Below are 132,550 nucleotides of genomic sequence, written 5' to 3'. Positions count from 1 at the left end.
AGCAATGTTTCATTATTCACAAAACCAGCCGGTTAGATCGTAACTATCAGGGTACCGACTCCAGTTAAGGCCGCTTTACGGGTACTAGTATTTAGACCCATCTCTTAGAAAAACATCGGCGTCCAAAAACGGTCAGTTAGACCTCGAACGGGTGGTTTTTATTAAAAACTGGCCGGTTTCTGCTAACCTGACCGGTTAACTAGTATAACGGGCGTTTTATTGCAAAAAAAATGGTAATTTTAAAAATAACGGGCATTATTTGAAAAAGGACCATTATATTTAACCGGAACATATGAATCCACCTTTTACAACAATTTAGATTCGATTTTCCGTCATTTTTCTTCGTATTTTTCGATGCTTTATTGTTGTATACCATAAAATGTATGTAAACCAACTTCGATGCCGCATGGATCTTCATGAAAATTGGGGGCATTGAATCATTATTGAAGTATTAATATTTTCCCTATTTCAATTTGTCCAAAAAGATGAATATTGGAGGTTGATTTCTGCTCGAAATGCAGCTACTTGAAGAACTGTGTTCGATCCAAAAAAATGACTTCTGATCGATCTATTGATTGTTTTTTATTGAACTGAGCTATGTATTTTGATCATCGAGGCTTCTTCTATTAAATACAGTAGGTATGTTTATATATTATCGATTATTTTTTTTTATATGTATTTTTTTCTGCATTGTTTTCATGAAAATTTCATGAACTTAAATCTTCGCCATTTTTTGAAGATCAATCTCAATAGTGAATGGATCTTCATGAAGTTTGGGGCATTTGAATCATAATCGAAGTATCTATCATATCCCTATTTCAATTTGTTCAGAAAAAGGAAGATTGGGGGTTAATTTTGACTTGAAAATTTCGGTGTTCTTGATCGTTTTGGCTCAATTTTTTTAAAACTTTCAATAAAATTATGTTTTTTTATAAAAAGGAAAAATGTTTTTTTGTGATGAATATGAGAAAAAATATATATATTCTTTCTTTTCAATGTTATATTTTTTTCTAAAAAAAATAATATAAGTGTATGATAGAGTGCATGATAATGTTGCTCGATCTTTTAGTTATCTTTATTAAGTGCATAATGTAGTTGTCTTTGTAATAATGGAAGAGAATAGTGTATCCTTTATCATACGAATTGAGTTTCTTTTTATTTTGGGTTAATTCTAGTGTTCTTGATGATTTTGGATCGATTTTAGGTCTTCTTAATAAAGTTTTATTTTTCAATAAAATTATGTCTTTGTTATAAAAATGTGTTTTTTTGTGATGATTATGACAAAAAATATCTATATTCGTTTTTTTAATGTTATATATTTTTCTAACAAAAGAGTAAAATAAGTGCATGATATAGTTCATGATAATGTTGCTTAATCTTTAGCTTGATTTTTTTTGTTTGATCTTTTTAATTATTTTTATTAAATACATGATGTAGTTGTATTTGTAATAAGGAAAAAGTTTATATATGGTTTCAACCTTATACTGTTGAAGTAAGGTGCACATAAAAAATCCTACAGTGGTGAGTGCTCCAGCATAAGAGAACCCTCCAACTCATCATCTCGACCTTGAGGTAAATGGAAATGAAGAAAAAAAGAATTCCAACTCCAAGAAATAATGCATCTTTTAACAAGTTATCTGGACTGTCGATTTTCAAGATTTTGAAGTGTTCATTGATCTGCTCGATCTGTACCATTTTTCAAATTTTAAATTTTATAAATGAGGATAAAAAGAGATTTTGAAGCCATTATAAGGTTTTTGAAATGGAAAAGACATCTCTAAGTAAATTTTTATAGGGGTGCCTTACTTGCACAGTATAAGGAGGAAACCTTATACAAACCTCACCCTTTGTAATAATGGAGGAAAATAGTGCATCTGTTATCAAACAAATAAATAGAACTTCGTCCCAGTTGAATAGTGCATCTTAGCTTAGCAAGCTTCCTCCCACTTGAATAGTGCATCTTTTATCTTTATCATAAGAATAAATAGAGCATCTTTTATCATACCCAAGCTCCAATCTTAGCCCAGGAAGGTTCCTCCCACTTGAATAAATAAAACTTGTGAGACTAAATAACACCTCTACACAAGAACTTTTTCTAGAACGTTTCTATAATCTCCTGGCTTCTTAGCCTAGCAAACTTCCTCCTACTTGAATAAATGAAACTTGTGATTGAATACCACCTTTACAGATGAACTTTCTCAAGAATGATATCATATTATGCACTATTCAATAAGGGATGTGCAAAAATGATATGATGATATGATGTTGGTTAACATGAGTGGTCATGGCCCATATGAAACGATGATGATGACTAGTTGAATCTAATCTGGCCCTTGTTCTTTCTGCATACATGCATACACTGGTTCTTTCTTCTATTTGAACACTATACAAGCATTTAGTATGTAAGGCTTTATTTAGTTTTTTGGTTATCGAAAATGTAAATAGCACATTGCTTGGGTAAAATATTGAGGCAAATATGTCCCAAATAAATATGTTATTTTACAAAAAAATTAAAATTTAATGGTAAAATAAATATTTTAATGAACTTTTATGTTCAGGAAAATTTACAAGAAAATAATATGATGCGGAGGGGTAGTATGACATAAAAGTGAATGATAAGGGAATAGTTCGACATAATTTTTGTAACAGAGAAATGGGTGGTGGTGTTTATTGCCTAAAAGAGCACCTTGCTTGGGTAAAGGATAGTATCACCGATTGTAAAGATGTGCACCGGCAATAAAATAACAAACGTTAAAATTAATTACTAATGGAAAAGGAAAAAAGTTGCAGAGAGAAAGAGATGTGGAGGAAGTAGGGAGGGGCTATGAAAATCCCATAGATAACGATGAGGACCAAGAGGCAGAGTTCGAGGCGCAAATAAAACGAGCTAGGATTGCCAGCCTCCAAGAGCCGAATTATAGACAAATGGAAATGCAAGAGATGTATGGGAGAAGGGATAGTGCATCCACTATCCGTCAGCCTCAACAACCTATAGTACCAGGTAGGAGAGAGTGCGAGCCTTCATTGCTTAGGTCCACATCGAGTAGATTAAGGCGTAGTTTCTCTAATCACCGATCCTCATATAGTCGACCATCTACTACTCACCAACCAATGACTCGTGAATCCTCTAGACTTGACCCTTACAAGCCACTGGTGGGACCAGATTTTTCTTCGCGCTGACGGAGGGAAAAATCGTCTCTCAAACAATAGCAGAGGGTCGACGCACATTGCACACATGCTCTCCTACGTGCGAATAGGAACCAATAAAGAGATAGATTTTATGACAAGGGTGTGTTTAGGCGCTTACCTCGTCGTTCTGGGGTTCGGGACACACCCGGGCAGTTTTGCCCTCTTAGAACAATTATGAAGCCCTCCGGGTGTCTACCAACATGGTTTGGACACAGACTCTCCTCAGGCTTTTCAACTCGTTGCTTCACTCCCTCGCAATGGAAATTGTAGTATGGACTCGGTTGTACTCCTCTATAGTGGCTTGCTCAAACGAGGGCTGGCTGACGAAAAGAAGGGATGAGAGAGAAAGGTGATAAGGATTCCCCTCTCCACGCGAATGCTCTGCACTCGGGTGATCAAACCAATTGAAGGATTATAACTCTCTTGACTTATTTGCTTAGGAAGACTCCTCTCGAGTGACTGAGGGAGAGAGAATATGCATCTCTCACAACCCAACTCGACTGTATGGAGAGGTAGTTAGAGCGATGATTTGAGGGTTTGACTCTAAGAAGTATTGGGTCAAGTGTATGTCGGATAACATGGTGCTATACAGTAACACAGTCTTGCTGGGTCAATGATAGAGATGCGAGGGGAGAGAGACACGGCCATGCATCCTCCGCTGATACTGGTTACTGCACGGGGCAAGTAACCTGTGAAGAGAGAGAAGAAAGAAAGAAGAGGGAGAGAAGGAATGGAGCCGCACGGCTAGTGAGGCCTAGAGATAGTTTTCTCTCTGAAAAGTTTTCTTTCTCTTTGGTACTAAATCCACGGGTTAGGAGCAAAAGACAGGTAGAAACGAGCTTAATGTCGCTATTTTATTAATGAATGATCCAACTATTTTACAATTGACCTGAGCTTGTTTATATAGAACAGGGGTGGATGCTCTAAACTAAGCTTAAAAACAATTAAAAGAAATTACAATAAAATCCGTAATTTAGGAATAACTACCAAAATGCCCCTTAAACCTTTTGTGCTAATGATGAAACCATCCCTCTCTCTCCATTGCCAGATTGTGGAAGCTTTTTTGGATGCTTGTGACGGTGTTTGAGACGATCGATCATCGTAGTCTTGATGCTTGTTTGATTCTGAAGAGTTTGATGTCTTTTGATCGCCTTGAGGTGGACTTTTTCTTGAGCGGTGGAAGTCTAGCTAGATCGTGAACTTTTGTCCATCGCTGCAATGCAATCTATGGTGTTTCAAATCTTTCTTTCGATTGCAAATTAGAGAGGAGACTTCCACAATTGTTTTGCGCCAATTTTTATCTGTTTTGGTCCTTGCTTGAAGTACTTTTTGATTTCGGGAGATCACCAGAAAAAGGGATTCCAGCCACCAGGCGATTGTATTTTCTTCTTCCTTGGAATTTACAATTTATCTGACCTTAGATTGAATGTAACAGTTGTACCAGTTTGTAGTCCTTCGTGACATGGTCACATCGGACCTGTCTTTTCGATGATCTAATGTATAGTTCTCGAGTTTATTGCTTCACGAAGTTCAAGATACCTTTTTGTTCAAAAACCTATGATTTCCATGGTTTCGAGCTCATATTCTCTCTAGAAAAACTTTGATTCTGGGTCATGTCATGACACGTGGCATATGTAAAAATGACCAGGTGGTTGAGGCCTATTTTGCCCAAATTTGAGCTTGATTCAACTTCAATCGAGCAACGTGTGGGTATTTGCAGGTCATCCTGAGAGGCGAAGATCACAGTCTCCATGATTGGGGATTGATTTTGGTGAAGCTGCCACAGCAATAGTGTACGACTTACCCTTTCGATGTAATTTGGGCCAATAATGTTCTTGGGAAGTCCGATTGAGCCCAAATTTGATCGCTATGGGTTTTTCGACATTATGGATGCAACGACTGTGGTCTAGTATTATTTCAAACCCCTAGCATAGGGCTTTAGTTGTAAGGTCTCTTTGTGACATGATGGCACTTTTTCCCAAATTGCCTAGTGTTAGGCTTATTCTGCAGTGTTCCCTTGGTCTGGCAGTGTCTCGGGCACCAACAGGACTAGGTTGTCACTAGCTCTCTTCTTATTTGTGTACGGGATGTAGGTACATCCAAAATAACGTACCGCAATATCGTAAAAATAAATAAAATTTTCATCAACAGGTATATTAATGGAAAATGAGAAAAAAATGATTAGCATGTTCTGGTATGCTAGTGTGCTGCCATTTAATTCTGTGAGCTTGAACTTTTATCCGTAGACGGTATCTTCTATAACTGAGGCAAGGCTAGGTGTTAGAGGCCCAACTGCAAAGGAGCTTGCAGGGACATGTTTAAAAGCTGTTGTTCATGATGTGGATAAGCATATTACATAGTTCAAGGTCGGTTGGCCAGGTACAAGAGTGACCATCATGACATACGGTTGGAAGGACATGTCCCACATGCATCTTGCCAAATTTTTAATAGGTTTCCCTAGGGGCATTGTTTACCAATATAACATTGACATATCAAGAAAGAAACATACTAGATGACTGATATGCACACACATGGACTAGATTGTAGATGAGGTTGGACCTAAAAATGTAGTCTAAGTAGTGACTGATAATGCTACTCCCTATGCTGCCAATTATATTAATTTGATGCTTAAGAAAATAGTTAAGATGAAGAGGGTTAAAACTTGTATTTTGAATTGAAAGCAGATTACAAGATTGATATACAATCATACATACCTCCTTGTTTTGATGAGGGAGAATTGCATGTGAGAGATTGTCAGGGAGTCCACTATTAGGTTCACCACAGCGTTCCTTACTATACAATCAATATTGAGCAACAAGGTAGGATTGAGGTCAATGATACGCTCTAATGAGTGGTAGACTGATAGGGAAGCAACGAGTCAACATGGAAGGTAGGTTGAAATCATCCTTGTCGATCGGAGGTTCTAGGCTCGATGCAACTATGTTGTTTCTGTAACTGAACCTCTAGTGCAGGTGTTAAGGTCAGTTGACTCTGATGATAAACCCGCAATGGGGTTTCTGTACGATGCAATGAGATGCGTAAGGAAAGTTATATTTCATAATAACATATGGACTGTTAAGATATTGGAGATCGTTGATCGTAGGTGGAGAGACCAATTGCATCGAGATATCCATGTGGGAGGTAATTTATGATTCATCGTCCCAATTCATGATTCATTCTCAACTCCGAGTAAATTTACCGTAATTAATAATATAACAAACTATTGTTCTTTCACTCTAATGCCACCTTAGATGACGCACATATCATGGAGGGTGTGAGAAACTACATCTACTGGATTTAGCCTAATCTTAAAACTCAGATGGAGTGTATGCAATAGGTAAACCTTAAACAGAACGTGTCTGTAATAAAATTTCAATTCAGAATAATGAATTGCATTTTTATGTTGTACTAATTTATTGTACATGCATCTTGTTATTTGTAGCTTATCATGTACATATAAAAACATGGGGAATTTGCATATAACAATGTTAAAAAAGTAGTTGGAAAATTGCACCCAGGTTAGTTTTAAGTTAAAACTTATAATAGTTTAGTACAATATTATTTGTTGGTTTTTTAAATAATTTTATTTTATATTGTTAAGTATTTCTATGTTTTTCTGTGCCAGGACGATGCACGGAATTCGAGCAAAGCAATTGCAAAAGATTGCAGTTAAAGTTTTGAGTTATGCTTCCTCGAGATGTGAGATAAAATGGAGTACATTTCAGTGGATACAAGGTGGAATAGGTCAAAGACTCGGACGCTGCACAACTTGGTGTACATTCATTACAATTTGAAATTGAGAGGGAGACATATTAGGGGGACCCCCACAGACTACATGCCGATCAACCTTGATTACATCTTTTAGAGGGACCCCATCAATGAGTAGGTATCACAAAGTACCCCACTATTAGACCAGGATTTCCTTAGTGGGGCAGTTTCCCATGTAGATGATAATGCATATGTTGCAGCACCCAATGAAGGAGACATGGTAGTGGACACTGATACCGACTATGATGATTATGTACAGGATGAGAATGAGGGGCAGGATGATGCGGAGACAACTGAGACAATGGAAAACGACTGGCAGGGTCTAGTCGTCCAAGAATGTGAAGGGGCGCAACATGATGAGGTGCTTGATGATTAGGAAGATCCAATTAGATTGGCTTGGTAGGAAGTCCAGGCATCGAGGTGTAGCAGCTACTCGACAAGGGAGAGACGAAGCTGTAGCTGGCACCGTAACCTGGGCTACTCATTATGATGACAATATTGAAGCTGCTGAGGGCCATAACATAGAACATGATGAGGATAAAATAGAACAAGGTGAGTGTAATACAGAACAGGGTGAGGGAGACCACGAAAGCTGGACGAGTCTAAGAGACTTTGGCCAAAGGAGTACCACAAGAAATGTTTCTGACTGACAAGGGGGCACAACTATGGCGTTATAGACTCCAACAAGCCTTACTTAGATTTTTTGCCCCATACACCCTAATAACGAAACACAACAGTACCAAGATCGCTCTCGCCACTCTCATTACTACTAGCCATTGTTAGTTGGACTTTGTAACTTCATCCATTGAATGAATGTCAAATTATAAATTGTCTTGCCTATCTCCATTGTATTCAAATATTAATTTATATAAAAAGTTGTTTCAAAATTTTTTTGTAAGATATATGTATGTAATATGATAGTATACACTTAATCAAGTTTTTCTATTTTTTATTTTTTGTTATTTTTTTGGGGGGTTGTGACCAATTTAAAACAAAAACAAAAAAAAATCCTACTTGACCGTTTAGTATGGATAACCGTCTCGATTAGTCCGGTTCCGAATCAAACCGGTCCTAGCTCCATGTCCGGTAAACCGTTCTGGTTCGATTTTGTGAACACTGGCCACCAGGTACTCATTGTCGCTCAAATCAGTAGGACAAATGGGCATGACCACTTTGAGAGGTGGAAGCTTGTCACTTGAATTGTAGTTAGGATTGATGGGTTCCCTTTTAGCCCTTTTAAGATTGAAGAAATGGGGGATCCACATATGGAATGAGAGTTTGAAGCAAAGATTACTTCAAGTATTCCAACAAAGATTTTTTTTAATGCTTGTGGCTTCCGGCCGTAAGCATAAATTTTATCCTCGAATATCACTGTATTCTCGAGGGTGAATTCGTCATAACAAGGACCCAATAGCGGCAAACCGACAACATAATGCAGGTCTAAAAGAGAAATCCCAACTTCTTCATGATCAAATAAATTGGTGTTGGTGAGTGAATACCAAGTTTCTAGATATGCCCAAATGACATTAGAACACCAGTCATAAGGCCAAGCGGAGCATTCATAGGCATTCAATAATCCAGCGTTGGAAAGTTCGTTCTTGAAGCAAGCACACATCTCCTGGGTCTAGTTATATTAACCATGAAGGTGGTGGTTTTCTCCTTCACATTGGATCCCTTGAGAGTCCCACTTGATGTGATCTTTAGGAAGTTTCAGTTCGTTTGCAATCTTCTGTCCCAGGATTGGGAAGACTCTACCGCCTACAAAATTCTTATGGGCGTAATTCAACAAAAGGTTACTTTGCCCGTAGGTGCCTTCAAATGACCACTTAGTAAACTTGGCTTGACCAAGGGGCACAACCGCATAATTCACAGAAAAAGGCTGCTTTAGAAATGGACAGACACAGTTGTCGACCATAGATATATATGAAGATACTAGGGTGAGCCCACTAGCTCACAGGAAAAAATGAGCTCAATGGTCCAGATTGAATATGGGCCGATTTGACGACGAGTAGTGTTTAAATTTTAAATTTTTTTCTATAAATCCAATTCACTTGAAATTTGGAGGATGTGTATTTTACATGAAATAAATTGACAAAAATACCCTTGAACAGTTTCGGGGTATTTTGGTCAATTTTGTTTTCACGAATTATTTTTTTATATTTTTATTAGGTGCGGCTTGATGAGAAAAACATGTCTAAAATTTCAAATAATTTGGATTTGTAAAAATAAATTAAAATTCAAACACTACCATACATCCGTGTTCGTCAGATCGGCCTAGATTCAATCTGAACCGTTGGGCTTATACTATTCCATGAGCTAGTGGGCTCACCCAAGCTTTTTCCATATATATATATATATATATATGTTGGTGACAAGCCAGAGAGATTCCAATGCATTCCACCTGCTTATCCTCTCATTTTGTGAATTCCTCAGGACACATGGTGTATGGAAGAAGAAAAAAAAGACAAATTTGACATTAGTCAGTCTCAACTCATCAATAGATGTCCTAGGTTCAGACCGACGATGGATGCCTGATATGGCTCAAGTCGCATGTCCAACCTTGGATTCACTTCTCATATATTTAGCTCGGGTTTTGATCGACAACTCATGGCTACGGTCGCAGATCCAACCTTAGACTTATTAATATACATCCTAGGTTCCAACCGACACGGATGCCCGATATGGCTCCAGTCGTAGGTCCAATTTTGGATTCACATATAAGATATTTGTCTTAGGTTCAGAGAAACGGTGGACGTCGAAGACATTGCTCAAGTCAAAGATCGGACCTTTGACTCATCAATATACATCCTAGGTTTTGACCTATGACGAATGCCTGATATGGCACAAGTCGTAGGTCTCTTGGATTCACATCTTATATATTCGTCTTAGGTTTTGACAAACGACTCATGCATGTTGAGCCATACCCTTGACTTATCAATATACGTCCTAGGTTTTGACCGACAATGGATGCATGATATAGCTCAAGTCGCAGGTCCAACCTTGGATTCACACATTATATATACGTCTTAGGTTTTGACTGCTTAGGCATGCCCTCAAGTAGAAAGTCCTAACTTTAGACCCGTTATATATTTGTCTCAGGTCCAAACCTATGACAGATGCCCACAATGTGTCAAAACTTGAACTCAGGCCTTACACCCTTCCCATATATATAGGACTAAGTCAAAGATCTAAACCTGACCAATAATTGATAGTCCTTAATATGGATCTATCGTCGACTAGAGACTTAAATCCTCGCATTTGACCAATGTGCCACTTGGGTGGTTTTCGAATTGGCTAATGATGGATAAACATATTACAAATTTGACTGCCAGCACAAATCCAAGAGATGAAGTTGGAAAAAGGGGGCCGGACAAAATTGAAGAAAGTTTTGGTTGACGAGGTGACAAAAACATAACGCATAACTTTCTTGTGCATCTGAAATCCAATCAGTCATGAAGAAATCTCTCTCAAAATCGTGAAAGACTCACAAAATTTTGACAGAATATCCCCATGCCCAAACCGAATTTTCAGATTTACGTGAAGGATTTTCTGACCTCAGTCTGATTGGAGCACCAGTGAAGTTTTGTAAATCCCACAACCCCAAACCATAGACAAGGTTGAGTAAAATCCCGAAAACAGTGGCTATGGCAGAACAAAGCATGTTTTAAAAACTTCAAGTCATGTCCCTATTGTGAGCAAGAGCTCAGAAAGCAGGTTGCGGCCGAGGAATGCAGAAGGAAATGATAATAGAAAAGGGGAACGAAAGGGAAATCTGCCTTTATAAAGGCTTTAACGAGAATCTGAAACCCTATGAAGATAAAAGAAGATTGAAAATTTTGGATGTTGCTAAAAAAAAGAAAAAACGCCTCAAAATCAAGCTCATGGCGCTAAAATGATCATTGAGCATTTACGAGGCCTTATTCGAACTCAAAGAGTCGACAAAAAATAGAAAGGGGCTTCAAGAGATTTACAGAGGGGACGGTCAAGCTCACGGCTGCAAGCGCTAAAATGATCATTGAGCATTTACGAGGCTTTATTCGAACTCAAAGAGTCGACAAAAAATAGAAAGGGGCTTCAAGAGATTTACAGAGGGAACGGCTAGAAAGAATTGTGGTGGTCGGGAAACATAAGAGCTTGAGTTTGAGATTCTTGAGAGTAAGAGAAAAACCTGAAAGACGCCTAAAAAAAAAAAAAAAAGAAGAGCTGGTCAGGTGTTTGTAGAGTACATGGCAGAGGTTGCAGAGGGTTTCCTACTTTCTAGTGCAAAGATGAAGAAGGAAGAAGGGAGAAGGCGGAGACAAATGAGAGGAAAGTCGAGCAAGCCTCGAACCCTGTCTTATTAAGGCAAGGCTAATTAATCATGGCATGCAGGGGGTGGACAAAAATGCCCTTGCATGCAATCTAGAAGACGATTGGGTCCTAAGTAGAGGACTAAATTTCCCTTGTGTGTGATTTAAGAAGAAAAGCTTGCCTTTTCTGGACTTGCAGATTTCATGAGAAGGTGTTGAATTGCGTAGGCATCATCCTCTGAGATACTATCAAACATAGATGCTCAAACGAATGGTTTCTGAAACGTGACCATTAGCCATTACAAGCATTGATTGGATGAAATAAAATATACAATGGCGCATAAGGCAAGTCATTCACATGAAGATAAAATTTCAGGACAGGCGGTGTGGCATCAGTCTCGGATGTTAATAATCTTTTCAATCCTGGTCACCTCCCTATGAACTGAGGACAAAATCCACTTTGCACAGTCGGCCTACCCTTCATCATATCCAAGGCGACATCATAGGCTTCCTCCTCAAAGATGTCGAAAGGACAAGAAGTTCGTCCAATAGCAGTTGGCTGATGAACCTGAGATCTTGAGAGTTAAGGGTTCGAAGGTTGGCCATGACTAATTTCTATGACCATGGCAACCGAAGGATTCGAAGTTGACCCCCTGATAGAATTTCTGTTCTCCATAATGATAAGGTCGTCGATCAACTCATATATCTTGGCTAACAACTAAGGATAACAAAGGATATCAAACCATCTCATGTCGAGACAAACTCTAGGACATATCCTTGAGCTATAATATGCATCTCCGCACAATATTGAAAGAGTTTAGATATAGTATGATACACTTTTGAATCTGTCGCTAGTCAAATATGTGCACCTTGGCTAATGCCTGATCGTTAAATACTATCAAGCCCTCTCAATTTGAGACAAACTCTGGGACATATATAATCACAGATACCACAATATGCTCTCCACATAATATTGGGAGAATTTTGATACGGTATGATACGTCTTCGAATCCGTCGTTTTTCAAAAAGTGTGTGTTTGACAGATGGAACATAAGGAAACCTTAGGTGTGTCCTTGCAAATATATTCAATGAGGCTTCATGTGCCTCTAGTCCAAGAATCATATGGATTGGACATCATTTGGCACACCGGCCATAATTTGTTGGCGGCCAAGATATGACTTGATCTACAACTCCAAATATAATATTCTTCCGAAACTCTCCCAAATTTTTAGGTCATTTGGAGATGGCTTAGTACATCATTCAAATTCATCAACAACTAGATCATTATGCATCGTTTTCCAAATAGATAATCTGGATGACCTCTGGTCACTAAATTTGAGATTGATCTCAATCTATAAAGAGTTTTCTCATGGGACCTAGACGATTGGATTCCTGAATCAATGCCCTATCAGCCATGGAAATGGGGCATCCTATCATTTTCTTGAGAAAGCGGCAAGCTCTACAACAGTAACCATAAAACTATGCAAACGTTTGTCCATAGATGGATGATTTCTCCTAATATATGTTGAGTCTTGAGCCCAAAGTTTGTGGAGATGTGCGTCAGAATCCCCTATACAAAGTGATCATACTCCTAGGGTTTATAATTCCTTATAGTGGAAGCAGTTGCACCCATAGTTCTCAGATTTGCTATCACAATCTGCAGCGGACATGGAATCTCTTCGACGAGCCACATCTCTCTCGTCAGTGATTCATTTGAGGTGTATTTTAAACCATTGTGTTAATCTTTGAATCCTTTGTAATCAAAATTTCATAATGAAAGGATTCGTCATGAAAAAGCAGTAGTGGAAATACTCAGACATGTCGTTGTCATTCTGTGGATAGGGTTACGGCAGATAAGAAATAACCACTTTCCTTGATTTTCTCATGGACTATCACGATGAATCTTGACAGTTGCACACTCAAATTCAAACATTCGGATAATATTAATATCAAACAAGAAAAGAGTTATTATGAAAGCCATTTGTAAGTGCTTTCAAATTCAAACAAGGATATGAGCTTGTCGCTTCAAACCGAATCGTGGGAGATAATCTATATGGTCAATGATTTGGATGTACTTCATGGATTCTCATCCCTATCATTTCAAAAGGTATATTTAAACCCTCTTCTAACTCAGGGAAGGAGAGGACGAAATTGATACGCAGCCATTTTCCCATTTTGTATGTGGTAGAGAGAGAGAGAGAGAAAGAAAGAAGAGAGTGGCTATTCATTGCATCGTCAGTTAAGAGATTGGCCCTGATATTACCATCTTGTGATCTATGGTGTGGAAATCATTGAGAGAGATAGAGAGAGAGAATCTATTGATTTTTTACATAAATGAAGCCTTAGCTCGAGTACGAGCAGATTCATGGATAGTACCTCTGCATATAGTCAGGTATACGGGCCCATATGTCCCTTGGTGTTGATGTTGTCCACTTGTCTATATATTTTTCCTCTTAAAACTGTGAATGTATAAGCTTCAAGGCTGAAATCAAAGGTGTTAGACCTCACATAGTGGGTTGATGTAAACTGTAACAGGAATTGAAAGTTTCATATAAAAACCCTTTTCGTTTCCATTATATGAAACTTAATGGAGAATGTGTCCCCAGTTGCGTAGTCCTCTGATTTATTTATTTGTTATGGGGTCATAATATCTTAAGCATATTACCTACCAAATTTCAGCACGACCAGTAGCCTGAAATTTGACATTCAATTCAATAGAGGTATTGACTCTCTTAGTATCATCCTATGGTAGTGGTTGTGAATTAAGCTGCAAAAGGAGATAGCCGTGAGGGGAATAATTGAATTCAAATCTAAGGAATGGCGCATGAACACCAAGTTCTTCATTCCAAATGCCTTATTGAGTTTCAGTTTAATCTTATGAAGAATACCCATATCATAACTAAAGATTGTCATGTCATCACATATAGTAACAAAACATCTTATTATTTTGACGTTCTAGACACAGATTATAATGGCTCCATCAGAATTCGACATTGATGACTTCACTTCGATATTTCTCAAACCAAGTACAGAGTACTTGTTTGAGTCCACAGGAGGTTCATCAATGTTTAAACACCCTATTTTGAGAATCGTTAACTTCAAGAGGTAACTTCGTATATGCTTCCTCATTAAGAACGTCATTGAGAAAAACATTTTTAACATCTAGTTGATAGAGGGGTTATTGTTGGATGGAGGCCATTGAAATTAATGTCTCACTAGTAATCATAAGGACTATCGGGGCAAATGTTTCTGCCAAGTCAATTCCATATTGTTGGTAATAACATTTTGCCACAAGATGAATCTTGTATCATTCAATGTTGCCATCTTCTTTTGTTTTGATTTTATAGAGCCATTGGCATCCGACCTTTGTGTTTCCTTTTGGCAGTGGTACAAGATCCCAACATGCAAGCAATTAACCTCATCTAACTCATTTTTCTTTGTTAATTTCCAATCATGTGGAAGTTCAACTTCTTGTAAATTAGGGATTTAGGATAAGAATAAGCAAAAGCAATAAAAGCTTTGTGCTGTGGTAAGAAGCTTTCTTAATTAGTAGGATAGGCAGGTGGGACAGAGACACCGGTGTTGTCTCTAAGAGCAAAAGTGGCACAAAGTTTACAGGTGCAGCTTTTGATTAGGATTATCAGCATTAGTTGATTGAGCATCTTCTGATTTTCAAGTTCAAAGCATAATTATAATGTTTAAAAGAGAATGGAACAATAACAAAAAATGAAACCAGAAAAGAAAGGTAAGAGGATGAGCTTTCATCTTTATTTTTAGAATAATGAATATGCTAAAAAAACATATCTGGATATCCAATGTCTTTTGTTCACAGGTTCATAGCATCTATATTCTTTTTGGTGATCACGATAATGCAAAAAACAACATTTTATGGTTTTGGGATAGAACTTGTCTCTCTCTCTCTCTCAATAGAGGGTACCAATACAAAATAAATACAACCAATTCACACAAAAGGGAATAGTGAGGTCGTTGAGTGGACATTTTCTCATAGGGTGACTGTTAAGATAAAACAGAGGATGGCATAATGTTGACGAGATAAATTGTTCTACAAACAACTTCTGCCCAAAAATCTTTGGGGACAATTGTGGATAGAGTAAGTGCTCTTGTGGTTTCTAATATATGGGTTTATGCTCTGCAACATAATTGTGTTCTAGAGTGTAAGGACATGACTATTGGTACTGAATGTTTTTGTTAGAGAAGAAGTTTTTAAGCAACCCACTAATTTATTCCCCTTGTGAGCATAGGGCATTAATTTGGTGAAAAATACAAGGAAAATGGGACTATTTAAAGGTACTTAAAATTGAATAAAAATTCTATAGAGTTTTGAAAGGTACAAGGAAAATGGGTGAGTCTTATTGATGAAGGTGAGTCTACAAGATGAAATACAAGGCAGATGGGACTATTGAAAAGAACTTAAAATTGACTCAAATTTCCATAATGTTTTGTGAGATTATTCATGCAAAAACTCTATATATATCCAATGAGATCATCAATGAAGGTTAAAAAATATCGAGGTTCACCATTTTATATAATAGGTGTAGGTCCCCACACATTAGAATTTACAAGGTCAAGTATATAGGATGAAACAAAACTACTGTGGGAGAAGTGTAAAGAATGAAAATTTTACAAGTTCACAACTTTCAAAATGGTTGTTATCCATAAAAATTTTATTTTCAACGGTACCAAGAACATCACAAGATAATACATGTTGTAACCGAGAAGGATAAAAGTGATTAAGGTGTTGATGCCACAAATATATGTCATCAACAATAGCCAAAACACAGACATAAGAAGTTGGCATATGAAGGTAGTCCAAGTAGTATAGATTTCCATCTTTATGTCCAATCCTAATCAGCTTCCCTAACTACCAAACTATGCATAGCAACTAGATGGAGAAAAAATAACATTACAATTTGATCGAGTAATCTGACCAATAGAGAGTAAATTGATGGCAATTGAGTGAATATCGCAAGCATCATAAACACTAAGTTAACTAGTCAGAAATAAGGGATATAGAGCGAGATTTTTAAACTTTCATAATGGTTCCATCAGCAACATAGATAGTATTAGAAAAAGACTTACATTCAACCAATATGAACTCATTAACTGTCATATGATGAGAGGCTCATGAATCTATCATGAATCTATCAAGAAAGAACTCATTAACTGAGAAGGTTGTTTTGTGTTTAGAGGTCTGGCGAGACTGCGGAAGTATAGACTATAATTGTTCCAGTGTAAGTATTACCACAGACAGAGCAATACTAGTAGCATGATCTGCAACTTGTGTTGGGGTGCAATTGTTCAATGATTGACTTGTTTCAGCAGCATTAGTATGTTTTTCTTCTTATTTGGGCATTGAACTTCATGTGTCTGAGTTCCTTAAAGTAATTGCATGTGAGAGATAACATATTCATTTTTGATGGACATAGGAGAAATTATACGATTGCCATTTAGCCTCATTCTATTATTGAGGACAAGTTATAACAAAGACTACTTCTCCCTCAAAAGTTGAACTAACTCACTTAATTTTAGTTTCTTCTGTAATTAACTCAGAGGGGGCTAGAGTTAGAGTAGAGAGGGAGCTTCTATATAATATGGTATTTCCAACACTTTCAAATTCGAAACAAAATGCTCTAAAAATTCAATAACTTGAAATTCATTTCATGATTTGTATTAGGGCCATCTTTAATCATTGATTCAAAGAGGGCTAGAGCATCCCAGAGCATCTTCATGGATAAATAGAAATCCTGGATAGATTAATCACCTTGCTTGAGAGAGCGAAGTTCCTATACGAACTTATATTTTCATGCCTCATAGGTATGATGATAAATTTCCTCAAGAAAGATCCATGCTTTTTGAGAAGTTTCGAAATTGCTTAGACTGATCCCTATATTACTCTTTGATGACCCCATCAGCCATACTATAATTCTAGCAATATTTATTCCCAACTCCTACGGTTTCGATGTTTCTGTACTAGCATCTTCGACTTACACAGCTTAGGCCTTTAAGATTCGATAAAGAATGACATTGCTCCAATATTTTCTTTTTCCTTTTAAACGCTTTACTTAGTTAAAGTGAGGAACTTCCTCTCGCTACTGTGCCATCAATTACGCATTATGTTATTGTTACTATATGTCTTCGCACTTGGAAAAGTAACATTTCATAGCCTGAAATCAAGCTTACACTCGGTTTTAAGCCCAAGTAGGAGGCTAACTCCGCCAAGTCGGGCCTCCTAATCCAACTAAGTCTTCTAAGAGAAGTACATAAAATTCAAAGATACAGGTCAAACTCACCTCGATTTCCAAATGAAAAGTGTTTTATGCATCATACCCAATGGCGCCCGAATCTCGACTCTGAGTGTAATCTCAATATCCATTGAAGAAAAGTAGTGCATGCGCCTTGACACAAAAAAACAAAAGAGAGAGAGAGAGAGAGAGAGAGAGAGAGAGGGAAGTGATCGACATGGAATGCAACAATACATTATCCAGCAAAATAATTTGAAACTAAGGCCAAAACCCTTAAAACTTTTCATCGACCAACAGCACAGAAATCAGCTACACACGTCCAATTTCTTACCAAAATCATCTTTTAACCCTAACGACACAAAATCCATCGTAGTTGGTTCTCAACTTCCATTGAAGTCTGGATAACATCATTAAATATGAGGCTCTCTTATGTTGAAAATGATGCAAAAATTTAGGACGTGATGCAAAAATTAAGGAAGTGTGAACTGTGTCAAATGTAGTTATGACTTATGGGTATCTCTCTATGTTAGTGGGTGTTAGTGGGTAGTTATTTATGGGGAGTTATCTAATCATGTAGGTTTGTTGGGAGTTATCAAGTCACGTAGGTTTTATGGGTATTATCTAATCACGTAAGTTTGTGGTAGTTTGAGTAGTGGGTAGTTTCAAAAGTGTTATAATGCCTATGGATAGGCACCATGTAATGGGATAATTGTAACCTGTAGATGTAACGTGGATGTAACTTGTATGTAACCTGTGGATGTAACCTGTGAAATGAGATATCAGTGATAAACCTTGAGAGTTTTTTATTCTCTCTCCAAGAAAAGAGTGTTTACTTCTTTGGTAAAAGAAACCAAATGCTGTAAAAGCACTCACGTATCTTTTCAAAAAATACCAATAGTGGTATCAACCCTTATCCAAAAAATTCCAACATGGTGTCAAAGTGTATGTAAAATTCAACATGGTATTAGAGCCAAAGTTATGAAAAATGGATAGGCATTGGAGATTGTCAAAGAAAGAGATAAGGAGATCACAGGTTGCCATAGAGACAGTCGTTGGTGTGGAAATTTAGGACCAGTAGGTCAGAGACAAAACTCAAGGGAAAGGTGATAGAAATTTAAATCTCTTGATTTATTTTCCTGCTATATTCTATATGGCACAACCTAGTTGTCCAAATATTTTTCAGCTATTGATTACAATTATCAAAGGTGGATTTTATGAGCATTGGAAAAATTAAAATGAAAACAATGTTTGGGTCTTGCTAAAAAAAAAAAGAAAAACAGAGGTGATTTTGAAAAATGAAAAAAAAAAAAAAAAAAAAGCAAAAAAAAGTTTGATTAAAATGTTAGGTGAATTGCAATGGAAAAAAAAGGAAAGAAAAAAAAATTTAAATGTGATGAAAATAATTGGAGAGCTATTGATGTCATATTTTTGAAAAAAATTTCCAAAATGAAATTTTAAAAAAAAAAATCTGAGAGGGGGACATGAGTAGTCCTCTTGGGAAATCCATGACTAGTGTAGGCCATGGAAAAATGATTTTTGAAAACGGAAAATAGGATACTACAATCCTAGTTTGTCATGCCATGGAACGGCATAATGAGAAATCCATGTCTAGTGTAGGCATAGGAAAAATGATTTTTTTGAAAAAAGAAACTAAGACATTACAGTCCTAGTTTGTCATGCTATGGAAAGGCATGATGATGCCATGAAAAGGCATGATGATGCCATGGAAAGGCATGATGATACATGAAAAGGCATGATGATGCCATGAAAAGGAATGATGATGCCATGAAAAAGCATGATGATGCCATGAAAAGACATGAGGGTACCTAATAAGAAGGCATAAAAAAGAAATTGTGTTCAAAAAAGTAGGACACCACAGTCCTAATTTTTCATGTCATGAAAAGGCATGATGATGCCATAAGAAGGCATAAAAATGAAATGTGTTTTTGAAAAACAAAAAACAAAAAAGGAGGACATAGTGCAACATAATTGCTGCAATTTGTTTTTGTAGAAAAAACATCAAGAAATATGGAAATTCCTACTCCCAAAGGAAAGTTGAATGACTTTTGTCGAAAGCAAAAAAATAAAAAAAAAAATTTACAAAATTATCAAGGGGGGACTTGACCATAGCCCTATTTTTATCTGTGAGGTAGTAGTCGAAGGAAAAGAATTTTCAAGATCCTATATGGATACAAAAAAAAGAAGCTGAATATAGTGCAACCTATTTTGCCATATCGCATTTGACGAAAATGAAAGAAGTTAAAATTAAAGATGACGAAGAAGAGAAGATGAAGATTGCAAGGGAAGAAGAAATTTGTGAAATGAAGAAGCATATTGAAAGCTTGAAGCCCAGATTTCTACATTAAAGGAGGACAATGTAAACCTTCGTAATTTTATTGAAAATCTTATACACAAAATTTAAAAGAAAAAGAGGAAATTTTACATCAAGGTGGAATGTTGAAAATGATGCAAAAATTTAGGATGTGATGTAAAAATTAAGGACATGTGGTCCGCGTCTAATGTAGTTATATATTATGGGTATCCCCCCATCTATCTTAGTGGGTGTTAGTAGGTAGTTATTTATGGAGAGTTATTCAATCATGTAGGTTTTTGGAGAGTTATCTAATCATGTAGGTTTTGTGGGTAGTTATCTAATAACGTAGGTTTGTGGTAGTTTGAGTGTGGGTAGTTTCAAAACTGTTGTAAACGCCTATATATAGGGACCATGTAATGGGATACTTGTAACATGTAGATGTAATGGCGATGTAACTTGTGCAAAACATGTGAATGTAACCTATGAAATGAGATATTAGTGATAAACCTTGTGAGTTTGTGATTCACTGTCTAAGAAACGAGTGTGTACTCTTTTCTAAAAGAAACTAAATATTGTAGAAGCACCCACGCATCTTGTCAAAAAAATATCAACAGTGGTATCAGCTCGTATACGAAAAATTCCAACATGGTATATAAAATTTCAATATGATATCAGTGCCCATGTTGTGAAAAAGCGATAATCATTGGAGAGCCCATGTTGTCAAAAAGATAGCTGATGGAAATCACTAGTTAGTATAAGAAAGAGAAAAGGAGATCACAGGTTGTCCAAGAGACAATCATTGGTGTGAAAATTTAGGACCAGCAGGTCAGAGACAAAACTCAAGGGAAGGGTGATAGAAATTTAAATCTCTTTATTTAATTTCCTGCTTTATTCCATATGGCACGATCTAGTAGTCCAAATATTTTTCAATTATTGATTACAATTTTCAAAGGTGATTTTTATGAGCATTGAAAATTAAAATGAAAACATTGTTTGGGTCTTGGTAAAAAAAAAAAAAATGATGATTCTGAAATCTAAAAAATTGAAAAAAAAAAAAAAAATTGATTAAAATGTTAGGTGAATTGCAATGAAAAAAAAGGAAAGAAAATAAAATTAAATGTGATGTTCTTGGAAAAAGTAGATGGAGATTTTTAAAAAAAGGGGAAACAAAATTGGAGAGCTATTGATGTCAAATTGTTTGGAAAAGTTTTCAAAAATGAGATTTAAAAAAACATTTCTGAATGGGGGAAATGAGTAGTCTTTATGGGAAATCCATGACTAGTGTAGGCCATGGAAAAATGATTTTTGAAAACGAAAAATAGGATACCGCAGTCCTAGTTTGTCATGCCATAAAAAGACATGATTGCAAATCCATGCGAAGAGTAGTAGGCATAGAAAAAATGCTTTTTCTGAAAAGGAAAAATAGGACATTACTGTCTTAGTTTGTCATGTCGTAGAAAGGTATGATGATGTCATGAAAAAGCATGAGGGTACCTAATGAGAAAGCATAAAAAAGACATTGTGTTTGAAAAAACAGAACACTACAATCCTAGTTTCTCATGTCATGAAAGGCCTTGATGATGCCATGAGAAGGCATAAAAACAAAATGTGTTTTTGAAAAAAAAAAGGAGGACCGCAGTCTTATGCCATGAGAAGGCATAAAAAACATGGTAGAAAAATGTCAAAAAAAACAAGGAGTTAAAAAAAAAACTAATTACTGCAATTTGTTTTTGTAGAAAAGACGTCAAGAAATATCGTAATTGCTACTCCAAAAAGCAAGTTGAATGAATTTTGTCAAAAGCCAAAAAATTAAAAAACCAATTTACAAAATTATCGAGGGCGCACCCGACCATAGCCCTATTTTTATCTATAAGGTAGAAATCGGAGGAAAAGAATTTTCAAGATCCTATATAGATACGAAAAAGAAGCCGAACATAGAGAAACATATTTTGTCATTTTGCAATTGACAAAATGAAAGAAGTTGTTGAAATTAAATATGAGGAAGAAGAAAAGATGAAGATTGCAAGGGAAGAAGAAATTTGTGAAATGAAAAAGCATATTGAAAATCTTGAAGCCCAAATAAATAAGGAAATTAAAAACCATCTTAATTTCATTTAAAATCATGTGCACAAAATTTAAAAGAAAAAGAGGAAATTTTGCATTAACGGGAATGTTGAAAATGATGCAAAAATTTAGGATGTGATGCCAAAATTAAGGACGTGTGGTTCGTGTCTAATGTAGTTATGAGTTATAGGGCTCTATGTTAGTGGGTCAGTGAGTAGTTATTTTATGAGGAGTTATCTAATTACATAGATTTGCAAAAGTTATCTACTTACATAGATTTGCAGGAGTTATCTAATCATGTAGGTTTTATGGGTAGTTATCTAATAACGTAGGTTTGTAGTAGTTTGAGTAGTGGGTAGTTTCAAAACTGTTGTAAATGCCTATATATAGGCACCATGTAATGGAATAATTGTAACATGTAGATGTAACTTGTGCGAAACCTATGGATGTAACCTATGAAATGAGATATCAATGATAAACCTTATGAGCATGTGATTCTCTCTCTAAAAAAAAAGTGTGTACTTCTTTGTTAAAGTAACCAAATACTGTAAAAGCACCCATGAATCTTTTCAAAAGATACCAACAATGGTATCTACCTTCATCCAAAAAATTCCAACATGGTATTAAAGTGTATGTAAAATCTCAAGAGGTTTATCTTTAATGAAATTTGTGAACTCTACCTTCCTTTCTATCCTTTTAGTTGTAGCATTTGTCTTAAGAATACAAGAAATCTTCTTTTTGTCTTTTTTGGAATCCGCTTGGATGCTTTAAAATGAATATTTAGGAAATTGCTTCTGCCAAGGTATGCGGCCCTTAGCCTCCGTGAGTAACTGTACTTAGCTGAGTCATGCACACCCTTTTCAAAAAAAAAATGCAAAAATTATTTAATAATGAGAAATCTGAATACATCCAAAAAATAATAATAATAAGAAAAAATCAGGACAAGCATTTAGAGTTTATAAAAATTATTAGAAGGCTACAAAAGATGAGAAAAGCTACAAAAACTGGACTACTAAAATTTTGAAATGGACTTGAATACTTCAGAAAATTACAAAAAAGGGGAAAATATGAAATATCCTAAACTATCCTAAACTATCAAAAAAATAAAATCTTTTCTTAGCAATGATCATTTTTTATTTTTCAGATTTTTAATTTTTTTTAAAAAAATATTAGATGGTTTTTGTGGGGGCGAGTAGGGTGGCCCCAACACATATGAACACCAAATTACTCAGCCAAGTCCGAGAGGACTAGGCCGTCACAAAACACTTAATTTTTTTGGTGCATTTACGGTGAGGAATCCATCCTCCTTCAAAAATTAGGGTAAAATTAAAATATTCTACAGCCAAAGGCCTCGATTGAAGTAGAACTTTGAACTGAATTCCATTGCCATGGTTTTTCCTTCATTTTAAGGTTTAAAAAACCCAAAATATAAAACTCTAGTCTCCCAGCAAAGCCCTGAAAATGGCCATGGAACCTTAGAAACACCAACTTTATTGAGCTACTATTCATTTGAGTCGAATGCCATGACCAATGCTTCTCCAACAATGTAAATTTTATAGATAGATCAACTCTAAAGATCTCACGCCAAATCCTTGATTTCCTTAATTTTTGTCGAGATGGGGCACATTTTCCACTCTGCAGGTTCACATTTTTCTCTCTTTTGCGTTCTTTAATGTGTGTGTGCGCGCGAGAAAGAGAGAGAGAGAGATGAAAAGTCTAATTTCTTGAGGTTATCATGCTTTCTTTCAAAAGCAATACATAACTAAGAAATTTCTAATCCTTAACACGCAGTGTAAGTTTAGGTTGCCACCACAACTGCATTGTAGACCCTCATTTTCAGTCACCCAACCCTGCTTTCTATGGAATTAGGATCGAAAGGTACTCTAAAACACTTACAAATCAATCTCCATTATAGGAAGTACATTTGGTGCTCGTAGAAAGTTCGACTACCGTCAATTGAGACAAACATCGAACTATTTAATCGAACCTTGATTTGGGAAGCAAGTCATTAGGAGTAATATAAAAGCCCAATGTGAGGGAGTTAGGGTTTTGTAATAAATGTTTTTTTTTTTCAATAGATAGAGAAGATAAAGCAGAAGCCTCTTGGAGAGAAAACTATAACAGAGGAAAACTGAGAGACAAGAAGGAGAAGAGAGTAGCTGTGGGTTGATCTAGATCGTTATAGAGAGAAAAACCAAAGACAGATAAGACACCTCTGGAAGAAGAAGAAAAAGCAATATAGACTTGCAAACCAAGAGAAAGCTTACCTAATTGAAGAAGGTGTCTATGCCACCATATCTCTTGGAGCTCCATTATTATTAGTAAATTTTCACCCTATTTCTCTCGTGGTCTTTGCCTGAAAGAAGTGAACAATGCAAGTCCAGTTTCTAGTGCTTTTATTATTGGCTCATTTGCTTACTTGAAGGTTTTTTCCCACTCTTAACACACACAAAGGTAAGGGTTCCAGTACACGCATCAAGATATTTGCAAGAAGGCTCAAATGGATAAGCCCAACAATATTCTATCTAACCTAGTTTTCCCTGCACCCTAAAACACTACTGGTCATCCCTATCATTATTTGCTTGTGAAGTGAGACCTCACGGTCATAGGAGGAGCAAGGAAGATATCCTAAGTAGGCTGATCTTTGTTATTATACTAAGCATAGTGTCTGGGATGTAATGTCGCTCAGAGACTGTCAATGAGTGGCCGCTTGAACATGTCATCACAGCCAACAACCATCTTAACCACCAATCAATACTTTTACTAATAGTGAACCATTTTGGCAACCGGTGACTAACTCTGAATATGGTGGCACACTTTGGCTACGGAGACGCCTAGACCACCAATGACACCTTGACCACTAGTGGGGCCTTGACTGCTTGTGACACCTTGATCGCCTACGACACCTTGACCGCCGGTCACCTTGACTTCCCGTCATACACCCTGACCACTGTTGATACACCCTGACCACCAATGACCCTCCTTGACTGCCAGTGATGCACCTTGACTACCTATGAAGACTCAACCACAGGGAGAGGAAGAAATGGGGAAGAAATGGGTTGTGAAAGATTGTTGTGATTGTGGATTTAAGATTGATACTAATAAAGGGTGCAATATTATTTTAGTCAATCGGAATATCTACATCATCTGGAAATCAAAGAAGCATGATCTTGTATGCTATAGGGACTTGTATATACCCATTGAAGGGGTAGAACACAAGCCTGAAGGTGTGACCAAGGATGAGTGGAAGAATCTCAACAAAAAGATCTTTAGAACTATTTGACAATGGTTCGGATGATATCGTCTTCCATCATGTATCGAGTGATAAATCAGCCAAGGCGCTATGTTTACAAGTTGCATTACTTGTAGGAGAGAAAGATGGCCGAAAATAGGGCATTCTTGATATGGAAATTGATGAATCTGAAGTCTAGAGATGGGGTTTCCATTGCAGAGCACTTGAATGTGGTGCATAACATTGTTAATCAACTTGTAATGATGAAGATGTCCCTAGACAAAGAGCTACATGCTCTATTATTGCTCAACTCACTACCAAATAGTATGGGGAATCTGATAATCTTCCTAAGCAATTCAATACCTAAGAGGAAAATTACATTGAGTAAGGTTATTAGCAGCTTGTGGATGAGGAGATGAGAAAAGATCCTCCGACCATCCAACTTGCACGCTCGTCACAAATCGATGAAGCCTGGGAGTAAGGACCACAACAACCGACCTAATGATAAAGTTAGAGTGAAGTCTAGAAAGGAGATCCCATGCCTTCATTATGGCAATAATGGGCACATATTGAAAGACTGTCGGAAGTTTAAGAGAAAGCAAAAATTGGACAATGCCAAGAGTAACAGTAGAGGAAAGACAAACCTCTTAGAGAGAAAACCCTGAGAGAGAAGAACAGATCCTCTTAGAGATAGAAAGAGAGAGGGAGCTGCCAAGAGTTGATCTAGAGAATCTTTGAGAGAAAAACCTAAGAGATGGATAAACCCATGACAGAGAAGAAGCCTCTTGAGGAAAGTCACCAGTGAGAGAAAAGCTCGAGACAAAGCCTACCAAAGTAGTCAAAGAGACCTATAACCCAAGAGAGAGCTTGCCACTTGGAAGAAGGCAGTTTGCTCCACCATCTCCTGTTACTCTATTGTTTTTACTGAATTTTCAGCCTCTTTTCCCATGGACATAGCTGGAAAAAGGTAAATCAAGTAAATCTTGTGTCCAGGTCTTTTTTTTGTTTAGTTGCTTACTTGCACGATATTTCACGCATACACACATACATTAAGCATTTGGTATTGTCTCATAAGAATAAGAGTTCCACTATGCCTTCTTCGTATTTGCGAGCATCCTACATAAGGCCAAAAGGCCATGAAAAGAATAAAGAAAGCCCTAAAACGATCAAATAACCATATGAAAAATAGAAAATGAAAAAATGAAGTAAAAGTAGAAGGAAACCTAAAATAACTTTGAAAAAATTAAAATAAGCATAAAAATGTAGAGAATAAAACATTTTCAAAATATCGAAAAAATAAAAACATAAAGGAAAAAAATATGTAAATAGCCATTTTATTTTCCGTTATTATGAAAATGCCTAATAGTTTCCGCTATTACATATCTGCCAATTTTTCAACTTCATAACACTTTTTAAAAAACAAAAAAATGAAACTATTATTTCACTTTTTGAAAAATCGAAACTTTTAAAATTAACCATATCCTACGAACATTTAACTATATCCTACGAGAATATACGAGCATTTTTTCTCGATATTTTAGGGTTCCAAAAAAATCCCTCCCCCAATATAATAATATTTTGCGAACTTGAACATATTTGCTCTCAGCCTTGTCGTGATTGGTATATTTCTTACTTTTTCCTTATACTGTTGATTAAATTTAACTGAATTAATATAATATTTTGTGTTTGTATTAATATTTGTTATTTATCTTTGAAGTGGACTTTTTTATGGGTAAATATTGGATTGAATAATTGATTTATTTAGTTGTACACTATATTGATCTATTACGTAAAACTCACATTTTATGAACCCTAAATTAGTTATATATACCCTTAAATAAACCTTAAATCGACATTATGTAGTCAAGTGTGAAACCCTAAATCAAAATCCTATAAAATCTAAATTTCTAAAATCGACCCAAAAACGTTCACTACATATTTGAAATTCGTCAAATGCCTTCAAAATCCATCAAATGTCGTCAAAAACCTTCAAATATAATCCAAAGCAACCTTCAAAATCCATCAAATGCCGTTAAAAGCCTTCAAATATAATCCAACACTATAGATTGGGATTTCTTGTGAGAGAGGTAACAGATATAGATTGGGATTTCATGTGAGAGAGGTAAGAGTGAGAGAAAATTTGCAGAGGAGAGAGAGGATTCTGAAAATGTTAGCACAATGAAAGAGAGGAGACCGAACTGCAATAAAATGGACGGGTTCAATTTAGGTTTGTAAAAAACCAAAATTGGCCTATTTCAGTTTTTGAAAAAGAAAAGTATAGAATGAGACCATTTACCTTTGATATAGATGGTCACATTAATATTGACCATTGAATGTGAAATTGGGTGGCTGAAATTATTCTATTGATCGAACTCAAAGTTCAAAATAAATATTTTTGGACTTTGTGAAACGTCCAAGCTCTCAATTTTACATCCAATGGTTGTTTATTGTATTGACCAAACTCAAACTTCAAAAGAAATTTTCTTGAACTTTGTGACACATCCAAGCAATCAATTTCATATCCAATGGGCAATATTAATGTGACCACCTTGTTTCAAAGGTAAATGAACTCATTGTATACAACTCCTTTTGAAAAATCAAAAATGGGTAAAATAGTCGTTTTTATAAGTTTAGTCGTTTTTATAAGTTTAGTCGTTTTTATAAGTTTAGTTCAGGCCAATTGGTTTGTGTAATGTTTTGTATAAAATCATTAGCAAATTTATTTCGAATAAATTGAGGGAGGTGCTACATACTTTGATTGATCCCAGATTAGCTACTTTTCTGAAGGGGAAATCGATCACAGATAATATATGGCTAATGAGTTTATTGCACTATGTCACAAAAACTCAACCAATCCTAAGATGTGTTTGCAGCTGGATCTAAGTAGGGCCTATGGTCAAGCTTCCTCGGGTTTTGTTCTTGCGAGGTTGCATGCTTTGGGTTTCCCAAATCTTTTTGTATCTTGGATTCGCCATTGTATTACTTCTCCCTCTTTTTCGGTGCTTCATAATGGTTCCTCAAAAGGATATTTCAAAGGAAAAAAAGGCCTACGACAAGGGTAGTCTTTATCTCTGTATCTTTTCTTGTTGATAATGGGTTTCATAAGTAGGTAGTTGGATCAGACAATACAACAAGGGTACTCTTTGTGTGGCTTTTTTTTTGGCCTATGACTATGGAGTATCACATCTATTTTATGTCAATGATGCAGTTATTCTCTGTGAGGCTTCCTTAGCTGTAGCTGGACAAATGAATTATATTCTCCATATTTTTGGAAACACCATAGGGCAAAAATTGAACATAACTAAAATTAAGGCTTTCTTTTTTGGGACTTCCATGAATGCAAAACATTTGATCTTGAAGGGACTAGGGTTTGGTGAGGGTTCTCTTTCGATTAGGTACTTGGGATTGCCTCTGTTTCATGGTAACCTAAAGCATCATAATTTTCAGAACCTCGTGAGGAAATTCATTAACAAGATAGGAACATGGCAGGCCTTATCCCTCTCTTATGCAAGTCGGTTATGGCTGTTGAAATCGGTGCTAAGTTCCTCAGCCATTTTTTCGGTTCTATCATTTATACTGCCACAGTGTACATGCAATATGTTAGAGTGGCATCTATGAAATTTTTTATGGGTTGGTACAGCTCATGAAAAAGGGGGTTCACCATTCAAAGTGGAGAAATGTATATTTATCAATGGAAGAAGGGAGCTGAGAGTTCGTGATATTATTGAATTCAATAATGCAGGCATGATGAAGTTGGCATGGAGGATGCTAGCAAACCCGTCTTCTCTTATAACTTGTTTCTTTAGGCACAGGTACTTCAGAAATTCTTCTATTTGGGAAGTTGGTAGAAAGTCCTGCTCCTATGCATGGAAGGCCATTCAAACGGGGTTGTTTCTCTTGCACCATAATGTTCGCTGGATTATTGGAGATGGCAGGACAGTTGATTTTTGGACAGATCCATGGTTATTAGAGAAATCCATTTTGGAATCTTATGGTTCCCATATTCGGAAGGACATGGGAAGTTTTGCCAAGCCTAAGGTCATAGACTACTTAAATAGTTCTCCAGAATCCTGGTATTTTCTTAGAACATGGAATCAATGGTTTATAATTTGGAAGGAAGTGGAGGTTGCTTCAATTCCTCTGAAACCCCAACCTGAATTTATGGTGTGGATTCACTCTTCAAATAGAATATTTTCTGTTAAAGAGGCATGGGATTCATCCATCATAAGGATTATTCTCAGTTGATCTTAAGAGCATTATGGTCATCTAAGTTCCATCTAAGGACTAAATGGTTCTCTTGGTTGAGCCTCCATCATCATCTTCCGACCCCTTCCCTCATGCAACAAAGTGAAATCACCCTTGTTTATGTGTGTCCTTTTTGTCATTCTAATGATGACATTGCTTGAATGTGTTTTCGCACAGGGGATTTGGAGGTCGATAGCATGGAGAAGTGGTAAACGCTTTGCTACAAAGCATTCCATTGCAACTACACTGAGGAAATGGTTAGCCTTCAAGTTCAAGTCTGATGGTATTTTTAACATTTGACATTCTCTTTTCTTCACAACCATATGGATGATTTGGGAGGAGCGTAACCAACGTATGTTTCAAGGGAGAACACTCACTCATGAGAAGTTGACTCAAAGGATTGCTTGTCATGTTCATGATCTGGCAGATGCTAAGGCATGGACTTACCATATCTTAGAAAAGGCAATAACTGAGAACTTATATCTTACATAGCAGCAACAAAGGAGCAAGCTACCCATAACGGTGGCATGGGCTTTTCCACTGTCAAATCATTTTAAGTTAAATATTGATGGGTCTTCTATTCAAAATCCAGGTCGAGCAGGTCGTGGAGGCGTCATCAGACGAGATGATGGGTCCTTCATTACTGCTTTTTCAGTTCCTCTTCGAATTTCTTCCAACAATTATGCTGAATTTTGAGGCTTACAAGAGGGTGTTGATTTAGCTTTTCAAATGGACTGCTTTCCTCAACAAATTGAGAGCGATTCTTCTTTACTTGTCCAGGTCATTCAGGGCTAGTGTCAAGCTCCTTGGGCTCTTCATACCATAGCTAGTAACTACAAATCTAAACTTCAAAATCAATCATGGTCCATTTTTCATGTTTATCGTGAGGCTAATATAATGGCCAATGTTCTTGCTAAAAAAACTATAGTTTTTACGGAGGCCACTATTGGGCGCTCCAGGCCCCCAGATTTTCTTAACTTTCATTTACTTCATGAAGTGGTGCAATTACCTTATCGTAGGGTTGTAAAATAGCATGGTGTAATTTTCCCTATCTTTTATTAATGAAAAATGGGTATAGGGTATTCTCCCTCACTAGTTTAACCAAAACAAAAAGTCTAATTAAGAGGTATACGTGTAACAACTGAAACTATTAGGTATAATAACGAAAATATAATAGATATTTACCTAATTTTCTCAATATAGAATAGTGATTAGCTCAATCTAACTCATCAATCGTAGCGAAATACATCTAAATTTTTTAAAAAGAAATTATGTAACGTATCTACATATTTGCAATTTTGTTTTTCAATGTTTTATAATATTTGTCGAGTTCAACAAAATTATATAACATATCTACATTTTTTGCATTTTTTTTATTTTTTTGAATGTTTGGCTATATTTGTCGTGTTCTACACACGACTCAAGGGTACTCAGGCTCTATGGCCAAGGCCAAATAACTCGACCGAGTACGGGTCCGAGTGGACTCGGCCGGGTCCCATCACACTGGCTTATATTTTGTTTCCCTCAAATGCCGCTTCTAAGTCCATTATATTCAACCGCGGAGTCGTTGTTTTATATCATTCACATGAGCTCCAAATCAACTTTTGAGACTGATTTTGGAGACATGAATAAGGACCATTTGGGAGCCCCCAACACTTTATTTGGACACAGGACCAAGTATTGCAATATGGCCTCATGGGAATCTTTTTTTTCTATTTGTAGAGAATTTCTTCCTTTTTTGGCTAGGAAATCTGTCACTATCACAGACTCACATATATATATTATAGAGCAATGGGTCTGGTCTCCATAACTTTTTGTTATAGCAGTGAGGAAGGAGCTTCAAGAAACCAGAAGAGTTCTAGGTCTTTCAAGTTGCACCCATCGTTTACAGGTTTCTTATTTGTCATTTTTTATTGCATGATGATGTGGTTTGGGAGTTATATTTATATATGATAGCATCAGTTGATAACCATTATTTTCATTTTTCATACTTTCTGTCTCTTATATTTCTTCTCTTTTATCGATGTTGAGGTATTTGTTTACTGTTTTATCCTGTGGCTTTGAGAGTTTAAAATGCATGAGCGATTTATACAATTTTTAATATAATTTAGACTTTGATTCTCTACTGGCATTATCGATAAACTTGGAACTCAATTTTGGTGATTTGTTGAAAGTATTTCTCTTTTTTTTGTTCAGATTAATGGGATTTTAATTGCTTTAGTATTGTGTTTCCAGTTAATCATCAATCTGTTGAAATAACTTCTTAAATTAATGATGATTTGGTTGTAATGATTATTGTAATTTTTTTTATATTATTAATTATTAGTCATCAGGGAGTTGGCTTGTATAGGAGCTGTTAATGGCTTTCTCTTAGAATTTTGAAGGTGTTGGCTTTATCTAATAACCATGAGACCGGGTTTCTGGTTTACTGATTGCATGCATGTTCTTTTGGGTATTCACTTCAATATTTTGTTCAGTTAATTATCAATATGTTCAAATAACTGCTTAAATTAATGATGATTTTGTTGCAATGATTATTGTAATTTTTTTTATATTATTAATTTTTAGTCATCAGGGCGTTGTCTTTGTATAGGAGGTGTTAATGGATTTCTCTTAGAATTTTGAAGGTATTGGCTTTATCTAATAACCACGAGATGGAGTTTCTGGTTTACTGATTGCATGCATGTTCTTTTGGGTATTCACTTCAATATTTTGTTCAATAAATGAAAGACGCCCTTGAGATTGGTTTTTGGGTTTTCTATTCTATGCATTTCCTTTTGGAATTCAATTCACTTCCTCATTTTTTTCGATCGACCAGATATCGAAGTATTTGCTGTCGAATCTGTTGCTTTTATTTCTTTCAAGAAAATGATTTTCTTTTTTTGTAAATTTTTTTAAAAAAAAATGGAGGTGTACAAGCCTGTTTTTCTTGGACTAGTAATTTACAAACTGGGGTATCCATACCTGTGGTTCTTGGACTGGTAATTAAAAATTGGAGGTGTCCATGCCTGTTGTTCATAGATAAGTAATGAGTTTCATTCTTGCTGAGGAAGTCTCGATCACTGTTTTTTTGGTTTGTGTGGATTATACGTAGCATTATCTTTTCCTTTGATCTTTTTTGTTTTCATGGCTATTCGGTTTAGTGACATCTTTGCTAATTTTCTCAGGAGCAATGCCAGCTAATATAATGCAATACTTTCTGTTTTTTTGGTCCACTTTAAGAAATAAATTTTACAATTTTGAATTTATGAGCCAATATATTTAAATTACAGACCCATAAAGAACATATGGAACAAGAAGGATTAAAAGCGGCAGAGTCTGTTCTTGCAACCATAGGAGAGCTATCGTTATCGCCTCATGATCAAGACTCAAATGGTGAAAATTCAAACAGCGAAGGGAAAGTAGCAGTGGAAGGGCAGGAGTTGCCACTCCCATCTAGGATCCCTGAGGTTCTTTTTCATTTGATCTTCATCAGCATGTTGTTCCTGCTGGGCTTTTTCATTTGATCTTCTGGAGCAAGTTGTTCCTGTTGAATGTTTCCTATTAAATACTTAAATTTTAATGAAATTAATCTTTGATTTATCTTCTTAATGTTTTCTGGCTGTCAATTAACTTTTAGATCTTTATATTGTCCTCTTTGTATCTTGATATCTCTCATTGAAATTTGCAGGCCTTAGCCCCTGGGTTGATAGGACTAAGGAATCAAAGTGAAGAAAATGATATTGGTACCGTTATTAGCTTAGATAAGGACATTCGTATGCTCTTGAGCTGTTTCAAATATCTCTACAAAAGATATTGTGAACAACAAAGCACGATCACAATGCTGCAACAATCTATCAGAGGAAAGAGGCCCGAGGGAGAGTTGGAGAGAGCAAAGGGAATAGATATAGCATCAGAGAGAAATGCAGCCTTCACTTTGTTGGCACAAGCAGCCTCTGCTGCCACCATCTCAATGGGAGCTGCCTCAGCTGCTCAAGAGGAGCTGGAGGCTGCTCAAAAGAACCTGGAGGCTGCTCAAAAGGATCTTGCCACTTTAGAAGAGCGTCTTGACAAGGCACAACGAGAGAAAAGGGCGGCAAAATCGGAGGCCATGAAGGCGAAGATCGAGGCTAATCGACTTAAGAAAGAGCTAGTGAGTTTCTTTTCTTGGCTCTCTCTCCTTTCTGGGATTAAGTATGCTACATCCAATAGGCTCCCGGAAAACCATAAATCTATTGAGATCATGACATTGCCATCGAGCAAATATAGGGCATTGGTCAATCACTGTCTTGTGAATTGATGGTGATAAAGAAATAGTATGACCCACGAAAGGGTTGGCATCCTGTTTTAGTAGGACATTTAGCTAGATAACTGCATTGGATGATACTTTTCCAGAGTCCATTTTATTCCATTGTGCATACATTGGTACTAGGACATCTTCTTTAAAAGGAAAGAGTATATAACAATGAGTTGGAGCACGGGAAATCATCATCCATTATATGATCACAATCTAGTGAAAACTGTGGAATGATGGACATTGATGGAGAGAATGGAACCTGCCACTAGGTCATGTCCTTCAATGTTGGGTCTGACTCTCTCCATCACATTCATCATTCATTCGACACTGACGACCACAATAGAAAATGGCTTCCCAAGGTACATCGTATTATATCACACCATCACCTATTTTTCTTCAGTAAATAAGATGCTGATACTTTCTACCATAGGCAATGATCAAATTGTTGTCACCGTCTAATCAATCAATCCATGGACTTTAATGAAGAGCTGCCTACTGATTGAATCATGTCATGTTGATGTCCATCGGTTCTCCTTAACAATTCATCACTTGATAGAGCAGTGATAACATTTAGGACCGTAGCTTTTCTATGATAATATAGGGTGAAGTATATTTTCCTTTCGCTTCAATGATTTAATTATCTTGATAACATTGATTGTTCTATGTTAGAATGAATCATGGTAAGACGTTAACGATTGTTCAATCACCTTGATTATACTACACTTGCTCATGCAGCAAAATGTTTGGATACTCAAACGCGAGCTCACTGCTGAGAACAATGAATTGCGCTTTTTTGCTGGTCTTCTAAAGCATGGTTCACAGAAACGACCACGAACTTCTCCTACAAGTTCAACACAAATGGCAGAGGGACATCCCACCTTGGATGCACTGAGCTCATCTAATCTCAACAAGGCACCACTAGCTCCACCCACTGTGCCAGGTCCTCCCAAAGATGGAACTCAAGGGGATCCAGGTCCATCCACTGCCCCCGCTCCTCTGGATGATGGAACTGAAGGAGTTACAGGCCCATCCACTTCCTTTTATCGTCAACCATCTCCTAGGCCGAACGGTGAGGGTGACTCTCAAGACGCTCGTTATGAGGGTGACACTCAAGATGCTCATTAAGAGAACAACAACACTACAAAAAACTGAACATTACATCTATGAAATTTTTAATTTCTAGTCATGCAGGAGATAGGTGGGTTCAAAATAAAGTATAATAAACCTACTCAAGAACCCCAGTATACAGGGTGGTGCTGCTCTCACTCTTTTCTTAAACATAAATAAATTGCATGCACGCACACAGGACTTCTGAAAGTACTAGGGTATGTGAGCATAAATACGTCTAGGTTACATTCAGTTTAGCACATTATTATTTTATATCCTGATGATTTCAAATCTGTCTTATTTTTGTAGCCTCAGATGTTGTTGCTCAACTTCAGATAAGTTTTGTTACAGCTTAGCAGAACTAGAATCAGTCTATTCTTGGACAAGAGATGGTACAGTAGTTTAATGTTTCTTGAATCAGTTCTCTAGGCAAAGCAGGTACATGTTTTCAAGCAATTCTTGAAGTTTCCAAACTTTTGGTTTAGATCCATAATTTCAAAAGTTTCGTACATTTAGAAAAATTCCTCAAATCACATGTAAAAGTTGAACTATTTAACATTTCACTGTAGTAATTATTCGATAAATTTTAGAACCCATAATGAAAAGTTATTTAATGGGCCATTTTAAATTTGATCAAAAGAATAATGGACTATTTGAAACTAGATTAAAAGGTAAAAAGAAAGATACTAAATAGTTTGAAGAGTGATTTAATAAATTTATCTATATTTTTATACTTCTTGGCTGGGTTTGTCATTGAAGTGTAAGTCTAATACTTTAAAGGATGCACAACATATTTTCACTTGCATAAAATCATATAATTTTGAGTCTTTCACAAAGTGAAGTAATAGAAGCTCTGATTCAAAATTTGTAGAAAATCCAATCACCATTTAAGAGCTTTGTCATTGGTTTTTGAAAACTTGGTAGCAGATTACCAATATTTGTTCCATGGAACTTCATTTGCCCCTACTGGAAAAGTTGTTATCTCAATTTTTTTTTTTTATAAACAGTGATAGCTCTTGAACGCATGCGCTAATATGAAAACAACTCTTGTTCCCCAATCCACGGGCTTAGAATTTGATTTATCAAAATTTCGATGAGTGTATCAACTTTTGAAACAATTTCTTTGTCTGACTTGTAATATTTCTACAAATGGAGAAAGATCTCGCCTTTGTTTTGAACTAGATTGGTAAGGATAAAACTCAAGACATCATATTGCAGCATCCCACTACCTCAACCGAGTTCTAGAAATGGACTCTTTCATCTCTCAAAGGATTTTGGACCGAAGTTTAGTGTAGGCATATACAGCAGCAAATTTACATTGACAACCCATTAAAGCAGTGGGGATAGCTAAATAAAGCATGTTAACTCCAAAATATCATATTCATTCGCTAGCTAAATAAAGCATTGTCCCCACCTCCTTGACCATTTAGGCACAAAAAAGGGCAGTACTTGGACCACTTTACTGTTCATGGGTGACCCTCATTTGTGACTCTGCATACCACAAAACACTGCTAGGACACTCCTAAAAATATAGATCAAACACATTTTCCAGTATTTACACATAACACCATTCCACAAAAGACTTGTCAGCACATCCATATGGGCTTCAATATCTAATATCATTGCACCTTCTGAGGTTTTTATGTTCACTTCTTAACCTCATACAGACAAATTAAAAGAAAAAGAAAAAAAGGCATTCATGAATATGCGAAGCCAGATCTTACACGCTTCAAATAAATCGAAGAAACCAGCAATGTCACACACAAGCAAATAATACACAGAGAAAGCTGGTTTTTAATTTTCATTCACAATATTGATGATTCATCTTTACACAGTTTCGTATCTTGTGTTGGTTTCTATTAGTTCCTATTCTCATTCGTTTCAAAATGTTACCACTTTATTACTTATTATACAAGGCCATCAAACCGCATATATAATAACTTAAATACCTCTTAATAATAGACTTTCTCTATGATGGAAACTCTGAGGCAAGATGCAGCATTTTACATCTTATAACCTTCATCCCATAACAAATCATAATCTTTCTCTTCTCATAGATATGTTCGACCAATTCTCGAAACTTGATCGATCAAAACAGGCCTAAAATAATGGCTCATCAGGACGCTGCTCCAACACACGTTTTGGCATTTTTAGCAGGGTTTTTCATGTGACTCGACAGTCAACATTGGTTTTTGTGGCATCTGTGGGTGCCCAGTTTTACCCCATTTAAGTGTGCATGTACATGTAAGGCGCCACCACTTCATGAGTGGAAATATTTAGAAAATACTTTCGCTCAATACACAATAATGGCAATTTCTGATGAGCGCAAAAATGGAAATTGACAAAGGCACATGCGGCGCCAAACACGCGATAAAGTAACCCCAAAAAACAATTACATATTTTTTGGGCATAATCTTATCGATGTTTACAATTGATGTTACTAATGCCCAATGGTGGCATGAGCTTGAAGTTGTTACCAGTCGAACACGATGCATGGGGATGGAGATAATGAGGAATAAATGAATCATAGAAGCTAAATGTGACGATAAACAATCTTGCTTATAAATACAGACATGTTGCTCATATGTAGCTGGGGTCGCTGCCTCTTGGCCAAATTCAAGTGCTATAATGGCTTGGGACTTACTGCTTTTGCAGGAGAATGGAAGGAGCACAACAATGAGGGTGAGTTGGATGCACCACCTCCTCCTAATTGCCCAACTCATGGGGGAGAACTCAAATGGTGGATCGAGGACTCAATTCAAGAGATCAAATTCTTTCAATGAATGAGAGACAATGAGCGATACTAAGCCTGACACCCTGCCCGGGCAAGGGACCAGCTCCATTGGTGACTGGCTCCCTCAAATAGTGATGTGATTTGACTTGAATCCATTCCATCAATTGATTGAGGATGAAGGCAATTCTCAAGATGTTGAGATGTTGGTTTCCATGATTTTGGCATTGTGTCGTTTTCCTTAAGGTACATTTCGTGTGTAGATGTTCTCTCTCTTGAAGAGATTTCCAAGAGGATGGAAAATGAATACCATACCTGTTGATATTTTTAAAGAACATATACTCACGTATTCATGGAGAGATAAACACAAATACTTTCTTTCTTGGAGAGAAACACAAAACTCAAGTTTGCTCAACTTTTTCCATACGCACATACTGCATTTTTCCACGCACAACCACACATATTTCAATTCAAGGAGCCCAAATATATAGGCGAGTACAACACAACTGCCCACTACCTAGATAACTACCCCTTACATCCACTTTTTTCATCATCTTTAACAAACCGCCCATACACTACTATCTATGTATTTATGTACATTGAGAGAGAGATATAACTACCCATACACGTAGAAATAACTACCCATATATTCTTATTATTTTGCATCATCAACTTCAACACTCCCCTTTGATGCAAAATTTTATCTTTTTCTTTTAATGCAAAATTTCTTCTTTTAAATTTTTTCTTCTTGCTTCTTGTTTCTTCTTACTTCTTCTGCTTCTTGCTTCTTTTTTCTACCTTTTTTTTGCTTCTTCTTCTTCTTCTACTTGTGTTTTGTTGCTTCATGCTTTTGCTTCTTCTTCTTCTTCTACTTACTTCTTGCTGCTTCTTGTTTTTGCTTCTACTTTTTTTTTCTTGTTTTATTGTATTAAAAAAAAAACATTCCTTTTTTTTATGCCTTATCAGGTACCATCATGTTTTATGCCTTCTCATGGCATCATCATGTCTTTTCATGACATGACAAACTAGGACTTCAATATCCTATTTTTCTAAACACAATTTATTTTTTATGCTTTCTCATTAGGCATCCTCATGTCTTTTCACAGCATCATCATGCCTTTTCATGGCATGACAAACTAGGACTTCAATGTCCTATTTTCCTTTTTCAAAAATCATTTTCCTTTTTCAAAAATCATTTTTTCTATGCCTATACCAAGCATGGATTTCCCATCATACCTTTCCATGGCACGACAAACTAGGACTGCAATATCCTATTTTCATTTTTTCAAAAATCATTTTTCCTATGCCTACACTAGGCATAGATTTTCCATTATGCCTTTCCATGGCACGACATACCAAGACTGCAGTGTCCTACTTTTCTTCTTTCCTAAAACAAAACAATTTTCATTTTTCTTATGCTTACATAAGCATTGATTTCCCATGAGGACTACTCATGTCCTCCTTTCGAAACTTTTTTTTTTTAATCTCATTTTATGAAAACCTTTGCAAAAACTCGACTTCAAGAGCTCTCCAATTTTGTTTCCCATTTTTAAAATCTCCATCTTCTTCTTCCAAGAAGATCTCATTTAAGAAAAAAAAAATTCCCTTTTTTAATTTTTATTGCAAATCACCTAACATTTTAATCAAAATAATTTTTTTATTTTTCAAAATCGCCTTCTTCTTTTTTATCAAGTCCCAAACATTGTTTACATTTTAAAAACAATGATACCACTATTGATTTTTTTAAACACAAAACTCAAGTTTACTCAACTTTTAACATACGTACACAGTACATTTTTCCTCGTACACTACATTTTTCGGCACACAACCATACACACATGTCAATTCAAGGAGCCCAAATATATAGGCAAGTACAGCACAAATGCCCACTACCTAGATAACTACCCATTGCCCAGATAACTACCGATTACATCCACTTTTTTTATCATCTTTAACAAACTGCCCATACACCACTATCTATGTACTTATCTACGTGGAGAGAGAGATATAACTGCCCATACATGTAGAGATAACTACCCATATATTCCTATTAATTTGCATCATCATATTCAACAATACCACCCGAGGTATGAAGCCTGTTTCCCCCATATCTTTTATACATATATTCCTATTAATTTGCATCATCATATTCAACAATACCACCCGAGGTATGATGCCAGTTTCCCCCATATCTTTTATAGAAGCATCAACCTCATGTGCTTTCATACCCGTTGATATACAAAGAAAGAAGCCTAGGAACGTGGGAGAGAGATTTCTTGCAAACCAAACATGCCCTTGGGAAGAGACAAAGAGAAGGCCTGAGTGTTTTGCTATAGCTTTGTGCAAAGGGCAGTCTAGTTTAATTAACCATAACTTATGTCCACTATGTGTTCTCACTGTTGTATTGTGGCATAGCATGCCTTTTTTTTTTGTCTTGAAATATTCTTTGTTCCATTTCCTTTTTCTTCGCTTGTACTATATTTTGTATATCAACGAAATATACATATCTTCTTTCAATGATATATTGGTGACATTTTGTTTTAGTAGTTACCTACCAATCGAATATACCTTTTTCTTTTGTCGGAAGTGTAAACGTAACAAATTTGTCAAAAATAAAAAATAAAAATAAAAAAAAATGTGGAGTGCTCTGGAAGGAGTTTTTGGGACATGTGAATCATTTTAGAAAAGTCTATAGTGTTAGGATTTAAGAACCCTCTTAAATGCGGAAACATGAATCCCAAAAGTTGGATCCCACTAAGATCATGTACTTATTTTGCTAGAAACAAAATAGGAGAGAGTACAAGCCATCAGCTTGTAACTTAACCTTATAAACCCATTTACTATCATTGGAATGTTTGTTAGTAGTCAACAGAACTAAATCCCAAGTGTGGTTCCCCTCTAAAGTTGCAATTTTCCATTCATCGCAATGCACCAATATTAGAGTTTAGATGCCTGAGAATAAGAGGATGGTTCATGAAAAGAAGGGTTGGTAGTTGTTATTGAAAAACATGTATGGGATGAGCTGACCACTGGCAAGTTTAGACGATTAGGAGGAAAAGACTTACGAAGAGACCACCGAAGTTGTTGAAAGTCAATAGCCCGATCAACAATTATAGGTCATATATGATCAACACTAGGAAGGGCTAGCTCATTGGAATTGCTACCTTGTGAATTAGGAATGTCGAATCCAGGGAGGATTGAAAACCCAGGTGCATGTGTGGGTGTAGTAGGGTGTAAATGGTGTTGATGAAAAGGTATATTTTCAAAAAAGGGTAACATATCACGAGATTCTCACACGATTAATAGTATGATCAAAGCAGTGATACCCCTTTTAATTGGTTGTATAACCCACAAACATGCACTTGACAGATTTAGGTGAGAGTTTATCCCGTGCAAGAGAGGGAAGAAGAACAAGACAAGTGCACCCAAACACACGTAAGTGTGAGTACTCAAGGGATTTTTGAAAAAGATTATGAAAAGGTGAAACATTGTGCAAAACAGGAGTATGAAGAAGATTAACAAGATACACAACAATGGAGATTGTTTTAGCCCACATATTCTTTGGAGAATGAGTGCTTATAAGAAGAGAGCGAGCAGTTTCAAGGATATGCCGATGTTTTCTTTCGGCAACTCCATTTTATTTAGGGGTATGAGGGCATGAACGTTGATGAATAATGTCATTTATATGAAGATATACATGAAATTCATTGGATAGGTACTCCCCGCTGAATCGAACCTAAAGACTTTAATATTTTTCGCAAATTGGTTTTTAATCATACTATGGAAGTACTTAAAGACACTAAACATACTTGATTTATGTTTGAGAAAATAAACCCATATGTATTTAGAAGAAAATCAATAAATGTCGCATAATAAGAAAAACTACTAATCGAAGAAACATGAGCAGATCCCCACACATCAGAGTGCACTAAAGAAAAAGGGCTGGTACTTTTATTATTACTATGGGGGAAAAGCAAAGCCAAGTGTTTTGCCAACTTACAACTCTCACATAAAATATCTTTATTGACTTTTTTATTTGAAAAGACAATAGGTAAAAGTCTAGAATTCAAAATAGATAACATTTTTTTAGAGTGTGGATGACCTAACATACAGTGTCAAACATACCAGAAAGAATTTGATTGGCTTATTTCATGAGAAGCAGGAGAAATGTGGCAAACATGTAGGGCATGTAAAAGGTGAGAAAGAGCCTCGTTGAAGTTAATTGTGAAGAGCCAACCCTTCTTAATGCCTTTCCCAATCACCTTCCCTGTTGCTTGATCCTGCACCACACAACCTTTATTAGAAAATGAGACTAGACACTTATTGTCAACTAATTGCCCAACAGATATCAAATTAAGAGGAAGGTTGGGAACATCATGGACATCCATAAGTAACAAGGAACTACTAGATGGACCAAGAATAGTGATTTTACCAGAGTGGGTAACATGAAGAGGAGATCCATTATCAGTAAAATATGTCATTTTACCTAAATAAGGTGTCACAGAGGATAATTGAGAAATTTGTCCTGTCAAATGGTTAGATGCTCCTAAGTCTATGATCCAAGTGTTTGAAAGAGTATTTGAATTACCTGATAAGCCCAAGCCAGCTAAGGCATGAGCAAGTTGCTGAAGTGTATTTGAGTCAATAGAGGGAAAACCTAGAATGAGTGGAGGAACTGTAGATGATGTAGGTGTAGAAGAAGAGTGGGAATCAGTAGAAACAACATCCTCCATGGCAATTGAACTAGGAATAGAGGCCAATGTAGCCAATTGAGGAGAACCACTTGTAGAAGCCTTTCCACACATGTGACACTCGGCAATTACATGGCCAGATGTTTTGCAATAATTGTAAAAAAAAAACTGCTTTTCGCAATTTGTAGCTATGTGTCCTTTTTGTCTGCATATGTTGCATTGTACTTGGCTAAAGTTGAAATCTTGTTAGAGTCATTTGGTAGAGCCAAAGCCATATCAATGATGTCTGATGAATTGGATTTGCAAATCCTAAGAGAACCTAAGCGAGTTTCCTCAGCAAGGAAATCTGAGAGGGCATCATCTAGTGATGTAGCGAGAGTGCAATGAAGAGTGGATGCTCTCATACTGATCGCAACCCCATTAGAAATTGGAATTAATGAGTCTAGTTTCTTGCTTTAGTAACTGCCTCGTTAGGTGACTCTGTCTTCATCGAGTCCATCTCATTCCATATGCTCGATAGGGAATTGAAATAGTCTTGGACAGAGGAATCCCCTTGGTGTGTTTTTATGCTTTCTGTTTCGAGTGCATAGAGACAACCTGTATTTGTTTGAGAGTAAATCTTCTTCAAATAAACCCACATAGCTTTGGCATTAGGTTGATATGTGAGGTTGATCCCAATTTTGTGCTCAACGAAATTTATGATCCATGTAACAGTGCAACTATCGATAGCAAACCAATCATTGCGCCCACTCATCGGTAGGTTGGGGAATATAACCATCAACATAGCCCTATAACTTTCTTCCTATAAAAAAGCGTGGCATCTGGAGAGGCCACAAGCCGTAATTCTTTCCTTTAAGACACATAAATAATAGCACTCTTTGTATTATTCTTGGATTATATGGCAGGAGAGAGAAGCAAAAGATTAAGTGGGTTGAGGGAAGCAGTAGCAATAGTGGACCGATCACATTCCAATGATGCTCGAATCAAAAGAAATGAAAGGAACAAATAAAAATAACGAGAATTTCAAGAGACTCTTCAACTTTAAAAAGGACAGAAATGGCTACTAGAAATGGTTGGCGGACAACTTGGCTTCTGGTGGAGCTGTCGAAGACCCGTGGGAAAAGGCAATTCAATGGCCTGGTATTGCTGTGTACAAGAATACCCTCAAATCAGTTGGCATTGCTGGTCTCTACCGTGGTTTCAACATCTCATGTGCGCTCACCAAAAACAAATTGAGGAAAGAGACAAAGGAGTTTACTTGCAAAAAGACAAACAAGAGTGAAAAAAAAAACAAAACGAGAGGCAATTGAGACATGAGGCGAGGGTGCGAAAGATGGTTCAAAGGTAGGGTGCAAGGGAACTGGTTTCTCTCTCTATACTTTTAGAGCTTATAAAGAAGCAAAAGAAAAAATCGATCCATTACTGACCTTCACAAAAAAACTGCGACCATATGTGAGCAGCAATGGACGAATCAGTGAATAAGTTACACAAGCAATGCCTCGCCTCTGATACCATGATAGGTTTTGCGGAAGTACAGATGGTAGAGAGATAAAAAGAGAGATGGAATTTGTAGCCAATTTCGATTAACAAAAACGAAACCCTAAAGGGGTTTATAATAAAAGACAGATGAAATATATAGATATGTGCACATTATTAAAAACAACATTAGACAATAAAATGGAGATCAAATAAATATTATTGAAAGAAATGATGACAATGTGCCGACTTTGTTATTAGCTTAAAAATAGGATGAGAGAAGCCAAAATAATAGTTGTTATTTGGACACAAGTGCAAGTAATCACATGTGTGGAACAAGAGAAATGTTCGTAGAACTAAGTGAGTCCCTAAAAGGAGATTTCTCAAAGACCTAAGGAAAAGGAAAAGAAACTATTTTAATACAACTAAAAAAAGTGGATCATCCATATATTCTTGTTGTTTATTATGTTCTTGTATTGAGAAACAATATATTGAGCGTGGGTCAACTTTTGGAAGAAGGCTATAACATTCATTTGAAAGACCTCGCTCACACAATAGAAGATAAAAATAATACACTGATTGCAAGAGTAGAGAGGTTCAGGAATAGATTATTCACTTTGAATATTAAATTTGATTCGATGGAGTGTTTTAATTCGATAATAAAAATAAATCTTAGTTATGGCATTTGCTTTTCGGACATCTTAATTTTAATTGTTTGATATTGTTATTGAAGGCTCATGCGGTGAAAGGATTATCCATAATAGATCAGTCAAATAAAATTTGTGAATGACAAATATTGTGAAGGCAGCATAGGAGCAGTTTTCCAATTGGATATTCATGGATAACATCTAAGCCCTTGCACGTGTGCCTTCTTATGTAGTTGGATCATTTGGAGTATTGTCAAATGGAAATAACAAGTATTTTCTAACTTTTTTTGACAATTTTAGTAAACAAACATGAATTTATTTCTAAAGAGAAAAATCAAAAGTATTTGAGATTTTTAAATAGTTTAAGGCCATATGTTGGAAGGAAAAGGGAGAATTGCCTAGAAGTTTTGAGGAAGAATAGAACTGGAGAATACACCTCAAATATTTTTCAAGAATTTTGAAGGGAGAATGGAATTAAATACCAATTAACTACTACATACAACCCTCAGCAAAATTGCGTCTCTAAAAGAAAGAATATAACTATTCTAGAAATGGACTTGAACCTAGTTGCCCCTTCATCAATCCCTTTGCATGCACATGAGAGAGAAAGGTCTTGGTCTCTATGGGTCTTGGTTAGGGTCCAAAGTCTAAGTGTATCGCTTAAGTGGATTGTGTTAGGGTATGGTGTATGGTATGGGGTAGGGTATAGAATAACTAAATGGTATGGTGTACTATGGTGTATGAAGTACTATGGTGTATGGAATAGGGTAGGGTGTAGGCTAGTTAAGGTAGGGTGTAGGGTGTATGGAGTAGTATTGCGAGCTAAGGGTAAGTTGTATGGAAGCTAGAAGTTCTAGGGTGTATGGGATTGCGAGTTGGGAATCCTAAGGGAATGGGAATTTTGGGGTTCTAGGGAGTGAAGGATTCCTATGGGTATTTTGTCTCTCTAGAAAATGTTTCTCTCTCCTCCCCTTTTGAGTCTTGAATTTGAAAGCAAAGCATAATAACAAGCCTAAATCACAAGAATTTCAAGCCTTCAACAGAGAATTCAAGAATTACCAAGAGCTTCCAAAATCTCAATTACAAATGACTTAAGCAACCCCAAAACAAGGGTGGATTTCTCTAAAACAACCAAAATTGTCAAAATATACACATTTTATGAATTAAAATATTAATCCCTTTTTGGACCAAATAACCAAAATACCCTTCACCACTTTCAACAAATGAAAAAATCATCCCTCCAGGGGGGGCCTCTTGCCATTGCTTAGGCCTCAAGAGCTTTTTCAGACATTTATAGTGGAAATTCGAGCGATCAAACATTGTAGAATTGATGCTTGAACCATTACGCATGTTTTGATACGCTTTGATCGTCTTGAAAAGGATTTTTAAAGAAAAACCCAAAATCCGGCCATGTGTCATAAACTTGTGATTCTTCGACTACCAATCCTGCACGATCCATGACGTTCTGAATGTTTATTTTGATCACATATTGAATAGGATACTATGATTATTTTGTGATAATTTCATCAATTTTGATCTCCATTTGAGCACGCTCCAATTTTCGGAAGTTGCCGGAAAATGGGATTCAAACGACTGGAAAAGTATGCCATCTTTGACTTCAAATTTTGTTGTCATTCTTCCTCTGATTGTTCACAAAAATTATATAAAATTGTAGCTCTTCAAAGCACGGTCGCAATGGACTCATACTTGCAATGATTCGATATCAGGATCTTGAGCTATGGCTTCTCAGAGAATTAAATGTTATTTTTAAAAGCTGAATTTTCATGCTTCAAGCCCATCTTCTTTATAAGAATTCTATCGTTTCAGGCCACTATAGCGCGTGCCATATGTCAAGTTATGAGCATTTGAAGTTCATCTCGAAATGAGAAACACAGTTCCTATAAATGGAAACTGGTTCACTGAGGCTGTACCACAATAGTGTAAAACCCACCCTTTTATGGTAAGTTAGGTCCATAATAGTCCTGAAGGGTCCGATTGAGCTGAAAATTGGAACCTGGGGTTTTCTCAATGTTTTGGATCAGAGGGTGGTAGTCTGATACTATTTTGAGACTCATAAAATGGGATTATAGTTATAGGGTCTATTTTCAGCTTGAAAGGAACTGGATTTGAAAACTGAGTTTCTTCTTAATCATCTCAAAACTTATCAAAACGTGACAAAACTTTACAGGTATCCTTAGGATATTCATAACTACCCTCTCATGAAATTTGAGTTGATTCTGACACTTCTTCAAAGGTCTCCCAATATTATGCTTATTGTTATAGTGTTCTCATGGTCTGTCGGCGTCTTGAAAACCAGCGGGACCAAGTTACAATCGGCTCTATCCTTTTTTGCCCCAGGGATACAAGTATGTAAAAAATGACGTTAACAACTTGGCCCGCCGAATGCTACTCTTCTAGAGAAGCGAGACGTGTAACATTCGGAACAAAACCTCGCCAAAGTTAATCTTTTGAATCCTTACTGAGGCACTTTTATTGTCTCTCAACAATCTTTTTCTTCTCGATCATCGGCATCAACACGATCCTTGAGGGAGATACTATCCCAAGCTTCTTCCTAGAGGGATGACCGAAGTAGATTCTAATGATTAGGGGCCTTTTAAGGGCTTAATAAACCCAATACTACTAAAGTCCCTTTTCTGCGGGAGCATGCTAACCGGATGCCTTGCTTAATGCCTTCCTTCCCAACTAAACAATACTTCCAAATGAGCTAAATGGTGGGTGCCTTTAGGGCTTGATCCCGATCCAGTAGCATTTTTTATTCCAACAACTGGGGGCCTTGCTTAAGGGCTTGATGAACCCAACATTTTTAGAATACAAATGTGTCTGGCAGTCGGGAGTCTTGCTTGGAGACTTCCTTCCCAATCTGTCATCTTTTTATTTAAAAGGCTAGCGGCGGGGGGCCTTGTTTAAGGGCTTCTTTCCCCTTTTCCATTGAACCTTTGATCTGTCTATTTTGGTTTAGATAGATAATCGAGGGAGCCATTAATGGGGTGCATGAACTGCTTCATCAAGACTTGAACTGATGGAACAGAGGGTGTCTCTTTAGGGGGCTTGCACCCAGTATAGCGGTCCTAGTTAGGGGCTTTTTGATGGTCATCCTGAAATTCTAAACCTATCGGCAACTGGAGCCTTCGTAAGACGGTCTCCTTGGGGCTTGAAATCCAATCATACTGGGGCTTAGTCGAGGCATTTTTAGTGGCCATCCTGAAAGTCTAAGTCTGTTAGTAGATGGGAACCTTAATAAGATAGTTACCCTTGGAACCAGGGTATCGATCCAGGCTAGGCAATCAATTGCCTTATAAGAACTTCAATCTCAAATTGTCAACATGTTCTTCCTATTTTTGGTTGACATCTTGGATTGGAGAATCTCTTCAACAAATGACTATCCTGACTTTTCATCTTGATAATTCTTCTGATCTTCAGGGGCCCTTCAACAAGGCTGACCCGAGTTGCTGAATTTTCTTAAGCTCTTTTTAGTCTTGATAGTAAGGTACCCCTAAAGGGGTATTGATTCTTAAACCACCAAGCTTTTTCTGTAATTGGCTGAAGTCGCCTTGGTCGAATGCTGCATCAACCTATTTATTAGTCCAAGCAGCGCCCTTTCGGGTTTTCACTTAAACTATATAAAAGTGGTGCCACATAACGGTTTTCACCAACTTCCTCTTTTATTGAGGCTTTTTTACCTATGACTTCGAGGTCACGTCCACCTTTTTATTTCTATTTTTACTCATGGCACCCTTACGGGTTTTCCCCATGCCCAATTTTCTATTTTTAAAACACTGTTACTTGTGGCTTTATGGCTACTCCCGTCTTTCATTTTTACTCATGATGCCCTTTCGGGTTTTCACCATGCCCAATTTTTATTTTTGGCAATCTTACCCATAGCGTTGTGGCTATGTCAACCTGAAGCTCTCACTTTTACTCATGACAACCATCATCAAATGCTCATCATGCCCGGCTTTTTTTTTTTTGTATGCTTTTACCCACAACATCGTGTCCATCTTTACGAGAGAGAAAGCCTCCTCCTTGATGATGAATAGGATGGAGGGGTTATAATTGTACAAAGCTCACTCGGGTAATGCATACCATGGGTGAGGGTTTTATTATAGGGATGAACACCACTGGAGATGTTTTGGGTTTTGCTAGGTGATGAATGACTCATGCTTGTTGAGAATATAGAGGTTTTAGGTGGACCATGAAATAATTGGTGCATGAAAACTCCCTGGGGATAATATGTCTCTTCAGGGTAGAGAAATAGTTACCTCCTTGGGGGCTGAAAGGCTCCTTTGGGTTATGAAGGTATAGCATGTTTCATACAATGGTTACAGTGTATTTGCACTACTGGGGATGATGACCCATCACTGGGGATCATAGACCAATAGAGTGACAGACCACTGGGGGTGATGGACCCTACTGGGCAAGGGTAGTGATCAAGATAATGGACTGTCGAGGGTCCCTATGACTCTTCAAGTATGATATTACTCATAGGGTCTTATGAAGGCTCAAATGAGTAGGATATGTTTGGTATGGCTCCATGGGAATAACGGAGTTTTTAGAAGAAGCCCAAGTAAAAGGGGTTTTTAGGATGGTTTATGGTAATGTTTGAGCTGATGAATGGAATTTCAATGGAAAAGGTATTTTCTGACTAATGGGGATGATAGATCCAGTTGATGGGGTGATTGGGACTCCCATGGTCTTTTATGGTAATGCTAGGGACAAGAATATTCTTGCAAAAAATCTCAATGTATCCCCATGGGGGATGAGACATTTTAAGGATGTGTTTATGCCAGGGATTAGCACATTAAAGATAAAAACATCCTGAGAGCCCATCAAAACTCATTAGATTGAACCCAGGGTTTTATTGGGTTAACAGGTTAATGGTTTGAACTGAGAGCGTTTGAAAAGGGGTTGTTGAGCTCAGAGTTCATGGGCTTCACATAGCTCAAGATTACCCACTGGGGGGTTAGTGTGTGTAGGTAGAACAAGGAGCATAGCCCCTTTGATGACCTTGTTTTAATGTGCACGAGTGTGTGTTTGAGCTCACCACTAACCGTGGACTCGTGTAGGTTAGAGACAAATGAGAGAAGATGAAGTGGGAGAAAAGGAAAATGAGGATGAGTAGACCCGCCTTGGGTGCGGGTCCACGTCTTTTATATGCACGAGAGAAAAGTAAGTGACGAACCCGCCTATGGTGCGCGTCGGTGCACTGCATGTACGAGAGCAATGGAGAGTGAGGGGAATGTGACGGACCCGCCTATGGCGCGGGTCTGTGTATCATTGGTGAGAGAGAGGAAGATGGAGATAGGGAGTGACGAACCCGTTCTAGGCACGGGTCCGTGCATTTAGGCGAACGAGAGACAAGAGGATGAAGACACTGGTCCATGCGTTTAGGTGGGTGAGAGAGAGAGAAACAAAATAATGAGAGAGGAAGAGAGACGGGCCCATGCCTAGGCACGGGCCTGAGCATTTTTTGTGAGGGGGAGTCTGTCCGAGCTTATAAGGGTGAATGGGGGGTGCGTGGTCACCCATTCTTCCTCATCTCTTTTGTTCTTCTAGAGAGAGAAAGTGATAGGGACCCTTCTTTAGTGAGAAAAAGTGATCCTCAAAAGAATATTCTTGGGAACCATCTCTTGCTTCCTTCTTTCCTTTTGATGCTTGTTATGGTTCCTTTTTCCTTCATTTATTCATGTCTCTACTTTGCACACTTCGTGTTTGATTTAATGCTTGAATACCCATTTTGAGTGTAACCTTGATAACTTGATCATTTTTTACCATTTCTTGAGCATATTTAGTGCATCTTCCATCTTCATTTAGCATCTTTAAGCATCCTTTTCTCTCTCTAAAAATCAGTAAAATTAGTTAGGGCTTTTTCCATTAGAGTTTGTGAAGCCGATGACCTCTTCCTTCTTCCTTCTTCTCTCTCTATAAACCCGTTATGAGCCCAGGACTATTTTCTTCTCTTCCTTCCATCTTCCTTATTCCTCTTCTTTCTCTAAATCGTAAATACAGAGGTGTGAAACCCAAACTTCCACGAGCCACTATTCAATTAAAGAAATTTATAAAACTTTAACGATAGTTATGGAGTGACCATAGTCACCATACTATAGTTACATCATTGTCATGAGAAAACAAAAATCGTGTATTTTTTTTTGTTCTGTTAAGTAGGTATGATGTTTAAGTAATTAAAGAATTAATTTATATAGTATATTTGTCACCATACCGTAGTTAAAGTATTTAATGAATATATTTACATAGTATATTTGTTTTTGGTATGTAATAAGTAGGTGTGATGTTTCTTAAAGTATTTAATGCATAGATTTATATGGTACATTTTTTTTGGTATATACTAGTTATTTATATATTTAATATTGGAGGATTGGATGAGAGTCATGAGGCATCTAAATTAATTGACTTAATTATATTAGTCTAATAAGTTTTTAGGAAAATGTTTCTATACTTCCCCTACAACATAGAAGATCTATGCTTCCCCTACCATCCAGCTATCCAAATTTGATCAAGAGAGCCACTCATCGTTTGATCATAGATCCGAGATCTCAAAGTATTTTAGTTTAGTTTTTTTTTATACAAATTGTATGAATATGAAATTTGATATTGTCATCTTCTCATTGGGGCTCACCTATAAAAAATATTAAAAATAAATTTTCAATAAAATATAATGACCAAAACACCCCTTGAATATTTCAGGAGTATTTTCATAATTTTATTTTATTTGAAATATATTTGTTTATATTTTTTGCCAGTGCAAGTTTAATAGAGGATTGAACGTCAAAAATTTGGTGTCAAAATAGTTTATATAAAATAAATTAAAAATAAAATAGTGTAGAGACGTGACATTGTAATTGGGGCAATCTTAGCCCTTCATTCAGAATGGACGGCTGGATATGGGGAAGTATATAAGTTTTATGTTGTAAGGGAAGCATAGAAAGCTTACCCAAGTTTTTATGGATGAATTAGTTATTGATGGCTTTGACATAATTTTTATTTTTTAGATTTTCAAAATTTATAATATTATAAATTTATTTGATTTTATTACTCCAATTTTTTGAGCCTGATCTGATATATTTGTGATATCTTTATATGAAGTATTTTTTCCGATCCGTATTTTTTACCCGATTTTTTAAAATAAAAACGATTTGTTTTCGATTTTATGGTGAGCCGATTTATTGACAGTCCCCGACTTGCTAACTATGGTTCCAATAGCATTTTCAAGAGAACTGGCACCCAGGCTTTGTTAAAGCTATATTGCTTGTTCAACCTTTGTTCAAAGTAATTAGGCTAGTACAGGTTTGGTGGTGGAGGCACTCTGTTATAGGCCTGAGGTTGGAACTGTCGTAGTTGGGGTTCCCCTTGACCCCTAAATGGTAATATTCCCCACGAAGTATCCAATGTCTTGAGAGGTGCATTGGCAATATGAGGTTTGGAAAGAATGGGTGTGGCGGTAACTGTTGCACTAACTGTATCTCTTTGTTGACCAGTGTGAGGGTTAGATCGACTATTAATGAAGTTTCGACTTTGACCTCCCCCCGAGGTCTGAGCTTGAGTTCCACCATGGTGCCTAAGTAAGCTCTCAATTTTCACTGCCTTAGAAATCATGTTTGAGAAAGTGGTGGGATTAAAAGCTTCGACATGAAGGGATATTTCCTTCTTCATGCTCCTAATACATGTTTGCACAACATCGATCTCAAGCATGGGTTTACTCTAGTACACCACGAGATCCCTCCATCTTTAGATGTATTCGTTTACTGGTTCGTTTACCCTTTGAGACATGGTGAGGAGTTTTATGGATTGAACTTCTCCCTCAACTTCATAAAAGCGTTTGTAGAATAGTTGTTCCATCTCTTCCCAGGAGTGAACAAAATTCGAAGGTAAACACCCATATCATTTAAAGGCACGTCCGGCTAGTGTTTCCACAAACTGTCTAAGAAGCAGTCTGGGATCGGAAGCTGACTCTTGACATGCTGATACGAAGTGTGCCACATGTTGTTGGGGTGAGCCGGTGCCATTAAAGATAGGCAATCTTCCTTTTTGGTAACCCAAGGAAAAATGAACTTGATCAATGAAGGCCGAGTAAGGCTTCTTGTAGTGGGCTTTTTCATGGGATTTTGTTGTAATCCCTGAATGCTTCGATTGATCATCTTTTGAATATCGTACTGGGCAACCGCTGGGGCAATAGCTTGAGAGGCTACATTGGGTTGACCATCAGGAATGACTAATGAAATTAGAGGTTGTGAAGTTTGAGCAATAAGAGGAAGTGGGGGTCTTTGCTCTTCTTCTTCAAACTGAGGTTCAAGAGGAGAATTTTCTCCCTGATGTGAAGATACCATTTTCTAACTCTTTAAGTCTGTGTAAGATAAGGTTTAGGGTTTTGTTAACGCACGCCATCGGTTCTTCGGGACGATCACCATCTTGACTGACTTCCATCACATCAGCTCATTCTTCAGAGCTGAGTGACTCAAGGGTGGGAGTCGTCCTTATTCGCTTCGTGCCCCGATCTGGAAATCCATGCAACAAGGGTTCAAACTACCCTGATTGGATATGAGATTGCCTTAAATATCATGTGATTACTAGCTCTTGACAGCCTTGGGGCCGTAGCTCAGAAAAATATGGCGTGAGACGACCTTGGGGCCATGGCTTGATCCAAATAGGCTAGTGACGGCCTTGGGGCCATATTTACTTCTATTGTTGCTCAAGACGGCCTTGGGGCTGTAGTTTAGATGAACTGGGTTCATCTTCTCGTACCTCAACGACTAAGCATTGAACAGTGCTGCTCATTTCAAGTTCCACTACAGTTCACAATGGATAAAAGAGTTTTTTCTTCAATAAGTCTTTTGAAGTTGAAGACTCTAACTTCTTTCCTATGAGCAGCACTTTCATGCCTTTCTGCTGCTTGATTCGCAAACTCCAGTAAATGCGCTCGCAGAACTGGAATTGGGTGTGGCATCCTGCTTGATTGACCTATCTCAAGGAGACTAGAGTGAAGTCAATCAATTTAGGTAAAGCATGGTGCCTCGGGAGTAGGGAGATCGAGGTCGTCCTTGGAAGTTTAGTTTTGTCTGAAGAAGGGAGGGACTGCTCCATTGGCTTCAGGGGCGCAATTTTGCCCCAAGTCCAGCCTCGAGGGCCAACTCGCATATATGAAGTAGAAGGAATTGACAAGAGTGTATTCAAAGGAAACTTCTTCAAGTACCATGTTGTCAAGGGTTTTGGGGTAGAAGGAAGCATGTATTGCTGGCCTTTCCCCTTGAAGCCAGAAATAGCATTGGACCTATAGGTGTGTACATGTTCTACAAAAGTGTTGGGGATGGCTTGGGAGCCAACCCTTAGTGAAGTGAAAAATCTGAGATGTGGAATACCGACCTTTGCATTTGTTGTGGTCATAGAACCACTTTATTTTGCAGGCATGTGCATATTTGTTCCTGACCTTTGATTGAGTCGCGGGTAGTGTGATCTTTGGGGTGCAATATTTTTAAATTTCGTCCATTTTGGTCTCTGTTTGACCACACTCCAATTTTGGGAAGTCGCCGGAAAATGGGATTCTGGCGATCGGAGAAGTATGTCATCTTCGACCTCAAAATTCGATGTCATCCGGCCTCCAATCGTACACAAAAATTATATCATATTGTAGCTCTTTGAAGCACAATCGCAACGAACTCATACTTGCGATGATCTGACATCGAGATCTTGAGCTATGCATCTCAAAGAATTGAATGTTCTTCTTTTTAAAATCTGAATTTTTATGTTTCGAGCCCATCTTCTTGTTTAGATTTTTCTTGTTTCGAGCCACGTCATGATGCGTGCAATATGTCAAAACAATTGTATCGTCGATATCTACCTCGTGTTCAAATTTGAGCTTAATTGGACCCAAAATGAGCAAGTTATGAGCATTTAAAGTTCATCGAGGCTACACCGCAATAGTGCAAAACACACCTTTTTATAGTAAGTTAGGCCTAGAATGGTCCCCGGAGGGTCTGATTGAGCCGAAATTTGATACCTTGGGGTGTTGTTGACATTCCGAATCTAATGACGGTAGTCTAATATCGTTTTGAGACCCAAAAAATAGGGCTATAGTTATAGGGTCTATTTTTAGCATGATAGAAACTGGATTTGAAATTTCAGTTTCGTCCTGATCATCTCAAAACTTGTTAGAACGCGACTAACTTTACGGTTATCCTTAGGGTATCCAAAAATGCACGCTCATGCAATTTGAGGCTATTCTGACACTTCTTCGAAGGTCACCCAATATTAGGCTTATTTCTACAATGTTCCCGTGGTCTGACGGCGTCTTGAATACCGACGAGACCAGGTTACTACCCGCTCTCTCTTTATTCACCCAGGCAATACAAGTACATCAAAAATGACATATAACAAAGAGTTTTAAGGTTGAAGCAGTAGTATGTGCACAACTAGAAGTGTTCAATTTATGACACTAGAAGAAGCATGAAGTTGTTATAAGCCAAAGTTGGGTGCTTGAGAGTATTTAGTTATATTTTACATGTATAGATCCCAGAGCAAACGAGAACAACTCTAGATGACAAAGGTGAGAAATTAATTTTTATTGGAAAAGGTGAGAAATTAATTTTTATTGGATATGATTTACAAAGAAAATGGTACAAATTTTATAACGTTGTAAATAAAAATATTAATTATTTCTCGTGATGTGGATTTTAATGAAGAAGATTCTTGAGAATGGAAATGAAGAAAAAATAAAAATATAGAGTTTCTAGAAGAAAAATAGAAATCACAAAACTTATCTCCTCCTAACAGTCCCATCATTAATCCAAACAATGATTATCCAAGTTCAAGCTCAAGTGAAGGATAAACATGGACAAGGAGTCTCCAATAAATTTATTATGAACATTTGAATATCATAATGAGGAAGAAAACCTGGCATTTTTTTTTGTCTTCTTACAAATTGTGATCCTCTAAATTTTGAGGAAGCAATTCAAGACGATAAATTGGAACAAGGCAACGGATGAAGAGATTAAAGCTATTTAGAAAAATGGCACATGGAAACTTATAGAGCTACCTGAAGGTAAGAAATCAATTGGAGTCAAATAGGTGTACAAAGCAAAGCTTAATTGAAAAGGATAAATAGAAAGGTATAAAGCAAGACTTGTTATAAAAGGTATAAAGAATATCTAACACTTGACTATCAAGAGGTATTTTCACCTGTTACCAGAATTGAAACATTTAAACTTATTATTTCACTAGTAGTACAAAATTCATGGAATATTTATCAAATGGATGTGAAATCAACCCTTGTAAATTGATATCTTAATGAAGAGGTGTATGTAGACCAACCTCATGATAATATTAGAAAAGGACATGAAAATTCTGAGAAGATATTGTATGGACATAATGAAGCTACTAGGGCATGAAACCAAACTAAACGCATATTTCCAAGGAAATAGTTTTACTCAGCGTTTTAAAAATCGCCGAGTCGAACCGGACTCGCCCGGTTCGACTCGGAATTCACGAAAAAGGGACCGGATCGGTTCAAAAACCGGGAATCGTCCGGTTCTAGATAGAACCGGACGATTCCGCACAGTGACTCGCCGATTCACTGTGCGGAATCGGCGAGTCCGTGAAGAACACGGGTTGCACAGTGTTCTTCACGGATTTTTTTCAAATTTGTCATTTTTTGATCATTTTTTTTGTTTTTTTCGGCACGTGATCTGTTTTTCAGGCTGTAAACAGCTTTATTCAGCTTTTTTAACGATTTAATGGTGGAAAAATTGGTTGTTTTTGGATCAAGAAAAATTCGGGGTTTAGGGTTTCCGCCATTTTTGAAATTTCATGCCAAATAGGGCATGAATCTTTCAAAATTTGTTGGCATATTGATCTTAAAGCTGTGAATCAAAAGATTTTGTTACTAATTTGTGAAAATCGTTGAGAAAAACAGACTTTTTTGGAGATTGAAGGCTTCGGTTCACAAAAACAGGTAAGAACTTTGGGTTTTTTTGTTTTTCCGCCATTTGATTTATTTCATGGCATATTTTGAACAAAATGAGTTCAATAATTAGGGTTTTTAATCTTTATTGTGTCTAGTATGATTTAAAATTTTTAATTTTACGTAATCTGGTCAATTACAGCAAGAAATTTGATATGAACAGTGAGATGTCAGGGGAAAAAAATTCCGCTGTTTTTTTTTTTTTTTCCGCCTTTTGATTTTGTTTTCATGATATATTAGAAATAATGTGTTAAAAATTTAGGTTTTTGATTCCTTATATTGTTGTTTATCAGAAAATATAGTCAATTGGATGTAATTTATTCACTTGGAGGTGAATTTTTGAGTTAAAATCGCTTATGTAAAACGACTCTGTGAAGAACAAATTTTTTTTTTTTTTTTTTTTTTTTTTTTTTTTTTTTTTTTTTTGTAGCCCATGATAGAATTTTTTGTAATCTATGATCGAATTTTTTGTAATCCATGATCAAAATGTTTGTTTTTTTTTCTTGTAATCCATGATCGAATTTTATTTTTTATTTTTTATTTTTGTAACCCATGATAGAATTTTTTGTAATCCATGATCGAATGTTTTGTAATCCATGATCGAAATGTTTGTTTTTTTTTGTAATCCATGATCGAATTTTTTGTTTTTTGTTTTTTATGTAACCCATGATAGAGTTTTTTGTAATCTATGATTGAATTTTTTGTTATCCATGATGTAATTGTTTTTTTCTTTTTTAGTAATCCACGATCGAATTTTTTGTTTTTTTTTGTTTTTTTGTTTTTGTAATGCATGATCGAATTTTATGTAATCCATGAACGAATTTCTTGTAATCCATGATAGAATTTTCTGTAATCCATGATCGACTTTTTTGTAATCCATGATCGAATTTTATGTAATCCATGATCGAATTTTTTGTAATCCATGATCGAATTTTCTGTAATTCATGATCAACTTTTTTGTAATCCATGATCAAAATGTTTGTTTTTTTTACTTGTAATCCTTGATCGAATTTTTTGTGCTTTTTTTTTTTTTGTAACCCATGATTGAATTTTTTGTAATCCATGATGGAATTGTTTTTTTTTGTTCTTGTAATCCACGATCGAATTTTTTGTTTTTTTATGTTTTTTTTTTTTTTTGTAATCCATGATCGAATTTTATGTAATCCATGATCGAATTTTATGTAATCCATGATCGAATTTTTTGTAATCCATGATCGAATTTTTAGAAAATTTATGAATTTTTTTTTTTAATCCATGATCGAACTTTTTGAAAATTTGTTAATTTTTTTTTTAATCCATGATCGAATTTTTTGAAAATTTGCTGTACTTTTTTTTTTTATTTCTTTTTATCCATGATCGAATTTTTTGAAAAATGATGATTTTTCGAAAAGATGTGAAAATCGTGATAAAGTTTTGATTATCATGATGTATTAAACATTTAAACCTAATTTTTAATTTTTATTGTTTGAGTTTGCTGTAATTTTTTTTTTTTTTTTTTTCATGATCGAATTTTTTGAAAATTGATGATTTTCCGAAAAGATGTGAAAATCGTGACAAGGTTTTAATTATCATGAGGTATTAAACCATATTTTAAATTTTTATTGTTAAAGTTTTTGTTGAAAAAATTGTATGTTGATGGATTATTTATGCAAAAAAATGCATGTTATTATATTTTCAATACAAAACTGTATTTTTTTTATTTGTTGTTCATGGATTTTTAAGTTGGAATGACTGATGTTAGCCGGCTCTTTGAAGAATTGTTTTTATTATTAATTTTTTAATGCAAAAAATGTATGTTCTTGATAATTGAGTTGTAGCCATGTTTGGAGCTTGCATTTTGTATTATTCTAAATGTTTGTAATTGATATGTACGAAATATTATTGTCAAAAAAGGTATTTTACAATAACAAATAACAACGAATATGACTACATGAACTACCGCAACATATTATCACTACATATTGTGATTATTTTTCTTTTTGAACTGTCAGGTTAATTTAAACTTTTTACATCTTAAAACAGTTGAATCATGTCAAGATCTATAGAAGACCCTGCATGGCAACATGGGGTCAGACTTGATCTCAACAAGAAAGACAAAATTATTTGTAATTACTGTCAAAGAGTGATAAGTAGTGGGATACATAGGTTCAAGCAACACTTGGCAGGGGTTAAGGGAGAAGTTTCTGCATGCACTAGTGTCCCTAGTAATGTAAAAAAACAGATGGTGGCAATTCTTAATGCTAGCAAAGGTAAAAAAATTGCCAAACATAAGACATATCAATATTCGCATATTCATCCAAAAACATGAAAATTCTTAATGGAGTACCCTCATTTTTTATTGAATTCCTAAAAAACAATATTTATAATGAATTTTAATAATTTTTTCGGATTTTTTTGAAGCTTTATTCTGACCGATTCACCCGATTCCGATCCGGACCGCCGATTCGCCGATCCGGATCACCGATTCGCCGATCCGGATCGGTTTTTGAAAAGCCCGATCCGGGTCACCGATCCGGTTTTTAAACCATTGGTTTTACTAAATGCTCATATGCGTACGCACTTTATACAAAGTCTAACCCGAATGGTGATAGGATGTTTATTTGTGTTCATGATGACGATCATAGTTTCATTGGAATTGCAAGAAAATGATTGTAGACTTTAAGGCAAGAATGGCGATTGAATTTGAGATGACAAATATGGGCTGATGTCTTATTTTCTTAGAAATGAAGTAAAACAAGGATGGAATTTTTATTTCTCAAGGAAATTATGTAAAATAAATATTGAAGAAATTCAAAATGGAAAATTGCAAACCAATTAGCACTATGGAATTTGGTATGAATCTACATAAAAATGGGAAGGAAGAAGAGATCATACTTATTTCCAAAGTTCAGTTTGGAATGAAGATATCTAACTTGTACTAGACCAACTATTGTATATAGTGTTGGATAGAAGGTACATGGAAGAATAAAAGAAGTTGAACGTGTTGGTTTCTGATGCGGCGATAGGGATGAGATATAGATGACAGAAAGAGCAACTCTAGATTTGCATTTACATTGGAACAGCTGCATTCTTACGGTCATTATCGAAATAGAAAGTGGTGGCGCTATCAGGTTGCATTCTTCCGGTCATTATCGAAATAGAAAGTGGTGGCGCTATCAGGTTGCTGTGAAGCAGAGTTTGGGGTGGCTGCCTCATATGAGAAAAGCACTATGGTTAAAAAACTTATTAAAAGAATTAAGATTTGCACAAGAAGGCCGTACTAGGATCTACATGGACTTCGTGTCCACAATAAGATTGGCAAAATATCCAGTCCTGGTTGGGAAGAAGCCTATTCTCAAAAGTTATGAGATTAAAGGAAAGAATGAAATCAAGTTCACGTAATGTATAGCTGAAGATCAGGTTTATGATATATTTACCAAACCATTAAGACCTAAGAGATTCGATAAGTAACACCTATTAGGAATGGCATCTATGTAAACTTATTAAGTTTAAGGGGGAGTTTTGGAATTTTAAACTTCAAAAATTTACCAAGAATAAAAAATAAAAATAATGAAAGACATAAAGGGATGATATGAATTATTCTAGAAAAGTCTACATAGGCTACTTGGAGAAGTAACCTAAAGTCTTCTGCATTTATTGTCCCATTGGAAATTGTTATAGAAACCTCTATAAAAAGAGGAGAGAGCCATAAGTGAGGGTGTTTAGAGGACTGAAAAACAAGAGAGAGAAAGAGACAGAGAGAGTCTGTAGAGTGAGAAAGTAAAACTTGTAGAGAGGTTTTAGAGGGCAGCAGCCTCTACTTTGTTGCAAAGTTCCTAACGACTAAAATTAAAAGATAAGTGTATTCTCTCTTTCCATTGTTTCTTCATATTTTTTTAGTTTATTTTTAAAATTATATTAATCAAACTCCCATCATCTTTTACATTTATTTTTTCTTTTGGTTTTTTTGACATGTTCACTAGAAATAAAGGGAATGCTACGTTGATGCATCCACAACCCTGACGTAACTTTTTCTTTCACAATGACTATGTCCTATAAAATGTGTCTACGTTTTAGTAAGGACCCGGTTTCTATGCGGCCAAACCCGCATATGTAGAAATGGTGGCCTATTAATAAATCTATTTTTTAGATGGAATTTTTGACATAATTTTTAAGGACATGTAATCTCTAACATGGAGATTATGTATATGAAAAAACAAATAAATTTTAAAAACTAGAAATAATAATTCTAGTAAGAAAACATTTGGACCATTAGTTTTCATTGTTTTTAGATGAAACACCTATTTGCATCCATCCATATGATTGATGCTTTACACATTTTGGACCACATATATAGTCATGCGGTCCAGCTCACATGAAATAATTTTCCTTTAATAAATACGGTCATGCACTCCTATCTGCTACTATCATTTGAATAGGTTTTAAAATAAAACAAGGAAAAAGTTTATATAAGGTTGCAACCTTAAAATGAAGAATCACAAATGCACCTCAAAAATCCATCGAAAAAGGTTGATTTAATGTTGGAAAAAACTCTAATTTATTATCCGACATCGAGATGCATGAATATGACAAAAAAAAATTGATTCTTAAAAATAGTGCATCTTGCAATAACCATCCATTTTCAAGATTTTCATATGCTTATATACTTAATTTTAACTATTTTTGAAGTTTAAAATTTTATAATTAGGTATGAAAATCACTAACAGTCAACAACGGAGAAATATAGTGTTTTAGAGAGATAATAAAAAACTCATAAATATGTTTAATGCCAATGTATGCTCGATGGTGGCAGTTAATGAAGTAGATGATGCATCTGAAATTCATCGATGGTGGCAGTTAATGAAGTAGATGATGCATCTGAAATTCACCGGCAGTTAACAACTAATAAATATAGCTGCATTTTTTAGAAAGAAACAAGAATTGAGAAGAAAATTGTAAGAAGGCACATACATGGAGATCTGAGACTTCCACCGTCCACCATCAACAAAAGAAGATGAAAGAAGAACATAAAGCCAAACTTTCTCTCTCTACACTGTTGCACCTTCTTTTATAAACTCACAAACCACAAGATCACTTTCCTAAAGATCCTTACCAAGTTATCAGTAACGAACCATTCTCCAAAGAGATAACCGTCCACCGCCGTTAATCTTAGGATGCAAACCCTCCAAAACGTGATCTAAAAGATTTGCTCTAAAGTTATGCTAAAATGACCCTAAAGGTGAATAAATAAAAATACCTTATCAAACTTTACCACGAAAAGGACTTTATCAAATTAACCCAAAAAGCGAGAGTAATAGTATTTTCTAACAATTACTATAAAAAAAAGAAAATTCATCAAAAAAAAAAAAAAAAAAGAAATATTTAAGTGCCCTAAAAATGAGAAGAATAAAAACACTTAATCCATCCTTCCCTCGATTTTCATCATTCTCTCATGGTTGGAAAAAACTCATCATTGAGATTTGAAATGCATTAAAATAAAATTTGCGTGAGTCCCGTAACTTTCTTCATCCTAAATATAGTAAACACGATCCTAGTTCTTGATGAGAACTTTCAATGAAGGAACCAACATTACCTATTGATTCTCCTTTGAATACTTTATCTTATTCTTTATCAAACATCTCCCTAAACTCGAGCTCCTCTAGGTTTAAGGCATTATCTTGCTTTTCTATCTCTCCATTGATGAAGAAATTAGCTATCATTGCTGCCTCAAGACCAACTTCATTCATTTCATCTTGTTTTTCATAAAAAATAGGACCTTCATCAAATATGGAATCACTCGTGCTATCAGAAAATGATGATTCAAATTGAAGATCCAAACCTATTTGTTCTTCATTAAACTTAGATAGATCAACTTTAATATTGAAATGATATGGAGCATGTGCATAACAAGCTCTCAAAAACAGATTATGACTCATGACCATCAACATAGTATGTCGGAGTTGGGTTTTGCGTGAAGCGTTGGGTCAGCTCCTCAACTCGCCTTTCCAAGTCTTCTATCTCGATCTCGTTCACAATGGATGGGCTTGTTCCCTCAACATCGCCCACGTCCACCAGCCATGATGCCTTCTTTTATGTCAAAAAAAAAAAAAAAAACAAAGACAGCTCTTGCTACACAATTGGTTCAATTGTAGAGGTAGTGGCATTCAATGGGGGAAGCACTTCAAAGAGCGCAAGATCCAATAAATCCCAATAGAGTGTCTTTAGTGCTCTTTCTCCTATTGAAGGACCGGAATTAATGTTGTTTTTTGATCTTTTAAGGAGCTCACTAACACCATCAATGTTAGTGTGGGCTACTTTACAATGCACAAGGACTGCACTCTTTTTTTTTGTTGAGTGATGAAATTAGTTAAGAGTTATTATGGTCTTTTTCATATCGTTGTTTTGGATATTTGAACCATGTACTTGTACCTCTCTCTCTCTTTTTTGTAACAACCTGATGCTGGTCCCGCCTAAGCAGGGTCTTGGGAGGGGTGGGTTGGATACAGTCCCAACTTTTGACTTATGCACAAAATAGCCGATCTCAAGACTCAAACTCGCACTGTTGTGCTGGCTACCTAAGCCTTTTTACCATCACCCCAAATGGTGACCCCTTTCTCTCTTTTTTGTAATACAACTTGTACTATGTTATGGATATTTATACTATGTACTTGTACTATGGGGACTAATTGGCTGAATTTCTTAAACAGTTTCATTGGATTAGTTTTACTTGTACAAGCTCGAGATGTTACTTGAAGAACTGATATGATTAGAAGCCTTTCATTTGAGCTATGCACTTGTACTATGGGGATTTGTTAGATTTAAAACTACCCCAAGTAACACGATGAATTTGTTTAAGAAATGGTTCTTTCATATGATGCAAATAGTAAACATGTATCTTACAAGATGCTATCCAACCAGCAAAAATTAATTTTCTTTGATCCAAATGACTCCTTCATTAATTGGCAAACACATACTTTCTCATTACTTTTCCAGATCTAAATGCCTTCAGTTTCTCGATTTTCTACAACTCGCTTTCTTATTATCTCGTTCTAGTAAATTAACATTTCTTTTGGGTGAATGGTATGTTAGCTTTCTTTTATTAAAAAACTTTCTTTATATAGTTGGATTTGGATGACAAATAAGAGAATAATTTAAGGGGAGATAGACGTGATTTTCTAAGCATACTTGATTACTTGTGTATGCTACTTTTTGGTGTTGTTATTTTTTTGGGGAAGCTTTATGTACCTCCCGTATGAGTATTTCGCCCTATCTAACCATCTATTCTGAATGCACGGTTGAGGTGGTCTCAATCACAATGTCACTTCTCTACAATATTTTATTTTTAATTTTTTTTACAAAATATATTGACAAAAAATTTTGAGCGTCCACTCCTCTTAAACTCTCAACTGTAAAAAAAAATATAAAAAAATATTCTCAATAAAATAAAATAACCAAAATACCTCTGAAAGATTTAAGCGGTATTTTGGTCATTATATTTTATCAAAAAAATTCTTTTTAATATTTTTTTAGGTGCGCCCCGTTGAGATAATGACACGTACTAAATTCCATATCCATATAATTTATAGAACAATATATAAAAATAAAATACTCTGAGACATCATATCTAGATCAAATGGTCAGTGCCTCATCTAAATTGGATGGCTAGATGAAGAAGTACTACCTTCTATACAGTACGGAAGTATAGAAACCTTTCCCTATTGTTATTTCTAGTTGTTACAGTAGCATCAGTAGTTTGGTTCTTGGTTGTTTAATGGCACAATTTGAACTTATGACGTAGTAAACTTCATTGAATTTGGTTACCTGTTATGAGAGATTCTTAAGGAGTTCTTAATATGTCGGCGTGATTGGGATAGGTTGATCAGTAAAAAGATATCGATTTAAAATTGTTAAGGAGGGAGAAGGGGGGCTAGGGAAGAATTTTAGAAGTGAATTGGAGAGGGAGAGAGAAGTTTAAGAGAATGGGAGAGAAAATGATCTCCTTTAGTCATATTGGGATTGTATACCATTATCATCATCTTCAACGTCTTTTTACACGAATTTTGGTCTACCATTCTGTTTTATTTAAGGGGTATACCTTTAATGAGGTTATAAGTCCCATGTCTTTTATCACTACTTCCAACCATATCCTTTTGGGTTCATTTAGCTTTTTTTAGCTTTTTATTTGAACTAACTTGCACCTCCTAACAAATGTTGTATTAGGTTTATACTGCACATAGCTAACCACCTAAGTCTACGTACTATCATCTTATCACATATTGGTACTATATCTAAATTCTCTTGAATATATTTATTTTGAATTCAATCATTTCTTGTCTTATCACTCATCCATCTCAACATCCTCAACTCAGCTACCTTCATTTTGAATGTTCGTCGTTTTTTGACTGCCAACAACCTACTCCTTAAAAGAAAGTTGGTCTCACAGCGATTATAGAGAACTTGCATTCAACTTCATTGCCATGCGACAATCATATAAAACTCCAATTGCACATCTCCATTTCGCCGACCCAGCTCTAATTCTTTGTGCGACATTTTCCTCAATCTCTCCATTTTCCCAGATTATCGATCCAAGATATCGAGAGTGCCTCTTTTTGGTATTTCTTAGTCCTATACTTCTATTATTATACGACGTCTTCCTCAATCTACTCATATTATTATTAAATATGCATTCTATATACTTTGACTTAATCCGGCTAATTTTCAAACTTTTAGATTCTAGAGCATCCCATCCAAAGTTCTATTTTTCTGTTTACGTCCTTTCAGGTCTCATCGATCAAAACGATGTCATCTACGAACAACATATACCATGCTATCTCATCATGCAGGTGTCAAGTTAAGGCGTCCATTACTGAGACAAAGAGGTATGAGCTCAATGTTAACCCCTAACATAGACATCTTCTCACTGAAAACGCACTTGTCTCTCTACGAGTTGCTCGCACACTAGTTAGTGTTCCCTCGTACATATCTCTCAACAATATGGATCGAAAATAGCCAGCTTAAAACACTACTCTAAACCCTTGACTACAGCAATCTTGTGTGCTTGTTAAAAGAAATTGATACGACATTTATATTGAATGGTTGTTAAAGAAGTTAGTCAGCGGACAGTGCAGGCCGTTTCATAACTTATGTAATTTTTTAGGTAATTTGGTAATTAAAGATATTAAGAATGTATTATTGTTTTGTTTGGGGATTGTATACAATGAAACCAAAGAACCATCTAATTTCATATCGAATGGAATAAATGCAACCATCTAATTTCACATCCAATAGTCAATGTTAATTGTGACCACTTTATACTAAAGATAAATAGTATACTTTTCCCTCTTTGTTTTTTTAACCCCTTCAAGTCATTAAAAAAAGAAACAAAAGGAATATTGAAATAGGTATGGAGAACTAGAAGGATGGTCACCTTAATGCATAGTCGCGAAGGTCATCACCGTCGGATCACTGGTCAGGCAGCTGATGGATGGAGATTAGGTGACAACAATCATGTCCATTGGTTTTTAAGCCCACTCTCTTCCATCACCGTCCAACCCAGTGGATCTAACGGTTATAAATGATATGATCATCCGGTCACGATGATCACTAGTTGCTTCCCCGGTCTTCAGATGGAGAGACGTTGAAGTAGCTCAAAGTACCAGGAAACACCTGTCTGAAACAAAAACCCTAAGGGTTTTGGCCATCAAACCAGTGTTTCAACCCGTTAGAACTTTAGGGTTTTTCTTTATTTTTGGGAGATCTGAAACTGTTAGCAATGTATCAGAGAGAGGGAGTTGTAGTACGAGTACAAATTATAGGGTTTAGACCGATTTAAAGTACCCGGTTTTGATATATTTTTTTACTTGTTTTTCTCTAAGACTGATAAGAGACATGGTTCGTGAAGGTTTGAGGAGCGGGAAGAGGGATAGTCTTGGAAACCCTAAAACCATTTCCCCACGGTCACAGGAAGCTCAGGTATTTTTCCCTTTACCAAATGCATGCAGTAACCTGTACTTTTCTAAATGGGTTGACCTGGATTAATTTGAGGCATTTTCTTCCTTTTCCTTTGTGTCCTTTTTGTAGGTCTAAAAGCTGTTTTGAAGTATCTGATTTTCCCTTTTTTGGGATTTTGTGGGTTCATGATGCATCATTCTTCAGTGTTTGTTTGTTTCTCTTTTCCATTACTTTGAGGTTCGAGCTTTTATTTTTACTGTAATTTAAGTTTATTTTAAATGGACTTGGTAGATAGATTTGTAGCTGGGGTTTTGAATGTGATGGCTAACAGGATAGATCTTGAGTTTGTATTGATGTCTGGATACCTGCTTCTTCATCGCTGAATAAAAAATTATCAATATATTTCTTTAAGGATAAAGTTCATATATCGTCGCAACCTTACCCTTGAAGTAAGGTGCACACCAAAAATCCTCCAAAAGAGAGTTTCTTGACATTGGAGAACCCTCCAATTGATTGTTTGTAACATCAGGACTACATTTCCAATTTTCCATGCAAATTTTAGATATGCGCTTTACTTCCACAGAATAAGGAAGCCACCTTATACAAACCTTACCCTTTCTTTAATATTCTGAATATTCATGAAATTGGATTCTTGTGGGATATTTTGATGGGTTTTCTCAATGCTGACTGGTTTATTTGTTAAAACCACTCTCCCTGTTCAGTTTTGACAGTAACCATGCGGATTTTTTATTTATTCTATGTTTTTATTGATGAGATTTTCTTTAGAATTTAATTCTAGTTGATTGGGCTTTTATAATGGGTTCAATCACGGGTTTTCCTCTGTATTGGACAAAACTACTGCTGAACACATTCATTTATCATTTAACTAAATAACCTTTGTACCGGTTTATTTGGTTTTCTCAATCAATCTCATGTGTCCACTTTCTTCCTTTCCATTTGTGTGTCAACAAATTCCATCAAATTCATTTCCTTTTCTCGATCATTACTGTGAGAACTGCTTGCTCACATGCTGGAATTTGAGTAATTGCAGAGCAATCTGTTGGTTTTAATTTCTTTTTTTTACGTATGAAATTCTCTTTTTCTGTGCTGAAAAATCATGGAGAAATATTTTTCTTTTCCTTTCAGAGAACTTACACTCGTGGTTTCTTATTTGAGATAAAACGATGGGTTTTTCAGTGTTCTTTCGATGGATTGCTAGGTGTCAATGTCTATTCTATTCAATTACCTTTTCTCTAGAGTGGAAACAAAAAATTTAACAAAGGAAATTGCATTTGTATTTGGATATTATCTCTTAATTACCTTGTTAGTTGTTTAGTACTGTTTTGATGGGTATGAACAAATAACGGCTGACATTAATTATCTTTCACCAGGTTAGCAATGGGGCTTTATCTGTTTTAATTCGTGGTACCTCTACATCTAAGCTGTCCGAAGGATGCGCAGCTAAATTTAGAAAAACTACAGATGTAGAAGAATCCCTCACTGTATTGGTAACTATGAACGAGCAATCCCAGGTCTTACATAGCCAAGAATCAAATCGTGCAAGTGGTGTGACAGAAGACCCATGGCTTGAGAAATTGAGTGGTACCCTGATTGCGGAAAATGAAACAACATCAGATGGACAGGTAGAATTGGAGCCTTTTAATGTTCTTGAATTTTAGCTTCTTTCACTTTACATTGTTCTTTATTTATATTTCATTTGCTTTAAGTAATGGGATGTAGAAAACCACGACCGATGGGGGTTATAACTGCTTCACTATTTTTGCTTGTCGCAATCTCTCTCCATCACCATCCTTTATTAACACTTTACCATCAGACAGGCATGATCCCTTTGCACTATAAACTCCAATAGTCCATTGGAGGATAGCATACATTTTCCTTCATATCGGTTACCCTTGTTGTCACTATTTGGTAGTGTCCATTTGGCCATTGGAGAATTTCATCTTTAGTGTGCTAAAACTAGGATGTGAATGCTAAGTGTTATATTTATGTCATTCTCTTCTTTCTTTACAATATCCAGGCGTCACCTGCTTCTGGATCGGCATCACTGCAGCAGGCACAGGTAGCAGGTGGGACTAATCGAAATAAACTTGCTGTAGATGATGACATAGATACACTCATTTCTTGTTTGACTCGGACCATTACTTTTCTAAATGGTTGTATGGCGCCTGCATATGGGGACAAGACCCCAATCTGTGTTGCATATTGGCTTAGAACTGCAAACGGAGCAGCTGAACGTTCACGAATGTGGGCTTCAGAGATGCAAGCAGCTTTGGATGCGGCTCGACAGGAAATTACCTCTTTGTGTAGGAGTGTAAAGGAGGTGCACGCAGAGACATCCGGGACACGGGTGAAAGAGGCAGGCCCTCAAGTAAAGACAACTGAAGATGATTCATCGAAGTTACAAGCCAAGGTTAAGGTGCTGGGCTCTCAAACAGAGACGGCTCGAGGAAAGGCATCAAGGGTTGAGTACAAGGTTAGGGAGATGGATTCTCAGATACAGGCAGCAAACTTAAAGACATTTAGGGCGGATGTAAGAAAGGCAGCACAATTTCAGGCATCGAGGGCAGAAGCCCAGGTTAACAAGTTATGCTTACATTTAGCGGAGGCCAGGGCAGAGGCATGGAGGGCAGATGCCAAGGCCAATGAATTACGCTCTCACCTAAAGGCAGCGCGGGCAGATCTGTCAAGGACACGGGCTGAGGCTAAGGATGCACATCGTCAAGCAGAGGCAGCGCAAATAGAAGCATCGAGCGCGAATGCGAAGGTTGAGGAGGCATATAGTCAGCTAGAGTTAGCGCAAGCAGAGGTCCTAATGATGCAAAGCAAGGTTGAAAAGGCATGTTTTGAGACGGCAGCACAGGCAGAGGCCTTGGGGGCAAAGTTGGCAGTTATGAGAGCGCGTATTGAGATAGAAGCAACAAGAGCAGAAGTGTTGAGATCACAAGCTGAGGTTAAGGAGGCACATTGTCAGATTGAGGCAGCGCAAGCAGATGCATTGAGTGCTCGTGCTGAGGTTAAGGATTTGCAGTGTCAAATGGAGGCAATGCAAGCAGAGGCACTGACCATGCAGGCTAAGGTTGATCGGCTTATGAGGGAGCTGGTGAGTTTCTTCTTATTTGTTAAGTATCGACATTGTACTTGAAATGCTTACATAAATCTTGCAGGTAACCCTGGAACTAGAGATGTCAATTAGGGGCTGGAACCATCCTGTTTTCAATAGACCATTTCACTCCTAGTCATCTTTGTCTTACCTCTCTGACTCATCCCGAATCCAAATTGAGGTAAAAGTAGTAAATTGAAAAGAAATATATCTATTCAAAGTACCATCTTAATATATCAAGATTCTAGATAACGTGCATGACTATAGAAGTATTTTAAGTTTGTCCTGATTTTTCCGTCTTTTATTTCTTGGTACTCTCTTTTTATATTTGTTCTACCTCTAAAATCTGGATGAACAATACAAAAGCAACTTGAGTCTCCAAGTTGATTGAGTCTCTTGATATTGGACGCTTGCAGCTTTTTCAATATTTGACTTTTATGAAACAAAAGATAATAAAATGATATGAATATCTATTACATTATACAATACAGTCTTTAAACAGGACTTTTGTATCTATAGGGTTGTGTGATTGGATCGCAAACGCTAAAATAGGCAATAGCAAGAAGTTATTAAAGAAGTTTAGAACTTCTTTTCTAAGTTCTGGCCATAATATGATTTGGAAGGTTCTTGTTGTTGCAACGTTTAGGCTGTGGACTCGAATCCAGCTTACCGAACAGAAACACTTGTACTCACGAACACAGAAATGCACAAAAAGAAAAAAGAAAAATGAGGCCTCTATTTCTGACCGATACTCTTTATCTTTTTTATCATGGATTCTGACTACCTTTATGACATTTCTTATGCAGGAGACTACAAAGAAGCAGACAATGCAGGTCAGTTCTACAGACCACCGCAACGTCATTGCTGAACTCAAGGGTGAGAACAAAGCGTTGCGCTATGCCTTTGAAAGCTCGCTCGGTAAATTGAAGACCAGTTCAAGGTATAAGATGCTTTCATTGAGGAATACAACCAGCTGTAGTGAAACAAGCACCTCATCAAAGTGAGGAAGACATTCGATCTTCATCTTTGCCTTCAAGTGACGCCTAAGTGTTTGGCCCTTCACTGCAATTTTACCTAACCTGCATTAAGTTCTCGATTGCTCGAGTATCAGGGTTAACTCCAGAATATGGGGTAGTCGAGAGAAGGATACCGAGTTATCTTCAGTGGGAAGACAATGGCATTGTATTACTCTGGTCTTTTCGTACAACTGTTTAGAAAGTCTTGTTTATCAATGAAATATTGTTCTTCAATTGCAGTAACCACCTCATGGCACATCCATTTCCATTCTCTTTTCTGTTTTTTACTTTAATTTTTTATTGACACAAAATTACAATAATAATTTGTTGTTAATATACTTTAGATCCCGCCATTGATCGCAAAAATTTGATTTCCAGGGTAAGCATCGGGGTTTTAGGGGACAAGAGAGAGGGAAAGAGATTGAATTTAATGAGAATGAAGTTTCTATAAGGTCTAGGCTTTATGAAAACAAAATAAAGCAGCACTGCAAATCCTCGTCTAGAAAGCAGTTTTGGCAACAAAAGTCTCCACGATGGATCTAAATCTATTAACTACACTGACAATAAAATTTGAAACTAAAAAAAAATGACACTTAATTTCAAGGTGAAATGGATGGTCTAGATAATTTTTTACAATATAAAATAAATAATTTTTAGAGCTTAAAATTATAATTATTTTTCACAACTGATATTTCAAACTGAGATGATCGATGTAAAGGTTTTTGAATGTTTGAATTGAACTGAGATGATCGATGTAAAGGTTTTTGAATGTTTGAATTGTAATTTTTGATGAATCATGAGGGGAGATTTTACTTATTTTGATACAGTTGGAGCCCTATCGGACCGTTTTCCATAGCGCATACACTATGCTCCTTAGGTAGGATACTGCACATCTTGTCTCTCACTCAAAATACCTATCTAGGAGAATTTTCTTAGTGTAAGATCTTTGGAAACACAGATGATTATTTTTAAATGAAAAAACTATGAATTTTAAGTTTTGTGGCACTTAAATCTAGCCCTTTAAAAATTGGGCGGTGTCTATTAAATCCCAAAATTTCAGATCCAAAAAAGTATCAATATGGAGAAAATAAAGAGTATTATCCCTAGAAAGAGGAAATCTTTCCCTTGTATATTTCTACTAAATAAAGCGTAATATATGGTGAAAGCAATGGTTTAAAAAACGGATCGGTGACCCGGATCGGGTTTCCAAAAAACCGATCCGGATCGACGAATCGGCGATCCGGATCGGGAATCGGGTGAATCAGTCAGAATAAAGCTTAAAAAAAATTCAAAAAAATTATTAAAATTCATTATAAATATTTTTTTTTAGGAATTCAATAAAAAATGAGGGTACTCCATTAAGAATTTTCATATTTTTGAATGAATATGCGAATATTGATATGTTCTTTCCCTGCATGAACCGCCATTCAGCATTTAATTTACAGTATTTCGTGCTCATCCCTACACTGTTGCTGTTGGGACTCGATATGTGAATAATATGGCTGGGATAGGGTGGCCTCAGAATCATCATCTCTCTCGTTTTCTCTTTGAATAATATGGATTAAAAAAAAAAAAAACAAATTTTCAAAAAAATCGATCATGGATTAAAAAAAAATCACAAATTTTCAAAAAATTCTATCATGGATTACAAAAAAAAATTCGATCATGGATTAAACAAAAAAAATCACAAATTTTCAAAAAATTCAATCATGGATTACATAAAATTCGATCATGGATTACATAAAATTCGATCATGGATTACATAAAATTCGATCATGGATTACAAAAAAAAACAAACAAAAAAAAAAAAAAAATTCAATCGTGGATTACAAAAAAAGAAAAAAATAGTTTGATCATGGATTACAAAAAATTCAATCATGAATTACAAAAAACTCTATCATGGGTTACAAAAAAAGCAAAAAACAAAAAATTCAATCATGGATTACAAAAAAAAAAACAAACATTTCGATCATGGATTACAAAAAAAAAACAAACATTTCGATCATGTATTACAAAACATTCGATCATGGATTACAAAAAATTCTATCATGGGTTACAAAAAAAAAAAAACAAAACAAAAAAATCGATCATGGATTACAAGAAAAGAAAACAAACATTTCGATCATGGATTACAAAAAATTCTATTATGGGTTACAAAAAACCAAAAAATTCGATCATGGATTACAAAAAAACAAAAAAAATTCGATCATGGATTACAAAAAAAAAAAAACCGTACGGAATCGCCGATTCACTGTTCGGACTCGCCGATTCCGTACAGTGAATCGGCGATTCACTGTACAAAATCGTCCGGTTCTCTCTAGAACCGGACGATTTCTGATTTTTTGGGCGATCCGGTCCCTTTTCACTATTTCCGAGTCGAACCGGGCGAGTCCGGTTCGACTCGGCGTTTTTTAAAATGCTGGTTGAAAGTAATGATATGAATTTAGCAAATAAAATAAAATATAAAAAACTAAATACAATGTCATCAAAAGTTAAACAGGATATTAAGAAATTGAAAGAATAAAACCGAACGACCCAAAAATTAATAAAGCAAAAACTAATAAAGATTAATGCTTCACTTAAGTTAAATATTTAAACTTTCATCTAATATATTAATCTCGATGCATCAACTAGTTGTACGTAGTTCTTGTTTATCAAAGATGGGTTTTACAAATGAATAATTGGTTCATGCGGGCTGGACGGCATTTGTACAATATGCAATCTAAAGGTATAAAGCATCTATCTTAAAGATAGATGCAAATAGGTGGTCCATCTAAAAACAATTGAAACTAATGGTCCAATATTTTCTTATTAGAGTTATTATTTCTAGTTTGTGAAATTTATTTATTTTTTCATATTCATGATCCCCATCATAAAAATTATATTGTTTTCTAAAAATTAGGATCCAATTCTATTGTAAAAATAAATTTATTAAGGAGCCCGCATTTTTACATGTGCCGGCTTGGTCGCATGCTAACCGCGTCCTTTATGAATTTCATGTCTATTGATATATACAAGGACAAGGTTTTTCCTCCGAGTCATCTATTTACATGAGCCTGCCATCTAAAATTCATTTTAGATTTGGATTTTGTATCCAAAAGCTCATCTATTTACAAGAGCCTGCCTTCTAAAATTCATTTTAGATTTGGATTTTGGGTCCAAAAGCATAGGGGTTAAAATAACCACTATGATGAATATGAATACAAGAAGGAAAAATAATTTTTAAAAATAAAAGAAATATATTTTTGGGTTTTCTTTAACACCCTCTTTTTTAAGTAGCGGTGGAACCATCATTTTTGCGCCTGATGTTTGATGCATCAGAGGATGCATATGTGGACCTGTGTCCCCCACATATTTTCTATAAACCAAAGTTAATAGTCAAGGGACCATAGCATACTTTTCCATCATTAACTCTAATTGCTCTAGAGAATTTATAGTAGGTCATCACTGTCCACTCATTAATTGGATGGTCTCAATGAGATAGGGAGTTCATGACTTATCTTCTTAGGGTTCCACCTCTCAATTGCCCTGCTCAAGTATACATAAAAAGATATTTTGTGGTCATGCGGACTATCGTGAACTTACACAAATTTGTGGCCTTTATTATCTACATGGGTCACAAAAAGGGGTACGTGAACTCATGCAGCACTGCCTTTGTAATTAAAATGACATATTGTCCTTATGATTCCAGAAATAGTATATAGATATAGATATAAATAGTATATAGATATAGATATGGATGTCATTTAATTGGAAAAAAACTAAAATGATGATGATAATATAGGTTCCATTTGTATAAAGACATCAATTTTGAACAATCAAAATATTGTGAAGTCACCAAATCTTATCGGGAGATGCTGTTTCAATATTAAAAACTCCTAATATAATCTTAAAATCTATTTTCGTTAATTATAAAATTTAAAGCTAAAAAATAGTGCACACTAAGCGGATTTAGAACACTTCAGTTTTTTTAAAATGGACAACCTAAATAATGCATTTCAAGATGTGCTACTTCCAGGATTGAACTCCATTTTTTCTCATATCCATATATATCAAGGCTGAGATGATCAACTGGAAGGCCTTCGAGCGTTGGAACAACCTTTTTTTATGGGTTTTTGAGGCACACCTTACTTCTATAATATGACGTTAACAATGTATATAAATTTATTCCTTCACCTTACTTCTATAATATGACAATGTATACAAATTTATTCCTTCACCTTACTTCTATAATATGACGTTAACAATGTATATAAATTATTCCTTTATATATACCTTCCTTTATAATCATAAAAAATGAGGACCAACTTTCGCCGCCTAACATTTCAATAACTTAAAAAATATTACCTTTATTTCAACTTATTCAAAATTATCATTCAAAATTCCTTTTTCTTCATTAAGCCACCTTCTTAAAATTTTGATTGATCGGATCAAAAAAAATGGCCTTTTAATAAATAATTTATTTTGAAAATGTAAACAAGGAGAAGACAATTTACATTTAGTACAAAGATATCAAAATCATTATTGATCATTATGTAAAATTGGGCATCTGGGGATGTATAATTGACTAAGTACAAAGTCTAAAATAAAATTTATCAATTATTGTGACACACTTTAATCTATTGTATTTCACATCTAATGATTAAAATTGATTGTAACTTCCCATACAAAAAATGAATAGTCTACCATCCCTTTCATTTTCTATGATTTATTTCCATCTTCTCACTTTCTCCGCCTAATGTGCTTCTTTTCCCACAAATTGACATCGTTTCCTCTACAAAAAGCCTACTATCTTTCTACCAAAACGAAAAACCTACATAATTTTTCTCTCTTGCCAAAGCCCAATAGGTTTTATCTCTTTGCAACAACACACTCACCTCTTTCCCACTTATTAATATTTTTTAAAGGCACTAAATATTATTTCAAAAGAAATATCCTTTCAAAATCATAGTTTCCCCAAAGCAAAACTTTTCTTTTAATATAGAAATAGAGAGAAGTAGTAGATATTTAGTTACGCACTTATAATTATAGAAGAGGATGTCGAGTTAAATATAGGAATACCGTCTTCTATTGTGTTCATGAAACCAAAAGGAGATAAAGTTTATATGGAACATTCAGCATAATTCAATGACTAAACACATGAGGAGATAGAAACTGAATGAGGTTCAAACAGTCGCTGAGTGCATAAAGGCTTGATAGATAGTGGGACTATATAAGAGACTAATGGACATATTTTTCAAGGTATATCCATGAATTACGGTTCAAAAATATCTTAATATGAGACCAAACTATGGGACCACATTCTCATGGCTCCATGGCTATTAATTGCCTCTCCGCACAATATTGGAGAAATTTGGATATAAATTGATATGCCTTAAGAGACTCCGTTCATCAAAAAAAGGGGTTTGACGGTCGAACATTATGAAACCTCATTAAATAATGTTGGAATGAGGTGGAACTATGCAAATATCTATATTGGGGGCTTATATGCCTCTAATCCAAGATCATAGCATTGTTTGATACATCTTTTGATTCACTAGTTGCCAGGATATGCCTTGACTGATGACCCATCTTGATAATTGAGGATTGATATGAAATTTTTGGAAGTGTCATATTTGAGGAGTGGTAACCCTCTAGTTTTAACTTATTTGGAGATGATTTGACCACTCATTGATAGATAAGGCTTATATCCATTGATTGTCAAGTATATATAGACAACCTTCGGACATCAAAATCGAGGTTTCTCCCAATATATATGGCGTTTCTCGTGGTACTTGAACCATTCGATACCCAACTCATTGTCTTACAAATCTTTGGAGTATGATACCATGAGAAAGAGGTTGGAGCTGAAATAGTGGTCCTCAAACTATTTTAGATCTTAACTACTAACCCTCATATCTCCCGGAGTAAGGAGTTTGGACATCAAATTTTGTGGGGATGTTCCTCATATGCGCTGTTACAAAATATCCAATTGCCATGGTCAATACTTCTACATGGTGAGAATGGTTTATCCTGCAATAGTCTAATCTACTACCCAAATCTGTAGCAGAAATGGGTCAACTTCAACGAGGCATATATCCCTAATTATTGATCCATTTAAGGTGAAACTTTTACCATTTAATTCCACATTTAGTCCTCTATCTCCATGCCAATTTCAAAACCAAAGGACTTCCATCAGAAAGCAGCATCCATTGTAGTAAAAAATGCTCAAGAAGACACAAGTTCGACTGACAGTCACAAAAATGAGAGGAACACTGTATTTTCTCATGGGACGATCTGGTCACAATGGGTTTGTTTTTTCTTTAAACTCAATCGTGATTTAAAATATGTCAAGACCTATCCATTTGAGCTCTTCAAGGGAATATAGGTGGGATTGAACGTTATCCCATATAACCAATATGTGAAATGGTGGCTATAACGGCCTCATGTCCTCAAGGAATAGAGATTTTTTCTTCTTTTTAATTTTTTGGAGGGAAAGAGAGATGAACATGTTATAGAGTTCCAAACAGATAAGCCATTCTGAGAACACACAGAAACCATTGCAGTCTACAAGATCAAATCCTTCATAACACTCTATCAAACAACAAGAAAGCACTCTTTGTGTCGTTATGATATGAAGATAAGCCTATAAGAGAAATCATAACAGGGACCTCTGATTCGAACCCATTTCTCATCACAAACCCATGAATTTCTCTGGTTTTTAGTTCTGGAAAAATCCGAGAAACCCTACGAATAACAACCAATAAGTAACATAATTGGGCCTTATGCCTGAGTATAACATGCAATTGAAAAAATTGAGAGCTTCTTGGGCACAGCCATTTCTAGCATAGCCCGAGATCAATGCAGTCCATAAGAACATATTTCTTTCATGCATAATTTCAAAGACTTTCTTTGCCAAATGCAACTCTTTGGATTTTATATGAGAAATCAAGAGAGTGTTTGATGAATGGAGGTTGTACTCATGTGGGTTTTGCTTGTGGTGGCCATGAAGTGTGTTACCCTGTGGCGTCAGAGAGACCATGGCTGAAAAAGAACTAAAAACAAAGGCAATTGTGCACAAGCTGGGGTAAACGAATTCATTTGACAATTGGAAGTAGAGAGAGATGGCTTTTTCGGGGTACCCATTTGAAGCACAGGCTTTGATCATGGAATTGACGCTGGGTGTGCTCACGTGAGGGGGATTTTGGAAAGTGGGGAAATATGGTGTGATGAAAAGCAATTAAGGTTTCAAGAGGGAAGGTAAGGATTAAGACTCTTAACAAGCTCCTCACATAAGTGTTAAAAAAATCAACTCGGCCAAGGTACTGGGGACCTGGTGGAGGCAATTTACTCGGACGAGTCCGAGTGACTCGCCTCTTTACAAGGCAATTTACAAGGGTAAAGTTTACTCTTTAGAGGTAACCAATAAGTCATACTAACATATTGGATATAAATTTACGATAATATTATAGTTAAACGTTAAAAACATTTTGTACAACTGACTCGCCCAAAACTTGCCTCTAGTTTGAGGCCGAGTCCGAGTAGCCACGGCCGAGTTTTAAAATTATGTACTAGACACATGATGGGAAACACATTTGAATTAGAGTTAGGCCACTTCATCAATGGGAAACTTAGTCATTTTGAAAGGCTCAAGGCAGCAAGTCCACAAACACTGTGGTGTGTAGGGGTGCCAAAGGGAGCCTGGGAAGGACCGGGCCATTGAATTTGGCCCGAGGGCAGGGCTTAGTCCAGAAATTTAATCTCAGTGACCGGCGAAACGTGGGTTAGGGGTCCATTGCTATGCTCAACAAACCCATTTTATTTTTTCTTAATGACCTTTTTTAAAAAAATTGGGTCTCTATTTGGCCCGATGCCACAACCACTAACTAGGCCATCTAGCCGCTGGCCTTGGCTTGGCCTATTGCTATCTTTGGCTAGGGCTGGCAACGGTCGAGCCTGTGCGGGACTAGACCTTGCCTGGGCTGGCCTCGGTCCAAGTCAGAATAGGTCCGGCCATGACCCAATTAGCACCAGGCTGAGTTGGGGCCGGGCCTAGGTTTAAACAAAAAGGAACATAGAAAGAACCAAAAGAGAGGGAGGGACCAACCATAGCCCCCAAATGAAGCATGGTGCGGGCTGAGGTAGGTCCTCAGGCCAACTCTTGTGGCCTATACTTGGTTTTTTCAGGCCGGCTGACCTGGCTGGGCAGGCTAGGCCGCAAGGAATAGCAAGCCACATCTTTCACTATGGCCAGCAAGAATATGAAGGGCCCAAACCAATTTGTCAATAGTCCTGACAGTCGAGTAGCAAATTCAGTGTTTCAAAAGTCGGATCGGGTTCGGACTCGTCACGCAGGTATCGAATTCCGATTGGCGCATCCATATCAAACAACAAAATTTTAACTTAACTGGAAAACCCAGACTGAAGCAATTATTTCAGAGTAGAATCATTCAGTGGCTTTTCAGTCTAGAATCTCCAGCTTCCCAATCTGGTCCAACTCAGGCGACTCTGAAGTAGGACAAGCCATGTTTAAATCACTTAGGAAATCACAGAAATACCCTAAACATTATGAAAAATCAGCCAAATTCCATTGCTATTAGCCTATCTAGATCTGTGAATCCCAAATTACTTCATATCTATCACAAGCTGAGGTAATAGTATCAATTATTCTGGTTACCCACAAAATTCACCTCAAACCATGTGAACAACGTCCTAACCAGAGAGACCATCACAGGTCCATAAAACAACAAAATGCCCTAAACAAAGCTAGAACACCTCCTAAATTATGTTATAAAAGAAAAAAAAGAAAAAAGGGAAACAAGAGGAAGAAGTTCCACACATAAAATTCTATAGAAAAACAAACCATTATTATAACAAGCTTCCCTAAACTAGACCACAAATTGATCCCACAAAACAAGAAAATGTCCTAAAGCATACCACAATTAGCCCACACAAACGCCCCCAAGACAAGGGCACAACAGTACCATATGCTGACAAAGAAACAATACCTCCACCTTTTAGAGAGGTGTACCAATCTTACCCAAATAAGCCTAGTCCATGCCCAAATGACCAAAACTACCCTAAATCTCAACAACTTCATGGCCAGCAAAGTTATTGCCTTTGTGCATCTTCTATCCCTTCCAACATGGACTATGCATGCATGGCATTTAACCAAATAAATGAACCAGGCTCTTACACTTGGAGCACCATGATAAGGGGGTTTTCATGTAGCTCAAACCCATTAGAAAGCCTGAAGTTCTACAGTGCAATGAGAGCCCATGGACTCATAGCCAATAGTTACACCTTATGCTTTGCTCTTAAGGTTTGTGCTAGAGTCTCAGCCATTAGTGAAGCACAAGAGCTCCACACTGAGACTATAAAAGCTGGGTTAGGTTGGGATGTTAATGTTATCAACACTTCATTCATCAAACTATGGTGAATTAGAGCATGCTGGTAAGCTCTTTGATGAAAGAACTGTGGTTTCATGGAATGCCATGATGGGTGGTTATAACCAAAGGGGTTGGTTTTGTGAGGCATTGTATTTGTTTAATTTCATGAGAGAGGGGTTACAGAAGCCAGATGGTGTTACAGTGGCCATGGTGCTCTCCAGTTGTGCAAATTTGGGGGCCCTTGGAGAGGGGCGATTAGTCCATAATTACTTAGAAGCTAGTGATGTAAACATGGATTTAGTAATTGGCAATGCGCTCATGGACATGTATGCCAAATGTGATAGCTTAGAGGATTCGTCTAAAAAATTTTAAGAGGATGACAGAGATATTTGGTCTCTTGGAATTCTATGATAAATGCTTTTGCGATCCATGACAATGCTAGTAAGGCTCTCGATCTCTTTCGATTAATGAGAACATATCGTAAAGAATCTAAGAGTGTGCACCGATTGTCACTCGGTGACAAAACTTATCTCAAAGATAAACGACCGAAGAATCATCATTAGATATCAGAGCCACTTCCACCATTTCAAGAGGGGTAAATGTTCTTGTATGGAGTATTGATGATTCCAAGGGTTTCAGAAGCCTCAAGAGAAACCTCAAATTTTGCCAGTTCTTACAAGAAATGATGGGAAGGTGATGAAGGGATAAAGAATTAGTATACTTTAACCCTAAGGTCGGTGGAAAAGCATAGGGCTCAGGATATGAATGATGGATGATTGTGGAGAGGGAACACACCAATAGGGTCATGTATCATTCTTGCCAGTACCACTCTATCTCCATCACTGCCTACCTCTTTGAAAGGTGATGACCCTAAGGCCTGTGGTTCTTCCAGAGGCCAATAGATTATGGTATAGTTATCCCAACAGTAAAACATGTTAAAAACCCATCACAACATTGAGCTCTCTCTCTCTCTCTCTCTCTCTCTCTCTCACACACACACACACACATGCAAAGACACTCACATGCACGACAAGATGATGAAAAATTCTGGATATCTGAATTAGCAAATGAAAAGAGAAAGGGTGACTTACTCTGGCTTGTTAGGGGCATCTTCAGGATCAATACTCATCATGTACATATCCTTACTTGGTTCGTTAGCTGGCTCCTCCAGAATGTCCCCCTTCAAATTGAAGGATCAACAAAAGCCATGATCAGAACATGTTCACAGTTTTCCGGCTCTCATTCAACAAATTCCAATATTTGCTTTAATTTTCTTAACAAGTTCTCTGACAACAGGTCATGGTAAGCACCCACTATCTAAAACCATACGTGAAATGGAGAGAATAGGAGATTGTCAATTTAAATGTTGTTATGTCATGCATTCATATATATATATATATAAGCAAACAAATGCTTGTACAAAGTTACAATCAGTGATTTAAAGCGCCTGGGCAGCAGCTGAGGCCGTCCAGAAGGCCTGGGCGCATCGCCCAAGCCTATGCTGCCAAATTAGGCAGGATATCCCTGGGCACCCTCCTAGGCACCCGGGAACCCGCCTAGGCGAGCACCCAGCCCTGGGCAGCCGCCCAAGGGCAGAAATGCCCCTCGTCGATGGCATTTGTTTGGTAATTTTTTTGATACAAAAGGGGCAAAATTGTGGGTTTTAGGTTCATTTGAAACCTAAAACCCATTAGAAGTTACAAGAAATTGATCTAAACATCACCCATTGATATTAGATTTAGTTTTGGATGTTTTACAAATCTATTAGAGGGTCTTTTAGAAGATTTTGAGTCCTTAGAAAATCTTAGAGGTGGAAGTTTAAATTTTAGAGGTGGAAGTTTAAAGATCGAGCAATCAAAGTTGGTGATTTTTGGATATGGACTTATGGTTATGGACAATGGAGGAATGTGTGCTACGTGCACTTGTGTACTATACGTTTAATATGCTCTAAATCCCTAATTCTTATATGTTATACAGTTATGCTTATACCGTTAGACTATAGAGACATTTTTTGCTACTGGGCCGCCCAAATTCTAGATGCCCGCCTAGGCGTTTGGAGGCCTAGAGCCCCTTGGGCCTCCTAGGCGCCGCCTAGCGCTTTTTGAAACATTGGTTACAATACAAAAATAGCATACTCAAACTGCGCAAAGAAACAACATTATTCAACATTAAAGACCTAATACGTAAATTACATGAGATTTGAAATTCACACTAAAACTTTAGAGTCAAGCTGAATGCTTTCTTAGTAAATCTAGACACAAGAGCAATATAATTGGAAACAATGAAAAGATCACCCACAAATTACTGAGATTTGACCTCTTTAAAACTTTTGAGGTATCTAGAAGGGACAGGCAGAACGACAAAATCTTTAAAGAGTTGAACATAGCATTCTGCAATGAGAGAGGATAAGAGACTTGATTATCCAATAGTCTTGATCTCTGAAAAATGGCTCTCTCTTATGTGGTCTCAATACATCTGATTAGCAAACTGTCATGTCACATGATGTACTTTCCATATGTTGAATGAAATTTTTAGTCCCTCAAAGAAAAGTTTCATTTATCGTTTTGATTTCTAAGAATCTGGATTAAAGGTGATGAAAAAAATGGGAAGAAGTTAGGAAAAAGAATTACCTAATGGCTAAGGTGCCAAAGGTTACGGTCTCTGCTGTAGATAGATTTCTCTGTCACAGGAACTGGAACACTGTGCTTCTTCGCATATTCAATTGCATCTTCTCTCCCTTTGATGTCCCACTCACGCCAAGGTGCAATCACATGGAGTTGGGGGTTTAATGCAAAGAAAGTTAGCTCAAACCGGACCTTCATTTACACATACCACATAGTTCAGACACAAATAAACATGCAAAATTAGATATATCATTTGTTAAAAAATTTATAACGAGATATAAAGTGATCCCTTCCCAATGCATCCATGAGAAACAGCATCTGCTCCAACCTCTTTTGCAACTTCAACCATAGCCTGAAACGGACGAAAGAGATGACAATATATTGATGAGAGGGCTAATTATTTAAACAATTTGCCCTGTCATTACAGGACTACGTTCTCTGCATCATTAAATTCCACTGTAGCACAACACGATACAGCCTTTTAGCCATTTCCAAGTTGTCCCCTGGTGATGGCCAAGATGGACAATTGCACTGAGGAACAAAACAAATAAATTGATTCCACAGCCCTCGCATCAATCAAAAAGGCATGATTTTACTGATATTATGTTAATAATTTTGCAACCAAAATTCATCATTAACTCATGCAGATCACAAAGAAGAAAAAGTTCTCCATTTCTAGGATAAATCACCGAATATCCCACTCAGTTATTTTCTCCTAGAAAAATTTGGGTAATTTGTTTAATAGGCTACCCAATGGAAGCCAAGCAAGTATCACATTTTCTTTTTTGTTTTTTTTTTTTCTTTTCTGTTCTTTTTTAACATTCTTTGACCCATGCAACACATAGAGTTTGTCTTTGTTTCATAGGTCCTTCAAAGTTCAAACCATAAAGATTTTATTACGCTCAAAATACAGAATGAATATTTTTTCTGTACGGCTCAAAAATTACCATTAACTACAAAGTTTTCTCAATGTTTCCAGAAAAGAAATATCGACGGCTTCCTGAATAACCAAGAGTGTCTGTCGTACCATTTTTCTTAAGTAATAAAACTCAATCGAAAAAAAGAAGCATGTGCTAGAAGTTAGAAATGACAAAATTGATGTTATAAATTGCTAGAGGAAAAGACCAAAATGCCCCTCTCAAGAGAAGAACATAGAAATTGCACAGAGAAGTCTTCAATGCCAGGAATACTAAGGGAAGTGCTTCCAGTTGCTGCAAAAATTTATTTTAGCCAGCTGCATTCCGATATTGGAAAGCAGTAACACGTTTTTATACATCTGATGTTATGAAAATCACCATTTTACCATTTCTGGAAGTAGCACAACATTTCCTTCATCTATTTGAAGGCCTGGCCACTTTCAAACCTTTGAATCCCTTATAGAGGGAAAATCACACTATTTATGTAAGGCAGAAAATATATCCACTATCATCATAAATGAAGATTGTAGAATATTTGAGCACCATGAAAAGTTCAGCTATTTGAAACATGGCAATAGCAATCTACATGTAAAAAACGCCTCACATATTGGCATGTACAATAGAAATTCAGGGCAAGGCATACTGAAACATCACCTTAGCAATAACAGGGCGTGCCATAGAAGTACCTAGCAAGTACTTCCTTTCATAAATGGCACCGGCACGCAAACAAGGAAATATAAAGTCCTTCACAAACTCCTCTTTTAAATCCCTTACAACTAACTGACTTGCACCACTTGATTTAGCCTTTGCCTCCAGACCTCCAGCTCTTGCATACCCTTCGAAATCATATTTTAGCAATTAGTAAATCAGCATTCCCCTTAAGAACTACTCATAAAATGCATTCACGACACAAAGGAAAAGAAGAAAGTAAAACTGATTACGGTATTAGGTATGTACATAAGAATAAATGCTTCACCAGTGTCTTTATACAGACAACAAAACATGTATAAACATTTTGGAATCAAAGCCATTCAATACCGAGGCCACATTAGTATGACTCATCAGAGCATCAAAATATGTTCTAATAAGGGATATTATCTTTCTTTTTTTTTTGGAGAGATTGTAAGGGATGTTGTCATTAAACATCAATTTTTGTATCAATTAAGTTTCAGAAAAACTAATTAAAAGAATGTCGAAAGAATAATCACAACAAAGATAGAGAAAAATGCAAAAACTATCTCCATACTTAACAGTACGCACCTGCCCAAGATCTGCAGTGAAGCATACTACATCACAACCATAGTTCTCCCTGCAGAACATCACAAAAAAGCAGCAGATTTTAGTTTACGTAAGAAAAATTGGCCAGGTCGACATCAACAAGTTAAATTAATTAAAGGGAAAATGATGAGATTAGCCCACTAGCTCATATGAACATATGAGCCCAATGGCCCAGATTGAATCTAGGCAGATTTGACGGTCGCACCCTCATTTTGATCTGACGATCACGACCTCATTTTTTTTCTACTAATCCAAATAATTTAAAATTTTAGACGTGTGTTCTTCAAAAATAGGATAATCTAATAAAAATATCAACAAAATAATTTACAATAAATATATTGACCAAAATACCCCTGAAATGTTTTGGAGGTATTTTGGTCCATGTATTTTTTGCGAATTATTTTTTAAATATTTTTTATTAGGTGTATCTTGTTGAGAAGAATAGATGTCTAAAATTTTAAGTAATTTGAATTTGTAAAAAAAAAAATTGAAATTCAAACAAGAAATGAGGTCGTGACCGTCAGATAGTGGTGTTTAGACCATGACTGGCTAATTTTTAGGGATTTTGTTGATAATCTTGATTTTGATTCAAATTTTATCTTTTCTTGAGTGAACTTATCCCAAAAGCTTCTATCTTAAGTTGATTTTTTCTAATTTTTTTTAGCATTTAAAGATAACTTTCTATATTAAGGATGATTTACGAGGGTTTTAGGATTTTTTAGGAGATCCTCTAGGGTGTTTCTAGAAGGTCAGGAACATGGTAAGTAACTAAAAGAAAAGGTGATCTAGGGTGTATTAGGTTAATTTGGTCCCTAGAGATCGACTAGGCATTTTTAAGGATTTAAAAATTGGGGAAAATAGAGAAAAAAAATAGCCAATTTCAAAATGAGGTGTATTTCTTATTGGTTGTTTGTGAAACTGTTTGTTTGTTCCTGAACACCTGATAATGATTTATCTATTCCTTACCGTTGAGGAAATTCTCAAGTTATCTCAATTACTATTAACGTGGTTTTTGATCAGATTGGCACAAAGTTGAGTGGGTTTGTGGTACTGCAATCATACAGCATTAACAGATCTCTTAGAACTATTCCGATATCACCATACATAGATATAAAAACTTAGCTTTTTTTGAAAATTAAAATATAAAGTCTAATGAAAGCACTTCCCTAGTGGCCTGGTCTTCATATATATATATATGTGTGTTTTATTCTACTGTGGTGCTAGTACATGCTCTTGATTGAAGGGTTTCCATTCTCTCTCCCTTGAACATTTTCTAATCTTCTTCTACCTTTTTCATTTAATTTTTGTTGTAACGAATGACTCCATATCTGATTTGGGTAAGATTGTATTTTATTCATCCAAAATAAGGAATTGAATATCTAATTACAAGTACATGCTGAATTGAACAAATCAAATCTTACCGTGCATCACATATTGTTGAATTTTATTGCTTTGCTGTTCTTTTATGTTTTAATCCAGTTATTAAGATAGCAGTAACTTAACTAGTGGTGAGACAAACATACATGTGACTCCCAAGGGAGCAGGGTTATGTGGGAATCTTAACAAAGTGGTTTTAGCCTACTGCGGTGGCTTGGATACTTCAGTTATTGTACCGTGGCTGAGGTTTATTTTCTGTTGCTTTGGCCATAACTGAGTTAAAAATGTACAATTTTATAGCCATTTTCTATTGGGTTTGCTCAATTTTAGGAAATTGGTTCATATTTCCATATTTCCTCAAGTTACAAGTGACTGATTGGCATAAGATTTGCATTAGATTTGTAGGATTCAAATTATAGCTGTTCATTAATTTGACTCTTATTTTTATAATTTTTAATTGAAAAATACTGAGATTAGCCTACTAACTCATATGAACATATGAGCGCAACATCTGACCATGCAATCTCTATTGAATTTTAAATTTACTAGTTTTGTAGCGATAGACCAAGGGATCTCAAATTTAAAATCCTCTTGATTTCGAGCTGTAAACAATACTAAAACTCCAAATGGAAAAAATGCATTTTAAATAAAAACTAACGGAAAAGTCTCAGAAAAAAGAAATAACACTCATCATATAAACTTTCAAGACAAGAAAAGCATTTCACCCACCTTCAGATACAGAGATGAATTCCTTCCACCCTGGATCCTATCCCCATTCAAAGTTGTGCCTTCTATAAAACAAGGAAGAACGATTTCTCAAAACCAATTCCGCAAATACACATGCAATTTGTTGGTCCATAGTTGTACTAACCGTTGCCAAACTAGTTTTCAGCAATTATTCATCAAACTCAGAGAATTGGAATATCTTAAATGCTGCGATAAATAGACGACCTGAAAATAAATAAGTATCCTATGCAACTAGCCCCATGTTCACATAATTTGCAGACACTTATTGACAGGTACTGCTCTCTTTGTACGAAGAGTTGGCACCAGAAATCCATTTTCTAATAGACTTATTAAGATTTATTTAATTGGAAAACTTATTAAAATGTCCATCCTATCGTTTCAAAATCTTCCCTTGAAGAATTAGCCCCATATTAGACACCATATGGTGTCTTTTCTTCTACATTACTCTGAAATGTGGTCCATTTTCTAGTCTTAGACAGCAAACTTTAATGACACATACATTCTCAGGTTACATTGTCTTTCTGAATTGAGAAAATACCAGCAATTGAGGCAAGAACCCGAATGTCGGGAGATAGGAAGAGACAACGGAAATGCCCCCAAAATGATGCCATAAAAAAATGTCATCGGCCTCAACTAATAATGGGGGATTACCTCGACGTTCATGTCCTATTAGGTCAGTAGGTCCATGTAAAATATATGTAAAGTAATTAGGAGAAACTTACCTACTACATCAGTAGATCCATTAAGGGGAAGGTGAAGTTATCAGCTGAAATGTTTTCATGTAACATGTGGATGTAGAGAGAGAGAGAATTAGGTGGGAATGCACTTGACGACAATATTCTTCAATATTTATGTGAGTACTGGTATTTTTTGAATATATTTATATTTTTGGTAACATGTTGGATGAATGGAAGGAACCAGCGTTTTAAAAAACGCCGAGTCGAACCGGACTCGCCCGATTCGACTCGGAATTCGCGAAAAGGGATCGGATCGATTGAAAAATCGGAAATCGTCCGGTTCCAGAGAGAACCGGACGATTCCGTACAGTGACTCGCCGATTCACTGTATGGAATAGGCGAGTCCGAACAATGAATAGGCGAGTCCGTACGGAGTTTTTTTTTTTTTTTTTTGTAATCCATGATAGATTTTTTTGTAATACTTGATCGATTTTTTTGTAATCCATGATCGAATTGTTTTTGTTTTTTTGTAATCCATGATCGAATTTTTTGGTTTTTTGTAACCCATAATAGAATTTTTTGTAATCCATGATCGAAATGTTTGTTTTCTTTTCTTGTAATCCATGATCGATTTTTTTGTTTTTTTTTTTTTTTTGTAACCCATGATAGAATTTTTTGTAATCCATGATCGAATGTTTTGTAATACATGATCGAAATGTTTGTTGTTTTTTTGTAATCCAAGATCGAAATGTTTGTTTTTTTTTTTGTAATCCATGATTGAATTTTTTGTTTTTTGCTTTTTTTGTAACCCATGATAGAGTTTTTTGTAATCCATGATTGAATTTTTTGTAATCCATGATCGAACTGTTTTTTTCTTTTTTTGTAATCCACGATTGAATTTTTTGTTTTTTTTTGTTTGTTTTTTTTTGTAATCCATGATCGAATTTTATGTAATCCAAGATCGAATTTTATGTAATCCATGGTCGAATTTTATGTAATCCATGATTGAATTTTTTGAGAATTTGTGATTTTTTTTTTTTAATCCATGATCGAATTTTTTTTTGTAATCCATGATAGAATTTTTTGAAAATTTGTGACTTTTTTTTTAATCCATGATCAATTTTTTTGAAAATTTGTTATTTTTTTTTTTAATCCATATTATTCAAAGAGAAAATGAGAGAGATGATGATTCTGAGGCCACCATATCCCAGCCATATTATTCACATATCGAGTCCCAACAGCAACAGTGTAGGGATAAGCACGAAATATTATAAATTAAATGCTGAATGGCGGTTCATGCAGGGAAAGAACATATCAATATTCGCATATTCATTCAAAAACATGAAAATTCTTAATGGAGTACCCTCATTTTTTATTGAATTCTTAAAAAACAATATTTATAATGAATTTTAATAATTTTTTCGAATTTTTTTAAAGCTTTATTCTGACCGATTCACCGGGTTATCGATCCGGATAACCGATTCGCCGATCCGAATCGATTTTTTGGAAGCCCAAGGTCACCGATCCGTTTTTTAAACCATTGAAAAGAACCTTATTTAATTATAAAATAATTTTTAAAAATTATATTTTACACATTATATCAATAAAATACATAATAAACAGTATTATAGGCAGTTTTCAACTTTCCCATTGCCAAACAGGCCAAATTACCATTACCACAGTTTATCGAAGAGGGTTTCTAGCTTTCACCCTACGAATTTTTACCCGCATTTTATAATCTAAGAAGTCAGCAGCAGGGGTGATCCCGGGGATACTGCAGTGAAAGCTATCAAATGCTACCTCGATGAAAGTCGGAACTCCCATAAAACGCATGGACGCCCCATCTTTCTAAACCCTAAACTTCTTGAAGTAAAAAAAAAGCCCACTCGCCCCATCATAGAGTTCTACCAATGCTGAAAAGCATCACGAAGAAGATAATCTGCAAAAATTAGTGAGTTTTTACCTTTTTTACTATTTATTAAGCAGATAAGCCCGCAATTTGTTAACTGTTAATTTATATTAATTTATATTTTTTTCATTTTCTGTTAATTGTTAATTTGTGTTCATTTTTGTTTTTGGTTATTCTCAATATAGGGATCCATTTCTCAGTAACTTTTTACTGTTTATAAGCAAAAAAACTCGAAATTTGAATTTTTCTATTTTTCATTTTCTGTTAACTGTTAATTTGTATTATATATATTTTGTCCTGGTTATTCTCAATGTAGGGATTCCTGTTAACGATTTGGGGGTTTGTTCTTTAGTTTTTTATTATTTTTATATAGCTAATATCACCATTGATTATTTGTACTTTTTTTTGTGCTTAAAAACAATCACCTTCTGATAATCCTCAAATATAGCAAGGTGATTTTTGTTTTTTCTTCTTTAGTTTTCTTTTTTAATCTCGAACTGTCCCCGTTTTCCAATTTTGGGGGATTTTTTTTTTTCCCCTTACGTTTGCGTTCTTTTTTTTGTTTGTGCTCTGTATTTGTTATGGTGTGATAAATGTGCACTTCTTCATTTGCTAATGAATGAACCTGTAAATATTCCATGCTGTATGTACACCATCATTTGTAGATCTCTGACTTAAGGTCTTGACAAATTGCATTGAAGGAGTAGCACCAGTATGCTTTTTAGGGTTTTCTTATGCTTCTTCATTATTGCAGTCTCTCTATATTTTAATTATTGCAGAAATTGCAGTGAAGGATTGGCCTCTCTCTCTTCCTGTCTCATATTTTCTCTCTGTCTCTTACTAGTTTCTGGGTCGATAGTAATGGACTAATCTCCCTTCCTCAGCTTAGTATTCATAATGTAGTCTTTCTCTCATCACATTAACTGTTAAGTGCACCATTTTTTTTTACTGGTTTACTGAATTTCTAGCTTTTTTTTTTTTTGTTTTTTGGCTTGGCTTGATAACATTCTATACAAATAGACTGCGTTCCCTGCATCACTGTTGTATTACACTTCTAGGCAATTTTTTTGAGTATCTAGTGCCTCATGGTTATGGGATTTGGGGGTTGTTTGTCATTTTTTATGTATTTTTGTTTAACTAATCTACTTCACATCCTTATTTGAGAAACTGCCCGGATGTTGTTTGAATGACAGTTCACGTCATCCATGTAGCTCTATCTATTGAGTTAGCTCTGTCAGTGTTTCAAAAAGCGCTAGGCGGCACCTAGGCGGTCGGGGGATCCAGGACACCCAGCGCCTAGGCTAGCATCCAGAACCTGAACGGCCAAATAGAATTTTTTTTTTTGGGATTTTCTCTATCTAAAATAGCCTCTAATGGGTTTTAGATTTCAAATAAACTTAAAACCCACAATTTTTCCCCTTTAGTATTAAAAAAGTGACCCAAAAATACCCTCAAGGAGCCGCATTTCCACCCCTGGGCGGGGCGCAGGCCTTGGGTGGCTGCCCAGGCGGGCGCTTAAGCGGGTTCAAGCGGGAAGCCTAAGCGGGTTCCCCGGTGCTTAGGCGGGCGCCCAGGATATCCGCCTAGTCCTGGGCGATGCGCCCAGGGATATCAGCCTAGTCCTGGGCGATGCGCCCAGGCCTTCTGGCCCGCCCAGGTGCTGGGCGGTCTGGCTTTTAAAACTCTGAGCTTTGTTGTTCTGTATTGAGTGAGTTGCCTATGCCAAAGAGAAGAGAACAACTATTGATGCTACTTCCAAGAAGCAAGAACTCACAAGGTAACCTTCTCAAAACAACTAGTTTCTAGTGGTTGATAATCGAAATAAGGTGTTGATAATCGACACCAAAGCAATCTTATCAAAGACCCCCCCAACCTTTTCAATGCCCTTTAGAAAATTATTGCTGAGTTATCGAAGGTTTTCTTCATTATGCTGCAAATTGTTGCAACACTTTATTATAAATATTAGCTTCCAATGAAATGGACATCTGGAACCCGGTTAGAAAGGAGATGAGTCCGATGGCTGTGTATTTAAGAACTAGTGCTTGATTTTGCTTCCAATGAAATGGACATCTAGAACCTAGCTTTCTAGCTCTATTTCCCTTGCATTTCATGTCATATTTCCAGTTGGAATTTTTTCATGCATTGATCAATGCTTAGTGATGAAGTTTATTGTATGAATTAGTAATCAATAACTTTTAAATATTTATTTCTTAAATAAATAATATATGTTTGCTCTTGAGAGCTGCTTGTGCATTGAGTGAAATTTTGACATTAAGAAAATCAATTTTTTTCAATATTTATGTAAATATTGGTATTCTTTGAATCTATTTACATCTTTGTTAATATGTTGGATGAATGGAAGGAACCTTATTTAATTACAAAATGTTTTTAAAAAACTGCATTTCGCACATCATATCAATGAAATACATAATGAATAGTATTACAGGCTGTTTCCAGCTTTCCCATTGCCAAACACGTGAAATTACGAGTGCCACAATTTGTCAAACGGGGTTTCCAGCTTTCACCGTACCAGCTTTCACTTGCATCCCAGAATCTATGAAAGTTAGCAGCAGGGTGGCTCCCAGGGACACTGTAGTGAAAGTTATCAAATGCTACCTGAAGCACGTAGCACAACACACATAAATATTCATGGCGACATTGCAGGCCATCTCCTCCTCCTGTAACAGTACAAGACTCTCTAACTATCTTCCGGGTCTCTCTCTCTCTCTGTGCTGATTTTGTTTAGCCCCCTTCACTCTCTCTATACTGATTTTGTTTAGCCCCCTTCACTCTCTCTGCTTTGATTTATTTTTCTCTTTCTACAACACTGGTTTTGTAACCACTGATTTCTGTTGTTTCTGCACCATTCTTGCTCTCTACTGTTTTTTCTTACTCATCAATTTGAAGCTCTATACTTGTTCCAGTTTACTTACTCAGTTTTTTGCTATCCATGGTTAACTTCACGTATTTTGCGCAATTCTACTTGATATTTGCATATTTTATTTAAGTTAGTACGAATTGAAGTTATCTTGCTCTGCATGTTGAGATTTCACACTTATTTATTTATTTATTTGTAGCTTACTTTTTCTGAAAATGCTAAATGTACATAACCATGAGGCAATACATAAAAAATGACAAATAACTCCCAAACCCCACAACCATAAGCCACTAGATTCTCAAAAAAATTGCATAGAAATGTATTATTACAACAGTAATGCAGAGAATACAGCCTATTTGTATCGAATATTATTAAGCCCTAAAAAAAACTAGAAGTTCAGTAAAACAGTTAAAAAAATGGTGCACTTTACAGTTAATGTGACAAGAGAGAGACTACATTGTGAACACTAAGATGGGGAAGGGAGATTATTCAATGACTATCAAACCCAGAAACTAGTAAGAGACAAACTGAAAATGTGAGACAGAGAGAGAAAGGCCAATCCTTCATTGCAACTTTTGCAATTAATGAAGATATAGAGAGATTGCAATAACAAAGAAGCATAAGAAAACCCTAAAAAACATACTGGTGCTATTCCTTCACTGCTATTTTGTCAAGACCTTAAGAAAGAGATCTACAAATGATGGTGTAGATACACCATCGAATTAAACCCTAATTTATAAGTCCTTACAAAAGCAAATTAAAAATGCTTAAGCACATCTAGCACACCATAACAAATAAGGAGCAAAACTAAAAGAAAGAACAAAAACATCGAAAAAAAAAAATCACCCAAAAATGAAAACAGGAACATTTTGAGATTAACAAAGATATTTCCATCTATTGTGATATTGGCTATATATATATATATAAAAGAATAGAGCATAAAAGAACAAAAAATATTGAAAGTAAAACACTAAAAAATAGAAAATGTGAGTGTAGAAATCATGTAAAAGGATGAATCAAGAAAAAATCAGCACCAGATTTCAATGGATTTGAATGCAAAACAAGAGAGAAATCCACGTTTAAGCGGATTTGTTCAAAATATAGCTCTTTTCACCAAAAATCGTTGAATAAATCCCCATTCATAAGTTTGATTCCTACATTCACCATAACAAGAAAAAAAAAGAAAATAATACAAATTAACAGTTAACATAAAATGATTTTTTGCTGGTTCATCAGTGAGTTACAAATTGACAGTTAAACAGAAAATAATACAAATTAACAGTGGGTTTATCTGCTTAATAAACAGCAAATAAAAAAATAAAAATAAAGCTCTCTGATAGAGCGAGCACGTGAGGAGGAGTGGGCCGGTTTTTTTTTTTTTTTTTTTTTTTTTTTTTTTTTTTTTTTTTTTTTCAAGAAGTTTGGGGTTTTGAAAGGAGGTGCGCGCGCGAGTTTTATGGGTATTCCGATTTCCTTATAAACTTTTCCCAAAAAAAAAAAACAAAAGTGCAGCTCTCCATGGGTACGGTGGAGGCCGCACTTCACATTTTTTTTAGTGAAGTGGTCTCCCCACTCCTCAAGCCACACCCCTAACCGAACTTAGAACTAGGGGTAGCTATTAGAACTTCCGTCATCTAAAAACGAAAATTCTAATTGCGTGGGGGAAAAAGAAGTGCTGGGACTTTCACTCTTGTCAAACGGGTGATATCTACACTGAAGGTGAAACTGCGGTACTTTCTTAGGTTTGATCGGATCAGCAGTACAGTAGGTTTCCTTATGTGAATAGTGTGTGAGGAAATGAGGAGTTCCGGCTTTTATCTGCCGTGAAGGTGAAACTAGGGTACTTTGATCGGTTATCAAACACCCCCTTCCCTTAATGTTAGAGTTTTAACTAGGGTTTTCATAGATAGAAGAGTTTGTTATGAGATGAAGCCTTCTCTCGTGGTCTAAAAGCAAATTTGTTAGAACCAGAAGGATGTATGTGTCAGTAACTCTAGAATTGAGAGGAGCATCTCTCTCTAGGATTTGGATTTGGATGACTCAGTTTCTCTCATGAGAGAGCCCAAATGTGGTCCTTGTGCGGGTAATAGTTACAATGTTACAATGGAGAGAGTGGATCGCATAATATTATGAGGAAATGGCAAAATTAAAAAAAAAAAGGTTATTCAGATCGGATCGGCCCAATCCTCAACGGCAATCAGCCAAGCTGATATGGTTCCTATAAAATATAAAGAATCAATCAGTTCCCGTATCGATGGCTCCACATTTCTTTTCAATTTTTTTGTTTTTCTAATATTTCAACCAACCGGTTTTGATTATTGTAGAACCGGCCACTTTTTTATGTTTTTTTTTTCCAAGAGTTTCATCTAGATTCCTGATCTAGTGAATTGGATCAAAAGTTCAGAGGAACGGTCCAAGTTACTTATCCGTTTATTAAAAAGTTACGTTAGAGTCCTATTATACGTGTAGTATTTCTTTAATTTGTATAGATTATTATACCTTACCCGACAGTATAGTGATGTTTTTTTATTTAGGAGTATTTTAAGTAATTAATTTAGAGCAAAGTAGAAATTTTAGATAAAAAGATAAATATTTATTAACTATAATGGAGAATGACATCATTCACATAAATTGTGAGGTCACCAACATGAAGTATTAATTGTTTTTTAACCACAAATAGAATGTCTCTAATTTCTTGTACAAATATCTTTACCTCTACTAATGACCAAAAAAATGCCCTTGTTCCAAAAATTTTGTAATACAAAAATAAAGATATTGAATGTCCAAAAATGTTGAGCATATTACCTAATATAACCATATTCTAAAACATTGGGCAAAACCAATTTTTTCTTAAAGAAAAAACTTAAAGAGAGAAGGTCTAAGAATCCGATGGGTAAATTCCAAGAAGAAAAAGTTTATATAAGGTGTCAACCTTCTATTGCTATTACAAAGTGCGCCTCAAAAATCATGTTTTGATGTTAGAAAATCTTCCAATTGATCGTCTCAACTTCGAGATGTATAGAGATGAAGAAAAAAGAATTTCAAATGCAAGATATAATACATCTTGTAACAAGTTATCTAGATCATTTATCTTTTAAGATTGTCAAGTATTTATAAATCTGCTCAAATTATATTCTTTTTAAAATTTTAAATTTAATAACTTGGAAGGAAAATAGATTTTTAAGCTATCATAAGTTTTTTACTCTAGAACTACATCTCCAAGCAAATTTACAGTTCGCACCTTACTTCTACTGTATGAGAAACGTGCATTATGAAATAAAAAATGCTCAATATGACATGGTCCATATTAATCCACATGCATTAATATTGATGTGTAAATCGATCGAAAATCAATCTATATCAAGCTCAAACACCCTGATTTTTCGTTTTCCTGAGCTTTTTTCACCCAAAAATACCTCTTTCATGAATCCTAAAATTCAAATCCAACAACCAAACAACTTCAAATTTGTTCCAAATTCTCCGTGATTAAGCCATCTATCAAAGACCAGTTAAAATTTTCTTGACTAAATAAGAAATTCGAAGTGATCAAAGCTCAAAATCTTCAGTTTTTTCTCCATCCAACTTCGTAGTTGAGATCCGACACATTCTTTGAATTTCAAAAAATAATTTCTTTGAGGATTTTGATCTAGAAAGAATTAGGATCTATCCAAACTAGGTACCTTATTTCTTTTGAGCAGTATTTTTTTAAAAAGAAATTTTCTCTTACTTTATTTTTTTGAGGAGGAATTTTAAAAATATAAGCTATTTATTATAAATGTGTTATAATTTTTGTTGTTTTTCTCGTTCTAGGTTGTGTTGGGTTCACATAATCTTTTAGCAATATTTATATTTAGTTTAATTTTTTATCTCAATTTTAGATTTTTCTTAAAAAATTTAAAAATATTCTATATTTATTGTAAATATATTGTTAACTTCTTTTTTCCTAGGCTTTATTAGGTGGTGGGTTTAGATTTTTTTTAAATAATAATAATTTTTATTTAAGTATAATAATACACTTGGGTCTTGCGCTACTGATGTGCGAGGGCAAGAGAACTACTAGAATGGGTGAACTCCCAAGGAGTCCTTGTGTTGCACCCGGAGTACCCAAAAATAATAATAATAATAATCTATTGGATACGCCAATGGCTTTGTATCTTACATTTATGGGATTATTCACCTTAAGAATTACTGGGAAGGCAAAGAGTGGACATCATGCCTGGTGCCTATGAGCCACTGTACGTGAGAAGTAGATATTACATATGCCATTAATTAATGTAATGTAGATATTTAAATGATATTATGATGTCTCCATTGAGATTTACCATATGTTTTTAGAATGTGAAATGATTGCGGGACACTAGAAAGGAACTGCATTTTTGTTATTCACATCTTTTCAATAATTTAACCAAAATATGCTACATATTTATCAAAGTTTTCCACAAATCCACTAATTTTAATTTCTAGAATTGTTCAAAATTTTTGGCAAAACTAATCCGAGTTGGCTAGTTCACTAATCGATAGGGATTCAGTAGATGACATGTTCACCTACCCGAACCGGTTTTTTAAAACGTAGTTTAGGTAAATGTGCATTTTGGAAAACTTTGATATTGCAAAAAATTCAACAGAGTCGTTTTTTTTTTTTTTTTTCCTAGACAAATAGACTCAATAAATCTTTGAAGACAAAAAAAGTAGTTGGGGATCCGATTTGAGCTTTGCCATCTCAGTCTCTGGTAAATTGATCCAAGCTTCCATGCCATCTCCAAACTGGTATCCATGAGAACCACCATGTCCTTCTGTTGGGAATTTTACGGAAGCATTAATACAATAATTTGAACAAAAAATAATAAAAAAAAGTAATTGGAGTGAAGATGAAGCAATATTTAACTATTTCATAGAAATAATTTTGATAACAAACAAATGTTATGGTCTTTAGAAACCATAACCTTCTTTTCTTACTTTCTTTTACATACAACAAAAAACCCCTGGATTCTAACTAAACTCCCTTTTTTTCCTACACTCTCACACACGCAAAACAGGAAACCTATACCCTATTTATAAGCCTCAAGGGCAGTTTGTTTTTACCACCGTATTACAAAGTTGAGATAGTCCTCTACAAAGTACATGCAATTTTTTATGCGTGCTCTCCTTTGATTTTTCGAGTGATGCAAAAAGGAAGATGCTCCATATATATTATGAAGGCGGTTTTTCACCGTCTTTTATTTAGGAGGTTTTAGAGAGAGAGAGTAAGGATGAGGTGGTGAGAGAGAGAGAGGTGGTTAAAAGAGAGTGAAGAGAAGGCGGTGAACAGAGAGAGCGACAAATTAGGATTTTAACATTCCATCTTAATTTGTCACTCTCATTATATCTCTGAACTGGATAAATTTATCTGTTGTAATTGTCTTTGTAAAAATGTCTGCAAGCTGGTCTTTCGTGTTGATAAATTTTGGCTCGATTTTTCTTTTTTCAGTCAGCTCCCTGATGAAATGATGTCGTATTTCTATATGCTTCAATCTGTTGTAAAACACTGGATTTTTTGTCATTGTAATGGCAGACATATTGTCACAGAAAATAGTTGTAGAGGTATTCTGTTTTTGCTGCAAGTCTGATAAAATTCTTCTGAGCCACACAGATTTACGTGATGCACTTATTGCTGATATATATTCGGCTTCTACAAATGATAGAGCCACAGTATTTTGCTTTCTTGATGACCACGATATCACTTTTGTGCGTAGACAGAATATATAGCCAGACGTGCTTTTTCGATCATCAATAGAACCTGCCCAATCGCTATCAGAAAATCCAACAAGATTAGTATTATTTTCATAAATATATTTGATACCATGTTTCTTTGTTCCCTGGATATATCTTAAAATCCTTTTTGCTGCTGCAAAATGCAATTTGCTTGGTTCATTCATGAATCTGGAACAAATATTGACTGCATGCACAATATATGGCCTTGTATTAGTCAAGATAAATTAAAGATCCCGCTGAGCTTCGATAAATCGATGCATCAACTTTTTCTACACCGTCATATTTTGATAATTTTTCATTCACTGCCATTGAAGTACTCACTGGCTTGCAATTTGATATTTTGAATCTTTTCAAGAGATCTTCAACATATTATTCTTGAAAGATAAATATTTCTCCATCTGACTGTTTTACTTGGATTTCAAAAAAATATTTTATAATTCCTAAATCAGTCATTTCATATTCTTTTATCATAGCTTTCTTAAATTCTTCCATCATTCTTTTGTCTGTACCAGTATAAATCAAAGCATCCACATAAAGGCATATAATTATGAAGGAATTTTCACTTCCCTTTTTAACATAAAGTGAAGGCTCACTTGGGCTCCTTTCAAATCCATTTTTTCGAAAATATTTATCAATTTTGTTGTTCCAGGCTCTTGGGACTTGTTTTAATCCATATAATGCTTTTTTCAGTTTATAAACTTTTTCTTCATTTCCTTTTTTGATGAAACCCAATGGTTGCTCAACATAAACTTCTTCTTCAAGTTCCCCATTCAGGAAAGCAGATTTACATCCAACTGAAAAACTAGAATTTTTAATTGGGCAGCCATGGCCAAAACAGTACAAATGGTTTTCATTTTGGCAACATGGGCAAAAGTTTCATTAAAATCTATTCTAGGTTGTTGTGAATAGCCTTTTGCCACCAGTTGAGCTTTATGCTTTTGAATGGACCCATCTTCATTATATTTGGTTTTTATAAATCCATTTCAAACCAATTATTTCTTTTCCTCTTGGGTGATCTACTAATTTCTTTATAACATAAATTTCTTCATTCATAGCATTTAACCAAATTTTTTCTTTAGCTGCTTCTTCAAAATTTTGTGGTTCACTAGAAAGAAAACAACATCACATGATTCATAAATATCTGAAAGAGACCTTACTTTTCTGGGAGGCGTCTCTGAATCTGAAGAACTTGAACTTGAACTTCCTTGTCTTGGACTTTCTTGACTTGGACTTGAAGGGCTTGGATGTGGACTTCTATTTGAATCATCATTTTCTAAAATTCTTGTTTCTTGGCTAAGGTTTTCATTCTAGTTCCATTCACTTTTCTCATCAAAGATAACATCTCTGGAAATTACCAATTTATTTGTTTTTTTATGGTAAAGATGATAAACTTTTGAAACTTCACTGTACCCAACAAAGATATATTTTTCACATTTTTCATCAAATTTTTCTTTGTCTTGAGAGGTTCTTTTTCCATAAGCAATACATCCAAAAACTCTGAAATAATTCACTTTTGGGTTTCTCTTATGCCATGCCTCAAAAGGTGTTTTATTTTGGAGGGATTTTGTAGGAAATATGTTCAGAATATAAACAACAGTTTAAACAACTTCAACTTAAAATTTATTAGGAAGATTTTTATCTTTCAACATACTCCGAGCCATTTTGACTATTGTTCTATTTCTTCTCTCTGCTACTTCATTTTGTTATGGAGTATAGGCTGCTGTCAATTCTCTTCTGATTCCATTCTTTTTGCAAAAAATCCAAAATTCTTTTGATGTAAATTTTCCTCCTCGATCTGTTCTCAAAGCTTTTAATGGCAAACCACTTTGCTTTTCTGCATCAACTTTAAACTGAGTAAAAACTGAAAATGCTTTCTGATTTTTGAGCCAAGAAATATAGCCACATCATTCTGCTGTAATCATCAACAATTAATAGAAAATACTTTTTTTTATTAAAGGTTTCTGTCTAAGTTGGTCCACAAATATCAGCATGAACCACTTCCAATGGAGCTCTAGCTCTCCAAGATGATTCTGAAAATGGTAAATGCCCAATTACCTTCACATATTTTTCTTTCTTCATTTATTGGTGGTAGCCCAATTACCATACCTTTCTAATTCATCAATTTCAAATTTTGAAAAATTAAATGCCCAAATCTTAAATGCCACAAGTAAGATTTATCAATATTTTCATAACTCAATGTATAATTTTCACATAACGGCATCACCATAGGAAAAATCTTATTTGGGGTTATTTTTACCTTGGCTATAATCAGTTTATTTTTCTTATCAATAATCACACATTCATCTCTATTGAAATTGACTGAATATCATTTTTTCATCAATTGACCAACACTTAAAAGATTTTGAGTCAAGCCAGGACCATAAAGAACATCAAATTAATTCAGATTACCTCCTTTTGGTTTTACTTTAATTATTTCTTTTCCGTCAACAGTTTGGAGCTTCCCATCACCGAGCTTGACTTGAGAAGTTTTTCTTTCATCAATCTCAATAAAGCTGCTTCGATTTCTTGTCATATGATTGCTACATCCACTATCCAGATACCAAATATCATGTGAATTCTATTGAACATTCATGAATAAATGAAACATATGCCTGTATTATTATTTTTCTCATAAAAATTTGCTTCATTTTTCTGTAGTTCATTTTTCTGTTGAAACCAACAATATCTTTGAGAATGATTGGGGCTTCTACATTTTTACATTTATATCAGCAATCCTTGGATTCATACCCTGATTTTTTGCAAAGAATACACTAACATTCAGATTTACTTTTTCCATCTGGATATTTGTGGCTATTGAAATTAATTCTTCCTCTTCCTTGGCTTTTGGAAAACCTTATTCTTCCATGACTTCTTTGATAATTTTGAAATGTCCCCCCTTTCTTTATTTTGTTCAATATTTTTCTTTACTGAAATTGTCATTTTTTACTGAAAAGCTTGTTCTAAATTCTGGCTTGAAAATCTGTTCATTCTTTGCTCATGTGATTCAAGAGATCCACTTAATTCTTGTAATGAAAATTTAGATAAATCTTTTGACTCTTCTATGGCACCTACAACATGGTCAAACTCTACAGGAAAGCTTCTCAAAATTTTCTAAATAATTTTTTTGTCAGGAATGTCATTTTCATAACATCTAACATGATTTATTATTCCAGCAACTATAGTAAGGAAGTTCTGAACGGTTTCATTATCTTTCATCATCAAATTATCAAATTCTCTCCATAAATTTTGGAGTTTGATAGAAATCACTTTTTTAAGATCCCTGAAGTTCATTTTTTAAAATATCCCAAGCTTCTTTTGATTTTGAAGCAATTTTTATTCTAGAAAAGATAATTTTACTTACATTTTGCTGGATGAAGAGAAGGGCTTTCACATCTCTCTTTTTCTTTTCCTTGAATTCATTCTGCTTTGCCGGCGACCACGAAACAAGTGTTGCTGCATCTTCTGGTACCGCATAACCTTCTTCAACAATACCCACAAATCTTGTGAGACAAAGAGAGTCTTCATTTGGAGACTCCATGAGTCATAATCTTCTCCATCTAAGAATTAAATTTTGAGTATAATTCATACCCAAGGTAGATGTCATTCGTAAAGTGGTCTTTTAGGAAGTACGAATCTAGGCTCTGATACCAAATATTGGGAATTTTGCAGAAGCATTGATATAATAATGTGATCGAAAATAATAAAGAAAAATAATTATGGTGAAGTGGAAGCAATATTTAATTATTTCATAGAAATAATTTTGATAACAAACAAATGTTATAGTCTTTAGGAACCAGAACTTTCTTTTCTAACTTTCTTTTACAAACGACAAAACCCCTGGATTCTAACTAAACTCCCTTTTTTTTTCTACACTCTCACGCATGCAAAACAGGAAGCATGTGCCCTATTTATAAGCAGGCGGTTCGCTTTAACGGCTGTATTACCAAGTTGAGATGGTCCTCTATATTATGAAAGCGGTTTTCCACCGTCTTTTATTTAGGAGGCTTTAGAGAGAGAGAGAAAGGATGAGGCGATGAGAGAGAGACGGTTAAGAGAGAAGAGAAGGCAGTGAACAGAGAGGGCGACAGATTAGGATTTAACACCTTCACCTTCCTGAATGGAAATTTCATGGCCACCCATTCCGGCCTTCCCCACCCAAAATCCATTTCATAAATCCCAAACCTACACCAACTAGTGAACCGAAGATTGTTCTTACTCCCACTGCACCGTTGACTCTGCAATGCAGCCTCAAACATACTTGCCATTATCTCTGGACTCTTTTGCATCATCACGATGGCATTGAGGTTCACGTTCGCAATCGCTTCTTTTAACCGCTGCTCCGGGCCTACCATATTCTCCTGTAACAGCCTCCATTGGAAGAGCAAACATGATGAAATTGTCGCAAGATCCTTCAAGCAAATTTGGCTCCATCCTTTTTTTATATATTCACCATGTGAATAGCCTTCCTGGGGAGCCCCACACAACATCAGAGCACACTCCTACAACAATGTTGAGGCGGCCATAACGCGCGGGGGAGCCTCCTGTAATGCTTTTTGTTTGAGTTTAGTGATCCCACTAGTTTCAAACACGAGGACCCTTGTGACAACATATTGATCAGGAACAGGCGTCACACTGGTGAGCTTCACTTGTGAGTTTGGGAAGGTGGAAGCCCCAAAAAAGCTTAGAGGATACATAAATAAATGCCCCACCTCCAATTTTTGTGTGTGCTGGAGCCAACATATGAGAAAGTATGCCATCGAATATGTTGGTATGTGTGTGTGGCCATGGGGCCTTTAAACATGCAATATTTCTCTCTCTTATAATTTAATGCTTATCACTAAAAAAAGGAGGCTTTTTAGAGAGAGAAAGTGCCGTTATCTAACGGCTAGAAAGTAACCATCCACTTCCCAGGATTACAGGGCCACGTTTTCTAAGAGATTTCAAGAGGAAACCGAACGTTGGAGAGCGACCTCCTCCATCCCTCTTTAAGAAGGGTTTCATGACCAAGGAGAGGAACACAAAAATTTATAGAGTTCTCATAGTTTTGGTAAAAGCCTGATCTCTACAATCCATGTCTCACAACACTGCTATTAATCGTGAGAGTGGGTCCTTCTCTTCCTTAAGATTTCAATATTGGTATCAGAGCCAAGTTGTGGAAGCGTGGTGGGCTCATAACCTACAGATCCCAGGTTCTATTTTTCATTTTTATTGGTGTTTTATCTTGATTTTAATTTACAGTAATTTTGATATTGTGCTTTACCATTCACGTATATGTTGTTGTAAATTTTTTGTACTCAATTTTGGCTCTCTACTGCTGTCGCTTGAGCTATGAATCAAAATTGCATGAGTCGTAAATTTTTCCATTGTTAACAATTTTTTGGTGCACGGTACTTTACTACCCGATCTTGACACTCATACATATTGGATAATGACGTTATTGATAATTTAACAACCTTGACACTCTTATTGATAAAGTTATTGACGAAATTATTGATTCATTGATTATTCATATATATCTTCTTTCCTTTCTTTTTTCCATAAACCTCTACTCTTAATTCACCTTCTTGCCTACGTGATTCATATATATCTTGTTGACTCATTGTTCTTGATTCGCATATATCTTATTGATAAGGATATTGACGCTGTATGATTCATTGTTCCTGTATGTAGCAAGTCGGTGAATGATAGGTAGGAGATCTCGTACATATCTGGATAGAAACTTAGCTCTTGGAGTGAATTAATATTTACCGAAGCGCGAATATATATAGATATATATTATTTATTTATTTTGAAAAGTCGTGCATATAGCAGCCACTCACCTTAACCACTTCGCCAAAGTGAAGTGGTAATTTTCTCTCTAATAATAAATTAAATTAAATTAAATTAAAGATAAAATTTGTTGCTTAATTTTAGAGAGAGAGATATAGAGTTATTGCTGTAATTTTAGAGAGAGAAAGAGAAAAAGACAAAAAGACACATAATGGTTGAATATCAGGTGGCTTGCCACCTTTCTTTCTTCCATATTTTATTGCTGAAATTTAGTGCATAATTTTATTGGATTATTGAAAATTGTTATGCCCACAACAACTATTCAACTAAAGGTTGTTATATCAACTGCATGATTTTTTTTTTTTTTTGTGAGTTGTAATTTAGGGATTTTCGACATATTTTATTTGCATAATAATTGTCACTGCATGGCATAATTATCATATGCTCTTGTTTCTTTAAGTTAGAAAACTTCATCAACTTGATTTTGTGAATTTTTCTGCTTTTTTTTTGTGATTATGCAATGCTATATTTTTTGTTGAAAATTATCAAATATCATTGTAGACTCTCTATCTTGTGCTAAGACATATTCACATATTTATGAAAATTATTCTTATGCAAGATTTGACATAAAAGTAGTTGTTGCCTTACTTTATTAATTTTTTGTTGCATCACAGCAGTGCGAACATAAGCTGTTCGAGAAAATTTTTCTTTGAAGTTGCAGCTCACTAAAAGTCGGCAAACTTATTGATTTAGCTGGTAGACAACATTTTCTTACATACAATTAAATTTGTTTTTGAACTTTTAGGTATTATCTAAAAATTTAAAATGGCATCTAAGCTAATCATGTCAGAATTATCCAAACTTGAAAAACTCAATGGGAACAATTTTTCCATGTGGAAAAGAAAAATTGGATATATTCTTTTTCAAGATATGGTAGATTATGTCCTGGAAACAGAACCACCAGTTTTAGAGCCTAATGCCAATGGTCATGCTAAAAGGCGACTTGAAAAAGGGTTAGAATATGACAAAGTAACTAGGACTGTTATGTTGAGCTTTATGGAAGATGATTTAATTAGAGTCTTTGAGGATTACACTACAGCTCAAAGTATGATAGGCGTCCTATCTGAAACGTATGGGACCACTTCTGCGACCCATATACAATTGTTGTAAGAAAAATACAATTCTTGCAGAATGAAAGAAACAGACTCAGTGACTGAGCATGTTAATAAAATGACAGTGCTCGCAAAGGACCTTGCTGCAGCTGGGAATCCAGTCCCCGATCGCATGCAAGTGTCCATTGTCCTTAACAGTCTTCTTCCATCTTGGGAGTCTGTTGTAATTGTATTGAACCATTCTGTACAGGGGATAACCATGTTAAATCTTCCCATGCGCTTTAGTATTTAAGCTGAGAGAAGATTGAGAAAGCAGTCAAATGAGCGTCACTTTGCCTAAAGTTCATCTTCTCAGATCCTCAAAAAACCTTTCAATTATCAGAAAAATAATAGGTATAAGGAATGAGAAAAAATTTTAAAAATCAAAAGAATAAGGTTGAGAAGACTTGTTTTTATTGTAAGAAAATTGGGCACATCAAGTTTAATTATCCTAAGCTGAAAAATAAAAGTAGGAACCAAAATAACATCCATGCTCGAAATAATCAAAATAAGAGAAATGACTTGATCTGTATAGTCCTAAAATCAATAGTTGTCGATCATGACTTAAGAAATTTGTGGGTCGACTCGGCCTCTACTCAACATGTCTCGAGTACCAAGGATGGATTCACAGAATTGAAAGAGATTGCAGAAGGTAACCAGCGGATTTATATGGGAAATAACACCCACTGTGATGTACTAGGTGTTGGTACTTTTAAGCTGTGTTTACCAGGATGATCAAATCTCTTATTGATTAATACATTGTATGCGCCCAATATGAGGTACAATTTGATTTCTGTCCCAAGGCTAGACGACAAGGGTTATGAAATAAGGTTCAGGCCTGGTCGGGTTACCATTGGGAAGCATTCTAGAGCTTTGGTGTACGGTACTAAAGTTGACAATTTGTACCGATTGAATATTAATGAAAGGTCATCATTTTCTAATTATATTGATGTTTCTTTTGATGCTTTTATGTGTATGGATGATCCACATTTATAGCACTTAAGATTAGGGCATATAAATAAAAACAAAATGAATCAAATGATTAAAAGAGGCTTGCTCCCCAATTTAGAAGAAATTGTGCAACATGCAAGCCACGTATATCTGGTAAATTGACGAAGAAGCCTTTCCCTAAAGGTAAAAGGTCTAGTGAACTACTTAGTATCGTTCACTCTAATATATGTAGCCCATTAAATGTGAAAACACATAGAGGTATAAAATATTTCATAACATTTATAGACGATTATTCACGTTATGGATATGTATACCTAATTAGTAAGAAATCAGATGCATTAAAAACATTTAAAGAATATAAAGTGGAGGTAGAAAATCAGTTAAGTATGCATATTAAAATTATTCAAACAGATAGGAGAGGTGAATATTGCTCCGCCTTATTTTTTGAATTTTGTAAGGATCATGGTATAACTCACTAAACAACTATGTCATATACACCACAACAAAATGGGGTAGCTGAAAGGAGATATAGAACTCTAATGGACATGGTTAGGTCCATGATGAGCCATTCAAATTTCTCATTTTTTGGGTGAGGCTCTCAACACTGCAATATATATCATTAATCGTGTTCCAACTAAATTTATAGAATTGACCACATATGAATTATGGACAGGTCGAAAACCTGACCTTACTATCTTGAAAGTTTGGGGTTCTTGGGCACATGTGCTTATACCACTACAAAACAGAGATAAATTACAAAGTAAAACTATAAAATGCTCTTTTATAGGTTATTCAAAAAATTCTAAAGGGTATATATTCTATAACCATAATACTAGATTATTAGTAGAGAGTCGTGATGCTCATTTCTTAGAAAATATAGATGATGAAAATATTTTAAATAAGCCTATTGACTTACATGAAATTGATAAAGATAAGGGTCTGGAAGACCCTGTTTCTCAAACTCCCTCTACATTTGGTAAGAATGATTCAATTGAATCAAGTATACTAGATAAGCCTAAAAGAACTAGAGCCTCACCTACGACTTTAGAAGAATTTTATATATTTATAAATGAAGATAATTACTCTTTAATGATTGATGACACAATAGATGAACCTCGTAGCTATAGTGAAGTTATTAGCTCACATGACGCAGCTAAGTGTACTCAAGCCATGGAAGATGAACTTGATTCTATTAAAAGAAATCAAGTCTAGGAGTTGGTTGACATCCCTAAAGATATAAAAGTCATCGGTTGCAAATGGGTCCTAAAGAAAAAACTTAATGCAAATGGATCCATTGATAAATATAAAGCTAAGTTGGTAGCTAAATGATTACCCAAAGGGAGGGCATAGATTATGTAGAAACTTATTCTCCAATAGCAAAATTGTCATCTATTAGGATCATCATTGCATTAGTTGCATATTATGATCTAGATTATTTCAGATGGATGTCAAAATAGCTTTCTTAAATGAGAATTAAAAAAAAATATTTACATAAAACAACTAGAAGAATATGTAATTAAAGGCCAAGAGGACAAAGTATGTAAACTTAAGAAATTGTTATATGGTCTAAAACAGTCTTTTAGGCAATGGTACTTTACTTTTCATAATGCAATCATTGAAATTGGTTATATAGCCTGAAAGTTAGACCATTGTGTATGTGTCTGAAATAGTGGAAGCAATTTTGTTATATTGTCACTATATGTGAATGATATTTTGATAGCCGGTAATGATATTGGCATGATTAACCATACTAAATCATGGATAAGTTCCCATTTTGAGATGAAAGATATGGGAGAAGCCTCATATGTATTGAGCATTAAGATAACAAGAGATAGGGTTCAAAACTTCGATGTTTATCTCAAGAAAATTATTTAGAAAGTGTTTTAAAGATATTTAAGATTGAAAATTGCAAGCCTATAGATACACTTATTTGTAAAGGCATGAAATTATCAAAGAAAATGTATCCATTAAATGATAGTGACAAAGCTGAAATGGAAAAAATTTCATATGCTGAAGCTGTAGGATGCATAAATTATGTCATGTTGTGTACAAGACCTGATTTGAGTCATGCATATGGTCTTATAAGTAGATTTCAGAGTAATAATGAGATAACTCATTGATACTCAGATATATTCAAAAAACTAAAAATTATAGGTTGTGCTTCCAAGCTGACAACTTAGAGGTTACTGGGTACTGTGATGCAGATTTTACAAGAGACCCAGATGATAGAAAATCAACCTCATGAATTGTATTCCTCTTTGGAGGTGGATGTATTTCTTGGTCTAGTAAAAAACAAGGTTGTGTAGCTCGGTATACTATGGAAACCGAGTGTATTGCTTGTAGCATTGCTACAACTTATGTCATCTAGATTAAACGCTCCATAAATGATTTAAAGCTGGATATAGCCGACGGACTTGTTAAATTTTTTTATGATAATCAGGCTACTATTTCATCAATTAGAAATGGAGCTTATAGTTCCAAGGGTAAGCACATTGATATTTATGATATTATTGGAAAGAATGAAATAGATGTAAGTTATTTGCATCTTCAGATATGATTGCAGACCATTTAACAAAAGGATTGAGTACAGAAATATTATCAAAGAATGTAGCTTTGATGGGACTTAGAAATATTTAAGTTAGGAACTCCCAAATGGGATATTTTTTTATGTTTTGGTCATAAAAGGAAAAACCGTATTAGCGTGAAAAACCATGACATAACTTTGGATTTTTTTTTTTATGAGATGTATAACCGCACTTGCGTGAAAGCCTCATAACAAAAATATGCACATAAATGTTAAATTCATTAAGTAGAAAAGACTTTATGATATTTCAATATATCTGGCCCTCATGGCCAAGTGTGAGATGTTGGTACGTGTATGTAGCCATGGGGCCTTTAAACGTGCGATATTTCTCTATCTTATAATTTAATGTTTATCACTAAAAGAGGGAAGCTTCTTGGAGAGAGAAATTGGCGTTATCTAACGGCTAGCAAATAACCACCCACTTCCCAAGATTACAGGGCCACATTTTCTCAGAGATTTCAGGAGGAAGCCGAACGCTGGAGAATGACCTCCTCCATCCCTCTTTAAGAAGGGTTTCATGACTATGGAGGGGGACACAGAAATTTACAGAGTTCTCATAGTTCTGGTAAAAGCCTGATCTCTGCAATCGATAGTCTCATCTCTTCCCTCAAGATTTCGACAGAATAAGCATCACAGATAGCATGGTTGAAGCACATCACCAACGACACACCGCCACAGCAGAAGCGGCTAACTTATACTATTAAGACGACAACCTCCCTTGGGGGCGATCTGAATGGATCTACAAGCGATAGTTTGTGCAACTCGTTCACCAGAGTGTGGTTTAGCAGCTCGCATAGCTTCCCCTCAACCTCTGCTTCTTTAAACTCGACATCCTCATCGTTGCACTCAATATAAGCCGCACTGCCATCGTTGCCGAATACAGTCCCAAAGACCGGGTAAAAAATAATTAAAACATGGGGCAATGAATTCTTCAATTTGCAAGCATAGTCTTCTGATTCTCCCTTTTTCGTGCTCTCATGAGGTAAAGAGTAAAAAAGGGTAAAAAGAATATAGACAATTGGAATGAATTGATCTATCAAGGAAGGGTTCAAGCGATGGCGGTGAGGAGGAGTTTCAGAAGATGGTTGATGGACAACAATCAAATATATATATATGAGCTCCTGCATGGGTACGTGGTGCGAGTGAAAGTTTGGACGTGCACGTAGTGCCCTCCAAGATGCTACAATATTTTCGTTCATAGGCCTAAAAGCTACCAACTATATGATTTTGGTCAGATGGTTGAGTGTATTTCTGTCTATACATCTTGATTTTTTTGTTGTAAAAGCTTGTTCGATATGAAATTTGGAGGCTAAATATGCCTCTTCTCCCTCCCTTTGCAACTACCTCGATCCCCATACGAGTTGGTAACTGATCACATATGCTACCACCACATCAACATAGATGACGGGTATAAATTTTGATAGAGTAAAATAACAAACCAAGATTCGTGTGGTGGATTCCATATAGTTCGAAAAAGACTCTTATGATTATCTTATATCCAACAAATCCAATAAAAATATAAAAAAAATAATGACTAAACTGTTCCTACATTATGTAAGGGTGTAAAATATTTTTTAATATTTTTATTGGGCGAATGTGGTGCGTTGTGTATACGCCCAAAAGTTCATGCTTATCTATGATAAATTAACAATGAAAAACTATTACATGCCCTCAACCATCAGATTTTTTATCAGACTGTCGTTACGTAAGTGAATTACTGGAGCATTCCTCTCATGGGCATTTGATCGGGGTGATGGCCCATATTTTGTGGCTTCTAATATTTGTCAAAAAAAAAAAAAAAAAAATTATGATATTGAAAAGGAAAAATATTCTACTCTGGTACTCAAATATATCGTCTACTTACATGCTAAGAGATGCAACCAAGAGTACTAATCTAGTTGGGTAAACTTTTATTTATTTTATTTTATTTATCTAATTATAAACCTACCTGTAAGAGATGCAACCAATAGTCCTAATCTAGTTAGGTAAACTTTTAATTTTTTTACCTAATTATAGCCCTACTTATGGGATTTTCTATGGGATGAGGAATATTATAAAATACTATACAGTGGGAGCACCTACGTAACCCTTTAGTTTTAGTCACTATCAAATCCTGGGTTTTAACCAGTAAAACTAGGGTTTTGGTCGAAGGTTTCCTGGTAGTGTTAGCAATGTAGCACGGAGGAGAGTGCTTGTGAAGCCGGTGCTAATTCCAGGGTTTTAAGTGGTCTAAAATATTGGGTTTTGTTTAATATGTTACAAAGTAAGTCATGGAGGAGCGAGGATATTAGAAATTCTAAAATCCTATTCCCAGGCTTAAAGGTGCGTACCATATTGAAAGATGGTTGCAATGAAACTCAAGTTGTTTATTGTTGAAAGGCAAGAAAAATATGTTTTTCTTTTTCTTTTATTTTATTCGAATCATCAATTGGTTATCTAATTGCTCTTTTATTGCTAAAGCTTAATTCCTTTTACTGTCTTTATTTATGGGTTTATAGCTAGTGAAGTTTGGTGGTTTCCTTCGTTTAAGGATTTTTTGGATCTATGATGCATTTTCCATTTATGTACTTTATTAGGTATTTCAAAAATCAGTTAAAATGCATTTTCCGTTTATGTACTTTTTAAGGTATTTCAAAAATCAATTCTCAGGTTTTTTTTAATTCTTTTTAAATTTTAGTCATGGTCTTTGTGGATAGTTACGAAAATGGGGCTTTACCAGTTTATGAAGATTAGAAAGGAATTTTTCTGGATGTTTTACGTAGTGAGTTTATGTTTGTCATAGTTACAGTTAACCATTAATTGGTTTTACAATTTATTGCAAATGGTAATGAAGTCAGTTTGTGAAGGAGATATGGTATCCCTTCAGTTTTTTTTTTTTTTTTACTAGTTCAGTGTTGGAAATGCTACTTCATATCAAAGCATGAGTTTGGGTTTTGTTTTTTATATCATATTGTCTCTGTGGAATATAAATAGATTTTATTTAAATTAATTTCCTTATCGTGTTCGACAAATAGCCATGGAAACAATTCCTTGCACCCTGACAATGACAAGTTAAAATTTAATGTGTTTGCATTATTCTTTTTCTTGAAAATTCTTTTTCTTCTCTTGATATTGAATAGTTACAAGAGATTCATCACTTTGCTCTTGAATGGTGTTATGAAAATTTTAATGGATATTCACTTAACTTTGTCAAGTGTGTTTTTATGGGCTAGGAGAGAGAGTGACTGAATTTGATCGTCTTCAATCCGCTCTCAATGGAGAGTCAGCTGTGCTGTTTTGAGAACATCTATATTTAAACCCTTGGAAGAGCATGCTGCTAAATTTGAGCAAGAAAAACTAGATGTGATGAGAGGGATCGAAAGAGGCTTAATTTGTCCCTGTCCTTGAGGGCAATTGAATTGACACTCAAATGTCACAATTGAAGAAACAGTCATGAAAGGGCAGGGAGAACCAGAAACACCTAAGGTTCGTATGATTCACTTTCTTGGCTTTGCATTGTCTCCAAATGTTATTAGTATTTCATCATTTCCTGCTGTGGTTGTCACACTCTCCTCCCTCAATCTGTGTCCATCACTTCATCAAATAGACATAAGCCTAATGGACCACGGTTTTATATAGTCTATTGAATATGACGTGTTTTCCTTTATTTTAGTGTACAAGTTGTTAGTAACTCAACCTAGCTATAAAGATGCATCTCTCCTTGTGCCTCATGTTATCATTCATTTTCTGTTTATTCTTCTCATCACCTCATTTGCAGGCTTCAAGTGCTTCCAGATTGGCATCACCTCAACATTGGCATACAGATGGAGCTAGTTCAGATAAGCTCACCATAGATCACAATATAGACACACTTATTAGATGCTTCAGAAAATCTCATATCAGTTACTTTCAATTGCGCCGTATAATGATTGATATGGAATCATCTAACAAGAGCCATGAAGTTATAAAGAGAGCAAAGAGTATGTTGGCCACAGAGTGGGACTATGAGTTGGCTGCATTAATAGAAGCAGATGCTAAGAGTGATGAAGTCATTGCCAGATTGGAAGTGCAGCTCTCAAAGCATGATGCACTGCAAACTGAAGTAGTAGAGGGGGCTGCACAAAGTGTGAGAAAGTGGGTTGAAGAAAAGGAGGCAGCCTTAAATGCAGCTCAAAAGCATGTCGCTACTTTGTGTAACTTTTTGAAGGAGGCTCAATGTGAGATAGATAAGGCAAGATCAGAGGCATCGAGGGCACAAGAGGAGGAATTGAGAGCACAAGCCAAGGTTGACGATCTAAGTCATTATTTAAGGGAGACACAAGAGGAAGCATCTAGAGCAACTGCTGAGGTTAAGGAGGCTCACTGTCAAAGAGAGGCAGCTCAAAAGGAGGCATTAAGGGCAAAGACCAAAGTTAAGGAGATGGGCTTTCAGATATTGGCAACTCAAAAAGATTCATCAAAGGCACAAGCCAAAATTAAGGAGATGGGCTTTCAGATAGAGGAGGCTCAAGCAAAGGAACAAAGGGCATTGGCCATGGTTAAGCAGGTGACCAAGGTGGCCCAAGTGGAGGCCTCGAGGGCTCAGGCTGAAATTCAGGAGGCACATCGTCAAATAGAAGGTGCGCGAGCAAAGGCCTCGGCGATGCAAATAAAGGTTGAGGGGGCGCAATGTGAGACAAAGGCAGCTCATGCAGAGGCATTAAGAGCAAAATCCGAGGTTAAGAAAGCACAAAGTGAGACAGAAGCGATACGAGCAGAGTTGTTAAGGGCACAATCTGAGGTTAAAGAGGCGCATTGTGAGATGGAGGTGGCACAAGCAGATGCATTAAGGGCTCAAGCTGAGGTTAAGGAGGCACTCTGTCGGATAGAGAAGATGCAAGATGAGGCATCAAGAGCACAGGACGAGGTTGACAGGCTTAGGAGGGAGCTTGTAAGTGTTTGTTTTACATATTTGCAGGAAATGGAATAAAATAATAATACAAAGGATATAAAAAATTTAATTAATTGCTTTTACATTTTTTGAAGGAAATGTTTAAATACTAAAAGAAAAAGTATTTGGGGGAGTCGGCCGACTCGCCTGTTTACCTTTGCCCCTGAAACCCAAAATTTTAGGGTTAGCTAATTTCAATCATGAAGATGAGGATTCAATTTCCAAAAAAAAAAAAAAATGAACCATGAAGATGAGGATTTTCTTTATGAAAAATAAAGATGGTGTATTTTGAGTTTTTATTTTTATTTTTTTTCCCACGATCTATTTTGGTTTAGTGGAGGCACCATTTTTTGATGTCCATCTTAGAAAAGGATGTTTGATGCATGAAGAGACACAAAAATAGGTGAATCTGACTCACCATCACTGGATCCATATGAAAAATCCATCTGATTATGGCAATACGTGGTCATAGGTAGTCATGGTTCCGTAATGGGTTGAAGGGTGATCTTGGGAAAGGTGCTCATTTATAACATTTCACTCTTTAAGTTGTTTGTCTCACATTCCATCGTCATCTAACCCATTGGTGACGTGGTGATGACCCTTATTACCATGTCTACAGTGTTACACTTATTTGAATTTGACACTTTTACGTCATAGGCCTGTATAATTGAAGGAATGAATGAGTTAAAACAGAAAAAAGTGAAGTTATCACTGACAAAGTGAGTCCACTGTTCTGAAATCACCTAATATTTGAGTAAGCTTGAATCTAGCAACTCCAATCGAGTCAATTTGACTTCTTAAATATGGCAATCAACTGCATTATTGATCTAAGATTTATTTTCTTTGCAGAAGAATGCAAAGAGCCAAGCAATGTGGGTCAGCTGCATAGATCACATCAGCCTCATTGCCGAACACAAGGGCCAGAACTCAGCATTATGCCATGCTCTTGCTTGCTCAGAGGGCAGATTGGGGACCCATTCAAAGAGCCGAATTCTTTCTATGAGTGAGACACAACAAGCCATACTGAGCTCACCAACCCACAATAGTGAGGAAGAGGGTCCATCTTCTTCAGTGCCTTCAAGTGAAACCCAAGTGGTAGACCATTCTGTTGCCATTTTGCCTGAATCGATGCCTCATTTGCTTTATGATCAAGGTTACTCTCAAGATATTAGAATGGAGGCCTTTTTTCCTAAGTCAATCCCTCATGTTTTTGAGCATTATGGTGACTCTCAAGGTATTGCATTGGAGGATATTAGCTCTGAGTCCTCTTCCTTGGGGAAGAGGAAAAGGGCTAATTAACCATATTACCTTGTCTTTTTTGCCTAAGTATACCATAGTCTAACTATCCAATGGATTACAGTAATGTGCCACCCATAATTACAGTTCTTTGGTAGGGGATTAATTGGAATAATGACTAGAGACAGGGTCCAGTTAATCTACAACCCATTCCTCAATTGGAAGCAGTGGATATAGCCTTGGGATGTCATATAGCATTGTCCATTGGACTATCTTATTTTGAGAGTAGAATATACTTCTTTGTTTCTTTACAATGGTTCAAACTTTTGTATCTGAATTAGATACTTCACTAGTTTTGTACATATATATGCTTTGTATCTGACTCATATACTGTACATTTTGTACATATATATTTGCATAATATATTATTTTCGTCATTGATCACAAGTATGCCTCAATAACATTGGGATATCTTTCTTTTATTGTAGCATATTTTCCCTTTATTTTCAAACAATTGAACAGAACATCGTCTATCTAAGATATGTTGCATGTTTTTCGCAGACATTGTATAAAATTTCATTTTGGTCTTTGATCATAGTAAGCATCTAATTGATGCTTTGCAACCTTGAGAACATTTGTGAGAGAGACAATAATAGAAAGCCAAAAGCAATTAAGCATATTATAATTTTTAGGATCGGTTTTTTGTGTGCTAGCTAACGGAACTTATTCTTGTGTCTGATGAATTTTGGGTCCAAAATTTTCCAGCTCGGTAATGTGGAGTTCACCTTGATAATGATTCTGGAGGGAGACAAAAAAAGAACTTAAAATACTTTTAAAACTAATCTATTGTGAACTTCTTTAAACTATTATTTTTATTATTATTATTATTATACAGATGACCAGATCTATGCTGTTTTTTGAGATTCAAAATCATGTATGTAATGCAGAAATATATTTGCAGTGATTTAGGATGGGTTTTAGATCCTAAATCCTAAAAAATAAAGGCGGAGGCATGTGTCCAAGGATGTAAAATGAACTCCTCCTAATTGTTATCACTATTTGTTTCTTTTTTTTACAAGAGTACTGATATTTTATTAAGTCAGTAGTCTTATTACAATCATAACAGAAACTAAAATAAAGAATGCCAAACCGCTAAAGAGTCTAAGAAAGCTCCCTTCTTATCCAGGTCATCAGCAATGGAGTTCGCCTCTTTATACACTTGTTCTCACTATTAGAATCCATAATCAATTATCACTGTTCAAACAAATTCTTGACATGACTCATGAGTGGGGTTCCCACTAGTGCATTATGTTATGATTCTTTCTTTCTTTTCTTATTTATTTATTTATTGACTTATTTATTTTTTAGTTGTTTAGTAAATAGGAAGTGAACTTGAAATTTAGCATCGTGCATGTCAAATGCTAACCACTCGAGCTCATGCCAAATTCCTAGAGATAAGCCAAACCCCTCATGAGGTTTTACAAACTTTTATGTAGTTATAATAAAAAAACAGCATTGCTTTACACAGTTGTTCATCGAAAAGGTCGTGCTTTACACTTTACTCTCCATCTTGATTTTAGGGAAATAAATCAAATTGCCCATGAAAGATGAACAATTTAACACCCATATGATTTTGAGTTGGAATAGTTTGAAATGGGTAGAGTATTTAATAGTTAAACTCTTTGCAAATGGGTAGAGTATTTAATAGTTGAATTCTTATGATTATTTTGATAAGGTTCTCTTGATTTTAAAGGCCAACATAATAGCCTTTGGCAACCCTCACAATTTTATGGGATGGTACGGTTTCCTAACATAATCTCCAATTAGAACCCACGTATGCTTTACACATTACTGCGTAGAAGATAAAGAAGCTGGACTTTGTACTATTTCGAAATAATAAATAGTTAAATGGTGTAAAAATGATAAAAAGTGGCAGTTTCAATCAATAAATTTATCAGCAAGGTAGTTACTTTCGAAAAATCTTCTGGCCGAAGTACTTCCTCATGCCGATTGGAACAAATGAGGTATTTCGGTCAAATGACCAATCAAATAATTCGTGTCAAGTCACTTAAGATTTCCATCTGATTTAGGTTCCAAAATTGGTACAAGTGTGTTTTAGATTTGGAATATGGAATTGGAGAAGTTACAAGTATTTATATCATTTAGCTTGGGTGACCGTTATGACCAAATTATGAAGATTCCCTCATTTATTCTTGGGTCCAAATCCCAAATGAGATTTATTTAATGAAAAACGTTTATATAGAGCTGAGGCTCCAAACAGTCAAATTAGAATCTACCTCAAAAGTTTTATTAAAAAAGGTTATTTTGATGCCCAAATATCCTCAAATTGATCATCTCGACATCAAGATGCATGGGCATGAGAAAAAAATTGGATTTCAAGTTTTTGAAATAATGCATCTTCAAACACATTTTTGGACCGTCAATTTTCAAGACTTTCAAGCTTTCGTAGATCTGCTCGATTTATACTATTTTTATAGCTTTAAGTTTTTATAATTAAAGAGGAAAATATATTTTAAGGCTATCACAATGAGTTCCAGTATTGAAACCACATTTCTCGATACTATTTGAAGGTGTGTTTCAATTTGATTGTTTAGAGCCTCAGCTCTATACAAACGGCACCCCTTAGATAAAGTGATTTATGTGAGTCAAATTACGAAAACGGTCTTTTATTCCAGATTCCAAACCACAATAGGGACAATCTAAGTGGTTTTCCCACAATTGTTGAAGAAATACCTAATTGAAAGCCTGTTTTTTTTTTTTTTTAAAGTGATCACTCTTTGTTAGTGAAGTGTACGATTTTTTATCGTTTCATTAACTTTTCTAAGGTGTTTTGACTATTTTTGCTTCTTCTTCTTTTTTTTTTTTGCCTGTAATCTAAACATTATGTTTTGCTTTTGGAATAAGCCAATCACTAATCCGAAATTCACACTTTGCTTGCACATTCCTAAGGGTCTGAGTTTAATCTCACTTACCTAAAAAGGCCCACTTAGGTTTAGACAATCATTAATAAACTAATAAGTAATAGGGATAGTATACTATGAGACCGCTTATTTTTGTTAGTCATAATTATTTTTATTCATTAGATGTCAAATTGGATGGTTGGGATATATCACAAAGTTCGAGATTTTATTTTTTTTCTAAACTCTAAGTTTAATCAATTACACTCTTACAATCACTTAAGTTGAAATATAATGGACAAGAGTGTTTGTGACCTATTTGTACTAAAAGATCTCCTCGTATACTTTCCCTTAGTAATAACCCTGAGAAAAGAGTGTGTTCCCTTCAAGAGGGTGAGGTGTGCCAGAGGCTGGTTACCGGGATAGACATGCAACAAAGACAACTTGTTTTACGCATTCTCAACCATCCATTGTAGACGATAAATGGATGAGATGTACCATTCCTTCCACCATGTTCATCAAAGAGAATAGAAGTTCATCGGCTACCCTTTGGCTGAAAACTTACTGTCGTGGTGCTGCATGTATCATGGTAAACTGTATAAAATGCCTAATGGACATGACATATTTGGTTATTTTTTGTTTGTATTAAGAGAATGTCATATGTGCACCCATGTAATTCTTTTTGTTTGTAATTCTTCAAGACTGATCAGTCATTATGATTCCAAGAGCATTTTGGGTAAAACCCTAAGGGCACTTTGAGAACTAATTCAATACCTTCAAACAAAAAGAGATTTATTTTCTCTCATCATTCTCATAGGCGCCCAAAGTTTCCCATGGAAAAAATTCACCTAAGTCAGCGTTTAATATGAGAGAATAAGATATATGAAAAACATCAAAAAGGGGGTTAAAAACCGCTTACAATATCATTAAAGGTGGTCAAAAGATCGCAAGTGTACGCTTTTTAGTTTCCATGCCAATTAGGTACTTACTCACAAAAATTGATAAAATCCCAAATTGCTTATGTTTGTTAATGAGAAGTCATAACGTTGCTTTGATAATTTAACTATAAAAGAGGCCTTGACCGAACGAAAAGAGTACCGCTTTAGGGTAAAATTACCAAAATATCCCGAATTCTCTTTCATTCCAAACACTGAACAACAATATTTTGGAAAAATTTTACCATTTTTTGAAGAAGTGTCATATTAATCTAAAAATTTAAAAGCATACCCTCAGAAGTAATTTATAATATTTTGATTCTTTTAGTAACATCGGTAGGGATTTTAACCCCTTTGTAATACTATTATGTGTCAAATATGTAAATATAGAATTTAACCAAAGTTGAGAAATGGTTTGAAGGGTCCAAGGATTTTCAATTATCAATTTCAGCAGGAGATGTTGGAACCTAAAGTAGTTCGAATCTAGGGTGTTTGAGTACAATATCATAGATGGGATTTGGAGATGAGAAGAAAAGCGAAAAAATGATAGATTTGGATAATGTGAAACTCTAAACTGCATCATCAATAAAAATTAGGTGTCAGTTGGATTCTTCTTTATTTCTTCTTGGTCGTTTGACATGCCGTAGAAAATTATCCATATTTCTTGTTCCAGTTAGTTATTTGGGTTTCTAGTTTCATAAACATTTTCTTATATGTTTTTTTATTTTTATTCCTAGAAAGTTCTAAAGACTATTGTGGTTGTAGAAACTCGTTACGTTTTCCTTTTTTTTGGGCTTTACGGGATTTACGTGGTTCTATAGACTTGTTTTGTTTTAGTTTTAAGATTTTGATAGCATGATAGCTTTGAGCTTTAGCAAAGTGAGGAGCCCTATCTCTCGTCTTTTTTTTTTTTTCTTTTTTTTGTTTTTGTTTTTGTTTTTGTTTTTGTTTTTCTTTTTGGTGTTGGTATGTATGGGTGGCCATGGGACCTCATACATGCTATTTTTTCTCGCTTTAATTTTTATCATATAAATAAAGGTCGTTTTTAGAGAGAAGAGTCATCATCTAACGGGTAGATGATAACTACCCACCTCCCACGATTATGGATCACATTTCTCAGAGTTTTTAGGAGAAAGCCGAATGTTTGATAACGGCCTTCACCATCCCCCTATAACTAGGCCTTTGATGGTCATGGAGAGGCATACGCATAGAAACTTTGGGTTCTCATTATTCAGTAAAATCCTCTACTCTGCGATCCTCAGTCTCATGATACCACTAGTAATCCTAGGAGTTTTGGGGTTCATCTGTTCCATAACAATCCAACATTTTTCTTTCTTTTATTGGTATTTATATCTTATTTTTCCTGAGTTTAATTTACAGTAACCTAGATATTGTGCTTTGTCATTCCCATAAATCTTGGTGTTAATTTTTTTTTTCTAATCTTAAATTTAACAATCTCAAATTTTTAACTCCATTCTCTTTTTTCTCTTTCATAGTCCGTAGACACCAGCACCCCTATGCATGCACTCCCTCCATTGAAATCCCCATTCATATTCCCAACTCCGCTTCCTCTCTCTCCCTAGAATGAGTGAGATTGGTTGGAGAAATGATACAATGTGGAGTGGTATGACTATTGAAATCCAACAATGAGATTGATACCATAACTTCCAGATTTGTATATTTATTTTTGTTATTATTTTTGCACAAGTCAACGAGAGATTTCAGATCCCTTTGCATTATCTCAGGCATGTTGAATTTTTGTTCCCTTTTGAAGAAATTTGTTCAATAAAACTTTTTGCCTTGTTCTTTTGTTAATGTTTTGATTGATATTGAAAATTAGGTTTAACTTTTTAGTGTGGGATTTATGCTCATTGCTCTCTTTTCATGTCTCAGATGATGATGCCCTATTCTTGAACACACACAAAATAAAAAAAAATTTTAAAAAAAAATCTATTTTGCTGGAAGTAAAATTAAAAATTTATCATATTGGACAAAAGAAGCGTTTAAGGTAGACAATGAATAATTTTGTTTCTCCCCAAAGAGGGTTATGGGTATTAATCATAAAACTGAAAAATAGGTGCATAGATATTTTTACAGTGATGTCATGGTGTTTGTTAAGAATGGTTTTGCATATTGTTGTATATCAAAGTGTTCTGCTCCTATGGGGCACCTTTGATCATGATCTTCCGGGCATCATTCCCTTTAGGTGTTTAAGGTTGAGTAAATCAAAATATTGTAATACTTTTATGTGGACTGTGGAAATTTGATTATTTTCACAATCTTGAGTTGTTAGATGCTCTTGTGTTTTTTTAATTGAAGTTTTTCAGAGTTCCCATGGTTATGTGCCTTGGGGAGATTGATTTAGTGTAATGCTTATGGTCAAGTGGGGGTTTCATGTTCCTTAGCCCTAATTTTAATGTGGAGCAAGTAGTGATCATGAACTTTCTCCATTGGCCTCTTGGCCACCTTTACTGAGATTACATTGTGCGATTGCAACTTGTTGGGTTTCTTGTTTTATGCCTTGTCCCATTTATTCCTAAGTATAAACATGTATAGGTCCAGATCCTTAATTTCAAACACCCCATCGTGTGAATTGAGTTCTAAAGCCACAAAAACAAGTTAAATTTAAGTATTGGCATTGCCGCAGTCCACACATGGTGTAAATTGTATTATGAAGCCACAAAAATAAGGCATTAGAAGCTCTTCCTTATTGAGAAGATGACTAGTTTCCAGCTGGTGCTAATCTATTCTTCTAATCTTGCTAGTGTTGTTATAAAACCAAAAATTAAAGTGGTTCATCCATCCTCCTCTGTACAACCTTTTGACAGTCTCTCAGCTCGCACAGTTTGGGGCAGTGCTTCCAGTATTTATTGGTAACTACGTGATTAAAACCATCAATCATTTGCACATATTATGATAGGTGCAGACTATATATTGTTCTCATAACCAATATGTTTATATCAATATTTGTTAATTTTCAAGAATACCAACCTAATGTCATTTTTTTTTTTTTGCTATGTAATTTTCTTTTTTTCTTCCTTTATATCTTGTTTGTTGATATGAATTTGTTGAATATCACCATGTTAGATTACATCTAGTCAATGTCTGTTAATATGTTGGTGATGCAATTTCTAGAAATGGCTATTATCATAGGTCCATGTACATGATTAAGAGTGGCTTTGGTTGTGGTATTCCCTGTCATGTTTTGTGTATAGTATTTAAAAGGAAAAACACCTTGGACTGTATTGTTGTGACCCTAAGACCCCTACTACTGGTTACAAAGATTATGAAAACTAGTATATCCATTAGATATGTACTTGTACCATCTCTATTGAAAACATATCTTCCTTTGCTTATTGCTGACTTTTATTGGCTACTTGGCTGTGCTAGGTGCATTAGCATAAATTCCTCAAAATTGATTACAGTTAGTTCCATGTACTTATCGAAATTGATGGTTGTCTCATAATTTACTAGGGACTGAATGGACTGTGGCCAAATGAAATATGAGAAACATGCACAATGATCCAAATGACCACATAAAAAGAAATTGTCAGAAATGTGGCGATCATTTTATCAATGGATGGACAGTGATGGAGAGATATTGGACCCATTGGAACATCAAATAACCTAAGTGAAATGCCTTGCTCTTTTATTATTACTACTATTCATTATTTTTTATGATGGAATTTAGGACTACTGGACTAGATCTTTAGTAGAGGACTTTGATGCTCATTTCTTATAAAATATAGATGATCAACATAGTTTAAGTAAGCCTATTGGCTTACATGAAATTGATAAATATTAGGGTCTGGAAGACCTTGTTTCTCAAACTCCCTAAAGATAAAAAAGTCATCGGTTGCAAATGGGTCTTAAAGAAAAAAAGTTAATGCAAATGGATCAATTGATAAATATAAATCTAGGTTGGTAGTAAAATGATTCACCCAAAGGGAATGTATACATTATGTAGAGACTTATTCTCCAGTAACAAAATTTTCATCTATTATGATCATCTTAGCATTAGTTGCATATTATGATCTAGAATTATTTCAGATGGACATAAAAAATAAAAAAAAAATTATTAAATGGAGAATTAAAGAAGATATATACATGAAAGAACCAGAAAGATATGTAATTAAAAGCCAAGAAGACAAAGTATACAAACTTAAGAAATCTTTATATGGTCTAAAACAGTCTTCTAAGCAGTAATACATTATTTTTCATAATGCAATCACTAAAATTGATTACATAGCCAATAAGTTAGATTATTATGTATATGTTTGGAATAGTGAAAGCAATTTTGTTATATTGTCACTATATGGGGATGATATTTTGATAGCCGGTAATGATATTGGCAAGATTAACCATAGCAAATCATGGCTAAGTTCTCATTTTGAGATGAAAGATATGGAAGAAGCCTCATATATATTGAGCATTAAGATAATAAGATATAGAAGTTCAAGACTTCTATGTTTATATCAAGAAAATTATTTAGGAAGTGTTTTAAAGAGATTTAAGATGGAAAATTGTGATCCCATAAATACACCTGTTTGTAAAGGCTTGAAAGTGTCAAATAAAATATGTCCATTAAATGATAGTGACAAAGCTAAAATGAAAATAATTCCACTTGCTCAAGCTGTCGGATACATAAATTATGTCATGTTGTGTACAACACTTGATTTGAGTCATGCATATAGCCTTGTAAGTAGATTTCAAAGTAATCCTGGGATAGTTTATTGGTAAACCGTAAAAAACATACTCAGATATAATCAAAAAATTAAAAATTACAATTTGTTCTTCAAAGCTGATAACTTAAAGGTTACTAGGTACTCTAATGTAGACTTTGCAAGAGACTAAGATGATAGAAAATCAATATCAGGATTTGTATTCCTCTTTGGAAGTGGTTGTATTTTTTGGTCTAACAGGAAACAAGGTTGTGTAGCTTGGTATACTATGGAAGCCGAGTATATTGCTACAACTTATGCCATATATATTAAACGATTCATAAATGATTTGAAGTTGGATATAGCCGACGGGCCTGTTAAAATTTTTTGTGATGATCAGGCTGCTATCTCATCAATTAAAAATGGGACTTATTGAAATTGATTATCATTATATTTATGATATTATTAGAAATAATAAAATAATTGGAAGTTATTTACTATCTTCAGATACAATTGCAAACCTTTTAACAAAAGGATTGAGTGCAAAAATATTATCTAAGCATGTAGCTTTGATGGGACTTAAAAATATTTAAGTCAAGAACTCCCAAATGTGATATTTATTTTGAGGTCTTGATCATGAGAGAAAAAGCAGCATTAGCATGAAAAACCCCATGACATGACTTTGAAATTTTGTTTTTGTTATGAGATGTATAACCGCACTAGCGTAAAAGCCTCATGACAAGGATATGATCATTAAGTGATATTATATCAATATATCTGACCCTCATGGCCAAACGAGAGATGTTGGTACGTATGGGTGGCCATGGGGCCCCCATACATGCTATTTTTTCTTTTTTTAATCTTTATCATATAAATAAGAGCTTTTTTTAGAGAGAAAATAATCATCATCTAACGGGTAGATGATAACTATCCACCTCCCAGGATTATGGGCCACATTTTTCAGAGTTTTTAGGAGAAAGTCGAACGTTAGAGAAAGACCTCCTCCATCCCTGTATAACTAGGCCTTTCAGGGCCATGAAGATGCAGAGAAGCTTTGAGTTCTCATCGTTAAGGAAATCCTACACTCTGCGATCCTTAGTCTCACGACACCGTCAATAATCCTGGGAGTTTTAGGGTTCATCTCTTCCCTAATAATCCAACACTTGGGAGTCAGGAGTAGTAAGGGGGGCGGGTGGGGGTGGTTGGGTTTTGGGGTAGTTTAGCAATAGGAATTAAACTTAGGATGTTGTGTTGCAATTGCCAGCACCTTAATTACTCAAGTCTAAGACTGTATCCTATTCGACATAGTTTCTTAATATTTTGAATGGATTACTGTTGTATCCATTTCTTTTCATTACTATACATTATAATTAACAAAGATATTGGGTTTTACACTTGTATTAGGTTTTGCACTTTTAGAATCTATTTTGTGTAATATTTTACTTCCACGGAATTCTTTTCTATTGTCATTTTATTATTTGATATTATACTAGTTTTCTTATAGTTTTTATTTAATAAAGGGTGTGGTTTGTATAGAGTCGAGGCTCTAAACAATCAAATTTGAGCCAACCTTCAAATAATGTCAAGAAATATGGTTTTAATATTAGAAATTTTTGTAATAGCCTTAAAATATATTTCATCTTTAATTATAAAATTTAAAACTTCAAAAATAGTGTAGTTCAAAAATGCGATACAAGATGCACTATTTCCAAAACTTGACATCCATTTTTTTTCATGTCCATGCATCTTCATGTCGAGATTATCAATTTGATGTTATTTGGGTATCAAAACAACCTCATCTAGTGAAATTTTTGAGGTAGGCTCTAATTTGATTGTTTAGGGCCTAGCCTCTATATAAACCTTTCACTTTAATAGATAGCCACATACTTATCTCCCACTATCATTTTCCATTGAACTCTTTTCCCTTCTTTATATTCAATAAACAATTCTCATAACCTTGATTTTAATATTTTCAAATTCTTACAAACCATCATTTTTTGTTTTTCTTGAATTTGTTTTATTTTTTAAAATATTTAATATTTGTTGAGGAAATTTTCCTTTTACTCTCCAAGTTATTATTAAACTGGATCCCTATAAAGAGCTCTTATGGGTTTTCAACGAGTTTTATGCGCATAGTAATGTGAACTATAGCTCTTAATGACTACTTAATAAGGATTCACCTTCTGTTGTTTCAAAGCCCTCTATATTTAAACTATTTGAAAAAGTGTCCCTAAACTGACCAAAGATAAAGAGAAGTGTTAGGATGAATTAAAAGAAACATATATTTTACCTTTTTTGGGTAAGTAAGAAACATATATTATACCTACAACTATAAAAAAGCCATTTGCAATTCTGTCTCATATAAATCAAATGGTCCAAATAATGAGAGAAAATACTAGTAAAGCTTATTGGATAATGAAATAGCAACCATAAAAGGGCACTAGAAATAATTGGCACTAACCGGTTATTTGGATTCCATTACAAGCAAAATGAAGTTTTGATCATATCTAGTGTATGCAAAACTTAGGATATGCAATAAGTTTCAATGAACCTATTGTATTACAAATCCTTATTTGGATAATCTATTTGTAAAACTTGGTTTAGCCAGTATTGTGTTAAAATTAATTAGTTGTTCATTATAAATTTGTTTGATTAGATATTGATATTCATCCAATTAAGACGATTTCTTCGAAATAATTTATCTAAATTGTTGAATTTAAGAGCTACTAACAATCAAATTGTGAAAAAGAAAATAGAAACCCCAATTTATGAATAGTAAGGATGAAATAAACGAAATTCTTCAAGTCTACTAGAACACATTGAATGGAAGATAGGACGAATGTAAAAGATTAAATTCTTGTTTTCTTGAGATTATTTGGATAAAGAGAAAACTCTAACCATATAAAAAGACAAAATATTAATCTATTTCATGCAAGTCAAATATAGAAAACATATTAAAGAAAAGAGAGTCTAGAAAGAAACATAAATATAAATATAAGAACTTCTTTAAAAAAAAATAAAAATAAGCGATAATGTCTCTTGATTCCATCTTTCCCCTTGAGAGAGAAAGAGCAAAGACATGGATTTTAATGCATCCAAGCATTCAAAACAAGAATGGAAACAAAAAGGACTCGATTTTATAATAATACAAAATATAAATTATACCAATGATCTCAATTGACAAGAAAAAAACACAACTTTCAACAAAGAAATTCATGTCATGGAGCTCTAAATTGAAAATTTAACATAGAAAAGGAACAATGTCTTTTGAATACAAGGGGGAAACTCATAGATATAAATGGTAGAGAAGTTCCAGTCAAATACACACATACACGAAAAAAAAGAAAAACATACAAAAAGAATGCATAGCATTTCCACAGGTTTTCAATGCGATATGATCAATTTATGGGAAAGTTGATGCTTTTGAAACACGATTTTTGTGATTCTCAAAATGGTTGGCCTTCTCTTCAACAAATAGCTTGATAATAGAGTGTAAAATGCATCAAGATTCTTGTGGATAAGACAAGGCAAGTTTTTTGAGTCGTCTATGAGGATAGGTTGTTGAGGGTAAGGACAAATGTCAGCTTGGTCTGTAGCAATGGAGGTGAAAAACAGAAGAGCAGATAGAGAGGAGGGCAATGTCAATACGCGGCCCAATGAACAAAAATGAGGTAAGCAAAATCATGCATTCAATCATTCCATCATTTTTTGGAAATGCGAAAAACCTTCTTTTGACCCCTTCTAAGGATATATAAAATCAAGATATGATTCACAAAAAATGAGCCAAATTTTCAAGAGATATGTGAAACTTGATTTTGCATATGACGAGATCCAAAAGGCACATAAAAGTTCTTGAGATTCTTTGTCTTGAATCCTTAATAGTATTCCATCATTTGCTAAGTTCATGATATTATGGACAAATCAATATGTATAAATATCACGAAATCAACATAGAAATCATGTTCAGTCATACGAATTAACTTCATGATTTTATGGACAAAATCAATAGCTTCAAAACGCCTCAAAATTTACATAAAATCGATCAAAATTTGAGGTTATAATAAATAAATAAATCGTAGATGAACCCGAACTCGCATAAATAACACCAACAATCATGATTTCTTCAAAAAATCGATTAACAAAACTTGATTAATCAAATGAATAACACCAACAATCATCTGAATAACATCATTATCTTCAAAAACCTTCTAAAATCATTCAAAATGATGCACTAATTCGGTTGAATCATTACTCTGAAGGATTGTTTAATTATTTTCCAGAAAACGCAATCAACTCAATTTATTAAAAAATCAAGCAATAAACCTTGGTTAATCACATAAATAACAGCTAAAATCATCTGAATAATATCATTATCTTAAAAAACCCTATGAAATCATTCAAATTTGTGCCCTAATTAGCTTGAAATTTATACTTTGGTCCAAAAAAAAAAAACCTTAAACAATACTTGAAAAATTGTGACTTCAAATCGAAAAACCATCAGCAATCGACCAAAAAACGCGAAAATGGGCTACAATTTCTAGTGCATAACACTGTAAAGAACAAAACCCCTTTGATATAAACAAAAAAATGCTAAAAGTCGACTAGAATCGATTAAATGGTGGAAAAAAAAAAAAACACTAACCTGTTCTTTAAAAACCGTGACTTCAAATCGAAAATTCACCAGTAATCAACCAAAAAACGCGAAAATGGGCTACAATTTCTGGTCAATAACACTAGCAAGAACAAAAATTCTCTGATATGAGAAAATTCTTGCCCTAATTTGTCTGCAATCGATGAAATGGAGGAAAATGATAAACGATCACCTTTTCTTCAAAAAACTGTGAATTTGTGATCTTAAATCAACCTTGGATTCATTTATAATGCGTTATAAAGTTGTAAAGTGATCTGCTAAAACCTGCAAATCGATCAAAGATTCGGTTTTTATTAGAGAATTGATCAAAAAGATCAAACTTGTGACCATTGACCTGCCTTTCACTGTTCATCAATAGGTGGAATCGTCACATTTACTACAGAATCATCGTTCGTTACGTGAAACTTGCCCCCATCCCCTTTTTTTCTCGGATTCGGGAAGGGGCTGGGTGATTTTCGATCCGGATCGGGTCACCAATTTTTTAAACACTGCTCATGTACACATGTTGACACTTCTTGGACACAAACACATATGTCGATACTTTTAGAGGCGCGTTAGAGTTCACATTTTTTTAGATACATTTTGTTTTTGGAATGTCGTGTTTCTTTGTTTAAAAAGGCATTTTTTAATGAATAATACTTAGTTTTAAAATAAAAATATTTTAGAATTTAAATTTAGAATAAAAAAAAAAAAAAGGGTCTACATAAGACAATATTCATATAAATAAAAGTATGCTTTTATAAAATACTAGTAAAACTTTTAGGATTTCTCACCCTCCAAGTCCTTATTTCTCCCTCTGCAAGTTGAGGAATCGTAAATCTTCATTTGACCACTGCTTCTAAGTTTATTTCTTCCATTCTCATTTTGCTATATAAGATCTCTTTAGTCCTTTTTTTTTTTGCCATTTATAGCATGAATCATATTCTACCTTTAATTTTTTAATATAGTACTTTATATTATATTGTATTGTCCGAGCACTATAGTTTTACAAGTTTTGGATGCCCTTACTTTCATTTGATAGTCTTTGAAATTTGTAGGACTTTTCCCTACATAGTGCAATATTTGCCCTTGGCTAAAATTTTTAACATTAATTTTTTTAGGGATTGTCATCAAAGAGATCATTTATCTTTTATATATAGAGGTCAAAATCATTCTTATCTCTTAAATTTCAAAATTGATGATTGTAAGAGTGTCATTGAATAGACACAAATTTTCAAAAAAAAAAAAAAATCTCAAACTTTGTGACTCACCCAAGCTATCGAATTTAATATGTACTTTTTCATATCAATCTAAGATTGGTTACAGGGAAGCATGATGCTTATAAATCCATTCTATGCAGATAATTGGTTGTGGACATCAATAAAGACAACATAGATAGATCTCCTAATATTGCCAGTCTTACCAAAAGATGGATCTATTCAGGGTTTGAGTGGTGTGATGATATGACTTTGGATGAATACATTAGGCGATTCCTGTGTTTTAAAAATCGGTGAGTCGCAACGGACTCGCCCAAGTTGATATGGGAATCGGTCACCTCATGTCGATTTCAGTAAAACATGCGATTCTCAACAGTAAACCGCCCAAGTCAACAATTTTGTAGAGTGAACCGCTCAAGTCACTACAATTAAAGCCTCAAAAAACTGCTTACGTCAACATACACCAACCCACACATATGCATAGCCATGAAACAACCGTCAGCGTGCAACAACTCACATGCGTGTGGCATGCACCAATCGTCAACATGCACAACCCACCTACACGTGGCCATGACAACATCAAGTTGTTTGGGCAGGTTGGATTCTTTTATAGCCTTTGCTTCCTACATCGCTTTGATGTGGGACAATTCTACGAGTTAAAAAACCAGTGGCGTATGCACGATGCGCAAATATTGTTAAAAGCAGCTTGGGATAAATTGGAGTGATATGGTGTACGTGCGATGCGCGACGGTGTACGTCGGTCATGAGTAAGAAGGGTGTACATCCTATGGTGGCAATTAAATTAGACAATAAAAAAAGGGAAAAAATTTATTAAAAATATAATTGGGGTGCCCATTACCCCTATCTTTCACCAAAAAAATTTAAATTTACTTATCAAAAAAACATAAAAACTCTATTAGGCTATTATGCCATGGGATTATTTCATTATATGATTAATAATTTATTAATTAGTTAATTATAATTAAAAAATTAGTACTAACTCATAGGATATTAAAAAAAGAAAAAAAATAATACTAATTCTAGACTATTGAATATTAAAAAAAAATAGTTTAGAAGATATTTTAAGAGGGAAAAATAACTCTCACTCATACCATTTTAAAATTTATTTCAAGTTGCTTGATCAATTATCCAACATTCCAAATGTGAATTTTTTTAATTTATAAATAACCAAATCTTGTATATTATTTATTAATTTGCATTATAAAATTTGTAATGTATTATTTTTTCCTATATTTGTAAATAATATTTTTAAAATTAGATGATATTATAAGACATTTTATATATTTATTTGCATAAAAAATAATTATAAAATATAAAGTTATAAACCAACAACTTCAATTTCAATATATATTATTATAGAGTTAGTTAGGTTGTAATAATTTTGGATGAGTAAAATGAATTAATAAATGTTTGATACTTTGATAGATACTAATTTATGCAGGAAATTAAATTTTTTTTGTAATATTACAATATGAAAGTCGTTGCGCATGTTGTCGATAGGCTTTTTTTTTTTTTTTTAATTTTGTTATCTTTATTTTTAATTTTTTGGATAAATGTTTTTTGAATTTTTTAATATCTTAGCATTAGAATTTATTGGGGGTTTATTTTTATTTTTAATCATATGATATGGAAGCATTTTTTAATAATTTTTTAACCATGTTTACTATAATATTATAATTAATAATTATACATTGATAACCAAATCTTGTATTTTATTTATTACTTTGTTTACATTATAAATTATATAATATATTATTTTTCTTATAGTTGTAAATAAATTTTTTAATTTAGGTGATATTATAAGGTATTTTAGATTTGTTCGTATTTGTATAGTAAAATAATTATAAAATATAAACCAACAATTTCAATTTCATTATATAATATTATAGTTAGTTAGGTTGTGAAATTTTTGGATGAGTAAAATGAATTAATAAATATTTAATACTTTGATATGATTATGATATCATTTTATATGGGAAATTATTATTTTTTATAATATTATAATAGTATATTATAATTAGTAATTATACAGACATCCAGACAAAAAAACACATCAGCATTCACCTATTTTTACAAAGTAATGAAAGTACATAATGCATCACTCCTAATTACATTTAGAAACTAAAATAACATTATTTTTAGAAATTTATACTTCATCCATAATAATTCTATGCTTCACCATTTATGTAAGAATTTAATGGTTAACATTAGTTCATATAGAGAAATAACATCTTCATATTCGTATATTGATGCAAAAAAAATAAAAGTTCTTAATGGAGTACCCCCATTTCTTATTAGATTATTAAAAAACAACATTTATAATGATTTTTTTTGGATTTTTTTGAAGCTTAATTCGGCCGATTCCCTATCCGAATCGCTGATTCACCGATCCGGATGGATTTTTGGGGTGCCCGATCCAATGCACTTATCCATTTTTTAAACCATTGGGCAATTCCCATGCAAAAATGGTGCTACATTGTGAATTAATAATTAGTTAATAGCATGTTGTTACGATATATTTGGACTATTAGTTTAATTTATTTATGTTGATGCTTTATTATTGTTATGACATACGAATTGCTGCAAATACTGATGTAAACTACAAATAAATTTCAATACATGTATTTATAGGCATATACATATGGGCACCCATATATTTTATGGATGTATCGTGTCCACATGACATATTTTTACATTAGCATTTTATACACTCAAATTGGATTTTTTTGTTTTTATGTTAGTCTATAGGATGAAGAGGTCACATCCCCAAATTTTTTGTCCTAAAATTACTTCTAGATTGAGGTGAGGTTTACCCGAGGGAGTAAATGGAGAGTTTAAAGTCTCTTATTTGGCATTCAATAGAGAAAAACTACTCCTAAATCGGTCGTTAACCAAGAGACTAACTATACAATATGCTATCGTAGGAGCATTATACACACTAAAAAAATTCGAATATAAATACGCCAAAACGATTTTATACTTCCGCAAGAGCATATTATCTATTTACTCCAGTAGGTAAAATCTAATTTAGTAGTGAATTTAGGATCCTAAAGTTTGGGGATCTAACCTCTTCGACTCATAGAATAACTTAAAAAAAAAATCTAATTCACACTTTCTATGAACTCAAAGGAAAAAAAAAACAAATATCGTCCCAAGATTGAACAAAGACCATCAATTGTAATTGTATTTTAAGGTGACATCCAAGTGTTAGAAAGCTTCAAATTCACATTTTCTCTTTTGAAAATAACCATCAATAGATCTTTAGATAGTTTATGAAATTTTTTAGATTAAAGAAATCTCCCAAGTAGGCTTCCTCCTCGAAGTAGAGACACAATTGGTCCCTCGCGAGCATAATATACGTGCATGGTAAGCAACACAATGGTCTGACTCGGAGACTCGGACAAAAGGGCTACGAAGAATACGAATAGAGCAACTGCAAGGGTTATTCCAAGTTGAACGGAAATATTACTATACCAGCTCCATAAAACAAAACAAATTATATGGTGTTCATTTTAATAGTAAAATTTGATATTTTGCTTCTCACCATGGTTTGTATAAGGTGCACATCTTCTTTTTTTTTTTTTTTTTTTTTGGTAATTTTGTGGGGATAACAAGCCCACCCGTTTTCTAAATTATTAGTAGTTTTTTTTTTGGGTAAGCTTTCTATGTTTTCCCTACAACATAAAACTTATAT

The 132,550-nt window shown here is 35.1% G+C and overlaps 5 protein-coding genes and 1 long non-coding RNA gene across 11 annotated transcripts; 4 read left to right on the top strand and 2 right to left on the bottom strand.

Annotated features, from left to right (window-relative positions):
- The first annotated feature begins 31,025 nt into the window (after positions 1-31,025).
- Positions 31,026-34,952, top strand: LOC148780041 (uncharacterized). Its single transcript, XM_088848679.1, has 4 exons — positions 31,026-31,255; positions 32,637-32,813; positions 33,035-33,496; positions 34,376-34,952. The coding sequence occupies exons 2-4, from the start codon at positions 32,652-32,654 to the stop codon at positions 34,763-34,765; spliced, it is 1,014 nt and encodes a 337-aa protein (XP_088704805.1). The 5' UTR covers positions 31,026-31,255; positions 32,637-32,651; the 3' UTR covers positions 34,766-34,952.
- Positions 34,953-65,976: 31,024 nt separating this feature from the next.
- Positions 65,977-70,591, top strand: LOC18446197 (uncharacterized). 4 transcript variants are annotated; one of them, XM_088848678.1, is made up of 6 exons: positions 65,977-66,232; positions 66,341-66,448; positions 67,603-67,854; positions 68,250-69,332; positions 69,397-69,513; positions 70,139-70,591. In XM_088848678.1, exons 3-5 carry the CDS (start codon positions 67,726-67,728, stop codon positions 69,466-69,468), a joined length of 1,284 nt encoding a protein of 427 aa, XP_088704804.1. In that variant the 5' UTR covers positions 65,977-66,232; positions 66,341-66,448; positions 67,603-67,725; the 3' UTR covers positions 69,469-69,513; positions 70,139-70,591. The 4 variants fall into 4 exon arrangements, with proteins under 4 accessions (XP_088704804.1, XP_011627810.1, XP_020530526.1 ...); XM_011629508.3 differs by lacking the exon at positions 66,341-66,448; XM_020674867.2 differs by lacking the exon at positions 69,397-69,513.
- A 10,221-nt stretch (positions 70,592-80,812) lies between these two features.
- On the bottom strand, positions 80,813-84,567 carry LOC110008269 (argininosuccinate synthase, chloroplastic-like). Of its 2 annotated transcripts, XM_088850377.1 has the most exons (4): positions 84,518-84,567; positions 83,912-84,093; positions 82,347-82,692; positions 80,813-80,896 (listed from the first exon to the last, which is right to left on the bottom strand). In XM_088850377.1, exons 1-3 carry the CDS (start codon positions 84,540-84,542, stop codon positions 82,606-82,608), a joined length of 294 nt encoding a protein of 97 aa, XP_088706503.1. In that variant the 5' UTR covers positions 84,543-84,567; the 3' UTR covers positions 80,813-80,896; positions 82,347-82,605. The 2 variants fall into 2 exon arrangements, 1 of the variants encoding a protein (XP_088706503.1); XR_016043329.1 differs by lacking the exons at positions 83,912-84,093; positions 84,518-84,567 and adding an exon at positions 83,288-83,342.
- Positions 84,568-89,136: 4,569 nt separating this feature from the next.
- On the top strand, positions 89,137-92,173 carry LOC110008263 (uncharacterized). The gene is made up of 2 exons (XR_002282993.2): positions 89,137-89,287; positions 91,692-92,173. It is a non-coding gene; the product is annotated as an uncharacterized LOC110008263 (long non-coding RNA).
- Positions 92,174-96,705: 4,532 nt separating this feature from the next.
- Positions 96,706-102,361, bottom strand: LOC148780040 (uncharacterized). The gene is made up of 5 exons (XM_088849690.1): positions 101,871-102,361; positions 101,236-101,374; positions 100,594-100,623; positions 100,284-100,452; positions 96,706-96,916 (listed from the first exon to the last, which is right to left on the bottom strand). The coding sequence occupies exons 1-5, from the start codon at positions 102,359-102,361 to the stop codon at positions 96,786-96,788; spliced, it is 960 nt and encodes a 319-aa protein (XP_088705816.1). The 3' UTR covers positions 96,706-96,785.
- On the top strand, positions 101,872-114,918 carry LOC18446200 (uncharacterized). 2 transcript variants are annotated; one of them, XM_088848676.1, is made up of 4 exons: positions 101,872-103,063; positions 111,542-111,794; positions 112,087-113,238; positions 114,088-114,918. In XM_088848676.1, exons 2-4 carry the CDS (start codon positions 111,762-111,764, stop codon positions 114,535-114,537), a joined length of 1,635 nt encoding a protein of 544 aa, XP_088704802.1. In that variant the 5' UTR covers positions 101,872-103,063; positions 111,542-111,761; the 3' UTR covers positions 114,538-114,918. The 2 variants fall into 2 exon arrangements, with proteins under 2 accessions (XP_088704802.1, XP_020530405.1); XM_020674746.2 differs by lacking the exon at positions 101,872-103,063 and adding an exon at positions 110,208-110,651.
- The last annotated feature ends 17,632 nt before the right edge of the window (positions 114,919-132,550 follow it).

The sequence above is a fragment of the Amborella trichopoda genome, chromosome 10 (assembly GCF_054954075.1).
Source record: "Amborella trichopoda isolate Santa Cruz 75 chromosome 10, AtrichopodaSantaCruz75HAP2 v2.0, whole genome shotgun sequence".
Classification (NCBI taxonomy): Eukaryota; Viridiplantae; Streptophyta; class Magnoliopsida; order Amborellales; family Amborellaceae; genus Amborella; species Amborella trichopoda.
The sequence above is the reverse complement of the archived record's forward strand: the minus strand, read 5'-3'. Positions and strand labels throughout refer to the sequence as shown.

Coding starts and splice junctions, on each gene's coding strand:
- LOC148780041 (XM_088848679.1), top strand. CDS start 32,652: ATGGAACAAGAAGGATTAAAAGCGGCAGAGTCTGTTCTTGCAACCATA. Junction 32,814..33,034: donor TCCCATCTAGGATCCCTGAG/GTTCTTTTTCAT, acceptor TGAAATTTGCAG/GCCTTAGCCCCTGGGTTGAT. Junction 33,497..34,375: donor ATCGACTTAAGAAAGAGCTA/GTGAGTTTCTTT, acceptor TTGCTCATGCAG/CAAAATGTTTGGATACTCAA.
- LOC18446197 (XM_006856320.4), top strand. CDS start 66,149: ATGGTTCGTGAAGGTTTGAGGAGCGGGAAGAGGGATAGTCTTGGAAAC. Junction 66,233..67,602: donor CACGGTCACAGGAAGCTCAG/GTATTTTTCCCT, acceptor ATCTTTCACCAG/GTTAGCAATGGGGCTTTATC. Junction 67,855..68,249: donor AAACAACATCAGATGGACAG/GTAGAATTGGAG, acceptor TACAATATCCAG/GCGTCACCTGCTTCTGGATC.
- LOC110008269 (XM_088850377.1), bottom strand. CDS start 84,542: ATGCTTCACTGCAGATCTTGGGCAG. Junction 84,094..84,517: donor TCACTGCAGATCTTGGGCAG/GTGCGTACTGTT, acceptor ATGATTTCGAAG/GGTATGCAAGAGCTGGAGGT. Junction 82,693..83,911: donor CACGCCCTGTTATTGCTAAG/GTGATGTTTCAG, acceptor CGTCCGTTTCAG/GCTATGGTTGAAGTTGCAAA.
- LOC148780040 (XM_088849690.1), bottom strand. CDS start 102,361: ATGTTGTGTGGGGCTCCCCAGGAAGGCTATTCACATGGTGAATATATA. Junction 100,453..100,593: donor CAAGGATTGCTGATATAAAT/GTAAAAATGTAG, acceptor AATGTTCAATAG/AATTCACATGATATTTGGTA. Junction 96,917..100,283: donor TAAAGTAAAACCAAAAGGAG/GTAATCTGAATT, acceptor AATTCCCAACAG/AAGGACATGGTGGTTCTCAT.
- LOC18446200 (XM_088848676.1), top strand. CDS start 111,762: ATGAAAGGGCAGGGAGAACCAGAAACACCTAAG. Junction 111,795..112,086: donor GAGAACCAGAAACACCTAAG/GTTCGTATGATT, acceptor CCTCATTTGCAG/GCTTCAAGTGCTTCCAGATT. Junction 113,239..114,087: donor ACAGGCTTAGGAGGGAGCTT/GTAAGTGTTTGT, acceptor TTTTCTTTGCAG/AAGAATGCAAAGAGCCAAGC.